General features: G+C 41.6%; 3 protein-coding genes across 9 annotated transcripts; 2 read left to right on the top strand and 1 right to left on the bottom strand.

Moving 5' to 3' along the window:
• Nucleotides 1-5,883: 5,883 nt before the first annotated feature.
• zgc:152951 (uncharacterized protein LOC569013 homolog) lies at nucleotides 5,884-63,607 on the bottom strand. Of its 7 annotated transcripts, none has more exons than XM_048540587.2 (12): nucleotides 63,344-63,607; nucleotides 42,633-42,678; nucleotides 38,601-39,019; nucleotides 37,044-37,152; nucleotides 30,808-30,960; nucleotides 26,022-26,189; nucleotides 20,652-20,725; nucleotides 20,164-20,361; nucleotides 16,140-16,277; nucleotides 11,079-11,168; nucleotides 9,403-9,546; nucleotides 5,884-6,499 (listed from the first exon to the last, which is right to left on the bottom strand). In XM_048540587.2, exons 3-12 carry the CDS (start codon nucleotides 38,850-38,852, stop codon nucleotides 6,371-6,373), a joined length of 1,455 nt encoding a protein of 484 aa, XP_048396544.1. In that variant the 5' UTR covers nucleotides 38,853-39,019; nucleotides 42,633-42,678; nucleotides 63,344-63,607; the 3' UTR covers nucleotides 5,884-6,370. The 7 variants fall into 7 exon arrangements, with proteins under 7 accessions (XP_048396544.1, XP_059506198.1, XP_048396543.1 ...); XM_059650215.1 differs by lacking the exon at nucleotides 63,344-63,607 and adding an exon at nucleotides 63,295-63,314; XM_048540586.2 differs by lacking the exon at nucleotides 63,344-63,607 and adding an exon at nucleotides 62,627-62,940.
• LOC132205985 (uncharacterized protein C3orf38-like) lies at nucleotides 63,396-97,504 on the top strand. Its single transcript, XM_048540594.2, has 3 exons — nucleotides 63,396-63,932; nucleotides 72,219-72,406; nucleotides 95,113-97,504. The coding sequence occupies exons 1-3, from the start codon at nucleotides 63,806-63,808 to the stop codon at nucleotides 95,731-95,733; spliced, it is 936 nt and encodes a 311-aa protein (XP_048396551.1). The 5' UTR covers nucleotides 63,396-63,805; the 3' UTR covers nucleotides 95,734-97,504.
• Nucleotides 97,505-98,071: 567 nt separating this feature from the next.
• Nucleotides 98,072-117,309, top strand: LOC125456952 (uncharacterized protein C3orf38). Its single transcript, XM_048540593.2, has 3 exons — nucleotides 98,072-98,352; nucleotides 107,399-107,943; nucleotides 113,776-117,309. Exons 1-3 carry the CDS (start codon nucleotides 98,226-98,228, stop codon nucleotides 114,325-114,327), a joined length of 1,224 nt encoding a protein of 407 aa, XP_048396550.1. The 5' UTR covers nucleotides 98,072-98,225; the 3' UTR covers nucleotides 114,328-117,309.
• The last annotated feature ends 730 nt before the right edge of the window (nucleotides 117,310-118,039 follow it).

Raw genomic sequence — 118,039 nt, 5'->3', positions numbered from 1 at the left:
GCTGACTATGTGTGGGTTTCCTCTGGGTGCTCTGGTTTCCTTCCACAGTCCAAAGATGTGCAGGCTAGGTGGATTGGCCACGCTAAATTGCCTGTAGTGTTCAAGGGTGTGTGGGTTATGGGAGTATTGGTCTGGATGGGATGCTCCAAAGGTTGATGTGGACTTGTTGGGCTGAAGGGCCTGTATCCACATTATGATGAGACATGTTACGTGCCTTAAATATAGCTAGGAAAAGTTCAGAGGCTGAGGGGGCAAGCTGGTCAAAGTACATAAAATTAAAAGATAATTCTATATGGAAATCAATACTATTAAGGCCTAAAAGAACCAAACTTATAGTGACGTCAACGGATAAAATTCTAAGTTCAGGACCTGCTGCTTGTGATGTCAAAAGAAAACGAGCGATTACCAATTCCCACTGTGTGCTTTGGTCCAGGAGCAGAGCCTGATCTTTCCCAGTTCCCTTCTCTAGATTTTATAATGTCTCTACAGCAAGCATTAGTCTCTAGAAGCTATTCTACACCTAGTGACCAGCACCAGCCTGTGATTACACTTAGCTACCCACAGTTTGCATTAGAATATACACATTTAATTTTGGCTGCTGCAAAAGAAAATGTTTTTAAGGACTATCCCGATTTATGGCTGGAGCTGCCTGGATCTGATAAATCTAATAGCTAAAATTTCAGTATGACATTTAGACAATCTGCCAAGCTCACTTATTGTAATTATGATTGTTAAGAAAGATTTGACCTATTCAATGTCTACACAGGATGCTGCAAAATAAAATGCCAGCAGTTGCTTGCTTAGTCAAGTTGATCACAATATGTGCTCTATTCCAAGACTTCCTGTCATGTACTAGGCTTTCTGGATAGTAACCTGTTATGAGACTTAATCTGTAAGCGTTTGAACGAAAACTATGTGAGTTTGAAAGTGGTACTTATTCTAACCAGGATTTGGTGGTGGCTGCTGAGGCTCAACTGGAGTCTGTGCTGACTGAAAATAGTAATGTTGGAGTTTAACAAGTGTTAATTAAATTAACTTGATTCTCTGCACCCCTCCCACCCCCACCGCCGGTTCCTCCTCAAAATAAAAAGGAACTGCTCAACAATGCACTTTAAACAAGTCAAATTCCTCTTTTCCTCGACTTGGTTGCAATCTTTAAACTGTCGTCACCAAAGTGCTTATGTTGTTTGACTAATAATTCCAAGACCTGGATGAATGATCCTACCTCATGAATTCATACTTCACCACGGCAGCTGGAGAATTTACATGCAGTTAATTAAATCAGAACTTTTAAAAAAATATGCTAATATGGTGACCATGAAATTCAGTGTCATAAGAAACCAATCCAATACGTGAATGTCCTTTTATGAGAAGGTTTCAAGGGACCCACTACATTTCTGTATTATGCATGTAAGTTGTCATTGCATTATCTTCCATTTTTGGTGTAGTCATTAATAAAATCTTAATATTCACCTTTTTTTTTCTTGTCAACTGTTTCAACCTTGCCCTGACCACACATGCAAATTGGTAAATGGAATAGCAGTGGCTACACTGATACTGGTACAAAAATGAACACAGACTGCGTATTGACACTAGAGCCTGTTAGCAGTCCTTGAAGGAACAGGAGGGGCATGTGGGACATGCCTCAGTAAGGTTTGGCTGATAAGACTGAGTGTGAGAAGGCTGTATTTTTTGTTGCCCATTATTTAGCTCTCCAATCTGTAAGTCGTTGGGCCATGCTGCTTGCAAGCAATAAACGGTTTAAAAAAGAATTCAAAGCAACGATGAATATCAAGTTTATGTCTTCTGAATACACAGTGTATAAACACCAGCAGCATCCCAACCAAGTAATGTTTAAACTGACACAAGAGTCTCTTGAATGATGCCTGAGACACACACATTTTAGACCTGCCTTTCTAAATTCTATTTGGCCATCCACAATGTTAATGTTACTCCTTTTTTATTTCTGTCGTGTTCCCGTAGCTACAATACAAGAGTAGAGATGAACTGTTGAGGCTGCATTACGCTCTGGTCAGACTGCATTTGGAATATTGTGAGCATTTTCACATGCTGGGTCTAAGGAAGGATGTACTGGCATTAGAGGGGGTCTAAGAATCTTGGGGTTGAAGGGCATGTTATTTGAGAAGTACACTCTGGGTCTGTATGTGATGGGAGTTTCGGAGTAATGGTTTTGAGAGTGGGGTGGGGGGGGGGGGTGCGTGGAAAAAGTGGATCTTATTTAAACTTAGAATACTGAGAGGCCTGAATTGAGTGGATGTGGAAAAGATGTTGCCATCATTAGGGCAGGCCAGGACCCAAAGATGACACTTTTGAACTAAGATGAGGAGGAATTTCTTCAATCATACGGTGGTTAATCTGTGGAACTCATTACTGCAGAAAGCTGTGGAGGCCAAGTCATTGAGCGTATTTAAGACAGAGATAGGTAGGTTCTTAATTAGTAAGGGGATTAAGGGTTACAGGGAGAAAGCAGGAAAATGAATTTGAGAAACATATCAATCATGATTGAATGGTGGAGTACCCTTGATGGGCCAAATGGCCTAATTCTTTTCCTTTATCTTGTGGTCTTATCTATAACCTTATTTGGGAAGGGAAGGCATTATTGTAATTTTAAGGTCTAACATACACACATAGATACAATAAAATTCTGAGTACAAGCTCTGAAAATATTTAGAAAAGATTTGGAAGACAGAGACATGACCAAAGTTAATGTACCAGGTAGCTGTCCAGGTGTGAAGAAAGTTCATACATGACCTGAGATGTTAACTCGTTCTTTTCTCACAGATGCTACCTTATTAACTGAGTGTTTAGCATTGGAATTGAGAATTCTTGCTCAGTTCCAGCAATGTTATTTACATTAAACCCAACAAATAATAAAGTTTAATTTTATAACTATTGCTAATTGTTCATACAGCAAATTTAAACTAATGAAACACTTCAGAGCACCTAACACGAACAATATAGAACAAAATATGACACGATAGGAAATATTAGCTTAGGTTTTGGAGTGGATCTGTAGCTCGGGTTGTGGGTGTTGAGGTTGGTTGGCTCGCCGAGCTGGTTTGTTGTTTGACAAAAGTGTTGTCTATGTAGTGTATCCATAGTTTAGGTTGGATTTGCGGCAGGGCAGTCTTTGTATCAGTGCTTCACAGCAGAAGATGACACTTTTGTCATCACTAAACAGACAAATTTGAAGAGACACACAAACTCATGAACAATACCCTCGCCGGAATAAAACTCACCAGAGAGGAGGAGAAGAACTAACAGCTCCCATTCCTGGATGTCGTGGCAGAGCATAAGACAAATGGGGAACTGCAAACCAAAGTACACAAAAAAGCCACACACAGAGACCAGGTATTGAACTTCAATAGTAACCATCCCAACACACACAAACGAAGCTGCATGTGAACTGGGTCAGGAGATGCCTACAGGAACAGCATCAGAAAGATTCTACAAGCCCCGACACACTCATCACACTACCCTACATCAGGAACACGTCAGAACTCACCACAAGACTTCTATGACCGCTGGGCAGCAGAGTGGCACACAAGCCCACGTCAACCCTATGACAAGTGCTCCCCGGCGTGGACAGAACCAATGTCATCTACAAGATCCCCTGCAGAGACTGGGAGAAACACTGCATCAGACAAACAGGAAGGAAACTAACAACAAGAGTACATGAACACCAACTGGCTACAAAAAGACACGACCAATACTCACTCATCTCAATCCACATGGACAAGGAGAACCATGACTTCAACTGAGACAACACCAAGATCCTAGGACAGGCTAGGTGGAGACAAGCACGAGAATTGCTGGAAGCATGGCACTCCACAAAGCATGCTATTAATAAACACATTGAACTTGATCCCATATATATTCCACTACGGAGGAAACCCGGAAGTGAGCAATCCATCGCAACGGATCCTAGAGTTTAAAAACCAGGTGGGAGAATACACTGACGCTTCATCAGAGGCTGCACTGTGGATGTTACCAAGCACGGTAATGAAACGTCTGCAGAACAACAAACCAGCTCAGCGAGCCAACCAACCTCAAATATTAGCTCAGGTGACCAAAAGCTCAGTCAAAGAGAGTTCAAGGAATATTTTTAGAGGAGAAATTGAGAGATTTAGGAGAGAACCCTAGAGTTTGGTATCTATGGAACTGAAGATGCAAATGCTGGTGTTGTTTTAAATTATTCATTCATTCACTAGATTGTGTGTCATTGGATGGGCCATTATTTTGTTGCTCATTCCCACTTGTCCTTGATATGGTGGTGATGAGTTGCCTTTTTGACTCGCTGGAGTAGGTAAACCCCACAGTGACTCACTGACAGTTGAACGAGCAATGATATGGTTCTCAGTCAGGATGGCGTGAGTCTTAGAGGTAAGCTTGCAGGTGGTGGCCTTGTCTTTAGTGGAGGTCACAGGTTTTGAAGGGGACATTGATGACTTATTGAAGTGCATCTTGTGGATGATATGTATTGCTACCGCTGCACCAGTGACAAAGGGATCGAATGTTGAAAGTGGTAGATGGAGATCCAGGCAAGTGATGTACTTTGTTCTGGATGCTACCGAGCTTCTTGTGTTGTTGGAACTGCACTCATCCAGGCAGTGGAGCATATTCTGTCACCGTAGTGTGCTGCTGACGACGGGCAGGCTTTGAGGAGTTGGGATTGGAGAGAACCATTCTCTTTACACAATCCATTGGTAAACCACCTGTTTCTATGACATCTTTCTGTGTAGATGTAAGAAATGCAATATATGTTTTCTTCCTGCACTGCTGCTCGTGACCCTGAAAAATCCTATGTTTGCCAAGAATTTCAGCACTTTCTCCAACAATTTTTGCTGAGCACACTATACAATTTTCAAGCAAGGCCCTGAAATCTCTGTTGCTTTCACTTCTACTTTACACCATTTTTCACTTGACACAGTTTCAATAAAGCATCATAAACCCTTGAGCAATTGTACCTTTTTTTTGTCAGAAGCATATCACAAACTGTGTACTTTTGGCATTGATTTTATCCAACCCTGTAGTCACAGTCTTGTGTCGAATCTGACTGCTTATAACCTTGGTATTATAAATGCCCTATGAATATATGGATTAGGAATGGAAGTAGATCATTTAGCCCTGCAAGCCACCTCTGTCAATCAATAATATCATGAATGGGCTTGTGTCCGCATTCAAATTCAGCATTCCATTTATTCATGATGAAATGTGATTTTGAGTTAACTTTCCAACTAATGTAATTTCCATCACAGAAGACCAGCTACTAAACATGGTGCACTTCTCCCTCCTTTACACTGCTAACATACTCATTTTTACTTTATTTCCATAAAATATACTATTATGTTTTTGTCCCAGTTTTGAATCTTTACTTTTGCTAAATTTGAGCTAATCCTGCAAGTGATTCGTCATTCCTAGTGATCATATTAAAAATACCCTCTTCATGAAAATACACAGTTTACATCCACCCATGGCTTTGTCTCCCTACATGTTAAACCTCTGCTGGTAACATACTGCCACCTCACCTGTATTGCAATTCCCTGCCCTAGCTCCCTTCTGTTCCTTAAAACTGTCGCTAACCACACACAAACAGCTTTTTTCTCTGCCTGAAAGTCCACATTATTCTTCATGGCTCTGCAAAACAACTTGGGATGCTATGCTGAAGGAACTAAACATAAAAGCAAGGTGCTTATCGGCGTTTTTGAGTAACACATCCAGCCATTTGCTGAGGTGAATAGCTTAGAATGCCCAATGACATGGGTGAAGATATTAAATACACACTTCCACTGGTGTGGATAAGAACTTAGGCAGGAAATTCAGTCAGGCCTAGTAGGCTTTTTAAGCAATAAAAAGATAGAATGGTCAGGAACTAACTTTATTTTGGTTCAGAAGACAAGCTTGTAGAAAAACAATACTTAGAAAATATAATTCATCCCTTATAACCTTTGATAGTTGATAAACAATTATGAAAGAGCAATTAAGTTTCTCTCTTCCCATACACATTATTAGAAGAGATTGTCGATAACATAAATGGGAAGACTATTCGTTTGAGAAAAAGATGCAATTTTACATCAGATCCCAGTACAAGAAGGAGAAAACAAAGTGAAAAGGTTCCCTTGCATTTGTTCTTTAAAAAAAATAAAGACACTGCAAAATGTTATAGAATTTTAGTGGTAACGCTTGAATCTGGGCTCAAAGTCAAGTAATATAACCAATTCCAAGTTATTCCTAGGAGTTTACTAAATTTTCTATTGAAAAGAGATTTGGTTACTATTTCAGTGCACATGTTGTGGGTTGCTTGGAATGTGCACCACAGGCAGTCAATAACTTCTGCTTCCACCTGCCATTAGTCTTTAGCATTTGAAGACCAGTCATATGGAAGGTTTGTAATTTTGACGTCCCCTTGAGCCAAGAGTTCTTTTAGTGCTTTCTTCTTTGGTGAGTCTCCAAGGTGCTCCAACACCCAATTCAATAGCTATACAAAGGAACAAAGTGCAAATATGTTAAACTAAATATTTACCTACAAATTGAATAAAATTATGCATTTTACTGAAAATGAACAGAAGAACCTAAGGTGCGGTTTAACCTCTTAAGAAAGATTGTGATCATTCACCATCAGTATTACATAGCACCTTATCACCTCAGGCCATCCCAAAGTATTTTGTTTGCAATCAGTTGCCTTTGTGTGTATAACAGTCAATTTGCACACCTGATTTTACAAACAAGATGAATAACTGGTAATTTGATTCCTTTGCTAGTTCTAAAATTGAGGGCAATGACTAGGCAAATTCTCCATCTTAAAAACCATGCTATGGACTTGCTCATGTTCACCTTTGACAATGTAGCAGTTTGAAAATTGGCTCTTCTACAGTGACTTTATTGTAATTAAACAGTCCTGCTTCACAGGCACCTTATCGAACAAAATTTTACCCCAAATTTCATAAAGGAAAGCTTGGTCAAAGAGAAGTTCATATTATAATCCCTGTTGTTGAAAATTACAATATAGATTTCAGCATTAAACCTGGCTTGATAGATCATTAAGTTTTATTTTGACAGTTTAGTTACTTTGGTGATCACTGAACATATTCAGATAAGGTCATCAATGTTTCTTTCTGTTAACAAAAGAATACAAGTTTATGAAATAAAAAAAATTACATATACTTAGAGTATTTAGAATCATTTTAACATAAAGAACAAACAGTAAGAATTAAACCTTATCCCAAAAAACATCCATTGTTACTCAAATCTAGTGAAGAATCACTCCTGCCTTAACTCTTCAATTTCTCACTCAAATCACTCTTCGAAGACTTGATCCTCTAAGAGCTTAAGACATTGTTTTCCCTGTCGGATGGCCTGAAAACTCCTACAAGCTAACAAACCTTCAGAGTCTGGCTATTTCTATAAATTAGAAAACTACCCTTCTGCCAGGTTGTTACGTCTTCTGACCTGACAATTTGTTTCTGTGTAATAAAACTCAACTTTGCTGAATGTTCACAATGACCTCTACAGGTAGCTGACCAAGACAGTTATTCTTCACAGAACGGTTATGGTGCAGAAAACCATTCGTACCTACACCAGCTTTTCAAATAAGCATCATTACCTATTGCCAATCTCTTGCTTCTTCCACATACCTTTGTACTCAATTTCTATCCACGTAACCATCCAGTGTCTTCTTGAATGTCACAACTGAACCTGCAAGTACTGTTTTTCATCCAGTGCCCAAAGTGAATGTGACATTTGCAGGCGACTCTAACAGGCTGAATGGCCTGCTTCCACACCGTAAGGATTGTTTGATTCATTGCTCTCCTGGCATAAATTCCTCCTCAACTCGATCTTAAATGTATGACCCCTTTATTCTGAGATGGAACACTTTTGTCCTAGACTCTCCCATGAGGGGAAACAACCTTTCTGCATCTACCCTGTCAAGGCCTCCAAAAATCCTGAATGTTTTAATAAAGTCATTTCTCATTCTTCTATATTCCAAAGAATACAGGCCCAATTTACTCAATCTCTCCTCATAAGACTGTCCCTCCATATCTGCTGACAATCTACTCAATCTTCTCTGGACTGTTTCCAAAGCCAGTATATCCTTCTGGAGACCAGTAGCCAACACTGTTCACAGATAAGTTTTGACTACTGCCTTGTACAATTTTAGCAACACTTCCCTACTTTTATACTCCGTTCCCTTTGAAATAAAGACCACATTCCATTTACCTTCCCTATTATCCACTGAACCTTGGTGTTAGTCTTTTGTAATTTATGAATGAGGACTCTCAAATCCGCCAGGTCTGCAGCTTTCTGCAGTGCTGTTCTATTTAAATATTTTGTTATGTAGGTCAATGCGCATAAATGACAGGTGAGCGTTGCAAGTTACAAAGCAGACGAGAGATTTTGGACAATTTTACGCAATGTGGGAAATGGGAGGCCATAATAACAGTGTTGGAATATTAAACTCTAGAGCTAATAAGGGTGAGAGTTTTAATATCAGATAAACCAAGAAATCGAATAATTTTCCAGAGGTGAAAATAGGCAATCTTATTAATGACACAAATGTGTGATGGAAACTCATTCAAAAACTGATGGAATCAGTCACTAAGGAATGACATCTGCGGCACGGACTAATGACATCATCTTCAGTCTTCCTGAACTTGCATTGGAAGAAATTTCTACTCGTTCCATACTGGATGTTATTAAGCATTGTGATGAATTGGAGGCAGTGTAAAGGTGCTGGTGGGGGAGAAGAGCTGTAATTATCAGCATACATGTGGAATCTGCTGTGTTTTCAGATTATGTCACTGAGGGGCAACGTGTATGTGAGAAATCGGAGGCCAAGGTTAGATATATTGGCAACAGACCCATCTCCAGGAAGTGGTTTGACAATTTAAATATTATGAAGTGTATTAAATTTAACATTTGCTAACTTGGTTTCAGAGAGGAACCTTGACATGTAAAAGTCAAGGACTGCTGGATGTAAAAGTTGAGAGTTTTTCCCCTTACATGATGGATCCAATGTTCCTGTTTCACCCACCCGTCAGGATTGTGCAGCAACTTCCCACATGAGGCTTCTGATCCCCACGACTCCTTCCATCCACTTCCCTCCCTGGCTGCCTACTTTGCTGACATTTGGCCAACCTTGCAGACAGACTGCCTACAGCTGGGAGACAACAAATAACTAGTTGATCAGGAACTGCTGTGAAGCACATGAAATGCTGAGGGATGTCAAATCTTTTGGATTTACCCAATTTTAATTCAGCTCTCCTTCTGCCTCAGAGTAAAACTCCAGTCCAGTGTCTCGAAACATAACGTTATAAATACTCCCATTAGTTTATTTTCACTTGTGTTCAACAAGAAGGAAGGTTCATGTGACTATTTGTTTACCTTTTCATCTGTTCCGCCAAAATCAATCTTGTACCACTTGAAAATTTGGCTCAAGCGAACTTCCTTTTTGGAGATATCAACTTGGCAGCCATCGGGACCATCAAGAAAAGCTGCAGCTGAAAGCTCCAGCTGCTTGATAATATGCTGTAAGTATAGGATAAAATACATCATTGATTGACCATATGCTACATTACCTGCTTCCTTTCCTAAAATTTTCTTTTAAAAGGTCTGGCTTGTGCCTGGACATGGTTCCAGAAACTCTTCTGCATCTTAGCCATTGACTCAGTATTTTGTGCAATCATTCAATTGCAGAAGATAAACAACTGAGCTTAATTTTATCCACAATTAGTGCCCGGATGGATATACAGTTGACACGGATCATTCGATAGCCTATGGGCTAGCCGTACACTTGGGAGAACAGACCAACTCTTTTGTATATTCCAGTGTTTCCCAACTGAAATCAGCCAACTAATGATAGACCAGGAATTAAAGTCTGCTCCGCCATCCAATAGGATTACGGCTAATCTGACATTCTTCACATCTATTTTCCTGTCCTCGCCCCATAACCTTCGATTAGTGACTAATCAAGAATCCATCATGGCCTTAAATACACACAAGGACTCTGCCCCATAGCTCACAAATGGCAAGGAGTTGCAAAGATGCTCAACGCTCAAACTTCTCCTCCTCTCAGCCTTAAATCGGCACTGCGTTATTCTGAGACTGTGCCCTCTAGTTCTAGATTCCTCCATGAGGGGAAACATCCTCTGAGTATTTATCCTGTCAAGCCCCTTAAGAATCCTATATTCAGCTTTATACATTTGTGAGCCACAACTGAATCTGACCCCATAACACACACAAGTAGTTCTTTCTGGTTTCTAATTACCTGCTGCATACATAAACTATTTTTTCTCTCATGGTCCCTTTGGTTTTTTAGCTAATCACCTCAAATCTGTCCTCTGCTTAAGAACAGATTCGCTATTTTCTTGTTTTGACACCCCTCCCCCCCATAATTTTAAGTGTTTTTATCAAATCCACCATCAATTTTCTAGCCTCTAAGATCAGCAGCAGCTGCTTCATGCAACTGAAGTCCTTCAGATCTGGAACCATGAATATCTTTTCTGAATTCTCTTTGATACTCTCTCATTTCTCCTGAAATATAGTACCTAAAATTGATCACTAATTCAGCTGAGGATAAACCACATCAGGTTTTGTAAAAAAATTATGCATTTGTATAATATGATTTTTATTAAAGTGATGTTTTAACTGCTTTCTCAATTTCCACTGCGAATTTCAACAATTTGTTCACATGTATGCCAGGTCTGTCTTGCTACTGAATCCCATTTTGGAATGTACACTTATTTGACATCTCCTTGTTTTTCCTAGCAACATAATATATACATTTGCACTTCTTTGCATTTAATGTGCATCTGTTTATCCATTCCACCAGGCAGTTTAATATCCTCAAAGTCTATTACTTATAGTTCACTATACAAGATGATCAAAGAAATGAATTATTGTAAAGTTCAGGCAGTTACTGACAGGGTTTAAAATTCCAGTACACAATGGATCATTCTAAAACATCATTCTAAATGACAGCAAAGGGAGATGGTGACGGTGTAAGATACAACTTAAAAACAAAAATCTTTGAAAGGTGCTTGAAATGATTCAAGACAAACCTTGGCAGAGTAGGTCTTGACTGGAGGGCAACTTAAGACTCCACAGTTTAAAGCAAAGTGGATGAGTGGTTCAACTTCCTCCAAAGCAATCTGAAAAAGGAAAAGTTATCATGTTTAAATTAGAAAGCAGAGGCAGGGGTCAGAATGGGGCAAGGAATGAAAATGACAAATGACTAGTAGATCAGGGTTGTTCTTCTGGATTGCACAATTAAATCAGTATTTAACCTGGAAGGCATGTTTATGACTTCAAAAGATGGGGTGCTAACCCTCAATCTCATTAAAAAATATCCGTGGCAAGAGACAAAATTTGCATTAGACACCTCACAGCCTTTTGCTGTTAATATTGTGCTCATCAGTTTTAAATACTAACCTTTATTCCTGTTTTATTAGATGTCAGATCTTTGTAATGTTCTTACAAATATCACTTGCACCGCATTTAATTCCACTGATTGTTTCATTTATTTATTCTTTAACCAGTCCTCACTTGCTGTGTTGCATGATCATTTAGTCTGTCATTTAGTCTTTCATGTCTATCAGACATTTCTTTATGTTTATCCTGCAGCCCCTTTTCCCTTACTGCCATACTTGTTAACCTGCTAAATCTCAAATAGTTTTAAGTTATGCTAAAACAGTACTGATCCCAAACATCAACTTTATTTTGCTCTACTATTTTGCTGATATTTTTCCAGCCATTTCTGTTTTTATTTTCTTTGACTCATTCGTGGGATATGGCATCACTGGTGGGCCAGCATTTATTGCCTGTCCCTAGTGAGAAGGTGGTGATGAGCTGTCTTCTTGAACCACTGCAGCCCAAGCGCTGTAGTTGACCCACAATGCCGTTAGGGAGGGAATTCCAATGATTCTGAAGGATGGTGAGTGGTTTGTAGGAAGTGGAGTTCCCATGTATTTGCTTCCCTTTTCCTTCCAGATGGAAGTGGTCATTGGTTTGGATCACATTTCAAATGATTGAAAACGCAAAATAACTTAAACATGTGCCAAATGCACAATGATAAAACACCATTCTGTGCATGAAAGGGATTTTGTACAAAAGATTGGCTTCAAAAACAGCTTGGCACATCATTATGATCAGCATAGCAAGTCTTTCGGGTGTTCTCTATTCAATGCACCTCACTCAGCAACACCTGAAAGAATGTTTTCAACAACTCGACTGCAGTGACAGGTGGTATCTGCCAGGCATCCTCCATCACTTTCTAACTAAAATTAGTAATAGCTTTATTTATCGTGAGGCAGCACAGTGGCATAGTAGTTAGCACTTCTGCCTCTCAGTGCCAGGGACCTGGGTTTGATTCCATCCTCAGGCGACTGTTTTGTGTGGAGTTTGTATATTCCCCCTGTGTCTGCATGGGTTTCCTCCCACAGTCCCAAGATGAGCAGGTTAGGTGGATTGGTCATGCTAAATTGTCCATGCTGTCCAGGGATGTACACGATAGGTGGATTAGTCCGGGGAAATGCAGAGTCACAGGATAGGATGGGTGGGGGGGGGGGGGGGGGAGTGAATCTTGGTGGAATGCTCTTCGGAAGGCTGGTGTGGGCTGAATGGCCTGCTTCCACACTGTAGGGATTCTATGATTCTACTGACACGTACTCAAATGAGTACATTGAAAGGATCACACCATCTTAGGTGCAAAGGTACTTAGGTACAGATTCTTAAGGGGAAAAAAAGAAAAATAAATAAATAAAAAGTCCTTCATCACAGGTCTTAGGAACAAATTAGAAAAAATAAAGAAATAAGAAGTTCAGAATAACAGTCTTTTCAAGCCAATTCACTTGGGCACCTGGCTTCTCGTCTGCACCAGACTTTGATTCCAGACCATCTGGGCTTCATCTGCAGGCTAGAAGACCAGATTGGAATCATCTTGAGGCCACAAGTCCATGCTGAGCTGCCAGGATATTGTCGCGTCGGGCCAGGAGACAGCCACGTAGGGCTGAGAGATTGCCACGTTGGGTCTGCACTGCTAGGAGTTCAGGAAATCGCCGAGAAAGAAAAGAGGAAAAATAAAAAGAAAAGGAAGGAGCAAACAAGGCCCAGCTAAGGAGTCCTAATTCACCAACATCTTGGAATCACTTTGTAGTAGAATCCATGGTGAGCCACCATTAATGGGGAGCTGCAGCATACAATCAAATGTATGAAAATCAAGTCAATGGTCCTGATTGGACAGGCATTCCATCTTTGCTTTTCTTGATCATATCAAGACTCTATGCGCTAATCCTATGGATCTGGGAGGAAGAGGATCCCTATCAAACCCATTTTTCCCACACCCAAAAACACCACCGCCATCTCCAGCCATAATAACTTCAGGAATTTGACAATGGTAATTATTTTCACAAAACAATATATATCATTCTATGATTATCTATTAAGTTATTTCCTTGCTGCCCGTAGGAGGACAAATGCATTCTCCTATATGGCCTACTTCCTGTGGCTGAGGAAATCGGCTCAGAGATGCAGTGTGGCTTTAGGCTTGCCAAAGTAACCTCTAACATAGTGTCTGTTGCCACACATTCCAAAGGAAGTGTTGAAAAGAAAACCAGGAACTGTTCATTGCATTAATCAACCAGATCAAGGCATTTGACTCAGCAAATCTCAAGGCTCTGTAGATTATGTTCCAAAGATTTGGATGTCCAAGTATCTTCACAGTTCTTTAAATCTTTCATGGTGTCAGAAGAAATATTTCTAATCAACCAGTTCAACAGGTTATGGCACATCACACACTCTTTAATCTTGGTCACTTGCATTCAAAAACTATATAGATATATGTGAAATGTAGTTTGTGGATAATTGCAGTTTCGATCCCCACTCCACTCCAGATTTGCAAGTCACTCTCACTCTTCAACTCGGCATTCAAGAAACTCAGCCTGTCCTCAAATGTTGCCAGAACAAAACCTGTATTTGGTCACACCCGATCAACCAAATATTCCACCTTTCATCAGTGCTAATGGAGAAACTCTGGAATATGCTGTGTGCTTCCAATACCTCACCTTTCTCTAAAGGCCAGCATTGATGACAGAATCCACTGCTAGTTAAGGTAGGCCAAATCAACCTTCAAAACACTATGGCACAGAGTGTTTGTCAACTAAGACTTCGATAAATGAATGAAAGTTAACAATTTTGTTAACAATTCTCTGTAGCATAGTGAGGTCTCGATTGTATATCAGCAATAAATAAGAGCACAGGAGAAATTGCATCAGCCATGTTCCCACCATATCTTCTGAAGTAACTAGAAGGACCAGATCCACAGCATTCAAAGGACACTCCTGAAACAATAGGTTTGGTAGATTATCTATCCTTTTTGGGTACTGAAAATACTCTTCCCCGCTCGGTTTTGTTCTCTCAATTCTCAAAATGCCAATGTTTCAGGTCAGGACAAAGAAAACATTTCAAAGACACTCAAACTGTCCTTGAACTGTGACAGCATTGACATTAATGGCTAGGAGGAACTTGCTGTGAATCACTTAGAATGACAACTATGTCATCAGGCTTTGAGATCCAATGCCTTAATAATAAGATGGAGTAATAGGACAGAAGGAAAAGTATCCTGTCTAATGTGCTCAAGGATCTATGTGTCAAGATATAGTTAATTCAGTCACGTGAAGAGCCAGGTGGAATCTTACAACAATGAGAAACAAAGGTCAACTAATAATGGCATATATTAGAAATTCATTCACAGGACATGGGCATCACTGGCCAAGCTGGCATTTATTACCTATCCCAATTGTCCCAGGGGTAGTTAAGTGTCAACCACATCACTGTGGCTCTGGAGTCACATGTAGGCTAGGTAAAGATGGCAAATTTCCTTCCCTGATGGACATCAATAAACTGCATGAGTTTTTCAGACAATCAACCCCAGTTTCATAGCCACCATTAAACTCTTACTTCCAGACTTTTAATTGAAACCAAATTCAACCATCTGCCATGACAGGATTTAAACTTGCATTCCTAGATTATTTACAGGGCTCTCTAGGTTAATAGTCCAGTGATAACACCACGACGGCATTGCCTCTTCTGGCAATTCTAACAATTATTTTTCACAACTTATGTCTACAGTATCAACCTGTAATAACAAGTACAGAGGCACTTTGTACAGCATTAAAGCAAGCAACATAATATTAAGTTCAATGAAGTTGTTTCTTTTAGTACTGTACAAAGTGCCTGTAATATTAAATTAGTATCATTATGTAACGTACTTGAATACATTCTCAAAAGGCTCATTTTTTTTAAAAATCCTGAAAGATAATGCTAAGCTCTTCAGGTTATCTGAGCTGTTAAATTTCTCATTTTCAAAACAATGAAGAAAGCTCTGATACTCAAATCAGGCAATTCCAATGAAAGGATCGAACGCAAAACATGACCCAAACAAAGATGAAACTGTGAAGAAATATGAAAAAGATTTGACAATTGTAAAACTTCCAGCGAATTATTAAAAATTTGCTGAAGTAATTGCATATAGGTTGTGATGAATAGAGCAGAACACCAGCATCCTTATCATTTATTTAGTTTTACACTCACATGTGGAAGTATTAGTGATCAGTTAGGAGACAAGTAAGTATAGTGATGATGGCTCGAAGATTAAGAGCAATTTCCTGCATAGTCAATTTGAAAAGTACTTATCAGCTCCTTTTACTGTAATATTTCTAACTTGCTTTTTTAATCTTAAAATTTATTTAAATTAGAATAATTATTGAAATAACATCACCGTCTGCCTCAAATCAAATTCTCAGTTTAATATTTGAACTGCTTGGCTGCATTGGGTAGATATAGCTAACTATTAAAGATTGCTAGGTTATTTTGATTTCCAGTTTGAAAGGATTTGCTAATAGGAATTGATGAAACTTAAAACAATTGCCTCTCGAGCAGGATAGGCCAGGTATTTGCATATCTTGTGATGGATTTTTGTCCAGTTTTGTAACTTTGAGGTTAACACATTCGGGGAAGAACAAAAAATGACCAATCTACAGATAATTATGTATAAAAGAAATCACCTATTTCCCTCTCTTTATTTATTTACTCAGCAATACACAGAGAGACAATTAATGACTGACCTTAAGACGTGGGTCGCCCTTTGAGAATGGTTTCGATATCTGAGCAATGCCTTTTCGGTTTCCACGAAGTACACCATTTTCAATATCTTGCAATGTATAGACTTCTCCACCAATCACGTAACTTACAGAATTAAAAAACTATTAAAAAGATTGCAGAAATTGAGTTCGGGGGATGATTTCAAATACGACAAGCAAATCAAACCTACTTAGAGCTATATTTAAATATCAGTAAGAATGCTGTGCTAGATTGCTACGGTATTTTCACTCAAGGTCACATGTGATGGCATACATGAAATGCTATAATTTTTTAAAAATTATATCAATGACCATTGAGGAAGTATCACTATATATTTTTACATTAAAAAAAAACAGGTTGACTTAATGGATTAGAAACTAGTCCTGTACCTGCATAATAAAATGTGAGGCTGGATGAACACAGCAGGCCCAGCAGCACCTCAGGAGCACAAAAGCTGACGTTTCAGGCCTAGACCCTTCATCAGAGAGGAGGATGGGGTGAGGGTTCTGGAATAAATAGGGAGAGAGGGGGAGGCAGACCGAAGATGGAGAGAAAAGAAGATAGGTGGAGAGGAGAGTATAGGTGGGGAGGAAGGGAGGGGATAGGTCAGTCCAGGGAAGACGGACAGGTCAAGGAGGTGGGATGAGGTTAGTAGGTAGGAGATGGAGGTGCAGCTTGGGGTGGGAGGAAGGGATGGGTGAGAGCAAGAACAGGTTAGGGAGGCAGAGACAGGTTGGACTGGTTTGGATGATTCATCCAATTAGTGGTATGAAAATCCCTGTCTGCTATAGCAATCACAACTAATTTTTATTTGGTTATAGAACATAGAACATAGAAAAGTACAGCACAGTACAGGCCCTTCGGCCCACGATGTTGTGCCGTGGAATAATCCTAATCCAAAAATAAAATAACCTAACCTACATTCCCCTCAATTCACTGCTGTCCATGTGCATGTCCAGCAGTCACTTAAATGTCACTAATGACTCCGCTTCCACGACTGCCAATTGGAAAAGTCATAAGTGGGAAGTGAAAGAGGAGTAGTTCACTCAGCTGGCTAGGTGGTCATCATGTCAGTCAGATTAATGCCAACAGCTGTTATCACTTAGGTAGACTTGGGGCCTACCTCATCACCCACCCACTTGTAAAAATATCAGAGCACTCAGCGCGGTTCAACAAGTAATTCTCATGTACCAACTTCCAAACAGAAAATTCAAAAAGAAAAGGGTTAAGTAAGGGTCACTGTTTACAGTGTTGAGCGTTGCAAAGTTGACTTCTCAAAAAATTCTTTTTGTTTAAATATACAGTAGATATACTTTAAAATTGCTTAATTAACTGTCCCTTTATGACCAAATGGTAGCATTTTATCAAGCAACCTCCAATGTAATGCTTATGCATTGAAATCTGTCATAAATAAACCTGAGGTCAGCAATGGCTTTTGCTTCCATGAAAAGAATAATAGTTGAGATATGGGACATGAAGCTAAAAGGCTAGATCAACACCCATATCACAGAGCCAGCCGATGGAGATCAGGCAAATTCCTCATTCTGGGAGAATTGGGATGGGAGCTTTTTATTTTTAAAGGGCAGGAGGAAGACCTCTTTCTTGTCCTAACCTGCAAGCAGTGCTATAAGGATGTGTTCACCTCTTTCACAGCTAAAGGCTCAGAAACTCTGCATATCAGTTACATCTGTAAAATGGGTTAAATGAGAGGCTCCCAGTCTTGTTAAGATTATTTAAACTGCCAAACTGCCTTCGAGGAGTGGGTTGGTCAGTTGCCGTTCAGTTTGCCTCTATTAAACCTGGATGTAATTTGAGATGTAGTTGAGGTTTTAACATTTTAACTTTCAATCTTACGTTGTACACGTTCAGAAAAAGAGCTTTCTATCTTTTTTATTGTATCTTCCCAAATTGACCTTATTTATTGACTTTTGTGCTTGCACACACTTTCACTTCTAGTCACACTCTGGTTACTATCATCTGCTCTACTGCACTGAATTTCTCTTTAACTCTCCAAATATCCCTCCACGGTAGCCTTCACTCTACAATTTAGTTTGAAGATTTATTTATACAATTTGCCAGGTCTCTGGTCCCAACGCAGTTCCAATGAAGGCTACTGCTGTTTCTCTAGTACTGATGTTAATATCCCATGAATTGAAACCCACTTCTCCAACACTAATCTTTGGGCTATGCATTTAAGTCTCTAATCTTATTTACCCAATACCAACTTGCTCATTGCTCAGATAGTAATTTAGATATTATTACCTATGTGGTTCTGCTTTTTATTCAGTCCCTAGATGTTCCGATTCCCTCAGCAGAGCCTCCTTGTTATTCCTATTGATGTCACTGATACCCACGTGGACCACTACAAATGTATTCTTCTGCTCCCACACAATGTTCCCATCCAGCCCTGATATGATATTCTTAACCCCGGCGCCAGTCAATTATCACAGCCTTAAGGACTCAGGCTCTTACCCAGAGAGATCCACTATCTGTCCTGCTAACAATACATTTCCCTGCAACAATAACAACATTGCTTTTCTGTGTCTCCCCAGAATGGCATGGTCAGATTGCTCATCATCTCTGCAGTCCTTGTTCTCATTCATACAAGCTGCACCTGCTAAACCTGTTGCACAAATTGCAAGCACTGAGGCTCCTCCATTATTAACTTCCAGATTAAGATAACTGCCTCTTTTACAGTCGCTCCTCTTACTAACCACTCAGTACCTTCCAAACTCTTCCCTACATAACCATGGATTTGGGAGGTACAGGGTACAAATGTAAAATTTTCAGGAGACACATGTAATAACTGGTGTTATTACAAATAAATAACAAATGGTTGGCAGAACAATGTAGTAAAGTTCAATGCAGTGAAGTGCAATGTAGCCCATTTAGATAGGAAGAGCAAAAAAAAATGATATATGCTAAATGGCATAACAATACCAAGGGGTCAATTTGCACAGATCTCTGAAGAAAACAGAACAGTTAATCAAAGTATAGGGGGTGCTGGGTCTTAGAAATAAAGGCAGGCTTATAAGATAGGAATTTGTATTAAACTGCTATGAAACACTAGTTTGGAGAAAGCTGGAGATTTGTGTCTAATTCTGGGCCTCAAACATTAGGCAAGATCTGATGACTTTGGGGAGCATATAGGAAAGGTTTATTAGAATTGTTCTGAGGATGACGGATCATGTAAAGGGACTACACCCATCTAAGCAAACTGGAGAAGGTCTGATAGGCATTAGGTTGTTTTACCTAAACCTTATGCGATTTTAAAGTGAATATGTTGCCATTGATCAACCCGGGGGGTGTAGATTTAAGTTGTTAGCAAAAGAATCAGAGCTAACATAGGTAAATCATTTTTCCTCAATAAGTAATTGAGCATAAGGGAGCCAGGTTTGATTCCATCCTCAGCTAACTGTCTGTGGAACTTGCACATTCTCCCATGTCTGTGTGGGTTTCCTCTGGGTGTTCCAGTCTCGCCCACAGTCCAAGTATGTGCAGTTAGGTGGATTGGCCATGCTAAATTACGCATAGTGTCCAGGGATGTGTAGGCTAGGTGGGCTAAGCTTAGGAAATGCAGGGTTGGGATAGGGTAGGGCGGTGAGTCTGGGTGGGATGCTTTTCAGAGGTTGGTGTGGAATTGATGGCCTGAATGGTCTGCTTCCACACTGCATGGATTCTATGAATCTGATTAGCATTTGGAATATCCTACCTAATAGGGTGACAGACAGACTCAGTAGAAGCTATCAAAAGGAATATGGATAAGTACTTACTTGAAGGAGGTACAAAGTAGAGATCCTTCACAGACTCAGTTGGCCAGATGACCTCCCTCTGTGTTATACTATTTTATACCAACACAATGTAAAACCTCTTCAAATGTGCATAAGTCACTTTGCAAAACTTTCTAACCCTGCTCAGACATGAGGCTCCTTCATGAAACACCCGCTAGTAGATGTGGAAGTTGTTATTCATTGTGAAATAACAGGGGCCAAGAATTTCACATCTTACTTTATATCTCTGCCACATATTTTTTGGTGATCCTTGTTTAATATTTCCATGAATCACTAATGCATTGTATATATTGATGAAGAAAGCTATCTTCTCTTTCCTCGTGAGGCTTTCAACATCCATGCGTTGTAGTTGTGTTGCAAGTTCACAGTACTCATCAAAAACTGGACTGTTCGCCATGGATTTGTAATCTACAAACTACAATATAAAAAAAGAAAGTGTTATTGATCAATCTGCTGCAGTTACTCTGCAATTTTGGATTATATTTTGATAAGGAAACTTTTATTTCATAATTGCATCTCAAGTCAAGCTACAGTTATTCATGAAATCATAGACATAAACATTGTTATGAAGTCCAAGTAGGCACTTAATATTTTAAATTTGTATTACTATAATGATAATCAATATTGAGCATTTTAATACTAATTTAACAATGTACAGTGAATAGTAAATATAGAATACTTTTCAGGAAAAATAAACTGACTAACCTTGCCATCAGATGTAATGTGTTCTGAGAAAAGCTTCAGAGTTAAGTCTCTCATAGCTTCCGAATGTTTAGAAGCTGAAGAACAACAGATTATACAGCAGGTTAACATTTAAAAACAAACATGAGAAATTGTTGTCATTAATAATTGTGCTTTTTGGAGATTGGTGGAGGGGGATTGTGCTGGTGAGGGGAGCACTTCCCTTTGTCTTATTTATGCTAAATTTTTGCCTTTAGTTGATATTTCACCTTCAAAGTGCAGAAAACATGAGTAAATGCCCAGATACTATTCTGAACAGAATTTATTAGCAAACTGTTATACCATGTTGTCATAATTGCTCCAAAATTCAGCTGTTGCTTTGGAAATTCCCTTAGTTTATTTCAGATATAGAAATATCTGCTGCATACTTCCAGCATTTTCTGGTTTCACTTCAAATCCCCAGTATTTGCAGGTTTTATTTCTGTTTTTTACTATCCCTATATGTTTCTTTCCAGTTTTAGTCCACCTACTTCCTAAATAAAAGGATATCTTTGTGGTTCATTTACTTTGATCATCTCAGATGCTTTACATTAAGTTCCAATTTAATCTTTAGCCAATTCAAAACTTTGATTTCCCTATCCTAATTTGCACTAGGTCCTGTCTACCCAGTACCCCATGCTCACCAACTTACATTGGCTTCCAAACTGTTAACACTGCAATGTTAGAATTCTCCTCCTTGTTTACAAATTCTTATGTTGCCTCACTTCTCCTTATTCTTGTAACATCTGGCCTTCTGAATCACATGACTTGCTTCACTCTGGTGTGTCTTCAAATTGTAAAGGCATTAAACATTGGAGATTTAAAAGCACTTATTTCTTTTAAACACACATACACACCTTAAAACCCTTTTTGACAACATTCATGGACCTCATTGTACATTTCACTATGTTAATTAAATGCATTCTATAAATTCCAGTTGTTGTTGATAGGAGTTTCGCTGGAAATGTTCAACATCACTTGATCACTCATAGATAATAAAATGTGAGGTTGGATGAACACAGCAGGCCAAGCAGCATCTCAGGAGCACAAAAGCTGACGTTTCGGGCCTAGACCCTTCATCAGAGAGGGGGATGGGGTGAGGGTTCCGGAATAAATAGGGAGAGAGGGGGAGGCGGACCGAAGCTGGAGAGAAAAGAAGATCGGTGGAGAGAGTATGAGTGGGGAGGTAGGGAGGGGATAGGTCAGTCCAAGACGGACAGGTCAAGGAGGTGGGATGAGGTTAGTAGGTAGCTGGGGGTGCGGCTTGGGGTGGGAGGAAGGGATGGGTGAGAGGAGGAACAGGTTAGGGAGGCAGAGACAGGTTGGACTGGTTTTGGGATGCAGTGGGTGGAGGGGAAGAGCTGGGCTGGTTGTGTGGTGCAGTGGGGGGAGGCGACGAACTGGGCTGGTTTTGGGATGCGGTGGGGGAAGGGGAGATTTTGAAACTGGTGAAGTCCACATTGATACCATTAGGCTGCAGGGTTCCCAAGCGGAATATGAGTTGCCGTTCCTGCAACCTTCGGGTGGCATCATTGTGGCACTGCAGGAGGCCCATGATGGACATGTCATCTAAAGAATGGGAGGGGGAGTGGAAATGGTTTGCGACTGGGAGGTGCAGTTGTTTGTTGCGAACTGAGCGGAGGTGTTCTGCAAAGCGGTCCCCAAGCCTCCGCTTGGTTTCCCCAATGTAGAGGTAGCCACACCGGGTACAGTGGATGCAGTATACCACATTGGCAGATGTGCAGGTGAACCTCTGCTTAATGTGGAATGTCATCTTGGGGCCTGGGATAGCGGTGAGGGAGGAGGTGTGGGGGCAAGTGTAGCACTTCCTGCGGTTGCAGGGGAAGGTGCCAGGTTTGGTGGGGTTGGAGGGCAGTGTGGAGCGAACAAGGGAGTCACGGAGAGAGTTGTCTCTCTGGAAAGCAGACAGGGGTGGGGATGCAAAAATGTCTTGGGTGGTGGGTTCGGATTGTAGATGGCGGAAGTGTCGGAGGATGATGCGTTGTATCCGGAGGTTGGTGGGGTGGTGTGTGAGAACGAGGGGGATCCTCTTAGGGCGGTTGTGGCGGGGGCGGGGTGTGAGGGATGTGTTGCGGGAAATACGGGAGACGCGGTCAAGGGCATTCTCGATCACTGTGGGGGGAAAGTTGCGGTCCTTGAAGAACTTGGACATCTGGGATGTGCGGGAGTGGAATGTCTTATCGTGGGAGCAGATGCGGCGGAGGCGGAGGAATTGGGAATAGGGAATGGAATTTTTGCAGGAGGGTGGGTGGGAGGAGGTGTATTCTAGGTAGCTGTGGGAGTCGGTGGGCTTGAAATGGACATCAGTTACAAGCTGGTTGCCTGAGATGGAGACTGAGAGGTCCAGGAAGGTGAGGAATGTGCTGGAGATGGCCCAGGTGAACTGAAGGTTGGGGTGGAAGGTGTTGGTGAAGTGGATGAACTGTTCGAGCTCCTTTGGGGAGCAAGAGGCGGCGCCGATACAGTCATCAATGTAACGGAGGAAGAGGTGGGGTTTGGGGCCTGTGTAGGTGCGGAAGAGGGACTGTTCCACGTAACCTACACAGAGGCAGGCATAGCTGGGGCCCATGCGGGTGCCCATGGCCACCCCCTTAGTCTCTAGGAAGTGGGAGGAGTCAAAAGAGAAGTTGTTGAGGGTGAGGACGAGTTCGTTTTCTCCCCTTTGGTCCAGGAACTCCCTACCTACATCCGTGACACCACCCTCGCCCTCCACCTCCTCCAGGACTTTCAATTCCCTGGCCCCCAACACCTCATCTTCACCATGGACGTCCAGTCCCGAGACACCTGTATTGCGCATGGAGATGGCCTCAAGGCCCTCTGCTTCTTCCTGTCCCGCAGGCCCGACCAGTCCCCCTCCACCGACACCCTCATCCGCCTAGCCGACCTCGTCCTCACCCTCAACAACTTCTCTTTTGATTCCTCCCACTTCCTACAGACAAAGGGGGTGGCCATGGGCACCCGCATGGGCCCCAGCTATGCCTGCCTCTTTGTAGCTTACGTGGAACAGTCCCTCTTCCGCACCTACACAGGCCCCAAACCCCACCTCTTCCTCCGTTACATTGATGACTGTATCGGCGCCGCCTCTTGCTCCCCAGAGGAGCTTGAACAGTTCATCCACTTCACCAACACCTTCCACCCCAACCTTCAGTTCACCTGGGCCATCTCCAGCACATCCCTCACCTTCCTGGACCTCTCAGTCTCCATCTCAGGCAACCAGCTTGTAACTGATGTCCATTTCAAGCCCACCGATTCCCACAGCTACTTAGAATACACCTCCTCCCACCCACACTCCTGCAAAAATTCCATCCCCTATTCCCAATTCCTCTGCCTCCGCCGCATCTGCTCCCACGATGAGGCATTCCACTCCCGCACATCCCAGATGTCCAAGTTCTTCAAGGACCGCAACTTCCCCCCCACAGTGATCGAGAACGACTTTGACCGCGTCTCCCATATTTCCCGCAACACATCCCTCACACCCCGCCCCCGCCACAACCGCCCTAAGAGGATCCCCCTCGTTCTCACACACCACCCCACCAACCTCCGGACACAACGCATCATCCTCTGACACTTCCGCCATCTACAATCCGAACCCACCACCCAAGACATTTTTCCATCCCCATCCCTGTCTGCTTTCCAGAGAGACCACTCTCTCCGTGACTCCCTTGTTCGCTCCACTCTGCCCTCCAACCCCACCACACCTGGCACCTTCCCCTGCAACCGCAGGAAATGCTACACTTGCCCCCACACCTCCTGCCTCACCCCTATCCCAGGCCCCAAGATGACATTCCACATTAAGCAGAGGTTCACCTGCACATCTGCCAATGTGGTATACTGCATCCATTGTACCCGGTGTCGCTACCTCTACATTGGGGAAACCAAGCGGAGGCTTGGGGACCGCTTTGCAGAACACCTCCGCTCAGTTCGCAACAAACAACTGCACCTCCCAGTCGCAAACCATTTCCATTCCCCCTCCCATTCTTTAGATGACATGTCCATCATGGGCCTCCTGCACTGCCACAATGATGCCACCCGAAGGTTGCAGGAACAGCAACTCATATTCCGCCTGGGAACCCTGCAGCCTAATGGTATCAATGTGGACTTCACCAGTTTCAAAATCTCCCCTTCCCCCACCGCATCCCAAAACCAGCCCAGTTCGTCCCCTCCCCCCACTGCACCACACAACCAGCCCAGCTCTTCCCCTCCACCCACTGCATCCCAAAACCAGTCCAACCTGTCTCTGCCTCCCTAACCTGTTCCTCCTCTCACCCATCCCTTCCTCCCACCCCAATCTACCTACTAACCTCATCCCACCTCCTTGACCTGTCCGTCTTCCCTGGACTGACCTATCCCCTCCCTACCTCCCCACCTATACTCTCCTCTCCACCTATCTTCTTTTCTCTCCATCTTCGGTCCGCCTCCCCCTCTCTCCCTATTTATTCCAGAACCCTCACCCCATCCCCCTCTCTGATGAAGGGTCTAGGCCCGAAACGTCAGCTTTTGTGCTCCTGAGATGCTGCTTGGCCTGCTGTGTTCATCCAGCCTCACATTTTATCATCTTGGAATTCTCCAGCATCTGCAGTTCCCATTATCTCTCACTTGATCACTCTTCATTTCTTTGGTGGCTTTATTGGCAAATTGTCATGTTCTGCAACTTTGTGGTAATCTACATTAGTAAGGGAAGCTTCTGATTCATTGTAAGGGTTGAAAATATCAGAAGGTCTAGAAGGTGTTATAAAGTGCAGGGAATTATTCAAAATAGAATTTAGAAGAGCGATGAGGGGCATGAGAAAACACTTAAAAAAGTGAATAAAAGGATCTGATGGTTTGGGTTTTTTACTGGCCTTGTTAATCTGTGGAGTAGTTTGTAGTTACTGCTATAACTTTCCTTTGACATTTTTGTGTTTTTCAATCCAGTCTACATCCACATCTTCCAACTAATAAGTGACATTCTCAAACTTCCCAGCAGATGGTACACTCTCACTATGTGTGCTGAACTTCACTTGCCAATTATTTTCCCATTCTGCAAGTTTATTAATGTGCTCCTGTAATTGGCCTCTCAGTCCTGAAATATCCCTTCCCCCAACATCATTCTCAAAGTTAGAAAATTGGATAGGGATGGTCGCAACATTTAAGCAAACGTATTGGAAATATGCATGCAGTGGTTGACAGTAAGGCTTCTTAGATGGAAGTTAAAATTATTATTACTTTGATATTAAAATCATTTGAGTGTGGAAAGAGATACCAAATGTACTACTAACACAAACCAATACATCTTAAATGTTATCTATCACAATTGTGAAACTCTTGCTAATCAACCTTGCAGGCATTACTTACCAGAAACTGCATCATATTCTGCTGTAGATCCAGTGTTTAATGATGCAGTAAAATCATGCTCTATCAATCTGTACAGAGTGTCGCTGTCTTCAAATTCTTTTGCACTCAAAGGATTTAAAAACTTCTTGGCCATCAAATCTTTTGCTATGTCAATTGCTGCAGGCTTTTCTATGTTAAGTGAAGAAACATCAGTAAAAGGTACAAAGTATTCATTGTAGAATGCTTAATAATCCAAACACATAACAGATTCAAATGTAATATTAGTATTTTTGCTTAAAAAATTATCACATTGGTTTTCCCTACCACTCTTCTGCATATAAATATTGATGGCTTTATGAATATTGATTGCTTTTCTTCTCCCAGTCCTTCACCCTTCCCCTCTGCTATGGGAAGAAAAGAGATTACCTTTATCTGTTTGTTCTTGAAATAAAAACTTTGATCCTGAAATTTCCAAGGAATGGAATTCAGCAATACAGAGATTAGGTAGGAACGAGGAACTGAAGCAGAATATCAACCATGATCATATTGAATTTTGAAGCACGTTCAAGTGGCCATTTGGCTGACCCAACTTCTCATGCTCTTTCTTCTAAAACCATCTCCTTTCCTTTTTACCCCACCTAGAAATTTGTAATTGGAGGGTTCCTCGAGAATCCAGCACATATGTCACTTGCAGTAACTAAAGACATACTATAATTAATAGCTTAGCATTGACATCTTTACGCTCTTTTTCTATTTTTTAAATTCATTCACAGGATGAAGGCATTGCTGGCTAGGCCAGTACTTATTGCCCATCCCTAACTGCCCAGAATTAAGAGTCAATCACATAGCTGTGGGTCTGGAGTCGCATGTAGGCCAGACCAGGTGAAGGTGGCAGTTTCCTTCGCTGAAGGACATTAGTGAACAAGATAGGTTGTTCTGACAATCGCCAATGGATTTTAACGTTGTGATTTGGATGCAGGGTCATCATTATATTTTTCATTTCAGATTTTTTTTTCACAATCTACTGTGGCTGGATTCAAACTCCAGAATATTTATTACCTGGGTCTCTGGACTAACAGTCCAGCGATAATACCACTAGACCACTGCCTCCCCTAAATTGTTCACTGATTGATACAGGGAACAGGAAACAAAATGCAGCTAAGGCAACAATCGTGTTGACCACGATCCTAATGAATGGCACAGCAGACTTGAGCAGCCAACTGGCCTACTCCTGCTGCTATTTCTTTTATTCTACGTTATGTAGAGCATTCTGCATTTGGAAATGGGTGTAATAGGAAATAGAACATTATTCTATAATGGTCACATACAATCAGAATAAAGCATTCCATTATATATATAGTTCAATGTTAAATGCAGCATTAAAGGTTCCTCTGCTCTGTCCCACCTTAAAGGCACATAATGTTTCAGTTTAATTTGCTTCAAAACATAGTCTCAGATATGAAGTAATGAAGTGCTAAATCTATCAGTTTTCCATTTCAGTCATTCAAAATGGTCATTCCATTCATAAAACGTCATGAATCAAACCACCAGCAATCAGTTTGTGCTTAAAATAACCAAGTGTTTTTGCGTAAAAATCTGGATGAGGCACTTCTTGGTAACGTGTTAAGATTAAGTAATTGAACAAGAAAAGATTTGCCTAACACTGCAGACTGAATTGTATTCAAACTTTGACTACTTTTGCTTTACCAGCACATTGAAAAATAATTTTTGTTTTTGATATCTTTTCAGTGCTGTTTCCTTTATGGAAGCACAAATGAAGAAGATCACCTTGATTCTCAATGGATCTGTTAAAACATACATACAGCTATGTTCTGGGATTCTTGCAAATAAACGGCACGGTGGCTCAGTGGTTAGCACTGCAGCCTCACAGCGCCAGGGACCCGGGTTCGATTCCCACCTCGGGCCACTGTCTGTGTGGAGTTTGCACATTCTCCCTGTGTCTGCGTGGGTTTTCTCCGGGTGCTCCGGTTTCCTCCCACAGTCCAAAGATGTGCAGGCTAGGTAGATTGACCATGCTAAATTGCCCGTAGTGTTCAGGGGCGTGTGGATTATAGGGGGATGGGTCCGGGTGGGATGCTTCAAGGGCCAGTGTGGACTTGTTGGGCTGAAGGGCCTGTTTCCACACTGTAGGAAATCTAAAAAATACCAAGTACTGCAAATTGAAATGTTGTGTTAGAAAAGTCAGACTTTGTCTCTCTTTACCCTTCCACCACCAGCCCTTAATCTGCCACCTTGTCATCTCAGTATTCACATGCAAGAGAGATGATCCACACTTTATCCATTACCAATGTTGGCTTGCACACCTCCACACGTAGTTCTGCTATAATGTGTGTTTCTTTAACGTGATTGATCAATACTGGAGATAACGAGGTGTAGAGCTGGATGAACACAGCAAGCCAAGCAGCATCAGAGGAGCAGTGAAGTTGACGTCTTGGGTCTGGACCCTTCTTCAGAAATCCTCAGAAATGAATAGTGGATGCTGTTTGGATTACACAAAGTTTCTGCTGTTGAGGTACAGCAATTTTTTGTGGGATTTCTCTATAATGTGATTTCCTATGGATTTTTCGAAAGCACAATTTTCTATACCATGATGTCATGAAAGAATGCAACTATCGCGTTGTAGAAGAATTACCTGTATACATTTATTTCAGTGGCATGACTTTACAGGTGGTGGAGATTCTTGCTCTTTGCAGCGGAAGAATTGCTGAAAAACCCAAATTGTTCTGGGGAGGGAAGCTGCCACACAAATATTAAATGATCTGAGGAGTGCTAATTGGCTTGAGATGTGTCTTCTGCCTCATCAGGGAGAAACTCCCATGTCTGAGAGATGTGGACCAATGTAATGGGGGCAGCTCTCTCCTCTCCTGCCCCCACCCTCTTCCTGCTGCATGGTTAATGCTGGTACTGGATGCAGTCCTCAAAGAGGAACAGCCAGGAGCAGAATGACAGGTAAAGTGAGGGGATGAACAGGAGATGTCCTCATGGGGTCCAAGATAATAGGCCCCAAGGACTGGGAGAGGAGTCACAGGGTGCACAGAGTGAGGGAGTGGAAGGAAATCTCTGATCACAGCAGGGGATCTATGAAGGAGACTTTTCCCCTGCTCTTCCCACCACTCCCCCATTCCCACCTGGAGGCCCAATCAAGTTTATCTATCACACACACACACACTCCCACCTCCTGGAAAAAAATAGCCAGACGAGGAAGTAATGTGCCCATTATTTTGTCACTTGATGGCCTCAATTGGCATAAGGGTGTATGAGGCTTCACCTGCAGCCTATTATAAAGCAGCCAGATTGGGTGTGGCTGGGTAGATGGCAGGATTATCCCAGCATGGCCCCTTCCCAATGTGGCTCTTCTTACTGTCCAACATGCTGCCCCCTCACATGCCATACTCCCATTATATGAGGAGGGATTTTCACATTCTGAACATTATCAGCCAACTTCGCTGTTGAAAGTAGCCTGTTTCCCCCATCTAACTCCCTGTAAGTATCAGATTCATACTTCAGTTTCTGTCTCATGCCACCTGAAACTGGTGCTGTAAACAATGGAAGGTTACATTAGGCAATTGGAAAATCACAAGGCAATTTTTTTTCTGAAAGTGCTGCGTCATGCTGCTGTCTGGAACAAGTTCAACATGCTGTTGAACTGAACAAAGTGGAGACGTGGAAACAGCACTTTGCTGCCTTTTCTAATAAAAACAAAAACCCACAGTTTAAAACAAAAATTTACTCCTGTAAAAATTGTACATGTAAAGTGTGGATAAAAAAACTTCTACATTTTGATTAATTAATGGTGGCATCTGAGCTCCTGTGACTTGTGACTTGAAGAAACTTCTGAGAATTTTTAAATGTTATCATTGCACAATATCAAACCTCTAAGGTTTAGGAGTAGATCCGTAGCTTGGGTTGTGGGTGTTTAGGTTGGTTGGCTCGCCGAGCTGGTTTGTTGTTCCGCAGACGTTTCATTACCGTGCTTGGTAACATCCTCAGTGAAGCCTCTGATGAAACATCGGTATGTTTTCCTGCTTGGTTTTTAAACTCTGGGGTCCGTTGCGATGGAGTGCCTCACTTTGGGGTTGAATTCAATGTATTTATTAATAGCATGCTTTGTTGATGCCATGCTTCCAGGAATGCTCGTGCTTGTCTCTGCCTATCCTGTCCCAGGATCTTGGTGTTGTCCCAGTTGAAGTCATGGTTCTCCTTGTCCATGTGGATTGAGATGAGTGAGTATTGGTTGTGTCAATGTAGTGTTTCTCGCCGTCTCTGCAGGGGATCTTGTAGATGACATTGGCAGGGAGTGGGTCTTTAGTTCGGGTGAGCACTTGTCATACGGTTCATGTGGGTTTGTGTGCCACTCTGATGCCCAGCAGTCGTAGACGTCTTGTGGTGAGTTCTGACGTGTTCCTGATGTAGGGTAGTGTGATGAGTGTGTCAGGGCATGTGGAATATTTCTGATGCTGTGTCTGTAGGCATCTCCCAACCCAGTTCTTTGGATATCCATTATCCTTGAACACTTGGAAGAGGTATTCCTCCTCCTCTTGGTGGAGTTCCATGTTGCTGCAGTGTGTTTAAAAACTAGGTGGGAAAACACACCAATGCTTCATCAGAGGCTGCACTGAGGATGTTACAAGTATGGTGACGAAACATATGCGGAACAACAAACCTGCTTGGCGAGCCAACCAACCTCAACATCAAACCTCTGTACGCTACTGAGAGATGGGACATGCTTGCTTGAATGATTTTTCAAATCATGATGTGTGCGAGGAGCTTCACCTAGCAGACTCACCAAGGTTTTTGATTTCCATCAGCCAGTTGATTAATTTCTTCCCAGTGAAGGTGTTTTGATGCATTTTCAGACAAGACCAGTGATTGCCAATAATACCACTTTCCTTAAATTCCAAGACCAGGTCGGCATATTCATCTCTTTTGCTTTTCAATTCTGTAAAAGAAGTAAAATACACTTACATTTTCAAATACAGATGCATTAAAATCACTTTAATAGTATCTACTTCCCAACATTGCATTCTTATATTTGTTTTCTTTCTATAAAATGCCATCTGGAACAAACAAGACATTCGGGAACTGATTTGGGGCAGCACAATGGCTCAGTGATTAGCACTGTAGCCTCAAAGTGCTAGGGTCCTATTTGTGTGGAGTTTGCACGTTCTCCCCATGTCTGCGTGTTTCCTCTGGGTGCTTTGGTATCCTTCCACGTCCAAAGATGTGTGGGTTAGGTGCACTGGCAATGCTAAATTGCCTATAGTGTCCAGGGACGTGCAGGCTAGGTCGATTAGCTATGGGAAATGCAGGGTTACAGGGACAGGGTAGGGGCCTGGATCTGGTTGGGCTACTGTTCAGAGGGCTGGTGTGGACTAGATGGGCCGAATGGGCTCCTGCTCTGTAGGAGTTCTATGATTCTATCAATCTGACTTATGTGCCATTATAAAGTGAAACAATGCAGCAAAACTGAATTATCAAGGGCAAATTAAGCTCAATAATTAATGTTTTTCCCTGTCAATTACATTTCTGTTTCAGGGAATGTCTAAGTCCATTTCACTGACAAAACTTTGCATCAAAGCCAAAGTTGTTTTCTATCCCTGGCCAACTACTCTTAATCATGTACACGGCTGTCCCTAATCAAGACAGCTCTCTGCTTCTTCCTCGAAAAGAGGCATGAACAGACCCCATTTGGCACAACTTCCTCAGTCCTGAAGAAGGGTAATACCCGAAACTGCTGTTGACTGCTGCATTCCTTCACATGCTGCCTCGCCTGCTGTGTTCTTCCAGCCTCCTGTTTGTCTACCTTGGATTCCAGCATTTGCCGTTTTTTTTGTCTCCCTTTCACTGAATTTGTTCTTCCTTTGAAAACTTCCACAAAATCTAAACAGCATAATTATTCCATCAAATCAAGTAAATTTATCACTCAAATTGTGATGAAATCCATTTCCAGCATTCTGCAAGAATGTAACCTTCCATGTACATTCAGTTCCAAGGGAGCTCCATTTGACTGTTTCAAAGCATTAATGACATGCAATTCTGGCCAGCATTGGGGAAGGTTTAGGAATAACCGAAGAAGAGTTCAAATGATACAGATAATTGCAGAAAGACAAACATAGAACTGATGTCGGGAAAGATGCAATTCACTACAATTCTGAGAAGGCAATCAAACTACTCATGATTCTGTGTAGAAGAATTGATAAGCAATCAACAGCAATTGAATAGCTCCCCCTCCCATTCTTTAGATGGCATGTCCATCATGGGCCTCCTGCAGTGCCACAATGATGCCACCCGAAGGTTGCAGGAACAGCAACTCATATTCTGCTTGGGAACCCTGCAGCCCAATGGTATCAATGTGGATGTCACCAGCTTCAAAATCTCCCCTTCCCCCACTGTATCCCAAAACCAGCCCAGTTCGTCCCCTCCCCCCACTGCATCACACAACCAGCCCAGCTCATCCCCTCCTCCCATTGCATTCGAAAACCAGCCCAAACTGTCTCTGCTTCCCTAACCTGTTCTTCCTCTCACCCATCCCTTCCTCCCACCCAGAGCCGCACCTCCATTTCCTACCTACTAACCTCATCCCACCTCCTTGACCTGTCTGACTTCCCTGGACTGACCTATCCCCTCCCTACCTCCCCACCTATACGCTACTCTCCACCTATCTTCTTTTCTCTCCATCTTCGGTCCGCCTCCCCCTCTCTCCCTATTTATTCCAGAACCCTCACCCCAGCCCCCTCTCTGATGAAGGGTCTAGGCCCGAAACGTCAGCTTTTGTGCTCCTGAGATGCTGCTTGACCTGCTGTGTTCATCCAGCTCCACACTTTATTATCTTGGATTCTCCAGCATCTGCAGTTCCATTATCACTCACACAGCAATTGAATAACTTTCTGTTAGACCCCAGGTAGCTGTATAAGAACTACCAGGCAGCTAAGTGTTGGAGTCAGGGCTCAGGAATTAAAATAGGTGGAAGGTCACTGGTTCTGTGTTGAGGGAAGAGGTTAGGGGCTTAAGAGAAGCTTATGAGCATTAATAGTTCAGCTGAGACAGTGGGGTGAAAAAGCTCACATATAGTATTCGTTTGGTGCAAATGAACAAGTGTGGAGATCAGGGAAAAAAATTTCTCCAAGTCAAAGCTGTGGCTATGCGTACATCAATGTGTCTCTTTGTGGGACACGTGGAATTGTTCCAACCCTGCTTGGGCTGCCCCCAACACGTAAATCTTCTCCCGGTACATTAATAATAACATTGCTACTGCTTTTTGCATGTGTCCAGAATTGGAAAGATTCATTGATTTTACTCCCATTTTCCATCCGTGTCTCACCTTCACTTTACTTGAATTCACTGTTTCCATTTCTGGAGATAGGCTATCCATCAATATCTGTTACAAATGCACAACTCCTTAACCACACCCTGCCACCTACCCATCGCGGACAGGGCAGTCGGCCGTGTCTGATCTGTTAGTTACACTCCTGCCCTCAACCCTTCTTCCCACACCTCCCTGACCAGCGATAGGCCTCCCCTGTCCTCACTTTCCATCCACCACTCAGTGCATTTTAAGAGGATCATCCTTTGCCATTACTGCCACCTCCAGAAGGATATCCTTAGCAAACATACCTTTCTCTCTCCTCCAATATCAGCATTCCGTCAGCACTGTTCCCTACACAACATTCTGGTCCACTCTGCTATCAGTCTTAACACTGAATAGGAATTGCCATGATGGCGTGAGGCAATCTCAGAAGTTAATACTTGCCCTTTCACCTCCTCCTTCCTCATGCTGTCTTTGAACTATCTGAGACATCCTCTTGCTCCAGTATTGCAGTTATACCCCTTAATCAGACTACTTCCCCATATTCCTTTCTTTTCTATCTTTCCTGAATAAATTATACCCAGAAATATTTAAACCTAGCCTTGTGCTTTCTTGAGCCAGATCTCTTCTGTTGCCACATCATATTTTGACATGGCAATCTGCACCTGTAACTCCCCAGCCTTATTTATTGTACACCATGCATCACATACATGCACGGCTACTCTGTTTTTGATTTGATATTTTTCTCCCTTTCTCCAACTTCATCTGTTAACTTATTAAACTCCATGCTAGTGACAGCTGTATTCCTCAGCATTTTTCAAGCCCTGGTAAATCTGAGACAAAGTTTTTATTAAGCAAAGGCATTAAGGAGTATGGACCAAAGACAGGTATGTGGAGTTGTGCTACTGATCAGCCATGATCTTACTGAACGCTGGAACAGGCTCGTAGTGCTGAATGGCTTACTCCTGTTCTTACATTCCTCTACCATTCTCCCTTGGTTCCCAGATCCCTGCCAAATCAGATTGAAACCCTCCCAAAAGCATTAGCAAAACTGCAAGAACCTTTGTCTCAGCTTTGTTCAGGTGCAACTTGTCTGTCTTCAACAGGCGTCCATCTTCCCAACGGCCAGTGCCAATATGCCAGGAATCTAAAATCCTCAATTTGACACCAATTTTTCCAGACACAAATTCACCTGCCTCATCCTGCAATTTCTGTACTCACTTGCATATGGCACTGGGAGTAATCCAGAGATTAAAACTTTGTGATCTACTTTCTAACTTTCTACATACCTCCCTAAATTCTGATTGTAGAATCACATGCCCTTCCTACCAATGTCATTGGTACTGAATTGGACCACAAGGATTCCCCACTTTCATGGTTAACAGGGACCTTTCCATATGCGACCCATCTCTTGCACTTCTGTCCTCAGAACTCCTCTTTCCTCCCACTACAATGATGGTGCCCATTTGGTCCCCACTTACCACCTACCAGCCTCCGCATCCAAAAGATGGTCAGCTATAATTGTATCAGAGATAATGGGAACTGCAGATGCTGGAGAATCCAAGATAATAAAGTGTGGAGCTGGATGAACACAGCAGGTCAAGCAGCATCTCAGGAGCACAAAAGCTGATGTTTCGGGCCTAGACCCTTCATCAGAGAGGGGGATGGGGTGACGGTTCTGGAATAAATAGGGAGAGAGGGGGAGGCGGACCGAAGATGGAGAGAAAAGAAGATAGGTGGAGAGGAGAGTATAGGTGGGGAAGTAGGGAGGGGATAGGTCAGTCCAGGGAAGACGGACAGGTCAAGGAGGTGGGATGAGGTTAGTAGGTAGGAAATGGAGGTGCGGCTTGGGGTGGGAGGAAGGGATGGGTGAGAGGAAGAACAGGTTAGGGAGGCAGAGACAGGTTGGACTGGTTTTGGGATGCAGTGGGGGGAGGGGAAGAGCTGGGCTGGTTGTGTGATGCAGTGGGGGGAGGGGTCGAGCTGGGCTGGTTTTGGGATGCGGTGGGGGAAGGGGAGATTTTGAAGCTGGTGAAGTCCACATTGATACCATTGGACTGCAGGGTTCCCAAGCGGAATATGAGTTGCTGTTCCTGCAACCTTCGGGTGGCATCATTGTGGCACTGCAGGAGGCCCATGATGGACATGTCATGTAAAGAATGGGAGGGGGAGTTGAAATGGTTCGCGACTGGGAGGTGTAGTTGTTTGTTGCGAACCGAGTGGAGGTGTTCTGCAAAGCGGTCCCCAAGCCTCCGCTTGGTTTCCCCAATGTACAGGAAGCCACACCGGGTACAATGGATGCAGTATACCACATTGGCAAATGTGCAGGTGAACCTCTGCTTAATATGGAAAGTCATCTTGGGGCCTGGGATAGCGGTGAGGGAGGAGGTGTGGGGGCAAGTGTAGCACTTCCTGCGGTTGCAGGGGAAGGTGCCGGGTGTGGTGGGGTTGGAGGGCAGTGTGGAGCGAACAAGGGAGTCACGGAGAGAGTGATCTCTTCGGAAAGCGGACAAGGGTGGGGATGGAAAAATGTCTTGGGTTTTTTCACCTCCAATTGGATCCTGTGACCAAACACATATACCCCTCCTATTCCTTGTCAGCATTCGTTGGGACCATTCCCTCCAGGACTTTCAGCAGCACACTTCCTCCATTCCCAACATCCTCTCACACTCCCATGCCACTGTCCTATGCAATCTCAGAAAGTATAATAACTGTCGTTTACTTTCTCCCTCCTCACTATCCAAGGCACCTGTCATACCCTCCATTTGAAGCAGCGATTTACATGCACTTCATTCAAACTAGTCTTGTTGACAATGTGGTCTCCTCTACACTAGGGATGCGAAGCACAGGCTTAGTGATCACTTTGCTCAATTCGCAAAAATGACCCTGAGCTTTCAGTTGTGTGTCACTTCAACACACCTCCGTGTTTCCACACCAACATTTCTGTCGCGAGCCTGCTGTAGTGTTCCAGCAATCCTCAGTACAAGCTTGAAGAACAACGTCTCATTTTCCACTTAGGAACCCTGTACCTCCTCGGGTTCAACATTGCATTCAACTTTTGAGCCTGATTCCATCTTTCCATGACTTTTTATCCACCCTACACCTGGTCATGTTAACACATGGTTTGTTTTTAGCACAGTCACCTAGTCCCATGTACTCCTAGGTCCATAATCACCTTATGTGAATGGCATTCAACACAGCTAACCCATTTTCTCATTCTTAGCTCTTATTACCACTTATTCAGTTTTCCTTCTCTTCTGCTATCCTTAATCTCCTTTCTTACCTACCCCTTTCATATCTCTCTCTCTCTCTCTGGGCTCCTTCTCCACCTATCCATTCACCTCTGCTGTTCACTCCCACTGTTCCCTTTCTCCCCCCACCATTCCTTTCCCTTCTCTCAGTGGACTGAAGAGCCTTTGTCTGCACTTATGAGCTCCAGGACTCTGTTTCAAGTTTTCCCAATGTTTAGTGCCTCATTCAGGTGGATCATTTTAATGTTGTTATTTAACAATACTATAATATTTTATAAATTGAGGCATCCTTCATTCAGTCTGGAATATTTCAGGATACATTGAATACTTTTCTGCTTTTAGTATTCAACTGAACGTAGACCGAATATAAAACAAAAGTTACACACAGCAGCCTGTCATATTTGGCTGGTGTACTCACCTTAATAGTTATATTTAATTATGCATGTTATTTACTTTTCTACTTACCTTCAGTTGCTTTTTTTACAGCAGTTTCTGGTTCAGGGATTGGTGGTGCATCAGGAGGTACTGGATTATTTTTAACTGTGTCAATCAGCCTGTCAAGTTCATCTTTTGACTGGTGAAAAAAGGAGCAATTTAGTTTCTTATTACTGTACTGCAGTAATCTGAAAAAGGTACATTGCAATGTTCATTTGTAGAACTGCTCATAGCTTTTAATCCAACAGAAAGCTGTTGAGACAGTTGTATAAACACAGATGTATTCCTAGAAGTGGCCATTCTTAAGATATTGCCATCAAACATTTCAAATTGTGATAATCGGTAGAAATCTTCTGTCCACAAGAAAACTTGCATTCTATTAGGTACCTTTAAAGCAAAACTTATTACCTTTGTACAGCCAACTTTCTAGTCATTTATTTTCCATTTCTCCATCTATTCCTTCCTTATTGAGACAATGACAGCATTAATTTAGTAATCAGTATGCTCCTGTAATAAGTTGGAACATGAAGGAGGAAGTAATTCAAGCATGTCAGAAAGGCCTGTGATAATCATGACAGATTTTAATGGAAGGACGGAATCAGGCCTAAAAGTTAGAGGGGCCTCATTTAATCAGCTGTTAGTGCACTCAAAGTTTTTTTTATTGGATATGCACCTAATTCTATTCATTGTTAGTTTTCATATTGTTGGGACACAGGTTATCTCCAAAGCTGTAATGAAGGGTCATCTAAAACATTAATTCTCCACAGATTCTAATTGAGTATTTCTAGCACTTGCTGTTTTTATTTAACTTATATTGCTTTGCTTTTCTGTGAAAATCACTGCACAGTGACAATCTCAGCTAGATTTCTAACTACAATTTATATTACTCCTTATTCACACCAGCATACTGGTTATTAAGTTAATGCAGCAAACACTGCGAACATTCAGGCAGCATAGGTGGAGAGAGAAACAAAAATGTTGTCTGGCCTGATGATTTGCACAGCTTTTTTTTTGTCTTACACAATAGTATATTGAACCAAGAAGGGCAGAGGCAAATGAACCTTAAAAGATTTCAAATATTTTGTAACGTCAGAACAGGTTGAACCAGTTGATTCAACAGAATGGATATCTGTTCTATCTGCTGATGCAGAAAGATGCAAAAAAGATTAAAACTTTCAACGCCTTAGGGACTATTCACAAACTACAATAGTTGGTAAACTGCTTTGCTTTCACATCAATGTTCCCATCTTTCAGTTTATAATTACATACTCTCAACACAGAACAAAATTATCCTTGACAATCTAATAAAGCTGCAACAGATGAGGTGAACCAGTTTGTACTTTGACATTTTAATTCAGAGATAGATCACAACACTTAATGGACTTTGAGGCACCTTTTAATTTTCGCAATATCCATTAACCCAGCACAGTCACTTTGGCAGTTTTCTTCTCTGATACTAACATTTTTGTCCTTGAATAAACAAATAAAAGTGCTAGTTACATTGACGCTTGAACAAACAAAATGGAAACATCCTATTCACTTATTGTATTACCATATGATTGTATGTTTATAAACAATTATACTTACCAAATTCATGAAATCATTGTTTCCACCAACATGGATGTTGTTAAAGAAGATTTGCGGTACAGTTAAGCGCCCAGTGAGATTGATAATCTGTTGATGCATCTCAGGACTTTCCTTTATATTGACTTCAACAAACGGGAGACCCAGATTATTCAAGTGAGCTTTGGCCCGTATGCAATGAAGACACCCTGTAATAGTGTAAACTGTAATCCTGCCTTCTAATTCCTGCAGGGCCACGGGCTCCTCCGTCTCCATTTCAGATTTGTTGTCTGAAGAATGTATTGCCAATCCGCATTTGTTTTTATCCTGCTGTGGACTTTTTTCACAGCTGCCTTGTGCAGTAAGTCATTAACTGTGGTGTATAAACACTGCTTTCCTTGGGTTCCTTCCTTTCCCTGTCCCCGGCAATGAATTCTCAATTTCTGAAATAAACAATGGTCATAAATGAGCTCAGATTACAGGGAAAAAATGTTTGTATTTAAGTGCTGCGTTTCACAGCCTCAGGTCATTTTAAAACACGTCACAAAAGTAAGTTACTTTTGAAGTGAGATCACCTATCTCACATTACCCTGGTACACTCAAGCACAGACAATTAAAAAAATGTTCACTCCCTAAACTCTGTTCTTACTTCCTATAACCACTGAACATTTTACCACTTTTAACACAGAAATAAAGTTTATCCCAAGTTGGTAAAATAGTAATATCATTCTCTAAAATAAAATGGGAATTGTAGACAATGTATAGAACATACTACAATAAATAAGTTGGGATTTCTACATATTTTGATGGTTATACATGTTGGTGCAGATCTTCCCACTGTATTGAGCTGATAGTGTGGGTTTGAATTTTAAGGTTTCCCAATGTTAATCGATTCAGGTGAAAAGTCAAAGAGTCCAGCAGAGATGCTGTTAAGCAAGCTGAGCAGACAAATGCATATATCTGAAGGTAGCTCAGTGGTTATGTTACTACATCACAAGTCAGATGTTATTACTGGACAAGTGAGATCCCAGGCTGAAACCTAACTGAATAGATCATATTTGATTTTGTTTGATTTCAACATTGACCTCTTGATGAAATGCAAGTACAACTGAAGTTTCTTAACAAACGAAATGAAGATAAAATAGAATAAAGCAATCTACTTATAACAAAATTCAAAGATTTTTAAACAGACTGTAAAAATATAATCCTATTAATCCTAAAACACTCCTTTATAAACAGTCCATTTATGTCTGGCTAAAGTACATTCACTTTCTTCCTCCAAATCATTAATATTTATTGTAAACAATCGTGGTCTCAGCACTGATCGCTGTGGGACCCCACTGTTTACTGGTCACAAACCTGAAAAAAAAACTCCTTGTCTTAACTTTCTGATGAGGGGTTTAGGCCCAAAACGTCAGCTTTTGTGCTCCTGAGATGCTGCTTGGCCTGCTGTGTTCATCCAGCTCCACACTTTGTTATCCCTGTCTTAGCTCACTGTTTCCTGCCCATTAGTCAATTCTCTATTAAGACCATAAGACATAGGAGTGGAAGTAAGGCAATTCGGCCCATCGAGTCCACTCCACCATTTAATCATGGCTGATGGGCATTTCACATCCACTTATCCGCACTCTCCCCGTAGACCTTAATTTCTTGATCTCGCAAGAAATTATCAATCTCTGCCTTGAAGACATTTAACATCCCGGTCTCCACTATGCTCCATGGCAATGAATTCCACAGGCCCACCACTCTCTAGCTGAAGAAATGTCTCCTCACTTTCATTCTAAATTGACCCCCTCTAATTGTAAGGCTATACCCATGGGTCCAAGTCTCCCCACCTAACAGAAACAACTTCCCAGCGACCACCCTTTCTAAGCCATGTTTATCAATATTCTTATCAATACACTACCTCCAACACCATGGCCTCTTATCTCATGCCTGTTGTGAGGTACAGTGTTGAATGCCTTCTGGAAGTCCAAATACAGTACATATTCTGATTCACCTCTATCCACTCTGGTTAAAATTTCCTCAAAAAACTCAAATAAATTAGTCGGACATGATTTCCCTACTACAAAACCATGCTGATTCTACTTGATTAGATTATGACTTTTCAAATGTGCTGTTATTCCTTACTTAATAAGTAATTCCAACATTTTTCCAATAACAAGATGTTACTCTAATCAGTTTGTAATTGCCCACATTTTGCTTTCCTCCCTTTTTGAATAGGGGTGACACATTGGATTCTGGAGAAATACCAGAAAAATGCCAAAGATTTTTAGAAAATTACAAGAAAGGATCCACTTTTTTAGGATCGTATGGTGCAAGGTATTATCGTGGACTGTTTACCCACCAGGAACAGGAGGGAGGCAAGTGTTACAAGATCAAAGTGGGTGGCCCAGCTGTTACTGTTGATGAATGTGGGGAAATGACCCAGCAGGGGCAGAGGGTACAGACAATTAGTGAAATCAGGGTCTTGTGGTGGGAGACAGTGAGTGAGGCAAGATATTGCAGCCATTAGTGACAGTGGCAGATCATGAGTTTTAGTAGGAGGTAGGTCAAGTGGCAGAGATCCAGTCAGTGTCAGGTACCAGAGAGAAGATGATTGGACTTATCCTGGAAGAATGGAGATCATTGAACTTCTTCCTACAGGGCTGAGCATTCCTCCAGATGGCTGAGACTCCTTTAATCGAGGTGGCAATCGCAGCCTAGGCTGCATGGTCTGGTGTCGTGGCCTTCACTGCTAGTCCTGGAGTAAGACGAAGTCCTATTTCTGCACTATACCACCCAGCAGGACCTCTAAGTCCCTTCCCTCAAAACATGCACTAATTTCCCTCTGTCTGCCACATCTCAGTCAGGAATCATGAAGGACAGCTCTGGACTGACAGTGTTTGTCTGGGTGTACAATGGGCTTACAAAGATACAGTGGGCACAAGGAATATCATTGTTATAGTGGATAGGTGCTAAGTGGCAAGATGTTCTGGAATGATGCATGATAAGATAGGGTAGGAATCGGATGGAGACATGCCACAGGGGCTTGCTAGGCAATTAATGAGCCGAGTTTGGTAAGATTCAGCAAAAAAGCTAGGCCTGAAGGCAAAAAAAAGTTCAAAACTTAGCCAAAAAAGATTCAACACAGTTGAACTGATCTATGTCTTAGCCCGACATACCAGTTCACTTCAGCTGGCTCACCTTTATAGCCACATAGTTGTCTTTATTTAAGTTGAAAAGATTCGTCTTAGAACCAAACTTCTCTTTTCCAAATTGAAAGTAAAATTCAATCATATTGTGGTTACATAATCTCTATCATTTCAGTATCATTTTGAGAGTTTATCTGACCCTAATTAAATTTGTTCATAGCATATTTAATTTATTTTTCTGTTTTTTTTCATTTTAGATTTCCTCTGCATTTTTAATTGACTACTTTCAGTCTCTTTTCTAAAGTCATCATATTCTCTTTCAGTCACATTTCTCTATTGTTTATAAACATTGTGAATGTCTTTTTCTTCAGATTTAATCTACTTTTAATTATAGATGCTATTTAACTAACAAGTGAACTCTATTGATTTCTTATTACTGCTGTTGATCTATTATGGCACTTTTTTTTATTTTCACTGTACCAGTGGAAGGTGGTGTCAACTGCCTCGCCCACCAGTGAGCCAACTGAGTCTCCTCCACGATAATTATCACTTAAGACCCTCACCTGACAGAACAAGCATTTAACTGATAGCGAGAAATGTCCACTCCAAGCATCTAGCTGTTGGTTTTCACTGGACAGGTTAATGGTGAGCAGGGGAAAGGATCCCTAGAGCCTGTTAGATACAATCCTCAAAAGGACAATCCTGTATCTCCAATCAAGACGTTCTACGCACTGTGCTAAGTGTCCGTATTAAGAATTAAACATATACAAATGCAATCATAATAACCAATTTTGGATAATTCATCATGTAGGTAATTGAGATAAGTGTTGAGATTTTAGCATAGATAACTGTGTACAAACTCGATGTTACAATTTGCAACAGTTTAAATGCTTTTTAAAATTACTTCTTAAAAAAAACTTACAGAGCCAACATGTTCCAGTAACTTAGTGGATTGGACCATTTAAGACCTGTAGAGAAGAACACACTGCAAATAAGACCTCTTCAAAATATCCAATATTTTTCTCCAAAATTTCTCTTCTTTCTGAAGACTTATGTAAGTCAATTTCAGCGGAATTAGTAGCGACTCAAGTAATGACTTGAAATGTGTTCTGAATGTCCTGCTTCATTTTGAGGAACAAAAAGAGAAATTCCACTAAATTCAGACAATATTCTTAGATTAAAGGACTCACACAATGGTTCTAAATTCCATTCAGAGCCAGCAAACCAGCTCATCAAGGTTACAGGCACTGTGATTGTTTTCAGATAATACTGTCTGGACAAGATAAACATGATTGGGGAGAACGTAATGGCACAATAGTTTATCTAGTAGCATAAACATTGCTAATTATTTAAGACTGCAAAGTTAAAGGGAAAAATAGTGAGTCAACAGGTTCAGCTTTCCCCTGACAGTGTTATCTCATTTAACATGACTGGCATAGAACAGTAGAGCACAGGAAAAGGCCATTTGGCTCACCATGTCCCAGCTGACCATGATGCCATTCTAAACTAATCCCATTCACTTGCACACAGCCCATATCCCTCTTCTCCCTGCCTGTTAATTTATTTGTCTAAATAACTCTTAAACATTGCTATCATTTACACTCCTACCACCTCCCTTGGCAGTGCCTTTCAGGCACATACAACCCTCTGTGTAAAAAAAAAAGTGCCTCACACATCTTTAAACTTTCTTTCTTTCACCATAAATCTATGTCCCCTAGTACATGCCATTTCCACCCTGGGAAAAAGACTGACTATCACTCTATCCATGCCTATCATAATTTTATTATCTTCTATCAGGTCACCCCTGGCCTCCAACTCTCCAGCAAAAACAATCCAAGTTTGATCAACATCTCCTTATAGTTAATTTACTCCAATCCAGGCAACATCCTGGTAAACCTCTTCTGCACCTTCTCCAAAGCCTCCACATCCTTTCTCTAATGTGACGGCCAAAACTGCACACAATACTCCAACTGTGGGCTGACTAAAGTTTTATACCACAACTTTTATACTCAATGCACTGACTAATGAAGCTTGCCAAATGCCTTCTTTATCACTTTATCCACTTCTGCTGCTGCTTTCAAGGAGCTATAGACTTGCACCCCAAGGTCCTGCTGTATCTTTGCTCCTAAGAATCCTGCCATTTACTGTATACTTTCCTCTTGTTTTTGACTTCCTAAAATTTGCATCACCTCTCACTTGTCTAGATTAAACTCCCATCTGCAATTTTCTGCCCAACTTTCCAACTGATTTATATCTTGCTGAATCCTTTAAAAACGTTCCTCAGTATTCACAGGTTCACCAATTCTTGTGTTATATGCAAACTTACTAATTTGACTATTGACATTTATATCCAAATCATTTATATAGATTTCAAACAAGAGATCTAACATTGATCCTTGTTGAACACTAATGATCATAGACAGCCAGTCAAAAAAACAGCTCTCCTCAACAATCTCTATGACCAAGCCAATTTTGTATCTAACTTACAAACTCACCATGGATTTCATGTGACTTAATCTTCTGGACCAGCATCCACTGAGGGACTTTGTCAAGAAAGACACCATCCACTGCCCTACCTTCATCAATCATCTTCATCACTTCCTAAAAACTTCAATCAAATTGGCGAGATTAGACTTCCCCCACACAAAACCACACTGACTACCCTTAATAAGTCATTTTTTTCCAAGTGCAAGTAAATCTCGTTCCTAAGAATTTTCTCCAATAATTTCCCTGCCCTGATGGAAGGCTCACCGATCTATGATTTCCTGGTTTATTCCTACTGCCCTTCTTACACAATGGAAGCACACTGGACATTCTCTAACCTTCTTAAACTTTTCATAACTGACTCTGAAAAATTGCTATAAAATGAGTGTCAACTTGTTTGGTCAAACACGCAAATAGAAAGATTAAAGAGTCTTTGCAAAATAAAATGTAAAAAAAATGGGGGCCTGAATATTTGCAGAGCACTGATTTCCAGCAGATCCCAATTTTACTGTTGGATTAGTAGGATAGGGTATGTCTTTCTCACACTACACACAAACACACACTAGAGAAACAAAACACTGCAGGTTCATTTACACTCAGTACAAACTGCCTGAATTTTCACTGTAGCAAGGGCCTTAATCCATTGTGTGGGAATCACAATTCTTAAGAGCAGACATTGATTGTTGTAATGATTATGCATAGAAAATGTTAAAATGCAAAGTTATTTAAATCTCCAACCCTTTAAAAAATTTTAAAAGCCTGCCTTTGATGATGACCTTATTGTAAGTATAATAGCTTTTTGCTGACATTTCCCAAAGGGCTATCATGTCATTGTTAATGCTTAACTGCTTTTCATTACATATAATTCAGAAGGTCAGGAGGAATGGGATACAGGGGAACTTAGCTGCTTGGATACAGAATTGGCTGGCCAACAGAAGACAGCGAGTGGTAGTAGAAGGAAAATATTCTGCCTGGAAGTCAGTGGTGAGTGGGGTTCCACAGGGCTCTGTCCTTGGGCCTCTACTGTTTGTAATTTTTATTAATGACTTGGACGAGGGAATTGAAGGATGGGTCAGCAAGTTTGCAGACGACACAAAGGTCGGAGGTGTCGTTGACAGTGTAGAGGGCTGTTGTAGGCTGCAGCGGGACATTGACAGGATGCAGAGATGGGCTGAGAGGTGGCAGATGGAGTTCAACCTGGATAAATGCGAGGTGATGCATTTTGGAAGGTCGAATTTGAAAGCTGAGTACAGGATTAAGGATAGGATTCTTGGCAGCGTGGAGGAACAGAGGGATCTTGGTGTGCAGATACATAGATCCCTTAAAATGGCCACCCAAGTGGACAGGGTTGTTAAGAAAGCATATGGTGTTTTGGCTTTCATTAAGAGGGGGATTGAGTTTAAGAGTCGTGAGATCTTGTTGCAGCTCTATAAAACTTTGGTTAGACCGCACTTGGAATACTGCGTCCAGTTCTGGGCGCCCTATTATAGGAAAGATGTGGATGCTTTGGAGAGGGTTCAGAGGAGGTTTACCAGGATGCTGCCTGGACTGGAGGGCTTATCTTATGAAGAGAGGTTGACTGAGCTCGGTCTCTTTTCATTGGAGAAAAGGAGGAGGAGAGGGGACCTAATTGAGGTATACAAGATAATGAGAGGCATAGATAGAGTTGATAGCCAGAGACTATTTCCCAGGGCTGAAATGGCTAGCACGAGGGGTCATAGTTTTAAGCTGGTTGGTGGAAAGTATAGAGGGGATGTCAGAGGCAGGTTCTTTACGCAGAGAGTTGTGAGAGCATGGAATGCGTTGCCAGCAGCAGTTGTGGAAGCAAGGTCATTGGGGTCATTTAAGAGACTGCTGGACATGCATATGGTCACAGAAATTTGAGGGTGCATCCATGAGGATCAATGGTCGGCACAACATTGTGGGCTGAAGGGCCTGTTCTGTGCTGTACTGTTCTATGTTCTATGTTCTATGTTCTATAATTATCTCAGTATAGCGTCCTAACTTCACAACTGCATTCAAAGAGGTTATTAAAGGATTTGCTATTACGGTATTATAGGTTATGAATACACGTCTGCTTATTCAGCCTTTGAGGATATTTTATAAAGTGTTGAGTGGGAGTAATCTTTACTCAGGTTAAGGTTACAGTCAGTAATCAAACCACTATTTTACTTTATTACATCGTGGCTCATGGCACATACTATGGTTTGCCATGGAGATTGTAAGAGCAAGATGTAGTGGTAGGGTAGCATGAGTTGGCATTAAGTTGGCATTTAGGTTATAATGGTGTGTGGGGTCATGATTTTGCATTAAGTTGACAAGGTGGCTATAAGGGTACATGAGGTAGCTGAAGGTTGACATGAGTTGAAATTAAGTTGCCATAGGATCTATCAGGGCCATGGGTGAATGTGGGGAAAGGGTTTGCATTAAATTGGCATGCAATCATGCAGGTAGCATATGGAGTGGGTGGACTGAGCAATAAATTTGATTAGGTGAGGGCTGAATGGCCTTATTTGCAACAAAACAACCGAGAGCATTTAAATGGTCCAAATTAGCATTAACCGGTTCCTATGACTCCCTGCCATCTGCATCTCAGGGTGAGCAAACACACCAACAGCTTCTTCCCTCATGGTGAAATGATGATGACTGCATTTGGGGGAAGTTTCTCCCAACCTGGGAAATTTTCCAAATCATACCACCCACCTTGGAAACACAAATCCAGGCCTTGGTCTTTCACAAATCAAACAGTGCTGGATTAAAGAAATTGTAAATCCAGGAGAAATCTGGGAAGTGTCCAAAACTGTATAGCAACACTTTCATTTATAAAATTGAAAACAGTAAAACACCAAGTCACACCTTGGGAACATTATCAAACAAAAAACCAAATAAAGCAATGCATGATGATTTTGACGAGAGATTCAGCAAATTTATTTGCTGATAATGTGTGTTCTCGTGGTACCGTCCTTGATGACTGCAAATAATATCATGAACTGGGACAAAACAGTTCAAAAAAGCTAAATGTTAGGGGTCAACAAGACTCAGACATAAAAGGTATGATTTCAATTGAACCATTTCTGTTGTGAACTTGAAGCAAAGTGCAAGATTAAACTAACAATGGTTGACTAATACAAGGTTTACAAATTTACTGACGGTTGTTCTTGCATCATCTTTAACTGATTTCCCAAAGTATTGCAATGCACTCATTACATTTCCTGTAACTGTTTCTCAGCTTGTCCCTCGTTTGCTCCCTCATTCTTTCTGTTAAACATTCAATCTGTTGGTTCTTTTCCACTTTCTTCCTTTTTTCTCTGATTTTCATAGGGAACATATGACCATGGGAAATAGGAGAAGTAGACAATTTGGCCATTCATGTCTGCTTCACTATGTGACTAGATCATGGCTGATCAATTTCGGTGATATTAATTTCCCTGCATTATCCCATACGCTTCAAAGTGCTTAACTTCTAGAAATCACATACTTTCTTGTTGATTTTACTAAATTTTATTAACTGCTCTCCATTTTACACAATTGAAATAGGAACTGAGTGTACAATTTCTGTTGCAAACAAAATAATTTGAGAGAACAATGCCAATAAAAAGGAACTGTTGGTGTATGTAGTCCTTCTGGTTTTGGTTTCCATCATCACTTCTTAATTTAAATTGTTCTCAGCAGGAACTACTTTAGAAATCCTAGGTTAATAGTAGAAACCTAAACAGCTGACCTTTTTAAACAAAAATCTAAGTAAAAACATTCACAAGCCTAAGTATATTTACTATCGAAACATTCACCACCATGGTGACTCAAATCATGTTTGAAGAGTTGACCTTAATTCTATAAAGCAACCTTTTGCTTTATAGAATTAATTTCAATCTTTTGCAAACTCTTGCATTTATTTCTCACATTTATGTAGAAAACTTGCCTATACATGTCGTCAAAATAGCAGTCATCAAAATAGTCAAGCTATTGTTTGCTGTAAATGATGAGTTGAATCATATAGGGGTCTCAGCAGTGTGGGCTATAGTGAGATTTGGGACAGATTAAGACAAGGGGCCCACCTTGATGTCAGGAGCACCAGATGCAATATTTTAAGATTTTCGCAAGCAGCATGCTGAGTTTCTTGCTAGGCAGTGCTAAACCGCCAAATAAGGGAGATTATTGCTTGTTCAACATTTTATTGACAGCAACAACTCATCACATTAATATTCAGATTTCTATCTGACCAAACAAGCTAGTTTTTGAGAAAACTTGACTTGGAAACCAGAGTGAATCCCTGACAAAGTCAGCTTACCACTTGCTCCAAATGACCTCCATGTTGAACACAAGGCATCAACATGTCAAAATCACACGCCATGATTACTGACTACACACACAAACACCACATCCACAGCGACTGACAGCTGACATGTGCCAACCTCTAACAAACCTCATGGCACATCTCCACATGCAGGATGTTCCTGAATTCCAATGCTGCACTGACAACTATCATTATAATGTTGTATCATAATGTGTGCGCTTAGGAACATGCACCAAGCTCCAGGCTGCATCTCCAGGCTCCTCACTGGCAGACATTCACTCACTCACTCTGAGGCTAGCTGGATGCTCACAGCATCACTGCCTTGGGTTACTGTGCTTTGCTTTTTGTTTTGACCCTCAGCCCAAGATCTGAAGCTCATATTACTTCTGTCTTGCCTTGAAACTTGCCATGATTGGCAGAAGACCTTAGTCAATTCAAGCCCACTTGGAGGCAGTCAGAGTCAATGTGCTCTCCACAAAGAGTAAGGAGCTGAATTTCAGGCTGCTCAAGTTTTCTGCCCTATTCTGCATCTTTTTTTTCCTGGAATGAGAGAGAAAGATAGGTATTTCGGGGACAAAAGTGGGTGGCACAGGTATTACTTCTGATTCCTGTTGTCAGGTGTCCCAAGTGAATGAATAGTCAGCTGAGAAGGCACACAAGGTTAGTGTTGGTGGAAGTTGAGGTGGATGGCAATGAGTTGGGTGAGGTGTTGCAGCTATTAAGTGAAGGTGGTAGAGCATGCACCTTGGTAGGAGGTAGGTACAGTAATAGATTGAGTAGTGAGGTATCAAAAAGATGACAGTGGCAATTTCACATGCAGACTGAAGAAGGTCATTCACCTTATTCCGACAGTGCTGGGCATTCTTCCAGATATGATAACATCAACTTGGCTGTCAAACTCAGACCCCGGTGGGTATGATCTGCTTTCTTGGCCTTGCAGGTCCTGGAAGAAGAGGAAGACCTACCACTGCAGCCTTGTCTGGATACAAAGGCCTTTTAAAGGTTGTGCATGTGTAAGAGATGCTGGTGAATTCCAGGATATCTGCTGTGTGACAAGTTGGTCCAGGAGTGGTGCACAGTAAGATCCAGCTGGAATCAGATGTGAGAGATTCCACAGGATTGGTGAAGGTAATTAATGCAATAAGTTTGGTAAGATTGGGCAAGAGACCTCACTAGGCCTCATGGTGACAAACCTTCCAAAAATGTCAGAAAAACATAGATTTAGCTAAAAACAAAACCCAAGATTCTGTCCTAGGGTGCAAATGTGCACTCACTAAATGTGGTGAGAAAGTTGCAAGAAGGGCAGACAGGTCCAGTTACTTGCCCTCTTCTTGCAACTCAGTAATTAAGAGCTAATGACATTATCTACGAGATCTTCTATGCTCAACAGCATTTAGGGCCCATTAAGTGATGAACTAGGAGCCTCAATGTGAACAAATGAGCAAATGAACAAATGGAAGAGTACAGCACAGGAAAAGTTCCTTCCGCCCTCTAAGCCTGTAAGCCTCTGCCAACCATCATGCCCTCATTAATTAAAAAAAACCTGGCATTTTTCAATCCGAAACCCTCTATTCCCACCCTATTCATGTACCCCTCTAAGATCCTCTTAAATGTCTTCAATGTGCCTGCTTCCACCACCTCTTCTGGTAGTGCATTCCAGGCTGCTACCACTCTCTGCATGAAAAACTTCCCTTGCACATCTCCCTTAAACTTTGCCCCTCTGATCTTGAACTTATGCTCCCTTGCAATTGAAACTTCCACCCTGGGAAAAAGCCCCTGACTATCCACTTCATCTATGTCTCTCATAATTTTGTAGACCTCTATCGGGTCTCCCCCCAGCCGTTATCTTTCCAGTGAAAACAATCCTAGTGTTTTTAAGTTTTCCTTGTAGTCAATGCCCTGGAGGTCAGACAACACCCTGGTGAACCTTCTCTGTACTCTTTCCAAAGTTTCCACATTTTTCTGGTAGTGCGGTGACCAAAACTGCGCACAATACTCCAAATGTGGCCGAACAAGGGTTTTATATAGCTGCAACATGTTTTGCCAATTCTTGTACTCCATGTCCTGGGAGATGAAGGCAAGCATATGCCATATGCCTGCTTAATCAACTTGGTTACCTGTGTTGTCACTTTCAGGAAACTGTGAACCTGCACACCCAGATCCTTCTTAATGTTAGTTTTGCTAAGGGTTCTGCCATTTACGATATAATTCACACCTAAATTTGATCCTCCAAAATGCATCACCTGTATTTGTCTGGATTAAACTCCATCTGCCATTTCTGAGCCCAAGTCGTCAACCTATCTATATCCTGTTGTATACTTTCGCAATCGTTGGCACTATCAGCAACTCAACTCCAATTTGCCATTTGCTCAATCAATCTGCTGTCCCGATAGGCAGAAAGGTGGTTAGACGAGAAACTAGAGTGACCAGCCTACCTGGTTGGGGATCTTTGACATACGTATTAAACCTTAAGCTGAGGAAATTAGCATCCTTCCCATACATATCATTCATAATGGTTCACATGCCACTGAATCACCAATCAAAACTGCCACAACAGAGATCATCCCACACTTGTGCAAACAAAAAATCTCAGGAATGGTTTTGAAGCCAGAGCCTATTCAATGAAGTCACAAAGCACCTTCAGTGACATCAAATCTATTATTACTGTTACCACTGTATAATTTGGGAATGTAAAATAAATAACTGTAACCACCTGAAGACTCTGTTAGTAGTTTTTCAGATGGTATGAACTATTCTAGAAGGGAACCAAATTACTGTTTGCATGACATGTATATCAGTATGATTAATGCCAGTGCAATGTTTTGTGAGTAATTGGGTTTTTTTTTCACTGCTAAAGTAACAATTAGAAAATTAAATTCAAAGGATAAATAATAAAAACAATAAACTGCAAAGGCTATGAATCTGAAACAAATGCCAGAACTCTAAGAAACCCAGTCAGCATCAGTACAGAAAATATCAACATCAAAACTCTGGAACCGCACTGCAGTGGGGCACAGGTTACACATTAGAGGCTGGAATTCTGGTATTGAGGTGGATAGTTCAAGTTAGAAAATTTCATACCCCCATGCCAATGTTCTTATCACCTGGCCATATCAACTCATAGAAACATTAAAAATAAGAGCAACAGTAAGCTTTTTGACCCCCTTGACCCTGCTCCACCATTGAACATGATCATGGCTGAATCTCTGTCTCAACAGTATCCGCTGTCTCCACATATACTTGAACAATTTTAATCTCTCAAAACCTATTTCTTTCTTTAACATAATCAGCAACTTGGCCTCTACAATGTTCTGTGGTAGAGAATTCCACAGGTTCACCACCCTTTCTGTGGAGAGGTTTCTCCCCATCTCAGTCTAAATGCAAATCCTAAGATCATGACACCTTCTTCTGGACAGCCCTGACTATGAAAAACATCGACCCACCCAACATCCAGTCTGTCCAGTCATGTAGGAGATTTTCTGTTTCAATAAGATTGTTCTCATTCTTCTAAACACCAGTGGATACCAGTCAACCCAATCTCTCCTCATTCAACAAACCTGCCACCCCAGGAATCAGTCTAATTAATCTTTGCTGCACTCCCTCTGTGCTAGGATTATTCATAGTGATGGCATTATTTGGTACATTGTGTGTAAGGCATAATTCTGTGAGAATGTCTACAGCAGGCTACTGTTGCACTAGTCTGTAAGACAACTCACCCAAGTTTGGCACTAGCCACCAGATACTATTAAAGAGGATTTTGCAGGATTAACAAGGCTATGCTTGTAACTGCCCCTCCCAGTGCATTATTTGATACCAGTTGGTTTCATTCTTTTTTTCTCTTTTGAGAGGTTCATACAACTGTATGGGTTGCTAGGCCATTTACAAAGGCATTTAAGAGTAACCACATCGCTGTCGATCTTAACGACAAGTAGGTCAGACCAGGTAAGGATGGCATTTACCTTCCCTAAAGAAAAGAAACTTCAGATAACAACACTTTTACAGCCCCTATCTGCCCTTCAAAAGCATTTATGGCAGACATTTAACTGTGGGTTAAAGTTTTTTAAGTGGGCATGCTCAGTCTTAACAGGAGGGTTTGAATCTTGTGTACGCGAAGAAGTTAGTTTGAAATGGATAGCAAGATTCACGACAGATAGTTAAAAAGTAAAAGAGTAAGTAAAGTGAACATTTGTCCTCAGTCATAATCTTATTAAATGGGGGTCCTGGCCTGAGGAGCCAAATGGTCTACTTTTATTCCTATTTCATATGTTTGTATTGTACAAGGAGTATCTTTTTATAATGTGAGGCATGATGTGAAGTTTTTTTGAGTGAAGATTTGTCCCAGTCATAAGACTCCTGCAAGAAACCTGTGCAATGCCTAAGCAGTTGAAGTTCCATTCCAAATATTGGGGCATCTAACCTAAACTGACACTTCAATACAGAACTGTAAGAGTTTTGCACTGTTAGAAGTGCTATCTTTGAGATGGGATGTTAAACTGAGGGGCTCACTGACTTCTCTGGCGGATGTAAAAGATCCTACAGCACTACTGGAAAAACAGGAATGTTGGAAAGTTTCTCTTTAATCTTCACCAACATCACTAGAAAGGCAGATTATCCAGTCAGGTCATTCACTGCTATTTGTGGAGCATTTGGAAAGTGAAGCTGAAGTTCAAGAACGGCCATGATCGTATTGAATGATGGAACAGGCTTGATGGGTTGAATAGCCTCTTCCTACCCTATTTCTTATATCCTTGAGTTGTAAAGTCTACTGTGTACAATTACACTTTTCCTATATTGCAAAAGCTTCTAACATGTCCATTTCTTTGGCTGTACAGCAGCTTGGATTTTGTGAGAATGTGAGAGGTGCTATGCTAACGCAAGTCTCCCATTTACTTTATGAATTAATTTGGAACATCCTGAAGTCAGGAAATGTACCACCAATTTCTCATCAACAAACCCAAGCAAACAGACAAACCATGCCCAGAAACCATAACCGCTCTCCCCTACATCAAAGACATTTCGGAAATGACTGCCAGACTACTCAGACCTCTTGGCATCATGGTAGCCCACAAACCCACCAACACACTAGAACAGCAGCTAATGAACTTAAAAGACCCTATACAGACAACAAGCAAAATGAACGTCATTTACAAAATACCTTACAAGAACTGTGACAAACACTACATTGGACAAACAGGCAGAAAGCTAGCCACCAGGATACATGAACATCAACTAGCCACAAAACGACATGACCCACTATCACTCGTATCCTTACATACAGATAAGGAAGGACACCACTTTGATTGGGACAACACATCCGTCCTAGGACAAGCCAAACAGAGACACGCACGAGAATTCCTAGAAGCATGGCATTCCAACTGGAACTCCATCAACAAACACATAGATTTGGAGCCCATCTACCACCCTCTGAGAAAAAGAACAGGAAATGACATCACCAACCCAAGGAAACCTAAACAGATAAATAGAAAACAGGGCATAACACCAGCGCTTCTCCGGAGGCTCACTGATGATGTTACCCAGAATGGTGACAAAATGTCTGAAAACAAACCTTCCAGCTCAGCGAGCAAACTCACATCCAGTACTTCAGATATTTAGGTTCTTCCTTTTTGTCTGAAATTTGTCCCTCTCACTCCTTCTATTAAGTGTTCTTGGTTTCTTTATTCTGTCTCATGCCTATTCTGATTCAGATCATACCAGGCAAATACAATTCCCTATTTTTGCTTTGTCTATTGAAACTTATACTTGTTTCTCCTGCTCTGCCTTTACAAATTCAGTTAAAATGCTTGTCACTCATCGTTCATATTTTAAAAAGGAATAATTTCAACCCAAATCATTGACACCGATTTCTCGATTCCATTGAATGCACTGTCGTCTTTTCAGATATTTTCTTTTGTCTAAGGGAAATTACACGCTTTAAAATACTTTGGGAATCCAGGATTTTGAAAGGCACTGGATAAATGAAAGAATTTCCTTTAAAATAGAACAGCAAATATTTATGTCGTATTTATAATGCAATGAAATATTCCAAAACACTTCTCAAGAATATTTTAAAACAAAATTTGACACTAAGCTACATAAAGGAGATATTTGTACAGATGACCAAAGTTTGGCCAAAGAAGTAGGTTTTAAGTGGAGGAGTTATACTTACAATTGCACAGAAAGCCAGACACAGTTGACAACAGATATTTCAGAGAGTTGTGGGTCAGAGGAAATATAGAGAAAGGGATAGGTGAGGCAACAGAATGATTAAAAAATGGATGAGATAAAGAAAATGGACAGAATAAATAATCAATTAAATACACCAAACAACAACAATAAAAATGGAGATAATAGGATCTGCTGATGCTGGAGAATCTGAGATAACACGGTGTGAAGCTGGATGAACACAGCAGGCCAAGCAGCATCATGGGAGCACGAAAGTTGACGTTTCAGTCGAGACCCTTCTTCAGAAATGGGGGAGGAGAAGGGGATTCTGAAATAAATAGGGAGAGAGGGGGAAGCGGATAGAAGATAGAAAAAGGAGAAGATTGTGTGAGAGGAGACAGACAAGTCAAAGAGGCGGGGTTAGAGCCAGTGAGGGTGAATGTAGGTGGGGAGTTAGGGAGGGGATAGGTTGGTCCAGGGAAGACAGAGAGGTCAGGGAGGCAGGATGGGGTTAGTGGGCAGGAGATGGGGTTGGGGCTTCAGGTGGTAGGAATGGTTGGGGAGGCTGGGGCTAACTGGGCTGGTTTTGGGATGTTCACCTGCACTTCTGTTAATGTGATACACTGTATCCGCTGTACCCGTTGTGGCCTCCTCTACATCGGGGAAACCAAGCGGAGGCTTGAGGACCGCTTTGCGGAACACCTATGCTCAGTTCGCAACAAACAACTCCCAGTCACGAACCATTTCAACTCCCCCCCAACTCCTCGGACGGCATGTCCATCTTGGGCCTCCTAAATTGCCACGATGAAACCTGAAAGATGCAGGAACAGCAACTCATATTTCACATGGGAAACCTGCAGCCCAAGGGTATCACTGTGGACTTCACAAGCTTCAAAATCTCCCCTTCCCTGACCACATCCCAAAACCAGCCCAGCTAGTCCCCGCCTCCCTAACAATTCCTCCCACCTCAAGCCCCACTCCCATTTCCTACCCACTAACCTCATTCCGTCTCCTTGACCTGTCCATCCTCCCTGGACTGACCTATCCCCTCCCTAACTCCCCAACTACCTTCACCCTCACTGGCTCTAACCCCGCCTCTTTGACCTGTCTGTCTTCTCTCACCCTATCTTCTCCTTTATCCATCTTCTCACCACCTCCCACTGTCTCCCTATTAATTTCAGAATCCCCTTCCCCTTCCCCATTTCCAAAGAACGGTCTCGACCCAAAACGTCAACTTTCCTGCTCCTCTGACGCTGCTTGGCCTGCTGCTTTCATCCAGCTTCACACCGTGTTAGCTCTTAACAATAAAGAAGGACTTGTGTTTAAACTTACATTCTTCAAAATAAATATGACAATTTGATGAAACTGTTTTGCGATTCAGATCACTCTGTGACTACGTAGATCTTACTTCTTACACCATAAATGTTGACATTAAAAGATGGCTGAGTGACAATGTCACTACTCGTGGGCCAGGTGGTCCTGTTCCAAGTTTATTATTATCTCTTAATACCCAATGATCAATACCGTAGGGGTTACCATTGACCAAAGCCTGATCACCATGTACAAGGCATAAATCAAGAGTGTGACAAAAATTCTCCACGTGCCTGGATATGTTGCTTCATCTACAACAACACTCAAGAAAGTGGACACCATCTGGGATAAAACAGCCTGCTTGACAGCATGACATCCACAAACATTCACTCCCTTCACCACTAAGTCCCAGTGTCAGCAGTTTGTCTGACTCCAGGGTGCACAGCAGAAATTCACCAAGGCTCTTTAGACATCACAAACCAAAAGCACAACAAATTCCCTCTGGAAAGACAAAACTGCAGATACATGGGTACACTGCTGCCAGCAAGTTCTCCTCCAACCTACTCACCATCCTGGCATGAAAATGCATTATCATTTCTTCAATATTGCTGAGTCAAAATCTTGGAGCACCCTCCCTAATAGCAGTACAAGACAGCGCACCAACATCTTCTCAAGGGCAAATATAGATGGAAAAAACCTGCTGGCCAGGCCACTGACACCCAAATACCATGAAAGAATAAAAGAAAGTCCCACCTCAGGACATGATGACCAGTGTGTCATGTCCAAACAAGTTGAGTAAAAATTGTTTCAAACTGCTGAAACAAAGTGCTGAAAACGGAAATAAAAAAAGGAGAAGCTCTCAGCAAGTGTGTGCACTCCTATTAGGAGAAGTCATTCTAATATTTTGGTATGTTCACAGTCTTGACAATAGCAAAGCAAACGTGTCACTAAATGCTTAACTATTTTTATCCTGGCAATTGATTAGCGAAAAAGTAAATTTACAAATTTTTATTGAAACCTACATTTCTCCCTAAGAATAAAAGATAATGCAGAAGTTGGCTATTCAGTCTCAGACCCTGCTACACAATTCATTGTGGCTGATCTGATTATGCACCCTACCTCTTTTGCACAATTTGAAAAAAAGTAGAATGAAGACTTGGCTAAACCTGTAAAGAAAGCCAAATACTGCTACTAAGCAAAAATGAGCCAACTGGAACCAACCAGTAAAAGCCCCAAAAACAATACAGGGCTTGCCTGGTATATATTGCTCCATTTGTTTGTGTTTATGCAGAACAAGCAGAGGCTAATGTAGATGCACCAAATACAAAGTCATCAGAGGCAGATGATTTTGAGTGGGATCTGAAGTTTATGGTGCCCTGAGGGCCATAGGTCAATCACAAATAGAAGTTATTAGTCTATGGCTACCTTGGGCCAAGGTTTGACCCAGGACCAACAGGAGAGACTGTTGGCAAAATTTATTGGCAAGCAATCTCATAGTCACAGTGGTATACAGGGAGAATATAGAAATGAATACATAAATTTGCAAATTAGAAGTTGCATGCAGGATATATCTGGGTGGGGAACATAACAGAAGATTAGGTTGATGCAACAACTGTTTTGCCACAAGATAACTCACAATGAGATCTGCTGGTGAAATGTTGTGAATTTACAGCATAATAATCATCAATTTTTTGATGATACAAGTAGTTCATTTTTTTTTAATATAATGACTTCTTGATTATGTTTATGAGCTTACACATGCCATAATTTGTCACACAGTAGAGTTCACTTTGAACTATGCAAGGCTGCTTAGAAACATAGCAACTAGGGGCAGGAGTAGGCCATTCAGACCTTCAAGCCTAAACCACCATTCAATACAATCATGGCTGATCATCCAACTCAGTATCCTGTTGACCCTTTTAACTGTAAGAACTCTATGTAACTCCTCCTTGAAACATTCAGTGCTTCAGTCTCAACCTCTTTCTGTGGCAGAGAATTCCACAGGCTCACCGCTCTCTGGGTGAAGATATTTCTTCAAACCTCAGTCTTAAATGACCCACCCCATATCCATAATCTGTGATACTTGTTTCTGGACTCTCTGATCATTGAGAACATCCTTCCTGCATTTTATTCGTTTCTATGAAATAATCTATCATTCCTCTAACCCCAGTGAATATCACACCAATCAATTCATACGTCAGTGCTGCTATCGCAGGAATCAGCATACCCTCCATAGCCAGAATATTCTTCCCCAAATAGGAAACTGCACACAATACTCCAGGTTGATCTAACCAAGACTCTGTAGATTTGCAGGAAAACATCTCTGCTGCTGTACTTGAACACTTTTGCTTTAAAGCCCAAAATACCATTTTCCTTCTTCACCACTTGCTGCTCTAGCATGCTTATTTTCAGCAACTAGTGCCGAGGCCTCATTGCAACTTCCCCTTTCCCAATATATTGACATTCAGATAATAATCTGCCTTCCTGTTTTTGCTATCAAAGCAGATATCCTCATATTTATCCATATTGTACTTCATCTGTCAGCCATTTACCCATTCACTCAATTTGTCCAAATCATACTGAAGCATCTCTGCATCCTTCTCAATTTACTCTCCCACCCAGCTCTGTGTCATCTACAAACTTGGAAACATTACATTTCAATTCCTGATCTAAATTTAAATATATTATGAATAGATGGGGTCCAAGCACTGATCTCGGTCATACCCCACTAGTCATTGCCTACCACTTGGAATAAGACCAGTTAATTCGTACTGTCTGTTTCCTGCATGCCAAGCAGTTTGTCAGCTAGGTCAGTATATTACCCAAATACTAAACACTTTAATTTTACATGCTAAGCTGCTTTGTGGGACATTATCGAAAGTCTGGTGAAAGCCCACAATAACCATTTCCACTGGTTTGCCCTTATCAATTCTACTAGTTCCATCCTTGAAAAGTTCCCATCGACTTGTCAGTCATGGTTTCTTTTTCACAAATCCATGCTTATTCTGTCCGATCCTCTCGCTGTTTTCCAAGCGCTCTGCTATGAAATCTTTTATAATGGACACTAAGATTTTTCCCATTACCAATGTCAGGCTAACCTGTCTATAATTTTCTGTTACCTCTACCCCCTTTTTAAATAGTGGGATTACATTAGCTACCTTCTAAATGACAGGAACTGTTCCAGAATCTATAGAATCTTGAGAGATGACTACCAATTTCTTCATGAATGTTTCACTGGATCCTATCCATTCCATCCACTCTTTCCCTTTCTTTCTCCTTGTTTTCCACCCTTCTCTCAGCCTCGAACACCCAGACCCCGCTTCCAAAGCAGAGAAACCAGGGACTAACAACCTAGTGCAGAGCACGGCGGCAGCTAGCAGTCAAACTACGTGGATGCCCCCATGCGCAGGTCTGCTGTGAACATCCCTTAGACAGAGACTGATGATTTTTTTAAACTGGCTTCTTGTTTTTCTGATCTATGGTTATACTGTGTATAGCCGTAATGTAACTTTTTTCTTAATTTCTCGATTCTGTAATTATGAATTATATCTAGGCATTCTGTACCTAAGGCGGTGCTGTGTGTTGGTGACATTGTTACACTGTAACTAATCTTGTAACTGGAGAAGCTGCACCTAGGTAATTTTATACCTAAGATGGTGCTCTAAGTGGCAACTTATAAATTTTTCATAGTGCATTTTGAATACATGTGACAATAAAGCTAATTAATTCAATTTGAAGCATCCATTATTTTTCGGGCTACTCTTCAAGTACTCTGGAATATAGATTATTGGGCCCTAGTAATGCATCAGCATTTAATCTTGCCAATTTCCCCAACACCATTTCCTTACTAATACCAATTTCTTTTAGCTCCTCCCCCTCACTAAATAAACCCTGTGCATCCCAACATTTCTGGTTATGTTACTGGTGTCCTCCTTTGTGAACACAGAACCGAAGTATTTAACTGGTCTTCCATCTCTCAGTTCCCCATCATTACTTCTCTTGTTTCTGACTGTAAGGCACCTACATTTGCCTTCACTAATCTTTTTCTTTTCACATACCCCTAGACGATTTTATAATCAATTTGTATGTTCCCTGCAAACTTACTCTCATATTCTATTTTCCCCCTCTTAAATCAATCCCTATGTCCGCCTTTGCTGAAATCTCAGCAGATTCTAAGGTATACTGCATTTTTTTGGCCAATTGTTATGCCCCTTCCTTGGACCTAATACTATCCCTAAATTCCTCTCTTAGCCACCCTCTTGTTTCATTTTTGAGCCAGGGAAGAATGTTGCAGTTCATCCAGACCCTGTTTAAATGAATGCCATCGACTATCCACGATCATTTCTTTAAGTAGCCTTCCCCAATGTATCATATCACTGCAGCTTCCTTTATTTAAATTCAGGACTTAGTCTCAGAATCAACTATGTCACCCTCCATCTTAATAAAGAATTTCATCATATTGTGGTTACTCTTCTCCAAGTGGTCTCACACAGCTAGATTGATCATTGTTCCCTTTTTATCGCATAATATCCAATCGAGAATGGCCTGTCCTGTAGTTGGTTACTCAATGTATTGATCCAGAAAACCATCCCATGTAGATTCCAGGAATTCTTCCTCTATGATATACCTACTGATTTGATTTACCCTATTTTTATGCCAATGAAAGTCAGCCATAATTATAGCTGTATTATTTTTGCTTGCATTTCTAATTTTCTGTTTAATGCCTTGCTTAACATTGCTGCTACAGTTTGACGGTCTATATTCAATTCCTGGAATCATTATCTGCTCTTGGTATTTCTTTCAAAGCTGTATCCATTTAGATTCCACTTCACCAGAGCTAATATTCTTCCTCACTCTCGCATTAATTTGGTCTTCAATCAGTCATGCTACACCACCTCCTTGGCCTTTTTGTCTGTCCTTCCAAAAAACTGAATACACCTGGATATTCAATGTTCTGCCCTGGTCACACTGCTGCTATGCTTTTGAAATCCCAACTATATCATACCGGTTTAGATCCATTTACATGATTAATTCAACAACTTAAATGTGAATGTTTCAGGCATTTGGTAAAAAGGCATTAAGGCTTACCTTTTTACTACGCCTAGTCTTGTTCACATTATTTTGCACAGTGTGTGATTTGTGTGATTCTTGCCCTTGAATTGTCTATCACTTTACTTTTTCTCATTCTGTTGTTCCTTTTGTTGCCCTTGTTTCCCTCTCATCTGTCTCCCGCTCTATGTTCCCATTTTAGTTTAAACCCTCCCCAAACACACTATTAAATACATCCATAGGACACAAGTTTGTGCTGAGGTACAACCCATCCAGCTGGCACTGGTCCCACTTCTCCAGAACTAGTCCTACCATCCTTGGAATCTGAAATCCGCCCCCTTCACACCATCTCTGTAGCCATTATTTTATCTGATAATATCCTATTATTTTCTACTCTTGACTAGTACGTGGTATGCGTAGCAATCCTGAGATCACTACCTTTGATATGCTATATTTGAGCTTGCTTCCTAACTTCCTATACTCAGTTTCAGTAGTTACTCCTTTCTTTATTACATTGCCAATACTAGTGGGTACCATGACCGCTGGCTGTTCACTCTCCCATTTCAGAATATCCTGTAGCTTCGCCAAAACATCATTGACCCAAGCATCAAGGAAACAACTTTGCTTTCTTTTCAGAGGCCACCAGACCTGTTGAATACTTGTGGTCTCAGAAATATCTATCTATTTAGCCTACAATTAGATCCTTTATTACTATAGGGTTGCCATACTTGTTCCTCCTCGCTTGTGTAGTAGCTACCGACAGTGCACTGAATTTGGCTGTTGTTACTTTCCCCTGAGGTGGATTTCCTCACAACTGTTTCTAAAATGGCTTATCTGTCCTGCAGGATAATGGCCACAGGGGATATCTGCACTGCTTGCCTAATCCTCTTTCTCGACCTGGTAGTTGTCCATTCACTCCTTACTTGTGGAGTCTTAGCCTCCAGTGTAACCACCTCTCTTACATGATAGCCACAATACTCTCAGATTCACAGATGCTCAGCAGTATTTCAGCCACAATTCCAGACCTGAAACTCAGGAACTGTAGTTCGAGAAACTTCCTACAAACGTCCTAATCCGGACTACTGATACTTTTGTAACCATAATCAATAACTATAATCATAATGGTCTCCATTGAATGGCCTATTTCTGCTGCAATGAACTTACAATAAACAATCAAAACTGTATTCATATCTCGTAGGTGTGTTACTTGAAAATGCACCCCAATAAGGATTGTAGCATTTCCAAGTTTATAGATGAAACAGACTTAGCAGAAACGATAGTTGTGAAGAGGATCCAAAATGTTTCATGGGATTTCGACAAGCTGTGAAAGTGAGGAAAAAGCATGGGAGATGCAATAAAATTTAAACAAGTGAGAAGCTTCCATTTTAGCAGTACTAATAGAGATGCAGAATTTTTTTTTGTTTAAATAGTGACAAGTTGGAAAGTTTTGATGTCCAAAGGGACCTAAATTGTCCTTGTGTCCTACTCACTGAAAGCCACCGTATATGGGCAGCAATCAACTTGTGACGCAAATTATATGCTGGTCTTCATCACAAGATTTGGGAACAGGAAACAGAAGTCTTGCTTCAATTGTATATATCGTTGACGAGACACACCTGGAGCACTGTGAGCAGTTTTGACTTTCTTGCCGAAAGGTGTCTATAAATTCCACAAACAGCGATTCTTCAAACTGATTCCTGCGATGCTGAAACTGTTGTCTGAGGAGACTGTGGGCATTGGAATTCAGGAAAATGTGAGGAGATCTCACAGAAAATTCATGAAGGGCTCGATAGAAGGGGGATGTTTAGAGATAATGGGAACTGCAGATGCTGGAGAATCCGAGATAACAAAGTGTGGAGCTGGATGAACACAGCAGGCCAAGCAGCATCTCAGGAGCACAAAAGCTGACGTTTCATCCCACCTCCTTGATCTGTCCGTCTTCCCTGGGTTGACCTATCCCCTCCCTACCTCCCCACCTATACTCTCCTCTCCACCTATCTTCCTTTCTCTCCATCTTTGGTCCACCTCCCCCTCTCTCCCTATTTATTCCAGTTCCCTCTCCCCACCCCCTCTCTGATGAAGGGCCTAGGCCCGAAACGTCAGCTTTTGTGCTCCTGATATGCTGCTGTGCCTGCTGTGTTCATCCAGCTCCACACTTTGTTACCACGGGGAGAACAGTCGCTCGGGGTTGGAATGGAAACCGGGCCCCTGGCGCGGGGGGCAATGCTGACCACCGGACCACCCGTGTACATTCCCTCACACACTGAGTAAACATCGGTCTTACTGTCTCAGGATGTACATATGTTCCGTCTGTGGGCGGGGGTTGTACTCACCGAGTCCCCTCCTCCGGCCTCTGACGGTTACTGGCTCCTCGCTGGGTTGTCCTCCTGGTCCTACTGCCCTCCCAACACGGTGGATGGGTGGGTGCACCCATCAAATGTTTCCGACCGGCCGCTGCTACCGGGCTCATATTGACCAATAACAGCCTGGATCGACAAAAGCATAAAGCCCCCTGACCGTGTGGAATTACTGATTCGATTTGTTTTGTTAAATCCCAAAAGGATAACAGAGCTGTGCGGTGAATGTTACAAATGCACAGACTGTCTGGGGTCTCTCCTCAGAATAATTCCCCCCCGCCCGGAGCCCAAGCCGCATAGACTCTCAGTCACGCTGATGACAGCCGCTGTGTCCGGCGATTAGGCTGCGGCTTCTCATTAAGGGTGAAGGGTGAAGCGGGAACGTTAGAGCGGGAGTGCGGCGGTACCCGGAGTGGAGGGAGGAGGGGGGCCAGCAACATGGCTGTGTTGACGGAGCGGGAGCGGTGTGGCCTCCAGGAGATCCTGCAGAGCCTGGGTCACTGCGAGCTCTTCAGTGTCGCCGACACCGTCACCAACCGCATGTTAAAGATCGAGAGCGTCCGAGGTGGGCCTGGCCGGACTGACCATCCCCCCCCTCCGCCCGCGCGACCCCCACAGACTGTTCCCCCCACCATGATCCCCAAAGACTGTGTCTCCCCCCCGCGACCCCCACAGACTGTTGCCCCCACCGCGACCCCCACCGATGCTTCCCCCCCCCCGTGACCCCCACTACGATCCCCAAAGACTGTCCCCCCCACAGACTGTTCTCCCCCCCCCCCGCGACCCCCACAGACTGTTCTCCCCCCCCCCGCGACCCCCACAGACTGTTCTCCCCCCACAGACTGTTCTCCCCCCCCGCGACCCCCACCGACTGTTCTCCCCCCCCGCGACCCCCACCGACTTTCTCCCCCCCCACCTACTTTCTCCCCCCCACCTACTTTCTCCCCCCCCAACACGACCCCCACCTACTTTCTCCCCCCCCAACACGACCCCCACCTACTTTCTCCCCCCACACCGTGACCCCCACCTACTTTCTCCCCCCCACCTACTTTCTCCCCCCCCCCACCGTGACCCCCACCTACTTTCTCCCCCCCCCCCACCGTGACCCCCACCTACTTTCTCCCCCCCCCCACCGTGACCCCCACCTACTTTCTCCCCCCCACCACGACCCCCACCTACTTTCTCCCCCCCCACCGTGACCCCCACCTACTTTCTCCCCCCACCACGACCCCCACCTACTTTCTCCCCCCTCTGTGACCCCCACAGACTTTCTCCCCCCCACCGTGACCCTGACAGACTATCTCTTCCTCCCCCCCACCACTGACTGTCCCCCACACACTCCCCCACCCCCCCCACCAACTGACTGCGCCCCACACACCCTATCAGATTGACGCCCCCACAGACCCATCAGACGCCCTTACAGACCCCCCCCGCCCCCCACCGGATCCTCACAGACACATGCCCGAAACCCTATCAAATTAACCACACCCTCTCAGACTGACCCCGCTTTCATGCTTGTACTGTCACGGATTGAAACCCCCTGCTCTCACCCTCTCTGACTGACCCCCCCCCTTCACCCTGACAGACTGACCCACACCCTCACTGTTCTACCTATCCGCAGACTTCACCCTGCACCCCATCAGACTGATTACCCACCCTTCACAGACTGACATCCCCGAACCCTGTCAGATAGACCTCACCGTCACACACTGGCCCCCCAAACCATTTCAGACTGATGCCACCTACAGACCCATCACAGCCTCATAGATTGACTCCACCCTCACAGACTGATACCCACCACAGATCCACGACACACCCTCACAGACCAATTTTCCCCCCCACTCCACTCCACTCCACTCCACTCCATGTCAGATTGACCCCACCCTCACAGACTGACTCCACTTACGCTCTTACACTGTCAGTGACTGACCCCCACCTCGCACCCACTTGGACTGATACCCTGTCCAAGGACCTATATCGCCCCAAACTGATTTTACTTACCCCTCCTCCTACCCCCCTCCCCCCCAATTCCATAGGGTTATATAGCTTGGAAACAGACCCTTCAGTCCAACCAATCCGTGCTGAACATAATCACAAACTAAATTCGCGCCACCTACCTGCTCCTGGCCCAAAACCCAAAATGTCTTTTAAAACTTGTAATTATACCCATGTCCATCCCTTTATTCTCCAACCCCTTTACCCATCCCTCACTTGGAATGACCCCTACCCAACCTCTCACACTACCCCTCCCTCAAAACAACATGACTGATACTTCCTTTGTGAATCTCACCCCAGACTGATAACCAACCCAACAGACTGAACCTCCATCCCTTATGACCCTGCCCCAACTACCCCCACCACTCCAGACTGACTGCCCCTCCCCAAGACTGTATCCAGTTCCTGACTCCCCTCCCACCCCAGATTGCTCCTGAATGATTTCCCCCCCAATCCCTTCTGCCAATAATGCTCACCACCCTCCCCCCCCCCCCCCGCCAAAAAAAAACTGAATTCCAACCTCCCGTTATTGATTTTCACTTTGTCTTAATTTCTCTAGCTTGGTCAGCAGCAATGCAAATGAACAAATTTAGTTTTGCTAGATAGCATCACCTGTGATAGTATATTTTAAGCATGTGAAATTACTATTTGTTGCCAATCGTTTGATCCTTAGATAAAGTTTCCTAGCCAGATAGCTGAACTTGTAAGCAGGGTGAATGTGACATTGCTAATTTCTGACCAATATTTTGGAAGTCAGAGATATGAACTTTGAGTGACAAGTCAAAGTCACTGAAGTTGTTTCATTGTCAGCAATCACGTGCTAGTGAGTAGCTTGCCCATCTCAGAAATTCTGAGTCACTGGCCTTTGGTTCTGAAACTTGTCCTGGGATGAGTTATTAAAGGATGTAAGTCTTGTTGAGGTTAAGGCTGAAACTAATTCTTCACAATGCTTCTGTGAAGCATTATACAAGGCTTGATGATTTTCTTCTGAGAGAGCAAAAACGACATTGTCATCTGGATAATGAAGTTCTGCAAGCAAAATGTCGTTTTCCTCTTGGATTTCAAGCAGTTGAGTTTGAAAAGTTTGCTGTCAATCCTGTAGACAGTGTCCACGCCACTGGGAAGCTTGTTATTGACAAGTGGTGATGACACATCCCTACTTGACCTCTGTTTTGACCTCGGGCTTCTTTTAGATTTTGATGGTGAGGACCGTCGCTGACATCTTGCCTTGGAAGGGACTCAAGGTGTTGATGAATTTCACTGGACAGCAGGCCTTTGACACGGTCTTCCATAAGCACTTCCTGATTGATCCGACCAAGGCTTTTGACTTAGTCAATGAAGGCCAGTAGAATGGTTGGTATGGCTCCTGGCATTTCTCTTGGAGTTGCTGAGTAGTATAGGTAGATGAGCCTGCTAGATGCGGTTTTCTAGCTACATGGGTAATGGAACACCTTATTTTCTGGGCACCTTTTCTAGACCCTTTCCCATGTGGGGTGAGCAGAGTGGATCCTGACGAGGGTTGCTAAAACACACTCCTATCCCTATTCCAAGAGTGAAATGACTGACTCAAATTTCACCACCTACAGACTGTCTGAAACGAGGGGTTTCCAGGATTTCTTAATCCTGTCCCCGTCGTGTCTTGCCAAACGCTACAGGACATACAGGTGTGTGTGGTGGGGGGAGCGGCGGGTGGGTTTGGCAGGGAGATGGGGTTTGAATTCCTTTAGGTGCAGGATCTTTTAACATGGAATGCTGTTACACATCAGCAGGCACACACTCCATGATAGAAAGTAAATCTAGCTCCTGTGGCAAGGAAATCCTGATGACTGGGAATCTTCCTCCTGCTGCAGCCTTCATTCGTCATTGCAGCCATTAATATCGCACAAATATCCACTGCCGAGATCACCACCAAGGACTTGATTTGGATTGTGCTTTATCTGGGTCCTCCCCTCCGCCCTTACCATCATGCATGACCTGCCAGGAGATGAGAATTCCTGACAGTACAACTCTTGGGATCAATGGAGCACTCAAGCCTTTCCACTGCATCAAGCTGGCCATTAATAGAAACTGTCAATTGGAGATTGTTTCACAGTATGCAAAAAGCTTGATCCAGTCAATTGCCAGGAGACTGGATGCCCATGTACAGCTCATATAAATAGTACTTCAGCTGTTAGAAAATCTGGATCCTTTTATGGATGTTGAGGTGCTAATTAGTCTGGACCTGAACAAGTGGTATATACTGTGCATTAGTGATAATGAGAACTGCAGATGCTGGAGAATCCAAGATAACAAAGTGTGGAGCTGGATGAACACAGCAGGCCAAGCAGCATCTCAGGAGCACAAAAGCTCCGTTTCGGGCCGAGACCCTTCATCCTGTCTGATGAAGGGTCTTGGCCCGAAACGTCAGCTTTTGTGCTCCTGAGATGCCGCTTGGCCTGCTGTGTTCATCCAGCTCTACCCTGTGCATTGTTGGTTAAAGGAATGAATTTTCAAAGTGATAGCTGGGGTGCCTTTCAAATAGATTGTCTTGTTGTGGGTGATGATGAGCTTCTTGATGCTGTTGGATCTGCACTCATCCAAGTAGAGAGTATAGCATTACACTTTGTGTTTTGTTGATGGTGAACAGGCTTTGGGGAGCCAGGTGATTTATTTGCCTCAGAATTCTGGCTCTGGTCAGTGGGAACTCCAAAATGTTGTTGATGGTGTATTGTGATGGTAATGCCATTGAATGTCAAGGGGAAAGATTAAATTCTGTCTTGTTTGAGATGGTCATTTCCTGGCACTTAGGCATGAATGTTGTTTGCTACATACTAGCCCAATATATAGACACTTGCTGCATATATCCACTGACTACTTCAGTATCTAAATGGTGCTGAACATTGTGTAACCATCAGCAAACTTTGCCATCACTGATCTTAAGGAAGGTCGTTAAGGCAAATGAAGGTATCTGTGTCCAGGACACTACCCTGAAGAACTCCTGTTGTGACATCCCAGGACTGAGGTGATTGATTTCCAACAACCACAACCATCTTTCTTTGTTCTCTGTACAGCTGCAACTAGTGAAGAAAATTCTCCCTAACTACCATTGCCTCTAATTTTGCTCGGGCTTCTTAATATCAAGGATAGTCATTTCACCTCACCTATGGAGTTCAACTCTTTTGTCCATACTTGGACCAAGGGTGTAATGGGCTCAGGAGCTCAATGGCTTTGATGGAACAGAAACTGAAGGTCAGTGAACAGAGAATTGCAAAGTGAATTCTGCTTAACTGCATTGACAACTTTCATCACCTTGCTGTGTACACAGAGTGTAGACAAATGGAGTACTGATCAACTGTGTTCAATTTTTTTTGGGACAGGACCCACCTTTGCAAATTTCCACATTGTCTGGTAGATTCCAGTCTTGTAGGAGTGCTGGAACAGCTTGGCGAGGTCTAAAGTAGAACTGGCAGGAGCAGTTGGTGGTGTCACCAAACGGTATCTATTGCATGCCACTCCTGCTGTTTGGCATGCAGATGGGTTCTGTGTTATATCCTCATCGTCTTCATATCTAATCTTTTGGACATCCCTGGCAACAAACTGACAACTCCACTGATCCCTTCTCCCGCCTCCCAGACCTCCTACCCTCCCTCGACCTCTTCATCTCCAACTGCCGTCGAGACATTAACCGACTCAACTTCTCTACCCCTCTCACCCACTCCAACCTCTCCCCTACAGAACGGGCAGCCCTCTGCTCCAATCCCAACCTCACCATCAAACCCGCAGACAAGGGAGGCGCAGTTGTAGTATGGCGTACTGACCTTTACATTGTTGAGGCCAGACGCCAACTCTCCGACACCACCTCCTACCACCCCCTTGATCATGACCCCACCCCCGAGCACCAAACCATCATCTCCCAAACCATCCATGACCTCATCACCTCAGGTGACCTCCCACCCACAGCCTCCAACCTCATTGTTCCCCAACCCCGCACCGCCCGCTTCTATCTCCTTCCCAAAATCCACAAACCCGCCTGCCCTATTGTCTCTGCCTGCTCCTGCCTCACTGAACTCATCTCCACCCATCTGGACTCTGTTTTCTCCCCCTTGGTCCAGGAACTCCCTACCTACATCCGTGAAACCACCCACGCCCTCCACCTGCTCCAGAACTTCCAATTCCCTGGTCCCCAACACCTCATTTTCACCATGGACATCCAGTCTCTATAGACCTGCATTCCTCATGCAGATGGCCTTAAGGCCCTCCGCTTCTTTCTGTCCTGCAGACCCGACCACCCCTCATCCGCCTAGCCGAACTCATCCTCGCCCTCAACAACTTCTCTTTAGATTCCTCCCACTTCCTACAGACTAAGGGGGTGGCCATGGGTACCCGCATGGGCCCAAGCTATGCCTGCCTCTTTGTAGGTTATGTGGAACAGTCCCTGTTTCGCACCTACGCTGGCCTAAAACCCCACGTCTTCCTCCATTACATTGATTACTATATTGGCGCTGCCTCATGCTCCCAAGAGGAGATCAAACAGTTCATCCATTTCATCAACACCTTCCACCCCAATCTCAAGTTCACCTGGACCATCTCCAACACATCCCTTACCTTCCTGGACCTTTCTGTGTCCATCTCAGGCAACCACCTACAAACCAGTGTCCATTTCAAGCCCACCAACTCCCACAGCTAACTGGAATACACCTCCTCCCACCCACCTTCCTGCAAAAATTCCATCCCCTATTCCCAACTCCTTCGCCTCCACCGCATCTGCTCCCAGGATGAGGCTTTCCACTCCTGCACATCCCAGATGTCCTCATTCTTCAAGGGCCGCAACTTCCCCCCTGCAGTGGTCGAGAACGCCCTCACCCGTGTCACCCGCATTTCGCACACCTCGTCCCTCACCCCGCAATAACCGAGAGAGAATCCCCTAGTCCTCACGTACGACCCCACCAACCTCCGGATACAACGCATCATCCTCCGACACTTACGCCATCTACAATCCGACCCCACCACTAAAGACATTTTTCCCACCCCACCCTTGTCTGCCTTCCGGAGAGACCACTTTCTCCGCGGCTCCCTTGTCCGCTCCACACTCCCCTCCAACCCCACCACACCCGGCACTTACCCCTACAACTGCAGGAAGTTCTACACCTGCCCCCACACCACCTCCCTCACCCCCATCCCAGGCCCCAAGATGACTTTCCACATCAAGTAGATGTTCACCTGCACATCCACCAATGTGGTATACTGCATCCGCTGTACACGGTGTGGCTGCCTCTACATTGGGGAAACCAAGCAGAGGCTTGGGGACAGTGCTGCAGAACACCTACGCTTGGTTCGCAGTAAACAACTGCACCTCCCAGTTGCGAACCATTTCAAGTCCCCCTCCCATTTCTTAGATGACATGTCCATCCTGGGCCTCCTGCAGTGCCATAATGATGCCACCATTGCAGGTTGCAGGAACAACAACTCATATTCCACTTGGGAGCCCTGCAGCCCAATGGTATCACTGTGGATTTCACAAGCTTCAAAATCTCCCCTTCCCCCACCGCATCCTAAAACCAGCCCAGTTCGTCCCCGCCTGCCTAACCTGTTCTTCCTCTCACCTATCCCCTCCCTACCTCCCCACCTCCCCACCCATACTCTCCTCTCCACCTATCTTCTCCTCTGTCCATCTTCAGTCCGCCTCCCCCTCTCTCCCTATTTATTTCAGAATCCTCTCCCCATCCCCCTTTTCTGATGAAGAGTCTAGGCCCGAAGCATCAGCTTTTGTGCTCTTAAGATGCTGCTTGGCCTGCTGTGTTCATCCAGCCCCACACTTTCTTATCTTGGATTCTCCAGCATCTGCAATTCCCATTGTCTTTGATCACCTACGTCTGTCATTGAACCAAGGTTGATTCCCCCAACTTGATCATAATGAGACAATACCTTATATTGACAATGTCTTCCAAATTGTGATCTCTAACATCTAGAAATGCAGTACATACATGTGAACACCACAACCCTGCAAAGTCAGTTGCAGGCCACACACCTTTTGACTGTGTCACCCTCGTTGGTTCCATTGTTGCTGGCTGGAAATCCTGTAAATCCCTACCAACAGACAATGTAAAAGTATCCTCACACCCCTCCCCATTAACTGCTGATGCCCACACCCTGTGACCAAAAGTCTAAAATTAAAGCACATTGGTTTTAGGTTTTTGGTCATATTAAAGTGGATAGTTGATGGAAAAATGATTTTTTTCTTATTCCATTAAAGACAAAATACTAGAAGTCTGGAACAAACAGAAAGCTGGAGAAACCCAGCTAGTCTGTGCAGAGTTATGAAACAGTTCGTGCCAGTTCTGAAAAAGTCTTGATTGACTTCAGATGTTAACTGTCCCCTCAGTCCATATTTGCCCTTTGTATAAAGGAGAAAGGAAAGCAGTGACTAGAGGATTGTAAGACAATTAATTAGTATTAGTGCAGACTTTTGAAGTATGAGTATATTTCTCTAATCATGGAAATGGAAAGAATAGTGTGCCAGAATGTTCAGAAATTTTGAACAATCAAAGCAAAAGTTAACTTTTATTCTATCAGGCCTTTTGTGTTATTTTGACATTATATTTCAACATTTAATTCAACATTTAATTCAACAAGTACTGGAGAGATGCCTCTCAGGAGGAAAACTCTTTGCCATTCTTTTCAGTGGGAAGTCCTTCTCAACCATGCTGCTGTTCTATTAAGAAGTGAAGGAACATTGCAACAGTATGAAGAAATAACCACCACAGTGGGAAAGAAATGCCATATTGAGAGTTTTCAAACTGCTTAGCCAATTTCTGTGCACCTTAGATTAGTATTTTAAACCCTTTATAACCACCTATTATTGCTGTTTCATTTACAGAAGCCATAGACGCGATACTGAGTTACAGTCAGAGTGCTGAAGAATTGCTGAAAAGAAAGAAGATCCACCGTGAGATTATATTTCAATATTTAGCAAAACATAATGTTGTTATGCCATCTAATGCAGAGAAATACCAACTTGTTCAGAAAGTTGTAGAATATTGGAATGAAGGCAGTGCTGGATCCCAGGTACTTAACTTGAAGTGGCATTGTCTTGTAGCATTTTTATTTTCAAATATTTTTACAATGAAATTAAGTTTGAAAATAGCGATTTTGCAATTCAGGTTACTATCTTCAAATAAGTGTTTTAAATTTATGAGTATTAGGGTCCAGCTGATTTAGATTTGTTCAAAAAAAATTGGACAGATTGGATACAGGATAATCTATCTTGGCAGAGTTAATTATTCTAATCCCTGCAGAGATTGATAATAGAATAGAACATTACAGCACAGTACAGGCCCTTCGGCCCTCGATGTTGTGCCGACCTGTCATACCGATCTGAAGCCCATCTAACCTACACTATTCCATGTACGTCCATATGCTTGTCCATGATGACTTAAATGTACTTAAAGTTGGCGAATCTACTACCGTTGCAGGCAAAGCGTTCCATTCCCTTACTACTCTCTGAGTAAAGAAACTACCTCTGACATCTGTCCTATATCGTTCACCCCTCAATTTAAAGCTACGCCCCCTCGTGCTCGCCATCACCATCCTAGGAAAAAGGATTTCCCTATCCACCCTATCTAACCCTCTGATTATTTTATAGGTTTCAATTAAGTCACCTCTCAACCTTCTTCTCTCTAACGAAAACAGCCTCAAGTCCCTCAGCCTTTCCTCGTAAGACCTTCCCTCCATACCAGGCAACATCCTAGTAAATCTCTTCTGCACCCTTTCCAAAGCTTCCACATCCTTCTTATAATGCGGTGACCAGAACTGTATGCAATACTCCAAGTGCGGCCGCACCAGAGTTTTGTATAGCTGCAGCATAACCTCTTGGTTCTGGAACTCGATCCCTCTATTAATAAAAGCTAAAACACTGTATGCCTTCTTAACAGCCCTGTCAACCTGGGTGGCAACTTTCAACGATCTGTGTACATGGACACCGAGATCTCTCTGCTCATCTACACAACCAAGAATCTTACCATTAGCCCAGTACTTTGCCTTCCAGTTACTCCTTCCAAAGTGCATCACCTCACACTTGTCCGCATTAAACTCCATTTGCCACCTCTCAGCCCAGCTCTGCAGCTTATCTATGTCTCTCTGCAACCTACAGCATCCTTTGTCACTATCCACAACTCCACTGACCTTAGTGTCGTCTACAAATTTACTAACCCATCCTTCTATGCCCTCATCCAGGTCATTTATAAAAATGACAAACAGCAGTGGACCCAACACCAACCCTTGCGGTACACCACTAGTAACTGGTCTCCAGGATGAACATTTCCCATCAACTACCACCCTCTGTCTTCTTTCAGCAAGCCAATTTCCGATCCAAACTGCTATATCTCCCACAATTCCATTCCTCCACATTTTGTGCAATAGCCTACTGTGGGGAACCTTATCGAATGCCTTGCTGAAATCCATATACACCACATCAACCGGTTTACTGTCATCTACCTGTTTGGTCACCGTCTCAAATAACTCAATAAGGTTTGTGTGGCATGAACTGACTATCCTTATCAATTTATTCTTTTCTAGATGATTATAAATCCTATCCCTTATAACCTTTACTAACACTTTACCAACAACTGAGGTAAGGCTCACTGGTCTATAATTACCAGGGTTGTCTCTACTCCCCTTCTTGAACAGGGGAACCACATTTGCTATCCTCCAGTCATCTGGCACTATTCCTGTAGACAATGACGAGTTAAAGATCAATGCCGAAGGCTCGGCAGTCTCTTCCCTGGCTTCCCAGAGGACCCTAGGATAAATCCCATCTGGCCCAGGGGACTTAGAAATCCTACACAGGGTGAAGATAGATAATACCTCTTCCTTGTGAACCTCAATCCCACCTAGTCTAGTAGCCTGTATCTCAGTGTTCTCCTCGACAACATTGTCGTTTTCTAGAGTGAATACTGTTGAAAAATATTCAATTAGCGCTTCCCCTACCTCATCTGACTCCACACACAACTTCCCACTACTATCCCTGATTGGCCCTAATCTTACTTTCATCATTCTTTTATTCCTTAAATACCTATAGGGTTTTATAAAAGCCTTAAGGTTTACCCTGATCCTATCCACCAACAACTTCTCATGTCTCCTCCTGGCTCTTCTGGGCTCCCTCTTTAGGTCTTTCCTGGCTACCTTGTAGCCCTCAAGCGCCCTGACTGAGCCTTCACATCTCATCCTAACATAAGTCGTCTTCTTCCTCTTGACCAGAGATTCCACTTGCATCATTAACCACGGCTCCCACGCTGTACCGCTTCCTCCCTGCCTGACAGGTACATACTTATCTAGGGTACACAGGAGCTTTTCCTTGAATAGGCTCCACATTTCTAATGTGCCCATCCCCTGCAGTTTCCTTCCCCATTCTATGCTCCCTAAATCTTGCCTAATCTCATCGTAATTGCCTTTTCCCCCAGCTATAACTCTTGCCCAGTGGTATACCCCTATCCCTTTCCATCACTAAAGTAAACATAACAGAATTGTGATCGCTATCACCAAAGTGCTCACCTACTTCCAAATCTAACACCTGGCCGGGCTCATTACCCAGTGCCAAATCTAATGTGGCTTCGCCCCTTGTTGGCCTATCTACACACTGTATCAGGAAGCCCTCCTGCACACTTTGGACAAAACTGACCCATCTATAGTACTCTGATGAAGGGTCTAGGCCCAAAACGTCAGCTTTTGTGCTCCTGAGATGCTGCTTGGCCTGCTGTGTTCATCCAGCCTCACATTTTATCATCTATAGTGCTCGATTGATTAACACTTTAACAAAAAGAATTTCAACTTTTAGTTCATGGCTAAAAGAATAACACGGCATGATTTTATACTTTGCTGTTTGATAAAAAGACTGAAAGCACGATTGATTAAATGCTATTTTTATTGCCAATTTGTGTGTTAAACCACAGAAGAGATATTTTAACATGACTGGGGAAAAATTATCAAAAATAACCATTACACCATCGTTTAATGAAAATTCAACTCTCTCAGAATAACTCAAAACATATTCTTAGCTCCTGACGATTTACTTCTGACCTTTTAGTTTTCCAGCCTGAAATTTAATTCAGAACTGTCTTTCATGGTGTGAGTTTTCCTGAAAATATTTTTCCCCACATTGTTTTAACACGCAACAAATTTGACCCCTTTTGGTACTGGCACAAGCTCTTATCATGGAGTATAGCATCTTGCTATTTGTAACTGCTCTCCTTTTCCTGGCCTCCTATCCCACCTTTCGGTGATGTTTTAGAAACGCATCCTCTCTTAAAGCACATTTCCAGGAGTTTCAGAAAGCTGTTGATCAGCTGTTCTTGAGAGCCCAACTTTCTTTTTTGTCTTGAAAGTAAGTGAACTGTTTAAAGCTCAACTGTTTACAACCTGACACTATCAACACTTTTCTTGGACTTTGGAACTGTGTCTATCCACTGTCAGCACACAGACTATTGACATTGGTTCCCAGTGTAAACGTTGCACTTTCTTCCCAGTAAAATAATTCTGGACCCTTTTTAATCTCTTTTTAAAAGAAGCACCTTGACTTGCAGTCAGGCAGACTTCAGCACAGACCATTTGGTTTACCTTAATGTAATTCAGTTTACCTTAAAAATAATACCAAAATATATATAATCTCTTAAATCTCATTATAACTACGTTAATCTTCAATAACCTTTATGAAATCAGTTCTATATTTTTCTGCCTCTAAAAATGGAGCCTAATAATGAATGCTGTTCTGTGAAAGTATGAGCAGATATTTAATGTACAAGTGGGTTATCATTATCATCATCCTGGATGAGGATAACCCAGTATCTCTTTTAGAAACTTGTGCCATAATGGTAGATTTTAAATAATTATCCTTATCTTTAAATCCATTTACATCTTTTTTTCAGTAACCCTTTTTTTTCCCATTTTGATGGTACTCCTTGATGAGGTGAGAGTGACTGCTCTTGAGATCCAGGAGTACCTGCAAAACTTCATTGGAAATTGGAGGGAGAACTTTCTATTTGGTGAAATCACATTGAGCAAAAAAGAATAATCATCTTAGGTCCAGGGTATTACTGCAACAGTTCCTCAAGAATGTAGTCCTTGGGCCTAACCATCTTCTAGTAACAAACAAGGAGTCAGTTTTATTGCTAATGCCCCCTCAAGTAAAAGTATTTAAGAAATGGCAAAAATGTACCTCTGCACTAACATGTACAAGCACCCATTTAAATCTCGTGTGCAGAAAAATAGAATTTAGCAGATTATCCCATGTTTAAACTTGGCTAAGGCAAAAAAAAAGATTAAAATTCACTCATTAAGAACTTACTGATTGCATGTGGATGTTTTTTCTCTGAGACATTGTTTTGTGGTGATAGCTCATTCTGCCCCTTCCCCTCAAATCACTGTTGCTGAGTTGAAATTGTCTTTCTGCAGCACAGAAGTTTTCATGTTGGTCATCATGCTACAAACAGGACTCAAGTTTTCTAGAGAGTTCCCAGAGACATAGTCAGTCATTTACTTATTCTGGAGCTTGAGCGCTGTCTGCCTGAATTCCAAATTGAAATATTCACAAAAAAAGGTCTGATCACATGACATCTTTCCATGTAGGTTGTATACTCTTAGGTAATGTAGATGACTGTTTCATGACTCACTTTCCTTTCAGCCATTGTGTCATTGTCTAGGTTATTTATGTTTAATGTTCCAACATTGCGAATAAATGATCAGCCAGAAAGAGGTGGTTCATCCCCAGAGGTGTCACTGTCTCTGGGATTCGTGTGCCCCTCCATGGATTGGAATGGTGGCTGCACAGGTGCAAAGTGTCAGTTACTTCAAGTCAGTGTCCTTTCCTTCATTTAAACAAAAAATTAAAAGTTCTATATTTGATGTAAAACTAATAATGAAGCAATAAAATATGAATGGACAAAAAAAACTTAAAGCTTTCGATTGGTATGTAAAAAAGGAAATATTTGGCTAAAGCATACAGGCAGAATAGGAGGATTTATATTCGAGAAATGGCAGAAAGCAAATGATTACTTTGTGTCTGTCTTGGTGAAAGATGCAAGAATTTGGGGTCCAAAGGACTGACGATAATGGAGAACTGAGAGAAAGTATTGCTGGGAAGAAGGTTGTTTTGAAGAATTTTAATGGGACTGATGTTTGTTAAGTCCTCGGGACCTGCTATTCTGTACCTCAGAGTTTTGGTAAAGGTAGCTGTGGACATAGTGGATGCATTGGTAATTATCTTCACAAAATTGATCATGCAGACTGGAATGCAGCAAAACTGGCTGAACTGGAGGGCGAGACGAAGCAAGTAACTGCAAACCTTTTCACCCTGCATCTGCAGTAAGGAAAATGCTAGAATCTATTATAAAGGACGCAATGAATAGGCACTTGGATAATCATGATCTGATTAGGCATATGTTTGACACATCTGTCAGAGTTTCTTGAGGATGTTAACAGAATTGATGAAGATGTATCAGTGGACATATCATAATTGGATTTTCAGAAGGATTTGCTCAAGTCCCTTAGAGGAAATACTTTAACAAAATTTAAAGCAAATGAGATAAGAAATAATGATTTGGCATAAACGAAGGATTAGTAAACAGGTAGGAAACCAAAAGTAGCATTAATTCAGTCATTCTTGTGCTGACTGGCTGTGACTCATGGGTACTGTAAGGATTAATATTTGGGCCCCACTGTGTGTCAGTGATTTTGGATATGAGGACCAACTAAAACATTTCAAAGTTTGTGAATGATGCAAAACTAAGAAAATTTGTGGATAGATGCAACTCGGCTTCAAGAGGAATTGGATTGACTTGATGAGTGGGCAAGAATTTTGAGGATAGAATATGATGTCGAAAAATGAGTTATCCACTGGAAAGAGGAATAGACGTGCGGCATATTCCTTTGATAGTTTGAGATTAAAAAGGGTAGGTGTACGAAGGGACCTTGTTAATCATAGAATCATACAGTATAGAAGAGGCCCTTTAGTCCATCGTATCTGCAACAACAAAAACTACTCTAAACCTACATTAGTCCCAGTTTGCAATATTGAAGTGCTGTATAAAGATTGAGTTTTTCCTACCTCAATTTCCCTCCCAGACAGTTCATTTCAGAACTTATGTGAAGAATATTTTCCTCAAATCTGCTCTAAACTTCCTGCTTTTCACCTTAAAGTTATGCCGAATTGTTGTTAACCCTTCAACTAAGGAGAACAGTTTCTGTTTGTCCACCCTATCTGTGTGTCTCCATTATTATTCACCTCAGTTCCCTGTTAGCCTTCTCTGCTCTACAGAAAACAATCCGAGTTTATTCAGCTTTGCTTCATAGATAAAATGCTCCACCCCAGCCAACATCCTGGTGAATTCCCTGCCCACCCATGGAGTTGCATCCTTCCTCTAACGTGGTGACCAGAACTGCGCGCACATTCTAGCAAAATGGAGTAAGTCACAGAAGGCTAATGAGCTGGTGCAGCAAGCAGTTAGAAAGGACAATGGAATTTATTACAAGAGGATTTGCATACAGTGGTAGCACAGATTTGCTTCAGTTGTTTAGAACTGTGATTAGATCATGCGTGGAGCACTGCTTGCAGCTTTTGTCCCTGTTCCTTATGAAAGAAGCTATTATCATAGGAGGAGTGCAGTAATGGTTCACAAGATGTGTTCCTGGTGGTGGCAGTCGACCTATGAAGAGAACTTGGTGAAACTTGGCCTGTATTCTCGTGTTTTTTTTAAATGAAAGGTGATCTCATTGAAACTTTAAAACATGTGTAGGTAGACAGGGTAGATGCAGATAAAATGCTCCCCATGTTTCAGAGTTGAGAATGAGGGAATATGATTTCATGATGAGGGGGAGGCCACCAGGGACTGAGGAGGAGAGGTTTTTTTTCTGAAAGGTTTGTGAACCTTTGGAATCCTCTACCCCAGAGGACTGTGAAAATTCAGTGATTGAGTGTGTTTAAAATAGAAATTGTCAGATTTCTAAATACCAGTGACACAAATGGATATGAGGATAATGTTGGGGAAAGGTATTGAAGTGGGTGTGCAACCAGAACTACCTCTTAAGGGCAACTAGGCATAGATGATAAATACTGGTCAGCCAGTGATGCCCACATCCTATGAGTGAATTTAAAAAAAAAATTCAGTCATGTTCATATTGAATGGTGGAGAAAGGTCAATGGGCTGAATGGCCTCCTCCTGGTCCCATGTTTATATGACCAGTTAATGAAGTTATGAATTAATTTTGCAAATAGTATATCTTAATCCCATAGCAATGCCCAAATAATTCTTATCCCTTTGGGATGTTTTCTCCTCGGTGCAGCAATTTAACCAGAGTTAGTCATTTATTTGAATTAGGTTGGCCAGAGTAGAAAGTTTCTGTGAGGGTTTGTTTCCTACATCAGCCCTTTTCAATTTCATTTCCTATTACCAGCCTTCATAATACCTTGCTCTGTGCTGTTATTGCCAAATGAAGATAGAAATAAAGATCGACGAGCATGTTGGTCACTGAAGTCCAGCTTTCTAGTTAGTTAATTGTATTTCCAAGCTTGATTGAGTTCAAGTGAGAGAACTTTCTAATCTATTAGCATGTTAAAACATGGTAGCATTCTTTATTATCAATGCTGAGGCATGATATTTTAGTCAATTTATTTTTCTGAAACTGCAACAATACCCAGAATTTATCTGTCAGCTTTTAACAAAGTAAAATGTCCCAAAGCACTTCAATGGAGCTTTGCAAAACAATATTTAGAACTGAGCAGGCTAGTACAGATGACTTGCAACTTGGTCAAAGAGGTTGGATTTCAGCCAAGAACAAAAAGGAGATTCACAAGAAAGAATGCAAATAACTTAAAGCTGGAGGAGTTTACAGAGATACAGAGGGGTGGGAGGCAGTGGAACAATTTAAAAATAAGGATGAGAATTTTAAAATTAAGATATTGCTCAATGCAGGAGCTAATCTAGGTCAGTCCATGTAAGCAATCGGTGGACAGGATGGATTAGAACATGAGCAACAATGTTTTGGATAATGGCAGTTTCCTGACTGTAGATCGTAGTTGACTAGTGAAAAGTTTGTTAGAATGGTCAACTAAAAATAAATGTCTAGATGAGAGTTTCAGCAGCAGATGAACTGAGGCGTTGCTGATGTTTGCTATGTCATAGAGCCAGAAAAATTAGTAATATTCCAGGCATGTGGCTAGGGAGCAGAACCAGAGATTAAGGACAAATGGCTTCAATTTTCTCAAAATATTTATTGAACATCAGGCAAGTAGTTTTGACAATCCAAAAACAATGGAGAGCTCGAGAGTCATTGGTAAGGTGAAGCTGTTTTTTTATCAGTATATGTGTACCAAAGTTTTTTGGATTATGCTACTTGAGGGCAGCATGTAGATATGAAATTGGAAGACTCTGAGCACATATCCCTGGGGTGCAATAGAGGGTTTTCTTTTTCCCTTTATTTTGAGTCTTGGGCAATGGATTTCACTGGCTGGGGCAGCATTTACTGCCATTTCCTAATTGCACTTGAACTGCGGGGCTTGCTAGGGGCCATTTCAGAGAGCAGTAAGAGTCAGCCATGTTGCTGTGGGTCTAGAGTCACATGTAGACCAGTTAAGTACAGCAGATTTTCCTTCTAGAGGAAATTCTCTTCTGAAGGAGATTCGTACTGGTCTTGAAACATTAACTCTGTTTCTCTCTTTACAGATGCTGCTAGACTGCTAAGTTTCTCCAACATTTTGCTTTTGTTTGAGATCTCAAACATCTGCAGTCATTTACTTCTGTTCCTCCTAAAGGACGTTAGTGAACCAGGTCGGTTTTGGCAGCAATTGATAGTTATCATCATCACTATCACTGAGACAAGCTTCCAATTCTAGATTTAATTTGAACTAAATTAACAAAATTCCATTGACTATTATGGATTTGAGCCTATATCCCAGAGCATTAATTTGGGCTTCTGTATTACTGGTCCAGTGCCATTGCCACAACACTGCCTCCCCAAATGGAAATTCCTCATGATTCCTGTATCATGTCCTGATGTTATAGACATGTTTCTAAAGGGCAGCAGAAAACCAGCTGTGTTTTTATACCAATCAGCAGCGTTTACATGGTCACCACTAGGTTATCTTTTAATTCCAGATTTTAAACGAATTCAAATTTCACCATCTGCCTTGGTGATATTTAATCATTAGTCTGAGGTTTGTGATGACTGGGATACTGACATTACTATTAACATTACCACTCTGACAAGAAGCCACTTTAAGCTAATGTAGTCCCATCTGGATAGGCAGCTGTGGACAAGTGTGAGAGGATGATGGTGTAATCAACCATGTCAAAAGTTGTAGAAGAATGGAGAGAGAAAGTGCAGCTTTGCCAGAGTCCCAAAGAATAATTTATGATTTTTAATGAGATCCATTTTGAAACTATGGCAAATGCAAAATCCTGACTTGAGATGTTCAGACCCAGTGTTTAGCAAAATATGGGCTCAGGCTTCAGAGGCAGGATTATATTCATGGACTGGGTGGGAGAAAGGTGGGAGCTTGTAAATCGGGCAGCAGCTCACAAGGATTGAGAGGCCAGTATTTTGGTGAGAGTGTAGGTGTGAGTGGGAAATGCCAACTGTTCTAAAGGAGCATAGATAGTGCCTGAGTGGCAAGAACTATTAACCATCTGCCAATGTAGAAGCCAAAGGAAGGGAATCTTGATGTTCAGTAATTTAATAGTAATTGGGTCAGGGAGACAGGAAATTGACAGTCATTGAGTCATACAGCATGGAAACAATCCTTCAGTCCGACTAGTCTACACCGACCTCGTTCCCAAACTAAACTAGTTCGACTTGCTTGTGTTTGGCCCATATCCTTCAAAACCTTGCCTTATGTACTTGTCCAAATGGTTTATAAAATCATGAGGGGCACGGATAGGGCAAACAGAAAGGTCTTTTCCCTGGGGTAGTGAAGTCTAAAACTAGATAACATAACTACATAAGTTTCAGGTGAGTGAGGGAAAGATGTAAAAGGGACCTAAAGGCAACGTTTTCTTGCAGAGGGTGGTGCATGTATGGAGTGAACTGCCAGAGGAAGTGGTGGAGGCTGGTACAATTACAGCATTTAAAGGGCATCTGGATAGGTATATGAATAGAAAGGGTTTAGATGGATATGGGCCAACTGTTGGCAAATGGGACTAGATTTATATAGGTTATCTAGCTCATATGGATGAATTGGACCAAAGGGTCAGTTTGTATGCTGTACAGCTTTGAACCGTTGTAACTGTACCTGCATCTATCACTTCCTCTGGCAGTTCATCCCACTCATGAACCACACTCTGTGCAAAAAGAAAAAGTTGCCCTTCGTGTCCTGTCCTTTCTCCTCTCACTTTAAAAATATGCCCTCTAGATTTTAACTCCCGCATCCTTTGTAAAAAAAATCCTTGCTATTCACTTTATCTATGCCCCTCCTGATTTTATAAGACTCTATAAGATCGCCCCTCAAACTCATGTTTCAGTGAAAAACTCCCAGCCTATTTTTATAAATCCATTCCTGCTAACATACTGGTAAATCTTTTCTGAATCCTCTCCAGTTTAATAATATCCTTCCTATAGCAGAGTGGCCAGAGCTGCACATAGTATGTCAGAATAGGCCTCACCAATGTCCAGTACACCCTCAACATGATGTCCTAACTCCTATACTCCAAAGTCTGAACAATGAAGTCAAGTGTGTTAAATGCTGCCTGAACCACCCTATTTACCTGTGATACAAATGTCAAAGAATTATGTACCTGACTCTCTAGGTTGCGCTGTTCTACAACACTGCCTAGGGCCCTACTGTTAATTGTATAAGTCCTGCCCTTGTTTATTTTTAACCAAGAAAGCAATACCTCATATTCATCCAAATTAAACTTACTCTGCCACTCCTCAGCCCATTGACCCAATTGGTCAAGGTCTCTTTGTAATTTTATATAAACTTCTTCACTGTCCACTATGCCACCAATTTTGGTGTCATCTGCAAACTTACCAACCAAGTCTCCTATGTTCTCATGCAAATTGTTTATTATATAAATGACAAAGAAAAGTGGACCAGTACTGATCCCTTTGTGGACTCTGCTGGTCACGGGCGTCCAAAATAAAAAACAACCCTCCTCCACCACCGTCTTGTCTCCTACCATCAAGCCAATTTTGTATCCAATTGGTAAACTCACCCTGAATCCCATGTGTTCTAGCTATCCTAATTAGTCTACTATGCGGAACCTTATCAAATGCTTTACTAAAGCCCATGTAAACAACAACTTGTGCTGTGCCCTCATCAATCGTTTTGATTACTTCCTCATATCAGTCTTACGGTAAAGGTGAACATAGAGAGGCTGTAAGGACTATTGATTTAAGCAAGGTGGGGGGGACAGAATCTTTGGAAGATTGACTTGATAGACAAGGGGAATGCAGGAAAGTGGCAGAAGTAGACAATCAGATGGTTTGAGTTTTGCTACAAAGAATGCTCCTCATTGGATGTGAGAGTGTAAGAAGGAGGAGAGAAACATTCAGAAAGATTTGCAGCAGAGAAAATGTGGGTGTTTCCTTTGCAATCCATAATGATCCTGGAAGTGTCAGCAATTTTGGCAAACAGAACCAGAGAGCTACACTAAAGCCTGACCCAATCTGATTGTGAATGCTTAAAGCAGTTGTTCACTATATCCATTCAAAACTGCACTTCTTGGGCTTATAGGACCAGGACAGGGATGCATCTGTAGAGTATCCAGAGTGTGAGAGAATAATGATTTTTAAAAGGAATTCAGACCTTACAGGTGGAACCAAGGATATTCTTGAGCTAACAGGTAACTGCAAATGTCATGGTGGTTGAAGGGCCAAAGGTCAGAAAGTGGGATTTTGAAAATGAAGCCTAAATGAATTTAGAGAGAGATTTTCCAGGACAAACAGTAAAGGAAGTAGGGTTAGCAGTGGAAAGGCAAAAGTGGCTAGAAAGCAAAAGAAGGAAGCGAACGCCAGAGCTCCTCTCTTTGATTGATATGCTGAACACATGAGATGGGAGAGTCAAGATCTTGAATATGGTTTGGAGAGTTTGTGGAGAGGAAGAAATTGAGAGGCTGTAAATCATGGACACATGATGAGGTTTACACTACATCAAAGGGAATCAAAGGGAAACACCATTCGGCAGCTTGGAACCAGCCCATGCCGAGTTTGAAAGGAGAGTGAAGGAAAAGTGACATCTCAAAGTGTGTAAGGTCATTGCTGGATAATAAACTACTATAACAGGCAGGTTTCAAAGTGCTATAAATGTAAGGAAGCAAATTAATTTAAAAGAATTTGCTATACTTGAATTTAATTGAGAAATACCAGGATTGAGCGAAAATCACGACCAAAATAATGTATGCAAATATAAGTAACCCAAAATTAAGTAAAAATAATATAAGGGAAATAATCCTAAAATATAGCAGCTCAGCTTATTCAAGTGGCATATTCCTCACACGGATTCAATCAGAGCCAGGGGGAAGGAAGAAGAATGGAAAAGCACAAGTGATGGCAATTTCATTGTTTAGAGGAATCAACAGACTTTTCTTAAGCTTGTAATATGACCTCAGGATGATCCATTGCCTCTCTGGTGCTAGAGGCATGGATCTCACTGAGTGGCGGCAGTATATTCTTCTAGGTTGTACAGTGTCTGTTGTTAGAACTGCTGCCTCAGCGCCAGGCACCCGGGCTTGATCCCAGCCTTGGGTGACTGTGTAGAGTTTGCACATTCTCCCCATGTCTATGTGGGTTTCCTCCAGGTGCTCCAGTTTCTTCCCACTATCCAAAGATATGCATTCTAGGTAGATTAGCCATGGGAAATGTAGGGTTACAGGGATAGGGTAGGAGAGTGGGATGTTGTTCAGAGGGTCGGTGTGGACTTTGGACCAAATGGCATGCTTCCGAACTGTAGGGATTCTATGATTTTATGAAGGAGAGTGAAAAGCTACTTGTCTAATGGCTCCTGTAGGAAGGGAAGTATCATTCTGCAATCAGAAGTTAGCGAGCTAGGTAGTCAGTTGCAAGCAGGATCTCAAATGTAATACTCTCCATCCTTCTTCCAACGCCATGTTCAGTTGAATACAGATGTAGAAGGATAAGACAGATGGATGTGATAAATGAGATAAGGCTTTGGATTGGCTGTGTCACTGGGGAAGATGAACAAGTGAAACAGCTTACGCATGAGCAGAACTAGGATTGACTTTAGAAACATAGAAAATGGGTGCGGGAGTAGGCCGTTTGGTCCTTCGAGCCTGCACCACCATTCAATATGATCATGGCTGATCATGCAATTTCAGTAGCCCATAACCGCTTTCTCTCCGTGCATATATATATGAACGTGGAACAGAATTCTCCAGGTTCACAACTCTGAGTGAAGAAAGTCTTCCTCATCTCAGTGCTGAATGGCTTACGCCTTATTCTTAGACTTTGACTCTAATTCCAGACTTCCCAACATCAGGAACATTCTTCCCGATCTAACTTGTCCAGTCCCATCAGGAATGTATATATTTCTATGAGATTCTCCTTTCGTTCTTCTAAATTCCAAGCCCGGTCGATCCAGTCTTTTCTCGTATGTCAGTCCTGCCATCCTGGGAATCAGCCTGGTGAACCTTTGCCAGACTTTCTCCATAGCAAAAATGTCCTTTCTCAGACCAGGAGACCAAAACTGCACACCATACTACAGTTGTGACCTCACCAAGGCCGCATATAACTGCAGCAAGACATCCTTACCCCAATACTCAGTTCCTCTCACTATGAAGGCCAGCATGCCATTAGCTTTCCTCACCACCTGCTGCATCTGCAAGCTACCCTTCAGCGACTGTTCCACCATGGCACCTAGGTCTAGTTGCATCTCACCTTCTCCTAAACTGCCACCATTCAGATAATAATCTGCCTTCCTGTTTTTGCCACCAAAGTGGATAACCTCATACTTATCCACATTGTATTGCATTTTCCAAGTATTTGCACACTTGGCCAGCCTGTCCAAGTTGCCCTGCATCCATTTAGCATCCTCCTTACAGTACACACTGGCACCCAGCTTAGTATCATCTGCAAATTTGGAGATAGTGTATTCAATTCCTTCGCCCAAATTGTTCATGCGTATTGTGAGCAGCTGAGGTCCTAGCACTGAACGATGCAGTACCCCACTTTTTACTGCCTGCCACTCTGAAAAGGACCCATTTATTTCAACTCCCTGCTTCCTGTCAACCAATCAGTTCTCGACCCATGTCAAAACATTCCCTGCAAAACCATGAACTTTAATTTTCCTCTTGTGTGGAACCTGTCAAAGCCTTTTGAAAGTCCAGATGCGTAACAGAGACTGATTCATCCTTGTCCTCTCTACTGATCACATCCTCAGGAAATTCCAGAACATTTGTCAAGCGTGATTTCCCTTTAGTGAATCCAGGCTGACTAGAACCAATTCTGACATTGCTTTCCAAATGCTCAGTTATTACATCCTTATTTATTGATTCCGGCATTTTACCCACCATCGATGTTAGGCTAACTGGTCTATAATTCCCCATTTTCTCTCCTCCTCCTTTTATGAAGAGTGGGTTTACATTAGCTACTCTCCAGTCCTTTGGAAGTCTTCCAGAGTCTCCAGAATGCTGGAAAATTATCACCAATCCATCCACTATATTTAGGGGTACTTCCTTAAGTACTCAAGGATGCAGAGCATCAGACCCTGGGCACTTATTGGATTTTAATCCCATAAATTTCCCCAATAGATTTCCTGACTAATAAGGATTTCTTTCAGTTCCTCCTTCATGCCTGACCCTCTGTCCCCTAGGATTTCCTGAAGGTTATTTGTGTCCTGTTTAGTGATGACGGATTCAGAGTCTTTGTTCAACTGGTCTGCCATCTCTTCTTTTTGCCTATTATGAATTCACCTGATTCTAATGGCAAGGGACCCACATTTGTCTTCACAAGTCTTTTTCTCTTCACATATCTATGGAAGCTTTTGTAGTCAGTTTTTATGTTTTTCACAAGCTTACTTTCTTATTCTATTTTCCCCTTCCAACTTAAATGCTTTGTCCTCCTCTGCCAAATTTCAAATTTCTCCCAGTCCTCAAGTTTTCTCCATCTTCTGGCCAATTTATTTGCCCCCTCTTTTCGGCTTTAACGCTATTTCTGCTTTCCCTTGTTAGCCATGGTTGAGCCACCTTCCCTGTTTTACTCTTTGCCAGACGGGGATGTACAGTTGTTGAACTTCATCCATGTCTTCTTTTACTGTCTGCCATTGCCTATCCACCGTCAACCCCTGAAGTATCATTGGCCAGCTTATCCAAGCCAATGCATGCCTCATACCATCAAAGTTAGCTAAAGTTTAGGATCCTTGTTTCAGATTTAATTGTGTCACTGTCCATCTTAATGAAGAATCTTGCCACATTATGGTCAGTCTTCCACTAAGGGATCTCATATCACAATGTTGCTAGTTAATCCTCTCTCTTTACACAAAACCCAGTCTGGGATGGTTTGCTCTCTGGTTGGTTCCTTGACATAATGGTCAAGTAAACCATCCTTCATACATTCCAAGAAATCCTCCTCCATCACATTGCTACCAGTTTGGCTCATCCAATCAATATATAAATTGAAGTCACTCATAGTAACTGCTGTACTCTTACCGCATGCATCTCTAATTTCCTGTGCGGTACAATCCCCGATGTCTCAATTACTGTTTGGTGGTCGGTACACAACTCCCACGAATGTCTTTTTCTCTTTAGTGTTCCGCAGCTCCACCCATGCAGATTCCATGTTATCCAGGCTAATGTTGTATCCTTGCTTTTGCATTTAACTCCTCAACCAGCAATGCTACCCCACCTCCCTTTCCTGAAAATTGAGTAACTCTGGATGTTGAATACCCATCCTTGGTCATCTTGGAGCCAGGTTGCTGTGATCCCAATTACATCATATCCATTAATAGCTGTCTTTGCAGTTAATACATCCACCTTATTAAAAATGCTCCTCACATTGAGACACAGACCCTTCAGGCTCATTTTTATCGACATTTACTGCTGTTTTAGAATCATCGTGTGATGTGGTTCTTTTTAATTTTTGTCTTCGGTTTCTCTGCATTCCACTTTCACTTTTTCCCTTACCGTTTTTTTTGTTTATGTCCCCATTTTACTTTGCTCCAACTTCCTGCATCGGTTGCCATCCCTATGCCAAATAAGTTTAAACCTTCCCCCGTAGCATGAACAAACATACCCCCTAGGACACTGGTTCCAGTCTTGCCCACGTGCAGACCATCCAGTTTATACTGGTCCCGCCTCCCCCAGAACAGGTTCCAATGTCCCAGGAGTTTGAATCCCTCCCTCTTGCACCATCCTTCAAGCCACGTATTCATCTTAGCTATCCAGCCATTCCTGCTCTGACTAGTACATGACACTGGTAGCAACCCAAGATTACTGCCTTTGCGATCCTATTTTTTAGTTTAACGTCTAACTCCCTGACTTCAGCTTGTAGTGCTTCATCCTTTTTTTTTACCTATATCGTTGGTGCCTATGTGGAGCACAATAACTATCTGTTCTCTCTCCCCCTTCAGAATATCCTGCAGCCACTCCAAGACATCCTTTACACTTGCACCAGGGAGGCAACATACCGTCCTGGCCATTTGTTTGCAACCACAGAAACACCTATCTATTCGTCTTACAATTGAATCCCTTATCTCTAACACTCTGCCACTGTTTTTCCAACCTTCCTGTGTAGCAGAGCCTGCCACGGTGCCATGAACCTGGAAGCTACCACCTTCCCCTGGTGAGCCATCTTCCCTGCGAGTACCCAAAACAATATATCTGTTTAGAGGAAGATGACCCCAGGGGACTCCTGTACTACCTTCCTGCTGTTTCTCTGTCTGTTGGTCACTGATTCCCTATCTTCCTCAGTAAGTTTTATCAGTGGTGTGACCAATTTAATGTAGGTGCTATCCATGATTCCTTCAGCCATGTGATGCCCCAAAGTGAATCCAGCCACAGCTCCAGAGCTGTCAAGTGGACGGACAGGAGCTGGACACACTTCCTGCACGTGAAGGAATCAGGGACACAGAAGGGCCCCTGAATTCCCATGTTGTACAGGAGGAACATGAAACGGGTCTGGGATCACCTGCCATGACTTAATCCTTAAGTTAACAATAACAGTAGCAAAACAAAGAGAAAATAAGAGAAGAAAAACTACTCACCAGTCACCAGCCACTCACTCACCTGCTGCCTGTGACTTCACAGTTAACTTTCCCTTTACTTTGCCTTTACCCTTCCTTGCAGGGTGTTTCTCTAGTGCTATTGTGAGGCTTCTAAGTTGGCAGAAGTATGGGGAACACAAAATATTATAGTGGAAAGCCAAGGTGCATCACTAATTGGAGAGATGCTTAATAGTGGCATAGAGAACAGAAAGTCAAAAGGTGAAATTGGAATAAGGCAAAAATAATGAAGTCTAAATCAGGCTGTGCACACTGTGAATGTACGTAATATAATAAATAAGAAGAAGTGTTACAGGTTAAAGATGCCATGTGGAAATATCCTATAATAAAAACAGACACCCTGCTCAAAGAGGTATAGAACAGGATATTAAGTATTCCTTAATAGAAGTTGTTCAGAAAAGATAGAGAAGGAAGATTTGGGGGGTGCGGGGGTGGGGAGGCGGGTGGCAGGTGGTATTGGTTAAGGAGAGCATTGCAGTTTTGGAGAAAGACTGCCCCAGAAGATTTAAGAACAGAATCAATATGACTAGAGCTAAGGAACAACAGGTGTAATTACACTGCTCTGCGTAATCTATACACCACCAATGAGTGGGATGGAGAGAGAGGAACAGAACTGCAGAGAAATTACATAGGATTGCTGTTACATGGGGTTGTTAAATAAATACTTTGTATCCCTCTTTACAAAAGAGGTAGAAATCACCCAGGCCGTAGTGGCAGAGGAGAGCCACTAGAAGGGTTCAAAATTGATGAGGATGAAATTTTGGATAGGTTTTTGGTAGTTAAAGTTGACAAGGCACTGGGACTGGATGAGATGTGTCCATGGATATTGAAGGAAATGAGAGTTGAAATAACATGGGTATTCGTCCTAATCTTTCAGTCTTCCCTTGACACATGGTGGTGGTAGGGGAGGGTGAGAGTGAAAGATGACTGGAGAATTACAGATAATAAAACTTTCTTCAAAAAAGACTATAAGTAAAACCCAACTGTTTCAGGCCAGTCGATTTAATTTCAGTGGTCGGGAAACTTGTAGAATCAATTATTTAGTATAGAATTAGTATTAAGTAGAAAAAGCTTGGAGTTTTTTTTGAAGAGGTAACAAAAAGAGATGATGCTGTTTATATGGTATACATAAACTTCCAAAAGACATTGGATACAGCACAACAAAGCAGAGGAGTTTGTTAGCTAATTGACTGGGCAGTTGGTACCAGTCCTGAGTAATGTCAACATTATGTGTTTAATTCCCACATTGGCTGAGGTTACCATGAAGGACTCTCCTTCTCAACCTCTTCCCTCGCCTGAGATGTGAGAACCTTCAGATTAAAACACCACTAGTTGTCGCTGTCTGTTGAGCAAGCACCCTTATGGTGACTTTACGTTTTTACACAACAAACTTGTGAATAAAGTTTTGCCTCATGAAATAAAAGGCACAGTAACAATATGGATACTAAATTGGCTAAATAACAGGAAGCAAAACAACGATCAATGGATAACAGTGCGAAGCTGGATGAACACAGCAGGCAAGACAGTAGCATCAGAGGAGCAGGAAAGCTTGACGTTTTGGGCCGGGACCCTTCCTCATTTTCTGAAGAAGGGTCCTGACCTGAAACGCCAAGCTTTCCTGCTCCTCTGATGCTGCTTGGCCTGCTGTGTTCATCCAGCTTCGCACCGTGTTATCTCAGATTCTCCAGCATCGGCAGTTCCTACTATCTCTGTAACGATCAATGGATATGAATGTGAGTTTGCTCGCTGAGCTGGAAGGTTAGTTTTCAGACGTTTCGTCACCATTCTAGGTAACATCATCAGTGAGCCTCCGATGAAGCGCTGGTGTTATGTCCCGCTTTCTTTTTATCTGTTTACGTTTCCTTGGGTTGGTGATGTCATTTCCTGCTCTTTTTCTCAGAGGATGGTAGATTGGCTCCAAATCAATGTGTTTGTTGATGGAGTTCCGGTTAGAATGCCATGCTTCTAGGACGAGAATTCCTAGAAGCATGGCATTCCAACCGGAACTCCATCAACAAACACATTGATTTGGAGCCAATCTACCATCCTCTGAGAAAAAGAACAGGAAATGACATCACCAATGCAATAAGTTTTTGGTATCTAAGTGCCTGGTTCAAGTTGATTGGCTCAATTCAAAACTTGTTATCTTGATAAAAACGGCTGCTTGGCCTGCTAACTGTATGGCCTTGCAATACAAATATTTCAATTTGGGCACTCTGCGGGCTTGCAAACTTTCAAGCTGTTGCTCACAAACATCCATTTTAAATCTCTAATCAAATTTAAATCTGATGGTTTTGACAACGTAGTACCAATCCTATTGTAAGAAATATTGTTATGTCATCAAGGATATAAAAGAAGGGGACAGTTGGACAATGCCCCAGAGCTAACAGCCCTCCGCTCTGAAGAGAATTGCTAGCTCTATATCCTCCCCCATGCCTTCGAGAAAGCACTGTCTAAATAACAGTGGGACCAACAACATGAGATAACAAGGTGTAGAGCTGGATGAACACAGCAAGCCAAGCAGCATCATAGGAGCAGGAAAGCTGATGTTTCAGGCCTAGACCCTTCTTCAGAAATGGCCTAGGCCTGAAACATTAGCTTTCCTGCTCCTATGAGCTCTACACCTTGTTATTTTAGATTCTCCAGCATCTGCAGTTTCTTCTATCTCCGGGACCAACAACATTGCCAGTTTGCTAATTTTGGGAGATTACGATTTTTTAAAAATGTGAATTGTGTTTATTGGAACAGCATACCATTAGAATTTTGCTTTTTTCCGGAATAGTTATTAGTTAGAAGGGATTTACTCGGTTTGTTAATAGTTTTTAGTTAATTTGTCACTGTTCGGGTTAGATGAATAAATTGTTACTTATTGATTTTAAAGTCAATGTTAGGGATTTATTTTATTTAACCACTAGAAGTTGCTGAAAAGCAGGTTACGCCACTTTCCCCACCCCTTTTACAGATTATGGGCCAAGGTGTTCCTGTTTGGGTGTTTTGGTTTTAGTTCTCGGAGGCAGGTCAATCCTCGCTTTATGACACAGAACAGGTGGAGATCCCTCTGCTCGAATACTGTGTGCAGTCCTGAGTGCCACACAATAGAAAAGGATGCGAATGGATTGTAGAGAGTGCAGAAGGGATCTACCACAATAATTTCAGGAATATAAACTTCAATTATGAGGATAAATTGGAGAGTTCGATTGCTTCCCTTGGAGAGAAGAAAGCTGAGGGGTGATGTGATAAACTTATGAAAATTGAGAAGTCTGAATAGAGTGGATTGTAAGAAACTGTTTCCACTTGTAAAAGGATGAATATCAAGATCACACAAATTTGTCATGATTTGTAAAAATAGCAAATGGTATGAGAGAAACAACTTTTTTACACAACAAGTGGTTCAGGTCTGGAATCATGGCTTATGATTGTGGTGGTGGTGGTAAGTTCAGTTGAGGTAATCAAGAGGACATTGGGTGATTGAGATAACAAGGTGTAGTGCTGGATGAACACAGCAGGCCAAGCAGCATCAGAGGAGCAGGAAAGCTGATGTTTCGGGTTGAGACCCTTCAGGAAAAAAAAGGATGATTGCCTCTATTCAAATAATCATCCAGTGTAAAAAGATATGGGAGACGGTAAGAGAATGAGACCAAGGCCTGATGCTCATTCGAGAGCTCATTCAGACATAGTAGTCTGGGATCACACTGTGCCATAACAATTCTGACTTCAGCATTATAAATTGATATAAAAATTGAAAAAGTGGATGAAAAGTCATTTGATTCCTGGGCTAACTGAGAAAACAGTGAAGATATTTCAGTAAGGATTTTTGTTAAACCTCAGTTCTGAGGAAGGGTCACCGGACCGGAAACGTTAACTCTGTTTTCTCCTTCACAGATGCTGCCAGACCTGCTGAGCTTTTCCAGCAACTTTGGTTTTGTTCCTGATTTACAGCATCTGCAGTTCTTTCAGTTTTTATTTGTGTTACAGCTGTTAGTTAAAGATTCCTGTCTTTTCATCCTCCCTGGTTGGTCACAAGGAAAGGTTAACTTCTTTTTGTTAACTCATGGCTACACCTTTCTCCAATCAAACAATCAAAATGTAGTTAGCTATTTTCTTTATTGTAGCAGTAAGAAGTCATTAACCAGGGTTTTAGAAAATGTAAAATAACAGGCATTATTACCTGATAACACTGAGGAAAATATGATAAAATTACAAATACCAAGCATGTGAGTTTGTGTGCATTTGTTGGGACCCTCTCTCTCTTCTCCACCCCTACTCCCCTTCTCACCCCCACTGTGTGCGCGCACACTCTCACTGGCATAAAGTAAATGGGGATTTGTGACATAGTACATGAAGCTAAAAGAGTATATGCAAGCAGATGGGATTAGTTTAGAGTGGCATCATGGTCAGCACATAATACTCTATAATTTAGAGCCTTATGGTTTCCTTGAGTCATAAAAGTTGTAAAGTGAGACCGGCAATTAATTAGTTGATTTCTTTGATCATCAGAAGGGGACAATATTACAATCTTCTTTTCAGTTTCAGTTTTCTGATGTTTCTTTCGAGTGATAGATATAACCAGATGCATGAGTTCTTGAGATACAGAGAAACTTCTCTAATTTGTTTCATTTCTGCATTCTGAATTCCACCTTTTTTAATCTGTCAAATATGCCCCTTTAAGTAGTTAGTTGTATATTCCCTGACTGCTTTTATTTTCAGACATGATAATTGAGGGCAAGATTTCATCTCCAGTGTGTAATTATTCTCATATTGGCATAAATCAGAATAGGAAATGAGGGTCTTTACATGCCTGCTGACTGGTTTCATTATCCTTAGTGAAATATGTTAATTTCAGTTCAGGCTGTCTTTTACCTAATCCACGTTAATTTCAAGAAACTTGCCCAATTTACCTTGATTAGATGATGTGTATGGCCAATTTAAGTCAGCATTTTTGGTCTCTTGTTAGAATAATTTCAATTAATGAAAATCCAGACGTTAAATCAGGGTGATATTCTTTGTAGCATTGCACCCTAGTGCTTGAGAGGACTACTGGGAACAAGAATTTTAAATGAGTAGCAAGAAAGCTGGTTAGACATGCCGAAGGAATGAAAAGAGCCATACCATCATCTGTTTTCTGCTCCCTGTACACTCTTCAGGCCCTAGGCCTCCCCCTCAAGACACAGAGGAGAAGTGTGTCATTTAGCCCATCAAATCGCTCTGCCATTCAATGAAATCATGCCTGATTTGATAATCCTTGGTTCCACTTTTCTGCCCTATCCCGATAACCCTTGATTTCTTTAACGATTTGAAATCTGTCCATCTCAGTCTTGAATGCATTTAACAGCCAAGCTTCTGCGGTAAAGAACTCCATAGATTCACCATGAAGGAGGCCTATGCAAATGCAGTTATTGAATCTAATCGTTATGACAATATTTGTGCATAGTTTTATAGCTATTTCAAAATAAAGTGGATCAAAAAGTAAATCATCTGCCCAATCTTTTTATTATTCAAGTATAGGGTATATTATCTGCCATGAATAAATGTACATTTCATTTCTCTCTATTAGACAAATAACTCTTCAGGAAGTACTTCAGGAAGTTATGTCCCACAGAATGATTTAACAGCCGATTATAGGAATGATTACCAAGCAATGGGGCTAGAATTCTGCAAGTGGTTTTATCAGCTGCTGAACTCCCAGAATCCTTTACTGGAAGAACAGTCGAAAGACTGGGGCCCCCAGCATTTTTGGGAAGATGTTATTCTTAAGTTTTCGTACAGAACTTCTGAGCAGCAGATGGAGGTATACACTGGTGCAGCTATGGTCAGCCTTCGTTTATTAGCACTGACGAAAGAGGAACATCTGTACTTGAATCCTAACCTGACTAACAGTGGACTGAAGTGCATCCATTCACCTCATGGATTGGTTATTATTGCAGTGGCTGGTACCATTCACAGACAAGCAGTATGCCTGGGAATTTTTGAGCAAATCTTTGGTCTTATCCGTTGTCCAAACAGTGAAAACAATTGGAAGATGAAGTTTGTCCACCTAAAGATTACTGGTCATGGCACAACAACACCACTACCATCTGTCCAGCCCTATGAGGATTCAGAGCCACCTGTCATTAAATACGAATCCAATGAGCTGCTGCAAGTTTTTGAAGAACACAGCGTAGGAATTTGTGATTGAAGCTGCGTGGCCTGTTGCCCTTTTTGATAGGAATTAGCTGACGTAACAATCTCATTTCTGCTTCATAAAATGAAAAGTGCAACTCTGCCTTTGTGCCAGAAGGCAATACATTATATTGTAATGTAACTAGTACTACCATTAATGCTAGTGTGTAAATTCTGGTGCCATCAAAAAACTAATGGAAACAGACTATTGCCCATGCATCATCTCACTAGTATATGCAATATTGTCAAAATTCCTGAGCGAAGAAATGTTACAAAATTGGCCTTCGACAGATAAGTGTTATTTCAACAAATCCTCTCACTTTTCCTGCCCTACCTTGCCTGTTTATGAATCTTTGCTGTCTTCTTAGATCATAATTGATGAATGTAGTCGATAAGGCCATATTTTCTCAGTTTGCGGTGACTCCTTGTTGCTGGCACTTGGCTCCTGACGAAGAATATTGGCTTTGACATCCTTTCAGTCCCATGAGTAAATAAACTAGGTTGCTGTATGGTAATGCTGTGGGAGTATTACAGTGTTGGAGTTGCTGATCTTCAGATGAGATCCAAAATTCAGGACAGGAAATGCTGGAGGTTCTCAGCAGGACTGTCAGCATCTGTAGAGAGAAAGAATTAATGTTTCACAACATGTTTGGAGGTTTAACAACCTAAAATATTAACTCTGTTTCCATCTCCACAGTGCCAGATCTGGTGAACATATAATTCCTGCGTTCGTTTCAGATTTCCAACATTCTCAGTAGTTTCTTTTGTCCCAAATTAAAATTGTCAGTATTAGTTGAAGGAGTCAAAAACAAATTAATTAGTTACTCATTATGTTGCTATTTATAGAAGCTTAATTTGCACACAACAACGACATCTGCCTGCCAAAACATAAAAAGTAGATACGAGGAAAAGAAAGAGATAATACCTAGCTAACGTCTAAGACATTACTTGATATCGTTTTCAACTCTGATATTTAATTGTACCCGTACAAAATCTTGGTAGATGAGACCTTTCTTCCAAAATATCGTTATCTTCTGTGACTATTGATACAATGAAAATATTGGGGCCTAGTTGAATGATTAAGAAATACCAAGCAGCTTGTCCATTATGCTGAAGATCTGAGCACCAATAATGAGCTGTCTTGTTTCTACCCGACATCGTCTCAATATAGGAACAGAGTAGGTTGTGCAAACCCTCAGCCTTTCTGCCATTTATTAGATCAAAGTTGATCTCTAAAGTGCCTGCCATGTTGAAATATGATAGTCCTGTCCAATCTTACGAATATAATTTAACATATTTAGCGTGTGCACTAGAGTATCCCACAAGTGTTGTGAACAGATCTGTAAACTTTACACTTCAAAGTATTCAACTCTTAATTGTGCATCTACTTCTGAAGACAGATAGAAATTAAATGTGTTTATTTTTGTTAGCACTCCATTTGAAGTATAAACAACAGTAGAAGTCAATGATCTATTTGGCATCAGTTATACAACACATTTGTGTTCTTCCTGAATATACATTTCGACATTTTAGTTCTGTTTGTTGGTATATACTTTCTATTAATTATTATTGAAGACGGGATTTATAGTTCACATGTTATCAAAAGATATTGTAAGCTTAATGAAATGTGAATGTATTATAAATAGATCTGAGTCTGCAAAATGATCTTTGTGTTTGATTTGCATGTACTGTATCATATTTCAACAAATAAAACAGGTCGCTGAGTCAGCCTTTGATCACAATAACTGATGGATTTGTTTTGTTGGAAATAAACTTAATTCCTTGGAGCATTTCTTGGAGCTGTGTGGTATAATTTGTGCAAGACTGAAAATCAGAATAAAATCAAGCTGTTGTTTATAATTAAAGCCATCTACCTGAAAGCGATGACTGTATAAATTGCCTTGATACAAAAACAAGGTTGTAGGCTCTTCATAATGATATGATGTTATTGAACCATACCCAATTGCTCATGTTCTCTTCCTTGCTGCCCTGCCTGCTGTAACCACTTACCACAATAACAGACAGCAGTCAAATTGTCTTGAAGGCACCTTCACAATGCAATGCTAAAATCTTACATTTAATTTATAGAGTCACATAACTCGCCCACAGACACCCAGATGTTATTGCTAAAATTTTGTATACTTTTTATAATTTAAGTTAATGTGGGAGGAGGGTACACTGCACCTATCTTTCTACAAAGTTGAGTGTTTCAAAAGCCCTCATTTTCAGGAAAGGAATTAGTTGTGTGACGTGTTCTTTGTGTCTGATGCATCCTGTTCACGTCAGCTGGTCTTGAGTTTCGATTTTCTATTATGCAATTCATTTGTTTGAGTTTCACTTCACCCTGACTTCGCTTTAAGTACACTGAATCTGCATTTTGAAGGTTTTCTCTTTAATTGAAGGCCATGTGAGTTACATGTGCCATTTAAAGGAAATCAGATTTTCTTTTCCCTCCAGCATTGTTTTTAAGCATTTTACTAAACTTAAACTTACACAGGAAAAATAAGCATGTCTCGTTTTTCTATGGTGCAAAAATCAGGGTGCACTGAAATCCTACAATCTTTAAACCACAGTGACTTGTGTGCGCTGAAGGATACTGTAACCAACAAGCTGACGAACATTTGGACCAAAGAGGGTAGGTAGACTCGGACAGGTGCTCATGTCTCAAGTTGCGAAAATATATCTAAGAGTAGTTTTCTCTCAGTAGTTAACTTGCTGACAGGCAGGCTGGATTTTGATGTTCATTTAAACTAGTTCTCATCTAAATCAGTGCAAGTGACTTTTTCCTCTTCAGAATTTTGAATGAGACAAATTTTCACAAGTGCAGTGCATCAACTTTTGAATGCATACTTTTCTTTGTTTAAAACCTAGTTGCACTGCATTTAAGATCGTTTTAGTAATATACAATATAATGCAGTTTTGGTAGCATTTCAATAAGTTTAATGGGGAAGAAGGGTTGGTTTTGAAGTAATGCCAAGAAAAATATCAATTTTAATGAGTTTTTAAAAATTCCAGTTGTTAATATATCAAAATCAATATTTTTAAGGGGCAGGGCTTAACAGGCCTATTTTTAGTAGCTTTTGATTATTTTAGTTTTCTGTCTTTTAAAGGTAGTGGGTCACTTTTTAGAGATGGTTCCATGAGTATTAATCCACATAATGGCATCCAAATGTCTGATATTTTAAATGTGTGAAGGTAATTTGTGTGTTTTTGTTTTTCTGTATTCCTAGACTGCACTTAAAAAAAACTTCACTTAATCATGTTTCATAATGCAAATAATACATAAAATTCAACAGCCTAAAATTATTTCAGAGATAATGGGAACTGCAGATGCTGGAGAATCTGAGATAACAAAGTGTGGAGCTGGATGAACACAGCAGGCCAAGCAGCATCTTAGGAGCACAAAAGCTGTCATTTCGGGCCTAGACCCTTCATCAGAAAAGGGGGAGGGGGAGAGGGGGAGGTGGATTGAAGACCATCCCCGCCACTTTAACTTGTCTGCCTCCTCTCCACCTATATTCTCCTCTATCCATCTTCGATCCACCTGCCCCTCTCTCCCTATTTATATTAGAACCCTCTTTTCCCCTCCCCTTTTCTGATAAAGGGCCTGGGCCTGAAACGTCAGCTTTTGTGCTCCTATGATGCTGCTTGCCCTGCTGTGTTCATCCAGCTCCACACTTTGTTATCTTAGCCTAAAATTATTGTAGGATGGGATGTATTTTTAGCTCCTACCTTGTCAAGCAAAATCTGGGACAAGAACGTCAAACTATATTATTTTTCTCCATTTTTATGTTTTAGAACAATTAGATTATAGTGGTGATTGTTTAGCATCAAGAAAAAAAAGTATGCTACCAGAACTGTTAAATATTTGAGGCATTTTTCTGTTTTCATGTCAGGCTACTCTGTTTAATAATATGTCAGCTTTCCAGAAATAGGTGGGGTTCCTGCATTCCAGAATGTGGCATTCAATTTACATGTCATTTCCAGGACGATAAAAGCATGCTAGCATCTGCACAGACCTGCCAAGAGGTGTAATGGAGTCTAGATATTAACATTAATTTGCCAGGATTTCTAAAAATAGTGCAGTAGGAAGTGTATATCGGATTGTAGTTATATACGGCTCTAAGAGGTATGTCAACATCAAATAAAAGCAGCCTAAAAAACAACCAACATCAGGAGGAGGCATAGTTAATACTGTGGACACCAAAATGATTTTAGCAATTGCCAAAACGAAAACGAATATACCATCGCAGTTAGAAGAGCCTTACTCAGCTTGACAATGATAATTAGCCTAATGACTCTCATGGCTGGTGTTTGGTGGGAGAAGTTTGGCAGGTAAAGGAGAACACTCTTCTTTCAACTGCATTATTTTATACTGAAGTGCTGAGGTCATTGGACAAAATCACTGGTCAATTCTCCCACCTTCAGCACCATTTTAAAGGATGCATAACAACCATTTTTTTCCCCCGGAACTAAACAAAACACAATCTCTTAATGGGTTAGGATTTTGTCCATGTAATTATAGGCCGGGTCACAATCCAAATATGGCTGCCCAAAAGGATCACTTTTCTGTCAGGGTGGAGTTATTGTCTCTTTTTCATTTCTTATATGTATCATATGGTTACATGGGATAAGGAGAAGGACATTAAATAATCCATGGCAACATATTTAATTAAATAAATACCAGTTACAATAAGATGAGATCTGATCTGATCCAGATAAATGGAAGTGAAAGATTAACACGCAAAACTGTAAAGGGATAGGCTGCATTAACAAAAATGATTTAGAGAAAGAAGTAGGATAGGTAATGCAGAGTAATGCTCTTCTTTTGTAAACATATGGGATTTTCTCCGAAAAAAGTTTGGTACTGCTGCTTTCTTGAATATATTTAGGACTGATATGACAGGGTTCTAACTACAAAGGATCAAGGGACAAGGTGATTGGATAGAGAAGCCGAATTAAACACACAGCATCCATGATCATGTGTCTAGGACCAAAGAACATAATCTCAGAATATAGGGTTGCACATTCAAGGCAGAGATTTATTCAGTGAGGGTAGTTACTCTGTGAAGTGCTTTACCTCAGGCTGTCAAGACTGGATCCATAAGTATATTCAAGCCTGAGATAGACTTTTAATAAAACAATCAAGAGTTATGGAAAAGGCAGGAAAGTGGAGTTGAGGGTTATCAGATCAGCCATGATCTCATTGAGTGGCCTACTTCTGCTCTGATGTCTAATGGCATTGGTTCAAAGTTTCTGGCTGGTAGGTGTGGGGAATGCTGGATGACTAGAGAAATTGAGGTTTCAGTCAAGGGAAAACAAAGCTCAGGTATAGACAGCAGGGGTCACGTGAATATCTAGAAGAATATGAAGGCAGTAGGAGTACACTTAAGAGGGAAATCAGGACATCAATAAGGGGACATGAAATAACCTTGGCAAATAGGGTAAAGGAGAATCCAAAGGGATTTTATGACTACATAAGGACAAAAGGCTAACTAGGAAGAGAACTGGGCCCCTTAAAGATCAGTAAGGCTGCCTACATGTGGAACTGCAGAAAATGGGGGAGATACTAAACAAGAATGTGGCATTCAGTGTTTACTGTGGAGAAGGAATTGGAAGCTAGAGAATTTGAGGAAATAAATAGCGACATCTTGACAAATGTCTATATTGTAAAGAAGAAGGTGCCAGTTATCTTAAAATGAATAAAGGTGGATAAATTCCTGGAACCTGATCAGGTGCACCCTAGAACTCTGTGAGAACGGAGGGAAATGATTACTGGGTCCTTTACTGATATATCTGTATCATTGATAGCCGGAAGATTGGAGGCTGGTTAATGTTGTACCACTATTTAAGGAAGGTGGTAAGGAAAATTCAGGGAACTATAGGCCAGTGAGCCTTCTATCAGCGGTGGGCAAGTTGTTGGAAGGAATCCTTAGGCACAGCGTTTACAAGTATTTGGAAAGACATGGACTGCACATGGCTTTTTGTGTGGAAAGTCGTGTCTCACTAACTTAATTGAGTTTTTTGAAGTAGCAACAAAGAGGATTTATGAGGATGTTGCCAAGACTAGTAGGCCTGAGTTCTAGGGAAAGGTTGGCCAGGATAGAACTTTATTCCTTGGAACGTAGGAGAATGAGGGATGACTTTATTGAGGACATAGATAAGATTAATGCATGTAGTCTTTTTCCCAGGGAAAGGGAATTGAAAACAAGAGTGCATAGGTTTAAGGTGCGAGGGGAAAGGTTTAAGAAGGACCTGAGGGGCAACTTCTTCATGAAGTGACTGGTGCGTATATGGAATGGGCTGTCAGAGAAAGTGGGTGAGGCAGTACAACTGCAACATTTAAAAAGCATTTGAATAAGTACATGGATGAGAAGGTTTTAGAGGAATATGGGCCAAATGCAGACAAATGGAACTATGGTCAGCATGGACCGGTTTTGTCCTGCGTACATGCTGTACTAATCAATAATTCTATGACTCTATGATTGATGAGGGATGAGCAATGGATGTGATCTATATGTTGAGGTTGGTTGGCTCGCTGAGCTGGTTTGAACTTCCGCAGACGTTTTGTTACCGTGCTTGGTAACATCCTCAGTGCAGCCTCTGATGAAGCGTCGGTGTGTTTTCCCACCTGGTTTTTAAACTCTGGGGTCCGTTGAGGTGGATTGCCTCACTTCCGGGTTTCCTCCATCGTGGAATGTATATGGGGTTGAATTCAATGTGTTTATTAATAGCATGCTTTGTGGAATGTCATGCTTCCGAAAGTCTCGTGCTTGTCTCTATCCATGCCTCCAGGATCTTGGTGTTGTCCCAGTTGAAGTCATGGCTCTCCTTGTCCATGCGGATTGAGATGAGTGAGTATTGGTCGTGTCTTTTTGTAGCCAGTTGGTGTTCATGTACTCTTGTAGTTAGTTTCAAAACAAAAAAACAAAAACAAAGAAGAAAATTACAGCACAAGAACAGGCCCTTCGGCCCTCCAAACCTGCGCCGATCAAGATCCTCTGTCTAACCCTGTCATCTATTTTCTAAGGGTCTGTGTCCATTTGCTCCCCGCCCATCCATGTGCCTGTCCAGATATATCTTAAAAGACTAACGGGTCTGCGTCTACCACCTCCGCTGGCAACGCGTTCCAGGCACCCACCACCCTCTGCATGAAGAACTTTGCACGCATATCTCCCTTAAACTTTCCTCCTCTCACTTTGAACTCATGATCCCTAGTAATTGAGTCCCCCACTCTAGGAAAAAGCTTCTTGCTATCCACCCTGTCTATACCCCTCATGATTTAATAGACCTCAATCAGATCCTTCCTCAATCTCCATTTTTCTAATAAAAATAATCCTAATCTATTCAAACTCTCTTCATAGCTAGCACCCTCCATACCAGGCAACATGCTGGTGAACCTCCTCTGCACCCTCTCCAAAGCGTCCACATCCTTTTGGTAATGTGGCGACCAAAACAGTACACAGTACTCCAAATGTGGCCGAACCAAAGTCTTATACAATTGTAACATGACCTGCCAACTCTTGTACTCAAGACCCCGTACGATGAAGGAAAGCATGCCGTATGCCTTCTTGACCACCCTATTGACCTGTGTTGCCACCTTCAGGGAACAATGGACCTGAACACCCAGATCTCTCTGTTCATCAATTTTCCCTAGGACTTTTCCATTTACTGTACAAGTAAACTGTATAAATACCGTTTCCTTCCTGTTTGTCCGATGTAGTGTTTCTTGCAGTCTCTGCATGGTATCTTGTAGCTGAGATAACAAAGTGTGAAGCTGGATGAACACAGCAGGCCAAGCAGCATCTCAGGAGCACAAAAGCTGATGTTTCGGGCCTAGACCCTTCATCAGTCTAGGCCCAAAACGTTAGCTTTTGTGCTCCTGAGATACTGCTTGGCCTGCTGTGTTCATCCAGCTTCACACTTTGTTATCTTGGATTCTCCAGCATCTGCAGTTTACATTATCTTGTAGCTGACATTGGTCCTGTTCATGGCAGCCAGTAGGTCTTTATTTTGGGTGAGCACTTGTAGGGTTGATGTGGACTTGTGTGCCACTCTGATGCCCAGCAGTTATAGAAGTAAAACCAGGTGGGAAAACACACCGACACTTCATCAGAAGCTGCACTGAGGATGTTACCAAGCATGGTAATGAAACATCTGTGGAACAACAAACCAGCTCGGTGAGCCAACCAACCTAAACACCCACAACCCAAGCTACAGATCTACTCCAAAACCTTAGACAGAAGTTAGTGGTGGAAGGCTGTTTTTCAGACTGGAGGCCCGTGACCAGCGGTGTGCCATATGGATAGTGCTGGACCCACTGCTTTATGTCATTTATATAAATGTTTGAGATGTGAACATAGGAGGTAAGTTAATAACTTTGCAGATGACGATAGAATTGGTGGTGCAGTGGACAGTGAAGAAGGTTACCACAGAGTACAATGGTATCTTCATCAGATGGGCCAATGGACCGAGGCATGGCAGATGAAGTTTAATTTAGATAAATGTGGGGTGCTGCATTTGGAAAGGCAAATCAGGCAGGACTTATGAACTTAATGGTAAGGTTCTGAGGAGTGTAACTAAACAAGGAGACCTTGGATTGCAGGTTCATAGTTCCTTGAGAGTGGAGTTACAGGTAGATAGGATAATGAAGAAGGTGTTTTGTATGTTTGCCTCTGTTGGTCAATGCATTGAGTATACGAGTTGGGAGGTCACGTTGCAGCTGTACAGGACATTGCTTGGTCTCCCTCCTACTGGAAGAATGCTGTGAAACTAGAAAGAGTTTAGAAAAGATTTACCAGGATGTTGCCAGTGTTGAAGGGTTTGAGTTATTGGGAGAAGCCGAGTAGGCCGGAGCTATTTTCCTTGAGGCATTGAAGGCTGAGAGGTGACCTTTATAGAGGTTTATAAAATCATGAGAGGCATGAATAGGGTAAATAGGTGAGGTGTTTTCCCCAGGGTGGGAGATTTCAAAACTAGAGGGCGTAGCTTTAAGTGAGAGGGGAAAGATTTAAAAGGGATCTAAGGGGCAACATTTTCACATAGATTGTCATGTGTTTATGGAATGAGCTGCCAGAGGAGGTGGTGGAAGGGGTACAATTACAACATTTAAAAGGGCATTTGAATAGGAAGAGTTTAGAGGAATATTGGACAAATGCTGGCAAGTGGGACTAGATTTTTATAGGACATCTGATCAGCATGGTCGAGTTGGACCAAAGGGTTTGTTTCTGAGCTGTACATCTGTATGACTTTATAAGTGTATGACTTAGTGGAACCATAGGTAGACAGGGCAGTGAAGAAGCCTTTTGGAACACTCTCCTCTCATTCTCCTAAACTCCAATGAGTACAAGCCCAAACTATTCAACTTCTCTTAAGAATATTCCTCCATGCCTGGGATCAGCTTTCTTTGGACTGCATCCAATACCAGTATATGTATCCTTGGATGTAGGGTCCAAAGCTGTTCACGATATTCCAGCTGTAGTCAGATGATTGCCTTCTATAGGTTGAGCAAGACCTCCCTATGTTTACTCCATTCCAACATTGATTTTGTCTTTCCTACTACTGGGGGAGCAGGGATGCTATCTTTTTGTGATTCAAGCTCCAGAACCCCCAAATCACTCTGTGCTATAGCTTACTACAGTTGTTCTATTTAAATAACATTCCGTTCCTCTTCCAATCATAATGTACATTTTACCACATTATATTCGATTTACCAAGTTTTTGCCCGCACACTTAATCTGTCAATTCTCTTTGCAGATTCCTTGTGTCTTGTGCACTTGTTTCCCACCTATTTTTATATCACCTGCAAACTTGGCAGTAGCATACTCACTTCCCTCATCCAAGTCATTAATATATAGTCAATAAATATAGCACTCTCCTGGTTCCAGGCTGCCAGTCTAAAAAAAGGCCTCTTTTATTCCAACAATCTATTAGTTTGGATACATCTAACCCCAAAAAATAACTTGTTTCTTATCATTGAGCCTACTTCTTATCCATGCTTTAGAGTCCCTTTTATTCCATAATATTGAAATTTAACCTCTCTTGCGTGGGTCATTATCAAATATCTTTTGAAAATCTGTGCACACATCAACTGCATTACATTCATCACTCTATCAAATGGCCCAAATTAGTTCAGTACCATTTCTTTAACAACTCCATGCTAGTTTTCCTTACTTAATCCACCAACACCCAAGTGACTGTTGATTTTGTTCAGGATTAGAGTTTCTAAAAGCTTTACCATAAAACCCACATTGTACCAAATGGTTTGTATCTACTTTGCTCATCCTTATGCCTCTTTCTTGAATAAAGATGTAAGATTTGTAGTTCTCCAGTCTTCTGGCACTAATTTTGTATCAAAGGATTTTAGAAAATATGGCAACTGCTTCTGCAAATTCTACGGTTCAATGCATCTCATCCAGTTCTGGTGATTTTTCAATTGCAAGCACAACCTTTCTAACACATATACATTATCTCAACTACCTCCTCTTTCAACATGCAATTGGTAGCATTTTGTTCCTCAGCAAAAACAGATATGAAACATTCAATGAATAATCCAGTCTTAATGTATAGATCCCACTGGTGATTCCAAGTCAATCCACCCATTCTTTTACAATTACATGCTGAAAGACTTTTGGATTCCCTTTTACCAGTCTCTTCTCTTTGCCTTGCATTTCCTTCATCACTTCCGTCTTGAACTTGCTGTATTTAACCTTGTTCTGACTTGTACTATCAAGCTGGCACCTGCTATACATACCCTTTTTTCACTATCCCTTTCATAATGCAGGGAGAAACATAAGAAATAGGAGCGGTAGACTATTCAACATAGACTCAGAGACGTAAAGCACGGAAACAGACCCTTTGGTCCAACTCATCCAGGCTGACCACACATCCTAAATTAATCTAGTCCCATTTGGCTCATTTCCTTTTTAACCCTTTCTATTCATGTACAACATTTGCCTTCTAAATATTGTAATTGTACTAGCCTGCATCACTTCCTCTGGCAGATCGTTCCATACACGTACCACACTCTGTATGAAACAGTTGCCTCTTAGGTCCCTTTTATATCTTTCCCCTCTCACCTTAAACCTATAGCCTCCTGTTTTTGGCCTCCCCCCACTGCAGTGAAAAGACTTTGGCTATTCACCCTATCCATGTCCCTCATGATTTTATAAACTTCTACAAGGTCAACCCTCAGCCTCCAACACTCCAGAGAAAATAGTCCCAGTCTATTCAGTCTCTCCCTAAAGCTCAAACCCTCCAAACCTGGCAACATCTTTGTAAATCTTTTCTGAATGCTTTCAAGTTTCACAACATCCTTCCTATGCAGGGAGACCAGAGCTGAACTGTTCAAAATCACAAGGAGTCTACACTGAACAGATAGAGAGGGTAACTGCTACTATTGGCACAAGACCCAGATTTATAGTGAATATCAAAAGAGCAGCAGCACCATGAAAAAAACCTTTTATGTAGTGATTGGTTAGGATCTGGAATGCATTGCCAAAGAGAATGGTTTCAAGTTGGAGTTGAGAAAGCACATTCTGGGCTATGGAGAAAGGGAAAAAGATGGAATAATAATTAAGTTGCTTTTTCAGAAAGCTCTCATTTTATAAAATAACTGAAATGTGATTCTATAAAATAGTAACATATATGAAACAATTTTTTAAAATCTGATTTTCTTGTAGATATCATCAGTGTCATTCTTAACTGTAGCCAAAGTGCTGAAGAACTACTGAAACGGCGGAAAGTTGTGCGAGAGGCTATATTGAAGTACTTAATCCGACATGATGTTTCTGTACCGGCTTCATTAGACAAACAGCAACTTATTGATCAAGCTTTGTTCTATTGGATGCAGCAAGAATGGAAGAGCAACGAGGCAATAGATAAAACAAAACACAACCTTCTGGAACAAATTAGGAAAGAAGAGTCAGATCAAAAGGTAAAACAGGAAATTGAAAATGTAAAGACACAAACTATCTTACGAGAATTGGAAAAAACAAGGAAAGAACTGGAGGAGGCAAGACAAAAGGAGGATCAATTGACAAGACAAGTCGAGGAGCAGAGAAGGAAACGAGAGGAGGAGCAGGCGAGACGAGCAGAAGAGCAGAGGAAAAGACCAGCTGCTGAGCAAGTCAAGAGACAGTTGCAGGAACAAATAACAGCACAAGCACAGGATGAGGCAAAGAGACAACTGACAATGCAAATGAGTATACATTTGAATATTACACAGGTAATTAACATTCCAATGAAAAATGTTTTGTGTTTTGCAGAGATTTTGAGTCCAAACCTCTACATTACCAAAGTTTACTCAAGGTCTTTATATTGAAATGTTTATGTTTATTGGAAAGAAGTAATTTGGCCTTTATAATACTGTTCAAAATTAGACACTATAAAATCCAGAAAATAAACTAAATTGCACAAAGAATTGTGAGTGCAAAATGTAATACGCATGGTAAAAATTGATTAAGTAACAAATGATGTAATATAAAAGGAGAGAGATTCTTTCCAAGGAAAAAATTGTTATGGGGTCTGGAAAAGTATATGGGTTGAGAACAGTAAAACAGACATGACTGACAAAATTTTGGATGAGACTGGTTGGGTGAAATGATTTATTCACATTCTTAAATATTTACATTCATATAGCTTGGTTCAGAATTGATAAATATTTTGATTTGGGATGTGGCTCAATTATCTAAAGTTGTGGTTCACTGAATCTTATTAATTCTTCTATTTCATCAGTGCCTTCTACATTGAAGACATGGATCACTGATTTTTCCAAATTATCGTTGTTAAATCAGACAGCAGACTGTTTAATTCCAGTTTGAAAAGCATCAAAATAATACCACAGGGAACATTTATTATGGGTGAACAAAATACTGCAGCAGTTAAAATCTGAAAAACCCCAGAAAATACTAGAAGCACATGTCAGACTAACAACACATGTATGTTATTTCTATCCTCGACATGACTCCTGCTTTAGAGGAAGTTACACACATTCAAAAAAAACACTTTATTAATTTTTCTGCAGGAGTTGACTCGTCTTGCTGTACTTTTCCAGCATTTTCTGCTTTTGTCTCATTTGGTTCAGGGCATTTTCTGTTTTTTTAGGGGAGTCCAAAACAAAGGGACATATCTTTGAAATTAGAGGTCTGTCATTTTGGGGATGTTAGCATTTCTTCACTCGCAGTGCAATGGAAATTTGATACTCTTTCACACAATAAGCTGTTGAATTGAAAGTTTCAAAACTGAGATTGATTAGATTTGTACAATAGAGTCATAGAGTTATACAGCATGGAAACAAATCCTTTGTTTGAACTCATCCATACTGACCAAGATTCCTAAACTAAACTAGTCCTGTTTGCCCACTTTTGGCCCACATGCCTCTCAACCTTTCTTATTCATGTAACGATCCAAATGTCAAATAAACCATGTAACTGTACCTGCATCCACAACTTCCTCTGGCAGTTCATTCCACATACCAACCACTGTCTGTATGAAAAAGTTGCCCCTCAGGTCCCTTTTAAATCTTTCTCCTCTCGGATTAAAAATATGCCCCCTAGTTTTGAACATAGAATATAGAACATAGAACAATACAGCACAGTACAGGCCCTTCAGCCCACAATATTATGTCGACCTAGTAACCTACTCTAAGATCAAATACTAACTTACATACCCTTCATTTTACTATCATCCAAGTGCCTATCCAAGAACTTCCCCACTCTAGGTGAAAGATCTTTGCTATTCACCTTGTCTGTCCCCCTCATTGATTTTATAAATTTCTGCAAGGTCACCGCTCCATCTGCTATGTTCTAGTGAGGAAAGTCCCAGCCTACTTTTATAACTCAAACCCTCCAGTCCTGGCAAATATTTTCTGAAATGTCTCCAATTTAATGATATACTTCCTATAGCAGGTTGACCAGACTGCACACATTTGTCCAGAAGAGACTCCAACAACGTCCTGTACAACCTCAACATACTTTGCATTTATCCAAATTAAACTCCTTTGGCCATTCTTCAGCCCATTGACCCGATTGAACAAGATTCCTTTGTAATCTTACATAATGTTCTTCACTGTCAACTATACCACCAATTTTGGTGTCATCCGCAAACTTACTAACCATGCCTCCTAAATTGTCATGCAAATTGTTTACATAAATGACAAACAAAAGTGGACTCAGCGCTGCCCCCTATGGAACAATGCTGTTCACAGGCCTCCAGTCTGAGAATCAACCGTGTACCAGGACTCTGTCTCCTACCGTCAAGCCAACTTTGTATCCAATAGGCAAGCTCTCCCTGAATTCTATGTGATCTAACTTACTAATTAGAATGCCATGCGGAACCCTGTCAAAGGCTTTACTGAAGTCCACGCAAACAACTTCTACCACTCTGCCTCCATCAGTCTTTATGGTTACGTCCTCAAAAATGTCTTAGAATGTAGGAAAAATGAAGCATTTAAACATATGTGATACTTTTTTCAGGAATACAGAGTTGGAGATAGTTATTGTGTAGGTGGATTGGGTGATGGGAGTTGCCCAGAATTAGTGCTGCCCATTCTATTAATATTCCAGGTCATTTGCACACTAGACAAAACACTTTTTCAGGTGAAGAGTATGACATTGCTGGAGTGTTGCTGCACAGCTACAGAAGTCTGTTTGTGGTCAGAGATTAGTAGGAACTACTGATGCTGGAGAATCTGAGATAACAATGTGTAGAACTGGATGAACACAGCAGGCCAAACAGCATCAAAGGAACAGGAAAGTTGATGTTTCAGGTCTGGAAGAAGGGTCCAGACCCGAAGCGTCAGCATTCCTGCTCCTCTGATACTGTTTGGCCTGCTGTGTTCATCCAGCTCCACACCTTGTTACCTCTGTTTGTGGTCAAATGGGTTGCTAATGAGGAACGCTGCATACAGGTATATATATATTGTTTCAGGATTTGGGCGGAACAGACAGGATGTTGTCTGGTATCTCTCTTGCTGACATTCTTGCACCCATGTTTACTAGGCAGAATTTTGGACTTTGTTAACTGATGGAAAATACTTACGATTTCCACTTTTTTTGCTTGTGTGTTGCAGGGGTAATTGAATTTTCTAACTGTTGGTTTCCTTGCATTTCAGTCCTGACTTTAACTCTGCATCTCTTTTTTTCAGCAGTGTTTAAGGTCTCTTCTACCAAGAGAACATTTGGATGGAATATTTGTTGATAACTCCAGTTTGAAACCACTCTAATTTGAAAGGGTGCAGAAAAGTTTTACAAGGATGTTACTGGGACGAGAGCATTTGAGTTATAAGGAAAAGTGAAAAGGATGGGATTTTTTTTTCCCAGGAGTGTAGGAAGTTGAGGAGTGATCTTATAGAGCTGTATGAAATCATGAGGGGCATAAATTAGGTGAATTGCCTTTTCTCTAGCATAGAGGAGTTCAAAACTAGAGGGCATAGGTTTAACGTGAGAGGGGAAAGATTTAAAAGGGACCGGAGGAGCAACTTTTTCACATAGAGGATGGAATGAACTGTCAGAGGAAGCAGTAGATGCAGATACAGTTACACTATTTCAAAGACATTTGGACAGGTACATAAATAAGAAAGGCCCAAATGCAGGCAAATGGGACTAGTTAAGTTTGAAAAACCTGGTTAGTATGGACAAGTTGGAGCAAGAGTCTGTTTCTGTACTGTATGATGCTAAGGTTTGTGTCACACAGTTTTCCACACAGGGGAATTAAGAGTTAGTAAACAAAAATACATAGATGCAGTGAAGATAGTGACCAGACATAATTTAGTTCAGTCAAGTGACTGACCTATTTCTGTTCCTATATATTTTGCATATTTGTGATCATTACACTGACATCTTCCTTACATATTGCATTGACTTAATTTAGGACATAGAAGTCCTAATTCTAATAAGGGAGGATTTTGAAATCCAGGCAAGGATCCGAGTACAGCTCAGTTGTAATGTAAAAGACATTAACATTTCAAGCTCCGGTAGCCTGGTGGTGCATTGCACTCTTTGCCTTTCTAATGATCTGAATATTATCCCATAATTTAAAATTTAGTGTTCTGTGGATGTTTATGTTCCTTGCAGATCTCAGGAAGACATAAAACATAGAACATTACAGCACAGTACAGGCCCTTCGGCCCTCGATGTTGTGCCGACCTGTCATACCGATCTGAAGCCCATCTAACCTACACTATTCCATGTACGACCATATGCTTATCCAATGACGACTTAAATGTACCTAAAGTTGGCGAATCTACTCCCGTTGCAGGCAAAGCGTTCCATTCCCTTACTACTCTCTGATTAAAAAAACTACTCTGACATCTGTCCTATATCTTTCACCCCTCAATTTAAAGCTATGCCCCCTCATGCTCGCCGTCACCATCCTAGGAAAAAGGCTCTCCCTATCCACCCTATCTAACCCTCTGATTATTTTATATGTTTCAATTAAGTCACCTCTCAACCTTCTTCTCTCTAATGAAAACAGCCTCAAGTCCCTCAGCCTTTCCTCGTAGGACCTTCCCTCCATACCAGGCAACATCCTAGTAAATCTCCTCTGCACTCTTTCCAAAGCTTCCACATCCTTCTTATAATGCGGTGACCAGAACTGTACACAATACTCCAAGTGCTGCTGCACCAGAGTTTTGTACAGCTCCACCATAACTTCTTGGTTCTGGAACTCGATCCCTCTATTAATAAAAGCTAAAACACTGTATGCCTTCTTAACAGCCCTGTCAACCTGGGTGGCAACTTTCAAGGATCTGTGTACATGGACACCAAGATCTCTCTGCTCGTCAACACTACTAAGAATGTTACCATTAGCCCAGTACTTTGCCTTCCGGTTACTCCTACCAAAGTGCATCACCCCACACTTGTCTGCATTAAACTCCATTTGCCACCCCTCAGCCCAGCTCTGCAGCTTATCTATGTCTCTCTGCAACCTACAGCATCCTTCGTCACTATCCACAACTCCACCGACCTTAGTGTCATCTGCAAATTTACTAACCCATCCTTCTACGCCCTCATCCAGGTCATTTATAAAAACGACAAACAACAGTGGACCCAACACTGACCCTTGCGGTACACCACTAGTAACTGGTCTCCAGGATGAACATTTCCCATCAACTACCACCCTCTGTCTTCTTTCAGCAAGCCAATTTCTAAGACCCTGGTCAAGTACCTAAGACCCTGGTCAGTGCTCAATGCCCCCCCGGTCAGTGCCCAATGCCCCTGGTCAGTATACCTGAGGAATGACTGTCTCCCTGTAACTCCTCTCAATAACCCCGTCTGCCTCCCGAATGATCTGAAGTTCATCCAGCTCCAGCTCCAGTTCCCTAACGCGGTTTTCAAGGAGCTGGAGTTGGTTTCACTTCCCACAGATGTAGTCAGCGGGGACACTAGTGGTGACCCTTCCCTCCCACATTCTGCAGGAGGAACATTCAACTGCCCTGACCTCCGTTCCCATTATTCTAAATTCCCAAGACTTAAAAAATAAAGAATAAAAAATAAACTTGTTACCTTACCAATCAGGCACACAGAACCTTTTTTTTGGTTAGAGGAGGAGGATGGGTGGGAGACACTACCCGAGTAGTGTTTTGGGTAACGCAACCACACAAATATATTACCTCACTCACTCACCAGTCCCGTGTCCGCTCCTGCTCAGCGTACCTCTGCCTATTCATGAGGTAAGCTTTTTAAAGGTTCAAAAACAGTGACTCACCGGCTTCCCGACAGGCTCCTGGTCCAAGCTCCCGCTCGCGCTGCTGCTCAACCAGAAATGGCAAGCAGACTTCTCTTTGTACTCTGTGTTGTTCTTACAAAGTTCATATCTTAGTTTTTATTTGTAGATTTTAGATTTTCTCAAGCAGTTGACAAATTTTCTGTATGATCACTGCATAGTTATTGGTGAAAATTTGAGCCATTACTTCTCAGGAAGAAGAAAATGCAAAGTCACAACGCCTTCTTGCATTCCCTACCCAATATAGGATTTTGGCCTTAATTATGCCTGATTTTGCTCTTATTTTACATGCCCTAATGATCTAACTTTATTTCTGTTCCTTGAAACATTCCAGTCTGAGGCATCATCTCAGACAGTTGGAGACTTTGACTGCCAACTAATTGGAGAGGAGTTCTGCCGCTGGTTCTTTATTCTTCTGAATTCCCAAAACCCTTCATTTGGCCGACAACCAGAAGAGTGGGGTCCACAGCACTTTTGGGATGATGCAATGCTTCATTTTGCTTATTCTGTCCAGGAAGACAAAACAGAGCAATATCAGAGTGCAACAATGGTCAGTCAGCGCTTGCTGTCCCTGGTGAAAGATGAAGAACTGCTCTTCAATCCCAACATTAGCAAGAATGGAATGAGATGTGTAACTTCTCCACATGGGATAGTTGCCTTAGCAGTGGCTGGAACCATTCATCAGAACACACAGTGCGTGGGTATTTTTGAGCAACTCTTTGGACTCATCCGCACACCAATTGGTGGAAACAACTGGAAAATCAAATATGTTAACCTTCAGGTGAAAGCTTTGAATGGTCAACTGGAAATCGAACAACCCAATTTATCTATTGAGCTTCCTGCGTTAGTGGCCCATCTCAATGAATTAAGTGTATTTATCAAGTAACTTATTTTAAAAATATACTTTGACTTTGCAGCCATGGACTCTACCACAGACATGCAAGGTTAAATCTAGAAAGCAAATTTGACATTAGTCCTTATTGCCTCTGTAGTGAACATTTACATTCACATGGCAGAAATCTGTTGAGCAATTATTTTTAAGAGTTAATTTAATCAATCTGTTCAAACATTTTATGGCATCTCCAGGGCTCCAAGTGAGACTTGAACCCAGCCCGGTGGTAGGGATGCTGCTGCTGTGCCATGAGAACCCCAATTATTTTTGTAGACTATCTTAATAAACTTTTCATCGTCTTGCTTGAACACGTAATCTAGCATTGCAGTATGGCTTCCCATTATAGAACCACAATTCAGTCACAATAATAAATGTCTTTGAAGTCATTTATGGACATGTATAAGAACCTAAATGGAATAGAGAATGAAAGAATGGAATAATACTCAGAAATAGCAAAGCAACAGTAGAAGACGGCACCATCTCAGGGGTAAGGAGAGCATATTTATGGTTCTGGAATACATTCATTCTGATGATGATCAAAAGCTGCAATGGATTACAAAAAGGCTACTTAAAGCAAGAATTCATTTAAGAAACAGATGCTACAATAGGACAGTAATGAGACTGGTATTCTGAATGGACAAAGAGCATTTTATCCAATTTACCCTGTAATCCTACAAAGTGATGCAAAATATTTTATGGAAAGCAGTATGAATAATATGTCAATGGTAATGTCTGTTCAGTTACACGTGTGAGTGGACACCTACTAATTTTGCCTGAATATTAAAAGTTCCTCCCCTTTTTAAATTCTCTAGTAACATCTCAAACAAATTTTTAAAATTACACTTTCTGAAGGTCAGTTTAATGTGGTGATGACACTGTCAGTTTAGAAGTGTTACTGACTTCTGTATTCTTCTAGAGCCTGATAATCCAACGGTTTTGATACTGAGTCTATTATATCAGACGATGTACAATGTCCAACCTTGGGACATCAGCCGAAATAGCAAGAGGGCTTTGTTTGTTTACAAGCAAAAAACATGGTCTAAGTGAATTATTTGGGGATTTATTATTTAATTTTATTCAAATAAATACATAGCTGAATTGCAATATTGTTGCCAGAAAATCTATCTTATCGCCAATCAGTTTTGCACAAGACATATGATATTTCAAAAAGATAATTTAGTCTGAAAATCAATCTTTCCCTTAGTTTTAGTGGACATGTAAATGCGCTTATTTACAATTATGGTGGATGTCATTTAAACATAGCCAATAATGCATTTAAAATAAAATATTTGAATATTATTAAAATACGACACTCAGAAACATAACTCAAGCTCATTAAGAAATACACTGACCATGCCTAATGAGTGAATGTTAAAATCCTTTTGTGTTTTTTTCACTAGCACAGTAGCATCTACATGTAGTGATAAAGGAAGAAGGTAAGAAGTAGGAGCAGGAGTAGGTCATCTAGCTCATTGAGCCCACTCTGTCATTCAATAAGATCATGGGTGATCTTTTTGTAGACTCATCTCCATTTAACCACCAGCCCACAATAACCCTTAATTCCTTTACTATTCAAAAATCTATCTATCTTTGCTCTAAAAATATTCAATGAGGTCGCCTCAACTGTTTTACGGGCAGGGAATTCCACAGATTCACAAACCTTTGAGTGAAGAAGTTCCTCCTTAACGCAGTCCTAAACATACTATTTTCAGGCAATGCTTCTTGTTCTAGTTTCACCCGCCAATGGGAACAACCTCCCTGCTTCTATCCTATAATTCGTTTCATAACTTTATATGTTCTATAAGATTCCCCCCTCATTCTTCTAAATCACAGTGAATACAGTCCCAGTCTACTTAATAAGATGCAGAAAAATAAGCAAGGAAGAGATGTCTGAGTTTTTTTTTGCAATAGGAGGGATTGTAGAAAGAAGCCTTAGAAAAATAGCATAAACGATCAACTGGAAATTCAGTTTCTAGAAATTCACCGAAGGTGGTTTCTGAGACACTGCAACAGGTGGCACAGTGAACTGAAACATTGATAAAAACAAGATACAGAACAAATAAATGTTACTGGTTTTAGAGTACGAATGATAGATTTGAGGCAAAGAGAAGCTGGTCATTTGGCAAATTCTGCGGGGTTTGATAGATTTTATCCCTTTTACTTTTGTGCTTATTTGTGATGGAGCCCTTAAGTAAGTAGATTTAAAAGCTTTCTTTAAAGATATTTGTACGTTTCTGGTAATGTTTGTGGCACTTTTTCTCGTTTATAGTGTTTATATTTAGACATTTTGAATATTTTGTAAAGTAATTTATTTTTTATGCAATGCAAGTTTGTTTTGAAGGTGACCTGGATAGAATAGTTTGTGCTTGAGATGTTATAGTGAATGAGGACATGCTAGGATGATCAGCAGTCTTTAGACCATATCTGCAGACCTTGAAAAACTAATGGCTTTTGCAGAATGTTGTCATCTGTAACAAGCAAAATTTTGCATTTATACTTTATGTTATTTGTTTACTATATATGTATTCTCAGTGACTGCGGCAGGGGAACTTCTGTCATTAACTTGTACCAGTGTGTGCCTGCAGACCTTGGAAAGCTAATGACTGTTGCTAAATGTTGTCAACTGCAACAAGTAGAACTTTGCATTTAAATTTTATGCTGATTGTTAATTTTGTAATATATTCTTGGTGACTTTGACAGTTTACCCTCTTTCATTCCTCTCCATCAGTCTATGCCTGATAAAGAACAGCAGAGGTTATGCAGTTGAGGCAATCCTGCATGGGCAGATTTATGATTCAAGGAGGTTGGGTGGTTGACTGTTGATCTGTGAAGTACTCAATTTTAACTGTGTGGCATCAACAGAAACTCTTTAACATTTAGAAGTGCTGCTTATTAGAAATGTTGCTGAAGAGGGAAAACTATTGATTTATTTCTTTTATATTTTCTTGTGCCTGGAGGCACTGATTTTGTCTGAGAGTTTGATTTTTTGCATTTGGTCAATGTGGTAAATCACTTCATTGCCAATAAAAGTCACTTTTATCTACACCTGACTGGCTTCTGTGTGTAACTAATGGAAACAGAAAGAGTGGCGCAAAGAAGGTACATTAATACAGTCGCAACATCCAAAAAAAGCTAGTGAAATTTTTTGGAATTTAATCTCTATTGTACCATAGGGAAATATGGCAGCCAATTTACAAATGCTAGGTTCCACAAAAAAAACAGAAAATTAACCTAATAGTAGCCACAAAATTGGATTCTGTTGTACTCTTAGTTTCAGAACCAAAGGCAGTATTTTGGTAGCAAAATGGTGTCCATTTCACACGTGCACATTTGCAACACATTTACACTGAGTGTCTTAATCGGCTCTGTTAGCAGAGTGTGCTAGAAATATGCAGAGCAGATTGCTGCTATAAAACTAGCACTGTCATTATCGCTATGCCATTTCAGTTAGTGCCCTCTCTTAAATAGACATAACTGAACATACGCCAGTAGAAAGAAAGAATGGCCTACAAGCGTAAAGCAATCAACAATTGGCTAGTTAGTTTGACTCTCAGCAGACCTTTCTATCAAAGGTGTTCTTGGAACACACCATGCCAGGTGTAGGTGAGATATTTGCATTTTAGGAACTCTGCCTCCCTTTGCAACCAAATCTGTAGATTCAGGGTTTGGTAAGAGTGGTGGGGGCAATGATTATAATTGTGACTAT

Source organism: Stegostoma tigrinum, chromosome 12 (assembly GCF_030684315.1).
Source record: "Stegostoma tigrinum isolate sSteTig4 chromosome 12, sSteTig4.hap1, whole genome shotgun sequence".
Taxonomy (NCBI): Eukaryota; Metazoa; Chordata; class Chondrichthyes; order Orectolobiformes; family Stegostomatidae; genus Stegostoma; species Stegostoma tigrinum.
This window is presented reverse-complemented; position numbering and strand designations above follow the sequence as displayed.

What these genes read in the sequence shown, in the direction of transcription:
- LOC132205985 (XM_048540594.2), top strand. Translation starts at nt 63,806, where the DNA reads ATGGCTGTGTTGACGGAGCGGGAGCGGTGTGGCCTCCAGGAGATCCTG. An exon ending in AAAGATCGAGAGCGTCCGAG is followed by an intron (nt 63,933 to 72,218) that starts GTGGGCCTGGCC and finishes TTTCATTTACAG; the next exon opens with AAGCCATAGACGCGATACTG. An exon ending in AAGGCAGTGCTGGATCCCAG is followed by an intron (nt 72,407 to 95,112) that starts GTACTTAACTTG and finishes TCTCTCTATTAG; the next exon opens with ACAAATAACTCTTCAGGAAG.
- zgc:152951 (XM_048540587.2), bottom strand. Translation starts at nt 38,852, where the DNA reads ATGGAGACGGAGGAGCCCGTGGCCCTGCAGGAATTAGAAGGCAGGATT. An exon ending in TCAAGACCTACTCTGCCAAG is followed by an intron (nt 9,547 to 11,078) that starts GTTTGTCTTGAA and finishes CTATACTTACAG; the next exon opens with CATATTATCAAGCAGCTGGA. An exon ending in TTGGCGGAACAGATGAAAAG is followed by an intron (nt 6,500 to 9,402) that starts GTAAACAAATAG and finishes TCCTTTGTATAG; the next exon opens with CTATTGAATTGGGTGTTGGA.
- LOC125456952 (XM_048540593.2), top strand. Translation starts at nt 98,226, where the DNA reads ATGTCTCGTTTTTCTATGGTGCAAAAATCAGGGTGCACTGAAATCCTA. An exon ending in GAACATTTGGACCAAAGAGG is followed by an intron (nt 98,353 to 107,398) that starts GTAGGTAGACTC and finishes ATTTTCTTGTAG; the next exon opens with ATATCATCAGTGTCATTCTT. An exon ending in TACATTTGAATATTACACAG is followed by an intron (nt 107,944 to 113,775) that starts GTAATTAACATT and finishes GAAACATTCCAG; the next exon opens with TCTGAGGCATCATCTCAGAC.